At 40.3% G+C, this 114,350-nt stretch overlaps 4 protein-coding genes and 3 long non-coding RNA genes across 22 annotated transcripts; 3 read left to right on the top strand and 4 right to left on the bottom strand.

The window, feature by feature from the left end:
* Nucleotides 1–601: 601 nt before the first annotated feature.
* LOC101279801 (actin binding transcription modulator) lies at nt 602–6,537 on the bottom strand. 8 transcript variants are annotated; one of them, XR_007477868.1, is made up of 6 exons: nt 6,267–6,537; nt 5,088–5,139; nt 4,356–4,485; nt 2,139–2,206; nt 1,990–2,059; nt 602–1,896 (listed from the first exon to the last, which is right to left on the bottom strand). XR_007477868.1 is itself a non-coding variant. In XM_049711006.1 (4 exons), exons 1-4 carry the CDS (start codon nt 6,465–6,467, stop codon nt 1,759–1,761), a joined length of 486 nt encoding a protein of 161 aa, XP_049566963.1. In that variant the 5' UTR covers nt 6,468–6,526; the 3' UTR covers nt 602–1,758. The 8 variants fall into 8 exon arrangements, 1 of the variants encoding a protein (XP_049566963.1); XR_007477867.1 differs by having other exon boundaries at nt 2,139–4,485; XR_007477872.1 differs by lacking the exon at nt 1,990–2,059 and having other exon boundaries at nt 2,139–2,215.
* Nucleotide 6,538: 1 nt separating this feature from the next.
* On the top strand, nt 6,539–42,727 carry LOC117201095 (uncharacterized). 3 transcript variants are annotated; one of them, XR_007477887.1, is made up of 4 exons: nt 6,539–6,837; nt 18,218–18,279; nt 31,300–31,415; nt 32,713–42,727. It is a non-coding gene; the product is annotated as an uncharacterized LOC117201095 (long non-coding RNA). The 3 variants fall into 3 exon arrangements; XR_007477885.1 differs by lacking the exons at nt 6,539–6,837; nt 18,218–18,279 and having other exon boundaries at nt 31,156–31,415; nt 32,713–32,922; nt 33,100–42,727; XR_007477886.1 differs by lacking the exons at nt 6,539–6,837; nt 18,218–18,279 and having other exon boundaries at nt 31,156–31,415.
* On the bottom strand, nt 21,370–86,288 carry ELP1 (elongator acetyltransferase complex subunit 1). 6 transcript variants are annotated; one of them, XM_049710944.1, is made up of 37 exons: nt 86,019–86,287; nt 81,820–81,982; nt 80,873–81,025; nt 79,161–79,242; nt 78,411–78,491; nt 75,269–75,354; nt 73,058–73,154; nt 72,043–72,133; nt 70,843–70,966; nt 69,810–69,903; nt 66,371–66,601; nt 65,078–65,248; nt 64,179–64,278; nt 62,274–62,453; nt 59,961–60,067; nt 59,315–59,418; nt 58,066–58,119; nt 57,868–57,973; nt 56,898–57,013; nt 56,455–56,528; nt 55,629–55,707; nt 55,447–55,526; nt 53,871–54,008; nt 53,676–53,761; nt 52,997–53,145; nt 52,300–52,423; nt 51,274–51,371; nt 49,601–49,802; nt 47,441–47,502; nt 35,897–35,959; nt 35,455–35,515; nt 33,568–33,681; nt 32,749–32,860; nt 31,543–31,670; nt 31,006–31,160; nt 28,794–28,869; nt 21,370–26,046 (listed from the first exon to the last, which is right to left on the bottom strand). In XM_049710944.1, the coding sequence occupies exons 2-37, from the start codon at nt 81,967–81,969 to the stop codon at nt 25,979–25,981; spliced, it is 3,996 nt and encodes a 1,331-aa protein (XP_049566901.1). In that variant the 5' UTR covers nt 81,970–81,982; nt 86,019–86,287; the 3' UTR covers nt 21,370–25,978. The 6 variants fall into 6 exon arrangements, with proteins under 6 accessions (XP_049566901.1, XP_049566903.1, XP_049566902.1 ...); XM_049710946.1 differs by lacking the exon at nt 86,019–86,287 and adding an exon at nt 85,712–85,735; XM_049710945.1 differs by lacking the exon at nt 86,019–86,287 and adding an exon at nt 85,667–85,685.
* Nucleotides 63,087–70,064, top strand: LOC125964672 (uncharacterized). The gene is made up of 2 exons (XR_007477908.1): nt 63,087–63,200; nt 69,191–70,064. It is a non-coding gene; the product is annotated as an uncharacterized LOC125964672 (long non-coding RNA).
* A 162-nt stretch (nt 86,289–86,450) lies between the features above and the next one.
* ABITRAM (actin binding transcription modulator) lies at nt 86,451–92,297 on the top strand. Of its 2 annotated transcripts, none has more exons than XM_049711005.1 (6): nt 86,451–86,666; nt 87,792–87,843; nt 88,427–88,556; nt 90,700–90,767; nt 90,847–90,916; nt 91,010–92,297. In XM_049711005.1, exons 1-6 carry the CDS (start codon nt 86,570–86,572, stop codon nt 91,145–91,147), a joined length of 555 nt encoding a protein of 184 aa, XP_049566962.1. In that variant the 5' UTR covers nt 86,451–86,569; the 3' UTR covers nt 91,148–92,297. The 2 variants fall into 2 exon arrangements, with proteins under 2 accessions (XP_049566962.1, XP_049566961.1); XM_049711004.1 differs by having other exon boundaries at nt 86,453–86,666; nt 90,691–90,767.
* A 1,397-nt stretch (nt 92,298–93,694) lies between these two features.
* LOC125964654 (uncharacterized) lies at nt 93,695–95,350 on the bottom strand. Its single transcript, XR_007477882.1, has 4 exons — nt 95,028–95,350; nt 94,771–94,884; nt 94,013–94,096; nt 93,695–93,874 (listed from the first exon to the last, which is right to left on the bottom strand). It is a non-coding gene; the product is annotated as an uncharacterized LOC125964654 (long non-coding RNA).
* A 13,773-nt stretch (nt 95,351–109,123) lies between these two features.
* ACTL7A (actin like 7A) lies at nt 109,124–110,583 on the bottom strand. The gene is given in 1 exon segment (XM_012533658.3): nt 109,124–110,583. A coding segment is annotated over 1 exon segment (1,308 nt). The 5' UTR covers nt 110,556–110,583; the 3' UTR covers nt 109,124–109,247.
* Between the last annotated feature and the right edge of the window lie 3,767 nt (nt 110,584–114,350).

Below are 114,350 nucleotides of genomic sequence, written 5' to 3'. Positions count from 1 at the left end.
TTAACTTTGTTTTTTGTGCTTGTATCCCAGTGCTTTGAAATTTATTTTGAAATCTAACGGGACATGACAGTTGCCAAATGGCAGTAGTTCTGTAGGCTCGTCTGATGATTGGTACCTGGGTCAGCCATCACAGTCAATGTTCACAAGATCCTGAAGAACCACCAGTTAGCTAGTCAATATTTTATTGAAGGAAACTTGAATTTACTGTAGGCCTTGGAGAGAAAATGGGATGCACTCAGCTTGGTTATGACCTTTATAAAATATTTCTTTATAAAAATCATCAAACATGATTTTTATGCCCTGAAACCAAAATACTCTTTTAAATTACAATGGAAATATAGGGAAAATGATGTGAGGTAATGTTATATGTAAAATAGATATATAATTCTTTTACTACCTTTAGCATCTTTGTTTTATGACACCTTTGGGAACCATTTGTGCTACCTGAAATGGGAGTTTGCTGGTTTGTGCTTACACTTTCAGCTCATAGCAGTATCAAGGTAGATGTTTGTAGAGTTAATACCTGTATCACATCTGGTGGGTCTACTTAGGGGAGAGTCATGCTGGCACTTAAGTTAAAAGTTTCCTTGTAAGTCAAAAATAATTTAAAAAAATTTATTTACAAAAGAGTTTACATACCTGAAACGAGAATTCTCTTATTTAAATGCAAGTGGTGGTAGAAAGGGATAACATCACTTCAACAGCATAAGATGATAGAGAACCAAAAGAATTTACATGTCAATGATAATCATTTTATTTAAAACCATATAGTTATATGTATGTATGTGTTGCAGCCCTTAAGGAAAAATAACAGTTTTAAAAGTCCTTTTATTTGAAATTCAATGTAAACAAGTATACAGTTTTAAACCATAAATTCATAGTTTTTAGTTTATTGTTTAAATGATGTGAAAGCTTCTGTTCTATTCAAAAGCATGTGTGTCTTCAAATTCCAGGAACCTCTCGGGAACTTCCTCGCTGGTTACTCTGTAACTAGAGTGCGAGACTGAGAGACCACAAATGCACATGTTACTTCATACAGCATTATAATATTGATACTTCCATGTTAGCAAAGACCCTTTCAAAGCCTTTTCATGTGTCCCTCATTAAGAAACCAGTGTTACAGTGCTACATTGTTCAGAGTTGAAGGCCAACCCATAGACATAGAGAAGGAACACTCTACACCCTGCCTCTTCCCAGCAACCTGAGCGGGGGAGTTGGGGCAGAAGGGGAGGGACCAGACGTTTCGGTCGTGTCACACTGAAGCAGATTGGGTAAGAAAGGCCGGTTGTTGTTTTTCAACTTCAAAGTGATGGAAAATTGAGGCAAAAACAATAACCATGACATAATACTCAACCAGAATCACATCAAAACCTAGTATTTACTAATGGGTTACAGGATGATGGGTAAATTTTTTTTTATTTTGCTGTTTTCTGTCTTTTTCAAATTTTCTTCAACGTGCTTTGTTTGTTGGCTTTTAATCAGAAAAACAAAACGTCTGTTGCTTGCCAGTTAGAAAGAGAAAACCAAAAGAACAGAGTGAGTACATGGGCAGGCAGATCTGGGAGGTTGAAGACAAAATGGAATCAAGGCTTGTTATGCAAGACAAGAAGGAAACCTAGGTCAGGTTTTAAGATCAGGCCTCCCTGCGGATGGCCCGGTGTGAAGTATGCTTCAGCATCTCTGGTTCTTCCTTAGTGCACTGACTGGTAGGCCAGGTAAGGATAAGAATGCCCTGTTGTTTTCACTCAATCTTAATCCTCATGAGGTCGCTGTTGTGGCACTGATGCGTTTCACCACGACTTCTTCATACAGTTTTTGTGTCAGTAACCCTTCTGTTATGCTTTTACTTTCTTCAAACTTGGGCAACACAACTGCAATGTATCCTTCGGTGGATGGCTAGAAGGGAAATAGAATATTTAATACTGTCAAGTGGTAAAACATCAGGTAAAAAGTGTGTGGATGGGATCTTACTTCCCCAGACCCTTTTACCTTCTCTTGAAGAATAGATGGCTTATGGAGAATGTTTTCATTTACTTCCATCAACCGTCCTCTAACACAGCTATTTAAAGGAAATATTGCTTTGAAGAAAAATATTATCTTCTTTGTTTCTCCAAAATTGTGGTTAAAAAGTAACTCACCTACATATGGTGTATTCTTCTCCATCAGAGCAGTAAATCTTACACAGAGGTGCAAGTTCTGTTAGAAACTGTGCCCCCTGATAATAAAAGGGAAGAAAAAATTAATTGATGTACATTTTCACTTTTCTTTGTGAGGCAGCCCTCAGAGGTACAATAGGATATATTCCTGGAATTAGTGTTTTAAATAAAAATGACTTAAGTACAGAAAAACCATTCATTTATTCAAATATTTATATATTAAATGCCTCTATGGGCTAGGCACCATACTAGGCTCTAGGGGAAAAAGCAGACTAAGACAAATGTGATAATAGGTAGTTTAGATACATATTAAGAATATATTTTATCTTAACTTATTATACTTTATATTTAACTGTGCATGAGAAAGCTGCACATAGCCAAGTGTAAAGACTTCAAAAGGGTAGGAAAATCTCATCAATAAGCATAATATAAAACTCAACATTATAGAGAATGATCGCAATATTGTATAAAGTTAGTTTCATTAAGATTCCTACCTTATTTTTATATCAGAACTTAATAGAGAAAGGAACTTCTTTATTAGGTCAATCACTAAGACTTTCTGGAGAAGGGATATTTTTCTAATTTAAAAAAAAGCAATTTGAGGAAAATCTGGAAAACAGAAAAGTTTTAAGTAGCATATAGAGTAACTTACCCATTATCCTATAACCCGCTAGCAAATACTACATTTTGACATATGTCTGTCTGAATGTTGTGGCACGGTTATATTTTCATGTACTCCACTGTATGGATATATCTGGGGAGGTTCTGACAAATATCTATCGAGTCGGCCACCAAGTTCATGCAGGTATTTCCCTAACATGAAAAACCGGAGCGAACTTTTTGGCCAACCCAGTACAAGGAGGCTCATGGGAAATGGATGCAAGCATGTCTCATGTGTTGCTCTTTTTTCCCAGGAATTTTTACTGCAGTGAACATCTGAGGTCAAGATGCTGTACTTTATGGCCTCTTTCCCACTCACAACTTTATTAGACAGCATTCAGGTGTTACTGCATGCGCTTCACTCCTCTGCCTGTGGGTACTTCGTTTCAAAAGACTAGTCAGTGTGACTCCCCACTTTTGGGAGGAGGGGCTGGGGATTTGTCCCAGATGGTTTGTCTATCACTGGCTCTGTGTCAGAAAGAAGTGTTTTAACCCCTCTTGGTCACCTCCCTTGGGAGAATAAATGATGGGCAGTGCTGAGATGCGATCAAAGCTTATCTACAGTGGGTTCCATGTGCAGGTCCCTCTCTGTTCCTCAGTAGTAACAACAGTGTTACTATTTTGGACAAAGATTGATCACAGGAACATCACAAGCACTAACTGTTTTACTTGTAATTTGTAGACTTTTAAGAATGGTCCATGCTTTTCAAAGTCCACTTGCTTCCTGAGTGAGGAAAAATCAGTAATTATAAGGCAGGTTATTAGGGGCCTTCAGGCCTACAAAGGGGAGTGTAAACAAGGGTCTTCCAGAAAAGTGAGGTAATTAGCAGGAACTCTTAGTATGAACTCCGTAAATGAAGGACCTAAATCATCCACTGAAACTTTCCTTTCCAGGGGGTTTGTCAGGATAGTTTAGTATGGTTTTGAGTTGTCCTTGGTGTGATACCCTCCTTTAACAGTAAAATGTCCATTTGCCTAGAATTGTAGAGGGCACAGGTAACATTTTCTATAACTAAACACTATGTGGAGGTAGAGGGTGTAGCTAGATGTGTATTAAATTGGCAATGAGTTAGGAATGGCAACTGATATGAAGCAAATACTGTATATTTTCCCAGATTGATTTTTTTTCACTACCTCAGGACTTTATTTTACTTTTAAGTTCACATGTGAAAATTTATGATAAAGAAGTATTGATCATCTGTATTTTACAGAATTCGAAATACTGGCTTAACAAATCAGGAAGGGACAAAATATCTTGTTATATTGGTATTAGTGTTGTTCTTTCAAAGGCCCACCTTCTCCATCCTTCATCCTGGGGATGACAGGGATGGTGGCCCAGAAGCTAATATGACAGATAATATACCTTCTGAAATACCTCATTTTTTTGGCCTGAGAATTTCTTTAGAGCTTAAGTATTCTTAAAATCGTCTCTAACTGCCAGGGAAGTATGCTGAGCATACATTACTGGGTTCTAAGACTGGCTGGCTTTACCATTATTATGACAATAGAGGATTTAAGTAGAGAAATACAGGAACATACCCGCTTAAATTTCCCAGAGACTTTGTTCTGAAGTCTGCTACAGTTGGTACTGATTTGATAGGAAATGCTTTTAATTACTTTTCCACTTTGAAGAACTGGATGGGATCCTGCCAGTGTGATGACACATATTCTACGAGGAGCAAAAATTGATCCTGTATTATTGCTTGGTATGATTCTTCCTCCTATAACACAGTATTCCTACTGGCACAAGAAGAGCTGAGCTGACATTTGTTTAGTCAGCCTATCATTTCCCCCCATTTTCCACTGGCTACTATTGGAGCTTAACTGAAGAGAAGAATGCAGTAATAAAAATGGGGAAAATGGGACTGAATTTCCTTTCCCAAAAGGGAAGCATACCACAGGTGTTTAGACAGCACGGAGGAGGAAGAGAGAAAAGTAAGGCATGCCGGTATGGACAGGATACCATCTGTGCCTCTACCCTAGCCCTCTCCACGGGCGTGGCCACTTCAGTGGTTAGGCACAGGCTGGTTTCTTGAGGTAGTAGCCGACTGAGGGTGTGGTCCTCCATTTGGATGTTTGGGTAAGCAAGTTTATTTGTTTAGCGTAGGCACTGAAAGACTCATTCTTGTCAACCAAACTCCTACTATAAATAATACCATCTCAATACAGTGGAAGATAATCATTTAATGAATATTTATTCAATACAAGACCATACCAGGCTACAATGACAAAAAAATTTCTTTGATAACTTAAAATTCCCAATTTGCTTACCAGTTACAGTGTTGGAGTATACAGTGGTCCTCACAGGGTTTTCCTTTGACATCTAGAAAAAATGAATGAGTCTGATGGCTGTTGAGTCAATATTTACTACCACTGTGTAGTACTTTCTTTGGTTCATAGAGGTAGTTAATTATGAAGGCTGGACACATACATCACTGGTATCCCTTCATTACTCAAAAAGATATACCTAAAGGCTGACCATAAAGTATTTAAAGACATCTGGTCCAGAGGGAATCATTCATTCAATGTTAAAATGATGATTAACTCTTTGCTCCACCTTTTTTTATCCTCAATTTAAAATGAGTACAATCATTTCTATTAGAACAAAAGTCATTAGTACTGTATTCTTTATTTAATTTAGTAGCATGATTTGTTGGTCAATTTTAGAGAGACTTAATTCATTCTGCTTCGCCCAGGACTGTCCTGATGTTAGCGTTGAAAGTAATGGATTCCCGAAAACACCTCAATCCAGGGTTAACCGGACGGTTACACTAAGTCTGGCTAATAAAACGTATGCTATTGTAAAATATATCAGTATTGTAAAAGATGAGTACACCTATTATCCCTAAATGAATGGGAGCAAGTTGCGTTAGAGGAGGGTCCCCGACGATGCTCTCATCACTGATATTTCCTGGGTACACAAAGCTGTACAACAGGATACCTACTTCTAAGTGGCAAATGTGTAATACCAGCGACTTCCTTTAAGTAAAACTGTAGATTCTGCTTTCTAAATGCCTCTATTCTAACCCACCCTCTCCTCTCCATCCCTATGCCTCTACCTTAGTTTAGACCGCTACCATTTAAATCATTTTATGTATCGCCTCTTCTTGGAGGGCTGAGCCCCTCAAATCCCTTTAGGCACTCACTCAAGGAGATTGCAATCCAGTTCCTGCCTCCCTCGGGGATCTCACCTTAGTCTACCATCTTCCCGCAAGCGACCCACCCTCGTGAACTCGCACTGCGCTCGCCCTACCCAGAATGCACCCTGCTGTTTTCCACGTCCTTGCAAATGCCATTCCCTTGGCCTACAGAGGAACAGAGAGATCCAGTTCCTTCTGACGTGGGGACGAAGCGCTGGGGAAGGTGCGTGTGGCTTATGATCTCTCATCATAGTCCCTATACTGTCGGACAAATTGGTCCCAGAAGAGACTGACATCATTCTCCACTTACCCGCTTTGTACCAGCGAGTGAAGTAACGATCCATAAGCGACGGCACCGCGGGCTCCGCAGCTGAGGCGGCCACAGGGGTCTCGGGTTCGGTAGCCATGGCGACCTCGGGTGCTGCAAACCGCGCCCTCTGGGGCCTGGACGCTTCCTCCCGCTCCCCGGGAGGAAGGTGTCTTTCCAGCGGTGGCCCGGGGTACGTGTCATGTGAACGCCCGAGTCTCCCCAGGCCCTGCAGGCTCCGCCCACCGGCTCCTATTACCGAGCGCTGGGGTCTGACGTCAAAGCGGGGCTCAGATACAATAGGCCGCGCAGTAGGACGTATGGCTAGGGGACGGTCGCGAGCGCAGCTCCTCACTGTACTTTGCTGGGCAAAGGCGGCACGCCACGCCCCGTCCGGCTCGTGACGTCACTCCGGCGCCGCTAGGAGCGTTTCCTACTTACCTCGCTCCCGGATCGTTGTCGGGCTGGTCGCCCGTCCGCCCGGCTTCAGCCACTACCCAAAGGGCTCGAGCGGCCCTGCGGCCCGGAGACCCAGTGCGCGTCGCGAGAGCTCAGGAGCAGCGGACAGTGAGAGGTATATTTATTTCTGTATATTTCTGCTTCAAATATTCTTTGGAACTAGGGATGGTATAAATTGCAATCAAATGTTAGTTTAGACAGACTGATTTCAATTTCCACACCTGAAAATGTTAACAGTTACGTACGCGCACCTTATTTTTATGTTTTGAAAAGCTGAGGGTAAAGCAAATGTCTTTGAATGAACGGGAGGAGCTCCATAGCTAAGAAGATAGAGCAGATGCTTTTCAGTCAAGAGTGATCATCCTCGAAATTCACTTCAGTGTCTTAACATCAAAATTGGTTGATAATTCACTCTTCTCCTGGTGTTTGCAGACACCTGAAGGAAACCCAGCCTGTCTGGTGGCCATGCCTACTGTCAGTGCCCTGACACAGTTTTGATTGGCAGTGATATGGAGTCGAAGCAACACGATGCCGGGTGTTGTGCTTCACCCCATCCCTGACCAGTACTGCAGCCTCACGCTTCAGCAGTTATGACTCTTTCCTAAGGGCTGAGACGGGGACAAGGAAGAGTCACCTGGGGTGCTTGTTAAGCCTTCAGCTTCTGGCTTCCTTGGAGGATCTGGTTCAGCTGGGCTGGGACGGGACTCAGGCGTGTGTATGGTTAATAAGCTCCCCAGGTGATTCTTACTAAGGAGGCTGAGCAAACACTGGGCTGGATGGTCATTCATCAGGGGTCGTGTAAAATTCCTTTTAAGTAGAACTCTGATTCCAGCTGGTGCTTCTCATACCTCAGAATCTGCAGTGGTGCTCATTAAAGCTCACACTCCTGCATTCCCGTTCTCCAGATACTCTAATTATGCAGGTCTTAAAAAGGTCCCTTGTTGATTTTATGTAGGGACCATTGGTAGAAATGAAATCCATTATGCTTCCCAAGTCTCAAGCTTGTGTGTGTATGAATCTTATTCCTGTAGGACCGGAGTACTTCCCAGAATGCTTAAACTTAATAAAAGATAAAAACTTGTGTAACGAAGCTCTGAAGTTATATCCGCCAAACTCGCAGCAGTACAAGGTGTGTAGCATGTGAAATGAGGCTCTCCTGATTTTGCTTTGTGCTGTAGTTGGAGAAGGATGAGGCTCCTGAGTCCCTGACACTGTCCTTGGTTTCAAGGTTTATCTTCAAACTAATTAGCCTCATCTTGAACTTCTTATCAGGGAGAAAGGCCCTGACCTGTTCCTCTTCTGAAGAACTTGCCCAGGCAAGAAACCTAGGCGTTGTCTCTGGATCCTCCTCGGGAATACCATGGCAGTTTCCATCCTGCCCCTCGTCCAGCCCAAACTCACGATCATCCTGAATAGTGCTGATCTTTCCCATATATTTCTTTTTTTAAAAACGTTTAAAATTTAATTTAATTTTTTTATACAGCAGGTTCTTATTACTCATCAGTTTTATACACATCAGTGTATACATGTCAATCCCAATCGCCCAATTCATCACCCCCTCACCCCCCCACCCCCCGCCGCTTTCCCCCTTTGGTGTCCATACATTTGTTCTCTACATCTGTGTCTCAATTTCTGCCCTGCATACCGGTTCATCTGTACCATTTTTTTAGGTTCCACATATATGCGTTAATATGCAATATTTGTTTTTATCTTTCTGACTTAACTTCACTCTGTATGACAGTCTCTAGATCCATCCACATCTCAACAAATGACGCAATTTTGTTCCTTTTTATGGCTGAGTAATATTCCATTGGATATATTTACCACATCTTCTTTATCCATTCATCTGTTGATGGGCATTTAGGTTGCTTCCATGACCTGGCTATTGTAAATAGTGCTGCAATGAACATTGGGGTGCATGTGTTTTGTTTTGTTTTTTTTTTGCAGTACACGGTTTATTTACTTTTTTTCCGGTACGTGGGCCTCTCACTGTTGTGCCCTCTCCTGTTGCGGAGCACAGGCTCCGGACGCACAGGCTCAGCGGCCATGGCTTACGGGCCTAGCTGCTCCGTAGCATGTGGGATCTTCCTGGACTGGGGCACAAACCTGCGTCCCCTGCATCGGCAGGCGGACTCAACCACTGTGCCAGCAGGGAAGCCCACATGTGTCTTTTTGAATTATGGTTTTCTCTGGGTATATGCCCAGTAGTGGGGTTGCTGGATCATATGGTAATACTATTTTTAGTTTTTTAAGGAACCTCCATACTGTTCTCCATAGTGGCTGTATCAATTTACATTCCCACCAAGAGTGCAAGAGGGTTCCCTTTTCTCCACACCCTCTCCAGCATTTGTTGTTTGTAGATTTTCTGATGATGCCCATTCTAACTGGTATGAGGTGACACCTCATTGAGTTTTGATTTGCATTTCTCTAATAATTAGTGATGTTGAGCAGCTTTTCATGTGCTTCTTGGCCATCTGTATATCTTCTTTGGAGAAATGTCTATTTAGGTCTTCTGCCCATTTTTGGATTGGATTGTTTGTTTTTTTAATATTGAGTTGCACGACCTGTTTATATATTTTGGAGATTAATCCTTTGCTGATTCGTTTGCAAATATTTTCTCCCATTCTGAGGGTTGTCTTTTCATCTTGTTTATGGTTTCCTTTGCTGTGCAAAAGCTTTGAAGTTTCATTAGGTCCCATTTGTTTATTTTTCTTTTTATTTCCATTACTCTAGGAGGTGGATCAAAAAAGATTTTGCTGTGAGTTATGTCATAGAGTGTTCTGCCTATGTTTTGCTCTAAGAGTTTTATAGTGTCCGGTCTTACATTTAGGTCTCTAATCCATTTTGAGTTTATTTTTGTGTATGGTGTTAGGGAGTGTTCTAATTTCATTCTTTTACATGTAGCTGTCCAGTTTTCCCAGCACCACTCATTGAAGAGGCTGTCTTTTCTCCATTGCATATTCTTGCCTTATCAAAAATAAGGTTACCATATGTACGTGGGTTTATCTCTGGGCTTTCTATACTGTTCTGTTGATCTATGTTTCTGTTTTTGTGCCAGTACCATAATGTCTTGATTACTGTAGCTTTATAGTATAGTCTGAAGTCAGGGAGTCTGATTCCTCCAGCTCCGTTTTTTTACCTCAAGAATGCTTTGGCTATTCGGTGTCTTTTGTGTCTCCATACAAATTTTAAGATACTTTGTTCTAGTTCCGTAAAAAATGCCATTGGTAATTTGATAGGGATTGCATTGAATCTGTAGATTGCTTTGGGTAGTACAGTCATTTTCACAATATTGATTTTTCCAATCCAAGAACATGGTATATCTCTCCATCTGTTGGTATCATCTTTAATTTCTTTCATCAGTGATTTATAGTTTTCTGCATACAGGTCTTTTGTCTCCCTAGGTAGGTTTATTCCTAGGCATTTTACTGTTTTTGTTGCAATGGTAAATGGGAGTGTTTCCTTAATTTCACTTTCAGATTTTTTATCATTAGTGTATGGGAATGCAAGACATTTCTGTGCATTAATTTCATATCCTGCTACTTTACCAAATTCATTGATTAGCTCTAGCAGTTTTCTAGTGGCATCTTTAGGATTAGTATATACTATACTATGTATAGTATCATGGCATCTGCAAACAGTGACAGTTTTACTTCTTCTTTTCCAGTTTGTATTCCTTTTATTTCTTTTTTTTTCTCTGATTGCCATGGCTAGGACTTCCAAAACTATGTTGAATAATAGTGGTGAGAGTGGACATCCTTGTCTTTTCCTGCTCTTAGAGGAAATGCTTTCAGTTTTTCACCATTGAGAATGATGTTTGCTGTGGGTTTCTCGTATATGGCCTGTATTATGTTGAGGTAGGTTCCCTCTATGCCCACTTTCTGGAGAGTTATTATCATAAAAGGGTGTTGAATTTTGTCAAAAGCTTTTTCTGCATTTATTGAAATGATCATATGGTTTTTATTCTTAATTTGTTAATATGGTGTATCACGTTGATTGATTTGCGTATACTGAAGAATTCTTGCATCCCTGGGATAAATCCCACTTGATCATGGTGTATGATCCTTTTAATGTGTTGCTGGATTCTGTTTCCTAGTATTTTGTTGAGGATTTTTGCATCTATATTCATCAATGATATTGGTCTGTAATTTTCTTTTTTTGTAGTACCTTTGTCTGGTTTTGGTATCAGGGTGATGGTGGCCTCATAGAATGAGTTTGGGAGTGTTCCTTCCTCTGCAATATTTTGGAAGAGTTTGTGAAGGATGGATGTTAGCTCTTCTCTAAATGTTTGATAGAATTCACCTGTGAAGCCATCTGGTCCTGGACTTTTGTTTGTTGGAAGATTTTTAATCACAGCTTCAATTTCATTCCTTGGGATTGGTCTGTTCATATTTTCTATTCCTTCCTGGTTCAGTCTTGGAAGGTTATACCTTTCTAAGAATTGTTTTTTAACATCTTTATTGGAGTATAATTGCTTTACAATGGTGTGTTAGTTTCTGCTCCATAACACAGTGATTCAGCTATACACATACACACATTCCCATATCTCTTCCCTCTTGCGTCTACCACCCTCCCTATCCCACCCCTCTAGGTGGTCACAAAGCACCAAGCTGATCTCCCTGTGCTATGCAGCTGCTTCCCACTAGCTATCTGTTTTACGTTTGGTAGTGGATATATGTCCATGCCACTCTCTCACTTTGTCACAGCTTCCCCTTCCCCCTCCCCATATCCTCAAGTCCATTGTCTAGTAGGTCTGTGTCTTTATTCCTGTCTTACCTCTAGGTTCTTCATGACCTTTTTTTCTTAAATTCCATATATATGTGTTAGCATACGGTATTTGTTTTTCTCTTTCTGACTTACTTCACTCTGTATGACAGACTCTAGGTCCAACCACCTCACTACAAATATCTCAATTTAGTTTCTTATTATTGCTGAGTAATATTCCATTGTATATATGTGCCACATCTTCTTTATCCATTCATCTGATGATGGACACTTAGGTTGTTTCCATCTCCGGGCTATTGTAAATAGAGCTGCAATGAGTATTTTGGTACATGACTCTTTTTGAATTATGGTTTTCTCAGGGTATATGCACAGTAGTGGGATTGCTGGGTCGTATGGTAGTTCTATTTGTAGTTTTTTAAGGAACCTCCATACTGTTCTCCATAGTGGCTGTATCAACCTACATTCCCACCAACAGTGCAAGGGAGTTCACTTTTCTCCACACCCTCTCCAGCATTTATTGTTTCTAGACTTTTTGATGATGGCCATTATGACCAGTGTGAAATGATATCTCATTGTAGTTTTGATTTGCATTTCTCTAATGATTAATGATGTTGAGCATTCTTTCATGTGTTTGTTGGCAGTCTGTATATCATCTTTGGAGAAATGTCTATTAGGGTCTTCTGCCCATTTTTGGATTGGGTGGTTTGGTTTTTTGTTATTGAGCTGCATGAGCTGCCTGTAAATCTTGGAGATTAATCCTTTGTCAGTTGCTTCATTTGCAAATATTTTCTCCCATTCTGAGGGTTGTCTTTTGGTCTTGTTTATGGTTTCCTTTGCTGTGCAAAAGCTTTTAAGTTTCATTAGGTCCCATTTATTTTTGTTTTTATTTCCATTTCTCTAGGAGGTGGGTCAAAAAGGATCTTGCTGTGATTTATGTCATAGAGTGTTCTGCCTTTGTTTTCTTCTAGGAGTTTGATAGTGTCTGGCCTTACATTTAGGTCTTTAATCCACTGTGAGTTTGTTTTTGTGTATGGTGTTAGGAAGTGTTATAATTTCATTCTTTTACATGTAGCTGTCCAGTTTTCCCAGCACCACTTACTGAAGAGGCTGTCTTTTCTCCACTGTATATTCTTGACTCCTTTATCAAGGTAAGGTGACCATATGTGCATGGGTTTATCTCTGGGCTTTCTATCCTGTTCCATTGATCTATATTTCTGTTTTTGTGCCAGTATCATACTGTCTTGATTACTGTAGCTTTGTAGTATAGTCTGAAGTCAGGGAGCCTGATTCTTCCAGCTCCATTTTTCGTTCCCAAGATTGCTTTGGCTATTCGGGGTCTTTTGTGTTTGCATACAAATTGTGAAACTTTTTGTTCTAGTTCTGTGAAAAATGCCAGTGGTAGTCTGATAGGGATTGCACTGAATCTCTAGATTGCTCTAGGTAGTAGAGTCATTTTCACAATGTTGATTCTTCCAATCAAAGAACATGGTATATCTCTCCATCTGTTTGTATCCTCTTTAATTTCTTTCATCAGTGTCTTATAATTTTCTGCATACAGATCTTCTCTCCTTAGGTAGGTTTATTCCTAGATTTTTTTTTTTTTTTTTTTTGCAGTGGTAAATGGGAGTGTCTTCTTAATTTCACTTTCAGGTTTTTCATCATTAGTTTTTAGGAATGCCAGAGATTTCTGTGCATTAATTTTGTATCCTACTTTACCAAATTCATTGCTTAGCTCTAGAAGTTTTCTGGTAGCATCTTTAGGATTCTCTATGTAGAGTGTCATGTCATCTGCAAACAGTGACAGCTTTACTTCTTTTCTGATTTGGATTCCTTTTATTTCCTTTTCTCTGATTGCTGTGGCTAAAACTTCCAGAACTATGTTGAATAAGAGTGGTGAGAGTGGGCAGCCTTGTCTTGTTCCTGATCTTAGTGGAAATGCTTTCAGTTTTTCACCATTGAGGACAATGTCGGCTGTGGGTTTGTCATATATGGCCTTTATTATGTTGAGGAAAGCTCCCTCTATGCCTGCTTTCTGCAGGGTTTTTATCATAAATGGGTGTTGAATTTTGTTGAAAGCTGTCTCTGCATCTATTGAGATGATCATGTTTTTTCTCTTTCAATTCGTTAATATGGTGTATCACGTTGATTGATTTGTGTATATTGAAGAATCCTTGCATTCCTGAAATAAACCCCACTTAATCATGGTGTATGAGCCTTTTAACGTGCTGTTGGATTCTGTTTGCTAGTATTTTGTCGAGGATTTTTGCATGTATGTTCATCAGTGATATTGGCCTGTAGTTTTCTTTGTGACATTCTTGTCTGGTTTTGGTATCAGGGTGATGGTGGCCTCGTGGAATGAGTTTAGGAGTGTTCCTCTCTCTGCTATATTTTGGAAGAGTTGAGAAGGATAGGCGTTAGCTCTTCCCTAAATGTTTGTTAGAATTCGCCTGTGAAGCCATCTGGTCCTGGGCTTTTGTGTGTTGGAAGATTTTTAATCACAGTTTCAATTTCAGTGCTTGTGATGGGTCTGTTCATATTTTCTATTTCTTCCAGGTTCAGGCTCAGCAGGTTGTGCATTTCTAAGAATTTGTCCATTTTTTCCAGGTTATCCATTTTATTGGCATAGAGTTGCTTGTAGTAATTGCTCATGATGCTTTGTATTTCTGCAGTGTCAGTTGTCACTTCTCCTTTTTCATTTCTAATTCTACTGAGTCTTCTCCCTTTTTTTTTTGATGAGTCTGGCTAATGGTTTATCAATTTTGTTTATCTTCTCAAAGAACCAGCTTTTAGTTTTATTGTTCTTTGCTATCATTTCCTTCATTTCTTTTTCATTTATTTCTGATCTTTATGATTTCTTTCCTTCTGCTAACTTTGCGGGTTTTTTATTCTTCGTTCTCTAATTCCTTTAGGTGCAAGGTTAGGTTATTTGAGATGTTTCCTGTTTCTTAAGGTAGGATTGTATTTCTATGAACTTGCCTCGTAGAACTGCTTTCGCTGCATCCCATCGGTTTTGGGTTGTCGTGTTTTCGTTGTCATTTGTTTCTAGGTATTTTTTGATTTCCTCTTTGATTTTTTCAGTGATCTCTTGGTTATTTAGTAGTGTCTTGTTTAGCCTCCATGTGTTTGTATTTTTTAGAGATCTTTTCCTGTATTTGATATCTAGTTTCATAGCGTTGTGGTCGGAAAAGATACTTGACATGATTTCAGTTTTCTTAAATTTACCAAGGCTTGATTTGTGACCTAAGATATGATCTATCCTGGAGAATGTTCCATGAGCACTTGAGAAGAATGTGTATTCTGTTGTTTTTGGATGGAATGTCCTATAAATATCAGTTAAGCCTATCTTGTTTAATGTATCATTTAAAGCTTGTGTTTCCTTATTTATTTTCATTTTGGATGATCTGTCCATTGGTGAAAGTGGGGTGTTAAAGTCCCCTACTATGATTGTGTTACTGTCGATTTCCCCTTTTATGGCTGTTAGTATTTGCCTTATGTATTGAGGTGCTTCTATGTTGGGTGCATAAATATTTACAATTGTTATATCTTCTTCTTGGATTGATCCCTTGGTCATTATGTAGTGTCCTTCTTTCTCTCTTCTAGTAGTCTTTATTTTAAAGTCTATTTTTCTGATATGAGAATTGCTACTCCAGCTTTCTTTTCTTTTGCGGTACGCGGGCCTCTCACTGTTGTGGCCTCTCCCATTGTGGAGCACAGGCTCCGGAGGGGCAGGCTCAGCGGCCGTGGCTCATGGGCCTGGTCGCTCCGCAGCACGGGGGATCTTCCCAGACTGGGTCACGAACCCGTGTCCCGTGCATTGGCAGGCGGACTCTCAACCACTGCACCACCAGGGAAGCCCTCCAGCTTTCTTTTGATTTCCATTTGCATGGAATATCTTTTCCCATCCCCTCACTTTCAGTCTGTATGTGTCCCTAGGTCTGAAGTGGGTCTCTTGTAGACAGGGTATATATGGGTCTTGGTTTTGTATCCATTCAGCCAGTCTGTGTCTTTTGGTTGGAGCATTTAATCCATTTACATTTAAGGTAATTATTGATATGTATGTTCCTATTCCCATTTTCTTAATTGTTTTGGGCTTGTTATTTTAGGTCTTTTCCTTCTCTTGTGTTTCTTGCCTAGAGAAGTTCCTTTAGCATTTGTTGTAAAGCTGGTTTGGTGGTGCTGAACTCTCTCAGCTTTTGCTTGTCTGTAAAGGTTTTAATTTCTCCATCAAATCTGAATGAGATCCTTGCTGGGTAGAGTAATCTTGGTTGTAGGTTTTTCTCCTTCATCACTTTAAGTATGTCCTGCCAGTCCCTTCTGGCTTGCAGAGTTTCTGCTGAAAGACCAGCTGTTAACCTTATGGGGATTCCCTTGTGTGTTATTTGTCATTTTTCCCTTGCTGCTTTTAATATGTTTTCTTTGTATTTAATTTTTGATAGTTTGATATGTGTCTTGGTGTGTTTCTCCTTGGATTTATCCTGTATGGGACTCTCTGTGCTTCCTGGACTTGATTAGCTATTTCCTTTCCCATATTAGGGAAGTTTTCAACTATAATCTCTTCAAATATTTTCTCCATCCCTTTCTTTTTCTCTTCTTCTTGTGGGACCCTTATAATTCGAATGTTGGTGCATTTAATGTTTTCCCAGAGGTCTCTGAGACTGTCCTCAGTTCTTTTCATTCTTTTTTTTTTATTCTGCTCTGCAGTAGTTATTTCCACTATTTTATCTTCCAGGTCATTTATCCGTTCTTCTGCTTCAGTTATTCTGCTATTGATCCCTTCTAGAGTATTTTTAATTTCATATATTGTGCTGTTCATCGTTGCTTATTTCCTCTTTAGTTCTTCTAGGGCCTTGTTAAATGTTTCTTGCATTTTCTCTATTCTATTTCTAAGGTTTTGGATCATCTTTACTATCATTATTCTGAATTCTTTTTCAGGTAGACTGCCTATTTCCTCTTCATTTGTTAGGTCTGGTGGGTTTTTACCTTTCTCCTTCATCTGCTGTGTATTTTTCTGTCTTCTCATTTTCTTATCTTACCGTGTTTGAGGTCTCCTTTTTGCAGGCTGCAGGTTCGTAGCTCCCGTTGTTTTTGGTGTCTGTCCCCAGTGCCTAAGGTTGGTTCAGTGGGTTGTGTAGGCTTCCTGGTGGAGGGGACTAGTGCCTGTGTTCTGGTGGATGAGGCTGGATCTTGTCTTTCTGGTGGGTAGGTCCACGTCTGGTGGTGTGTTTTGGGGTGTCTGTGGCCTTATTATGATTTTAGGCAGCCTCTCTGCTAATGGGTGGGGTTGTGTTCCGGTCTTGCTAGTTGTTTGGCATAGGTGTCCAGCACTGTAGCTTGCTGGTCATTGAGTGAAGCTGGATCTTGGTGTTGAGACGGAGATCTCTGGGAGATTTTCTCCATTTGATATTATGTGGAGCTGGGAGGTCTCTTGTGGACCAGTGTCCTGAAGTTGGCTCTCCCACCTCAGAGGCACAGCAGTGACTCCTGGCTGCAGCACCAAGAGCCTTTCATCCACATGGCTGACCAGTCCTCCTCCAAACTGTCAAAGTCTTGAAAAACAAGGAAAGCCTGAGAAACTGTCACAGGCAAGAGAAACCCAAGGAGACAGTATGATCTGCTGTACTGTGGCCTCCTGGAAGGGATCAGTTGTGGAAGCTGCAAGTCCGAAACCAACGGGCATCGGGGTTGGTTTCTGATAAAAGCTCTCTTGCTGGCATGCAGATGACTGACTGCCTTGCTGTGTTCTCACATGGTGGAGAGGGCTGTTATTTGTAGTTTAAATTTTCTAGTTCTGTTCTTGGTGTCTGTTATCTTCTCTTACATCCTTTTCAACTTTTAGCTTGCTGTGTGTCATGCCTTATAATGGAGTGCACCTAGTTCTCCCAGATTCTTAGCAGAAAAAGGTGGAGAAGACAGTGCTCAAAGATTTTTGAGAAATGTTACAAGGTGGAGTCACTTCATGTGTACATTTAACTTAGTTTACACAAGTCACCAAAAGAAAGAAAAGATAGCTATTTAAACAGTGCAGGTGACTATTCCTGGTTTTGTCAGTGATAATATGCCCTGGAGTTAGCATGAAATGGGAGACGTGACTCTGCCAGCCCCTTAGTTAACTCTGGGTTCTGTGTGCCTCTCATAGTGTAATTATCTCAACTGGGCTGAGAATGAGTCTCAGATCTGAAGATACTGCAAGACCCCTGACATAAGCCAACTACCCCCATCTAGTGCGCAACCAAAGAAACAGCAGCCTCTTCCTATTAGAGGAAATAATGGATTAGTGCGAGATGCTAGGTCAGTTTCCCACATGTGTGCCTTTGTAAGCATTTTTCATGACTGATTTTGACTATATGTGATTTTCACATCCCATGCTAAATTTTGATTGTAACTGCCATTTAAGATAGGACCCCATGGTATTCCTGCCTCTCTCTCTCATAGAAATTCACAAAGTATATAGTTTGATACACAATAAAGACATATTAATGACGCATTTCAGCAAAAGAATGCTTACCTTACCCAGTGCTTCACAAACGTACTTGACCTGAGAATGGTTTCTTGGTCCTGCCCTTTATGATCCTTCGAGCAGTCTTGGGGAACACTTTTGAAAATGCTATTTTAAAGAGTTCACTTTGAATGTATACTCTGTAGAGCTCAATCTCCAATTTGTAGGGGACCATTTTGATTTAAATAGTACCACCTAAAACCGTTTCAACTTGAGTTTTGGGAATACCGTTCTTAGTAAGCCGACTGTGCTCAGATGCTTACTGTCTTTGCAGGAAAGCTAGCTGAGCAGAGGAAGCACAGCGACGCAGCCACAGTTTTGGAACAGTACGCCCAGGTAAACTCAGTGCCTCCCTTCCACACCCCTCCCCCACCCCCAATCAACAAGCAAGGGCTTCCCAGTTGTACCTTAGTGATCATGAAAATTAAAGGAACTGTGGGTATTTAGGAAATCCAGAGATAGTATTTCCCCTGAGGGTCTCCCATCTTGCTGGCTTGACTTGGTAATCTAAATTCAGTATATCTCTAAGTAATTACACTTGCTGTGCCAAACAACACTATTATAATATGCACTAGTGGCTTGACCTTGGTAGAAAGTATAAATTAAATCTGAAGGGAATTATACCTTTTATATTAACTTGCCAAAGTAGAAACAATGAGAAAAGACCGTTCTCAACCAAAAGGATGGAGCGTTACACCCTTTTTCGGCTTTCACTCCCGTTCTTTCTGTTGGAAATGTCTCTTTTACCTCGGGCAGCTTGATGGGTTCCAATTTCCCACCAGATTATAAAGATAAGTACCTACACCAGCTTTTGATAGAATTCCAGGATTTATTATGAAAATAATAAAGCCTATGCGTTGTCACAGACTTAACAGGACACAGGTACACAATTAATACCAGGGATTCCTGCCTCTAGGGTTTTGGCCTTTGATGAGAAAGTGTTTGTTACAGTTGTCACTAGTGGGCACATCTGCATAACAAAATTGTGCTTTTAAAATATTTCATTGTCTTTCATGTAATAAGAGTCAGTGAAACAAGGTAACTAAAATGTGATATCATTAGATCCTGGAAAGAAAATATGTTGGGTGATTGAGCTGAAAACATGAAGATATATCCCACCTAAGATGGTTAACTAAATGGATAAGATGCCTGCTTTTGATTTCTAACATTTCTTTTTGACTCTTTCTTAGAATTTCCAACTCTCTGCTTACATGACCCATCTGTTCTTCCACGTTGTTTTTTCCATTAGAGGTGTTATCATATTTATTGTACTGATCTTAAGTTCCCAGTCTCACAGTCTTCAACATCCCTGCCATATCAGAGTTGTGTTCTGATGCTTGCTTTGACTCTTCAAACTGTGTTTTAATCCCTTTTGTATGCCTTGTAATTTTCTGTCAAAAGCCTAATGTGTGTGATATACTGGGTTAAAGCAAATCTGATAAATAGGTCTTTAATGATATGGGGATGAGGCTGGGGGTTGGGTAGGAGAAGTGTTCTGTAGTCCTGTGATTAACTGGCAGTCTTGAAGTGAGCATGTACCTCATCTGTGAACTTCACCAGTGCTTCTCAGTCTTTTTTCACTTCTTAGGTAGGACAGGAAGGTTAGAGGGGGCTGGAGTTGGGTGTTTCCCTGCCTCCACATTGGTTAGGCCCTGGTGAAACCCACTTCGATTAGGCTCTGCCAAAATCATTTGAGTGCAGGTCTTGTCAGTATTTTCAAATGTCTGCTTTTCCCTTCCCCCTGCTAGCAGTACATAGTCACCCTGAGAAGTTCTGGTAGGGCTCTTGGAGGTAAAAACTCACAAAAGTATAGGAATCTCTGTAAGTATGGACCCCCACAGAGTTTTTAACTCTTGGCCTTGTCTACAGTGAGTGATATTAGCTGGAGAAATTCAGTCTTTCACCCTAAGTGTGATGTTTGCTAGCTTTTTTGGGAGTTTAATAGATGTGAGAAACTGGGAGGGCTGTTGTTGGAGTTGGTAAACTATAGCCTGTGGGCCAAATCTCGTTGGCCACCTGTTTTGTAAATAAATTTTTATTGGAACATAGCCCCACCATTTGTTTACCCATTGTCTGTGGCTGCTTTTGCACTTAAAACCACAGAGTTGAAGAGTTGTGACAGAGACAGTCTGGATGAAAGTCCCAGAAAGCCTAAAATATTAACTCTCTATCCTTTTACAGAAAAAATTTGCCAATCCTAGCCCACTTGTGTTAAGGAAATTCCCTTTTATTTCTGGTTCTGAGTTTTTATCATGAACGGGTATTGAAGTTTGCTGATTGCCTCTTAAACTAAGATGTTTTCTGTTTTGTTTTTAGACCAGTGATAGGGTGAATTGTATTTATGTTTTTTCTTTTTTTTAATTGAAGGATAATAGCTTATTTACAATGTTGTGTTAATTTCTGCTATACAGCAAAGTGATTCGGCTGTACATATATATACATTCGTTTTTATATATTATTTTCCATTATGGTTTATCATAGGATACTGAATATATACTTCTCTGTGCTATACAGTAGGACCTTGTTGTTTATCCATTCCATATATGATAGGTTACATCTGCTCACCCCAACCTCCCACTCCATCCCTCCCCCACCCTCTTCCCCCTTGGAAACAAGTCTGTTCTCTATGAGTGTGAGTCTGTTTCTGTCTCGTACATAGGTTCATTTGTGTCATATTTTAGACTCCACATATAAGTGACATCATGTGGTATTTGTCTTTCTGACTTTCTTCACTTAGTATGATAATCTCTTGTTGCTGTAAATACCATTGTTCTGTTATATGGCTGAGTAGTATTCCACTGTATTATATGTACCACATTTTCTTTATCCATTCATCAGTTGATGGACATTAAGACTGTTTCCATGTCCTGGCTATTGTGAATAGCGCTGCTATGAACATAGGGGTGCATGTATCTTTTTGGATTAGTTTTGTCTGGATATATGCCCAGGAGTGGGATTGCTGGCTCATATGGTAATTCTATTTTTAGTTTTCTGAGGACCCTCCATACTGTTTTCCATAGCAGCCGCACCAACTTACTTACATTCCCACCAGTGGTGCAGGAGGGGTCCCTTTCCTCCACATCCTCTCCAACATTTGTTATTTTATAGAGTTTTAATGATGGCCATTCTGACCTGTGTGAGGTGGTACCTCATTGTAGTTTTGATTTGCATTTCTCTAATAATTGGCACTGTTGAGCATCTTTCTTTCCATGTGCCTCTTGGCCATCTGTATGTTATTGGGAGAAATGTGTATTTTGGTCTTATGCCCATTTTTCGATTTGGTTGTTTGTTCAGTTGTATGAACTGTTTGTATATTTTGGAATTTATGCCCTTGTCCATAGCATCGTTTAGAAATATTTTCTGCCATTCTGTAGGTTTTCTTTTCGTTTTGTTTATGGTTTCCTTTGCTGTGCAAAAGCTTCTAAGTTTGACACGGTCCCATTTATTTTTATTTCCATTGCCTTGGAAGACTGACCTTAGAAAACATTGGTACGATTTATATCAGAGAATGTTTTGCCTATGATCTCTTCTAGAGATACAATAGAACATATAATGATACAATAGAACAGTTAGAGTTAATTGATGTTTCCAGGACATTACATCCAAAAAACCAGAATTCACATTATTTCCAAGTGCACATGGAACATCCTCTAGGACTGACCACATACCAGGGCACAAAACAAACCTCAACAAATTTAAGAGTGTAGGAATTATTTGTAGCATCTTCTCAGACCACAGTGCCATGAAACTTGAAATCACAGAAAAAGAAATGCGAAAAACGATAACATGGAGACTAAACACCATGCTACTAAAAAAACAATGTGTCAATGAGGAAATGAAAAATTACCTTGTAACAAATGACAGTGAAAATACAACCATACAAAATCTAGGGGATGCAGCAAAACCAGTTCTAGGGGGAAGTTCATCACAATACAGCCCTTCCTTACAAAACAAGAAAAATCTCAACCTAACCAACCACTAAAAAGAATTACAAACAAAACAAAGCCAGCAGAAAAAAGGAAAGACTAAAGATCAGAGAGGAATAGAGATTAAAAAAAGGACAAAAACCAATAAAAGCAAGAGCTGGTTCTTTGAAAGGGCAGACAAAATTGACAAAACTCTCCAGGCACAAAAAGACAAGAGAACCTAAATAAGCAAAATAAGAAATGAAAAATCAACCAGTTATACAGAAATACAAAAAACTATAAGGGAATACTATGAACAATTATATACCAACAGATTTGAAAACCTAGATGTAATAGACAAGTTTCTAGAAAGACAGAGCCCACCAAAATTGAATCAAGAAGAAATAGACAATTTGAAAAAACTCCCTACAAAGTCCAGGACTGGATGGCTTCACAGGTGAATTGTACCAAACATACAAAGAAGAACCTATACCAATCCTTCTCAAACTCTTTGAAAACACTGAAGAGGAGGAACAAACACTACCAAAGACATTCTATGAAGCCACCATCACCCTGATATCAAAACTGGACAAAGGTATCACCTAAAAAGAAAATTACAAGCCAGTATCTTTGATGAATACAAATGCAGAAATTCTCAACAAAATATTAGCAAATTGAATCCAACAACACATGAAGAAGATCATACATGGGACTTCCCTGGTGGTGCAGTGGTTAAGAATCCGCCTGCTAATGCAGGGTACACGGGTTCAATCCCTGGTCCGGGAATATCCCACGTGCCATGGAGCAGCTAAGCCTGTGCGCCACAACTACTGAAGCCTGCGCGCCTAGAGCCCATGCTCCACAACAAGAGAAGCCACTGCAGTGAGAGCCCGCACACTGCAATGAGGAGTAGCCCCCACTCTCCGCAACTAGAGAAAGCCCATGAGCATCAACAAAGACCCAACACAACCATAAATAAAAAATCATACACCAAGTGGGATTCATCCCAACTTCACAAGGATGGTTCAACATATGCAAATCAATGTGATACACCACATCAAAAGACAAGACAAAAACCACATGATCATCTCAATACATGCAGAAAAAGCTTTTGCCAAAATTCAGTGTCCATTCATGATAAAAACTTTCCAAAGTGGGTAGAGAGGCAACATATCTCAACATAATAAAACCTATTTATGACAAACCCACAGCCAATATAATACTCAATGGTGAAAAGCTGAAAGCCCTCCTGCTAAAATCTGGAACAAGACAAGGATGTTCACTTTCACCACTTCTACTGAACATAGAACTGGAAGCCCTAACCACAGCAGTCAGACAAGAAAAAGAAATAAAATGTATCCAAATTGGGAGGGAAGAGGTAAAATTTTCATTATCTGCAGATGACATGACCCTGTATATAGAAAATCCTAAGCACTCCACACAAAAACTACTAGAACTGATCAGTAAGTACCAGGATACAAGATTAACATACAGAAACTGGTTGCATTTCTTTACACTAACAATGAAATACCAGAACGGGAATGTAAAAAAAAAATACCTTTTAACATCACAGCCCCAAAATAAAAATACTTAGAAGTAAACCTGACCAAGGAGATTAAAGACTTATGTATAAAACATTAATAAAGGAAATTAAAGATGATTCAAAGAAATGGAAAGATATGCCATGCTCTTGAAATGGAAAAATTAATATTATTAAAGGATTGCCAAAGTAATCCTGAGGAAAAGAACAAAGCAGGAGGCATAAACCTTCCAGACTTCAGACAATACTACCAAGCTACAGTAATCAAAACAGTGTGATATAGGCACAAAAACAGACACATGGATCAATGGAACAAAACAGAGAACTCAGAAACCCACACACCTATGGTCAATTAAACCTTAAAGGAGGCAAGAATATAAAATGGGAAAAAGACAGTCTCTTAAGCAAGTGATACTGGGAAAGTTGGACAGCTGCATGTAAATCAATGAAGTGAGAACATACCTTTACACCATGCACAAAAATAAACTCAAAATGCCTTAAAGCTTATTTTTAAGAAATCCTCTTCAATTATGACTATGAAAAATCCCTCAGATGTGTGCATGTGTGTATATATGTAGATACATATGGAAAATAAAGTTACTTTAAAATACGTGGCAATGCTAAGAAATTACACCAAGCTATACTCATAAAGACATAATAAAAACATTAGCTCCTGCCTCTGTTTTTTAACGAAGTCTAAATTTAAAATGTGCATTTATCGGAGAAAGTCCTCTGCAAGTTTCCTCTTGATGTCTGAAGCATCTGAACAAAGCTGATTCCATGGAACAAACTAAATAACTGAGGCTTTTAGCTTCTTGCATGAATTTGCTTTGGGAAGAGGCCAAATTTGGGGGAAGAATTATATACCCTTCTCTAGAACTTGACAAAATCTTTCCCACAAATTAAGCATTCACAACTCCAAGGAGTTTCTCCTTTGCCCATACACAGCACTTTTCCCCATGAATTCACCCTTGACTTAGCCTTCAATTTGGAAGGTCTGCTCTCACTTGCTTCTACTCCAAATGAATAAAATTCCATCTTGCTCAGAGAGAGAGTAACTGATAGTAATTTGTATTCACACAAATTCTTTTTTGCTGCTTCAATATATTATTTCAAGGAAAGTGAACATCCATGCAAAGTCACACCATTATCAACAGACACATTTACTTCTATTTCCCACCCATCAGCATGGGTCCCTTTACTATTATCCATAGCAAGAGCACTATAATATATTAAAATGACATGTAAGTTACCATGTTCATTAATCCACACCAAAGAGTAGTCACAAAACACTTGCAGCCTTTCAACGTTGGGCACTTAATTATAGATATTCTTCTTCTACTTTTTCTATTATTTTGTGAAAATTTTCAGACACACAGAAAAGATGAATTATACAGTGAACACACCTAGATTCTAAAGTTTACATTTTGCTATACTAGGCAAAGTCTTCTTTAGTTACACAATTCTGGGTATACCTATACTCTGATGTCCTGTTAGTTTACGTACAGTAATAAAGGTCTGGTTCTGGTATTAAAAGCATGAAAGAGATTGTTAACCTTACCCAAGAGTCAGCCACAAACTACTGTCAAAACGAACTGAGCTTTTTTCTAGACTCACTAAAAAGAGATAACATTCTCATTTCTTCCAAAGAAAATAACTAAAAGACAGAGGTCAGTTAAGCACCATAAAGAAAAATAAATGAAATGACCTAAATACTGACAAAAACATTATGTTAAAAGAAGCAACATTTGGAGAAAAAGGAGTAACTTACTACTGTTCATGCCTGTGATGCACACTGCTCACCATCCCAAATGTACGCAATACTGTTTCAGAAATTCTAATCTGTTCCAGCTCTAACACTGCTAACTCTAGCAGAACATTCACAGGCAATAAAAATAGTCCATATGGACACTGTAGTGATAGGAGGCTCAAACCAGTTATAACTGGAAGCACATGACCTGGCAAGATATTAGAAAATAACCGCTGTCAGCATAGGAAAGCTTAGAATATCAAAGGATAGATTTCACTTTTCATTCTGCTTTAGTTCAAGGTGAAGTCATTTAAATGATTAAATTCGACCTATCGTTGGGAGCACTAATAGCCATTAGTTGTTTATACATAAGGCTTTCCTCAAGGAACATAAAACAATTTAAAAACATTATTTAACTTCTCTTCACACTTCTGAGGTAGCAGCCACAAAACATTCCCAATTAACTGAGGCACAAGTCAATTCTGTGATTTGTCTACTTACGGTCCCAATATGATTCAGACCTGTAGCTGGGAATGAAACTCAATGTCCTGATTACCATAAATACCAGAAATATGCTCTCAATCAGCACTAAGCAGAAGAACAGTAATTTTTACGAAATGATGCTATATGGGTTAAAGCTTTAAGCCTTGCTAACGATTAAGATTATATGCAAAATAAAATAGAACTGGTGTCTGCTGAGGTCAGCTGCAAAGAGCAGCTCTCCGTAATGCTAAGGTAGATGGTCTTACTCTCCCCAGTTCCCAGCAGCCAGGCCTCGAGGAGTGAGGAGGGGAAGGAAAACAGCCTTCTCTGCCAGAGCCCTCCTAACTGGGGTCAGAGTCACTCTAGAAGGCTCAGTTTCCACTGGGTTCTTCTGTTGATCTTTGGTGGTATAAAAAGCTCAGCATCTGAAAGAAAGGAGAGGGAAATTGTGATAGGCACACTATTTTTTCTTGGTGGGAGCTGAGGCAAGTAACTCTAAGCTAAAATTAGGCAACTGGGCTTTGCACCTACAAGACGACCATCAGAACCAGAGTTAATGTTCCATCAAACTATGCACCTAAGATCTGTACATTTTACTGTATGTAAAATTTACATCAATTTTAAGAGTAAAAAAAAGTAGTGGCGTGTATTCAGTATGTAAAGTTAATGGACAGAAAATGCTTTATGATAAAAATTTCTGCAAACACTGATCAATAAAAATGTCCATATTTTTAAAATATAAATAAATGGAGGCAGCGGGTGATGGTTGGGGGAAATTTGTCACCATTAGTTAAAACTCACAGGCCCTCTTTCAGTTAGATTTATGGAGTCTCTTATCTAAGTAGGAATCATATACAGGAAGTAGAGACATGAGAAAACATGCATAAATAAAGATGGTCTTTCTCAGTATTATTCATAGTACATCTGTATATATGACCCATACAGACATGAAAAATTATTTACATGAATATTTTGAAATGTGTGAAAAATGCTCAAGATAAAATGTTTTAAAAACATGGTTTTCATTATACATATATACATGCATGGTACACATGTATGACTAGAAATTATTAAATCTTAATTTTCTTTGCCATACTGTACAATCCAGATTTTCTCTACTAATCATAACAATTTTATAATTTCACATACAATTACTACTCTCTACACCCCCAAAAATCTATATAGACAGAAAGACCACAAGAAGTTTTGCTTATTTATAATATTGGAAAAGCCTACTTAATTCATTGTCAACAAGCTCCATAATTTTATGTTAAATAGTGGGTAAACTTTGAATGAGACTCCATCGTTTTTTTAAAAAAGAAACAAGTTATGAAAATAGTGTATTTTATTTTTAAAAATTAGGCATAACTACAATTATATTTGATTCTTAGACTTAACTAAATATAAATACCAAGTATTGACTTATTGGCAGGAAAGAAATTATTCTGACAAACTGTATGACAGCAGGACATGACATCTTTCACATTTCCATGTTTGAATTTCACAGCACAGAGAGAGTCATTTCACAAAAATAATTTGAGGGCTTTATCAGTTTTTCCAAAGACTTCTCTTAATCCTTTGATAGTCAAATCATACTCATTTGAAATGTTATCAACTGTAACAAGTCCAGTTTCGCTGTGATTTAAGCACTACTGTGGTAAAACGTTAATCCATTTTATGAAATGGATTACATTTTTGCAGACTTGCAATCAACCTGCATGGTACTACGTTGCATCTTAACATGAAACAATCAGAAAATGCCCCATCAAGTCACTGATCCCCTACTACTACTGTTAGCTGGGAAGGGGCAGGTGAGGAATATTTGAGAGGAACTAATTTTGTGAGTAGCTCATCCGCCTCTTTTTGGATTATGAGAACTTCTCCTTTCCTAAACAATCTACACTAGTGTTCCTACACAGGGACACGGATAATACATACTCTGATAATGAGGAGCCTCAAAATTTTAAAGTCTTTAAGGCTCAGCTGGGAAATGGAAGTGCTCTTTAATAAAGCCAACTAGACCAGCCTAGAGAAAGGTGTGACTGAACTTGACCTGAAGGTCAGCATCAAGCCAGCAGTGAGGAAAAGAGGGGACAGAAATCACAACTGGATTAGACACATTACAAACTAAACAATTACCAAACAGCCTCTGGCCTGAGATGAATTGTAGCATCTCAGAAATAAGTGTACGTTTTGGGACTGATATTAAAGGCAGCTTGCCAGCCTCCAGGAAGAAGGGGATCTAGGGATACAGCAGTTGTCTGCATATATGAGCTTAGCTGGAATGGAAGGGAGTTAATTTATTCCTGGTAGCAATATAAGCCATGAAAGTTAAACTTGACATGGCTCCCACAAAGTCTACTTAAAATGTTATCAAAATGCTACCACAGTAGAGCATTTAGATGAAAAAATTGCAGAACATTGCCTATCACATGCCAGAAATGCAAATAGCAGCCGTAAAAACTGCTACCTTTTCAAAGCTAAAAAGAAGTTGCTGTGCTTGACTGATCACATGAAGGGCAAATACTGTGGCACCAAACTGATCTGTCAAAAGGTTTTTAACCAACTTTCAAAAGAAAGGCTTTTAACTTTGAGGAATATGTAACCTAACTGATGAGAATCCTCTCCCGCCCACCACAAAGAAACAGAACATTTTAGGAATTCAACAGAAAATGCAGATGAAATGCTAATCTTCTTTGGATTTGTTTTCAAATTATACTGTTAATCCTAAGTATGACTAAAATGGTCCAGCTCTTAAGCAAGGAATATGAAAATGTCCCCAAGACACAATGCAAAACTGCCAATAGCCAAAAAGGATGATTCAGATGAATCCTTAAAATGTATGTGCAAATTAGACTGTTTAGGAGTCACACTTCTTCAACTGTGATGTGTCTGTATGGACTAGTGTATGCCATTGCATTAATAAGTGTGTATGTCAGAACAATTTTTTTTTAATTATACATTTAATGTCACATTGGATTTCTTACCCGCTAACCCAGGATCCCAACACTAAAGGCATTAAACTAATTTTACTAAAGACAGACTCTTAGAACTGAGGGAAAATAGTAGTGATTCCCCAATCTCTCCTTATACTACTAACCATCTCAACACTTAGAAAAAGATACTCCTTCTGCTTAGTACTATAATAATTTAGAGAGAAGAAAATACTAACCAAGAACAGGAACTGAAGTCTTTTCTTGTTGATAAGAGGCCATGATACTATTTGCAGTAGAATTGGGACCTAGAACCTAAGTAGAAAGTAGACTGAATCAGCAAAGATTATCTTATAATTCTGCTGACGGCATATACCAAATCTCTACCAGCAATAAATAGCCTTTCATTTTCATTATGGTATCAAACACATATGTGATTTTAATTTGCCAGTTTCTCCAGTCTCAATTCAGACCTCTACATCTCCTGTCCACCAGAAGAACAAGGTAATGATGGGGGGAAAACAGAAAAAGAAAATCTCAGTGATATATGCCTGGTCCTTTCCAAATTAGTGAGCCATACCCTGGGGGGAGGGGATATAATAATAAGAGGTTATAGAATATACAGAGCACCAGACTGTACTCAAAGATTTGTGAGAATTTTTACATTAAAACAATTCTGTGCATATCATGGAGGAGAATGCAAACTTGCACATGTGTTTAAGGTAAAACAAGAGACTTTGCAGGAATTCCACATCCGCTCGAGCCTCAGCAGGCACACTCCAGGCCCTCCGCCTCGCCTTCACTCAGGTCTGTGTGTTCTCTCCTGGCGCACTCTCAGCAGTGATGTCACGTGCTCAAAACACTGCCATGTGACTATACCACGTAGTATACTGCACAGATGACATTATCATGCTTTACCAACCAAAGCAAAAACACAATTTACCTGGTCATTTCCCCTAGAAGACTCATAAGTTGGTATCTTAGATGTTAACATGATCTGAATAGACAAGGGTAAGGGAGAGCATTGGGAAGCATTATAAATTGTTAGCCTAGAAAGCACTAGTTCTGAAGGTGATCACATTTCTTCTAGGAAATACTTATTATAGTAAATTCAAGTATTTATGAGGGGCTAATTCTCAGTTGCTTTTATCTTTATGGTTTGTAAAATGCTTTTATATCTACCCTCTCATCTAACCTTCAAAACATTCCACTGAAGTATACAGGGGAGTATTATCCCCATTTATAACTGAGGAAATCGAGACCCAGTAAGCTTATGAGCCGATTTCCAGCCTCTCAGCTCCAAACCCACCCTTCCTATACACTGCTCGTGATGCTGGGACTGGGGGCCTGAGAAAACACCCCTCCTTGGACAGCCGTTATGCTCCAACAATAGCAGACACCAGAGGGACAGGGCAAGGCTGGACGGAGGAAGGAGAGGGAATTTGTTCCCTGTTCGCTTGCTTTCACTCAACAGTAGCTCTGTACCCTGCAGCAGCTGTTTGTTCCAGTTTCTGTTTATTTCTATACGCTTAGACCCAGCCTCATCCTGCCCCCTCGGCAATACCAGCACTAGCTGGCTGCCACCCGCTTCTCCAAGGTTCAAGAACCAGCTCTGCAGGGGCCTCACCTCCAAGCGGCTTAATTCTAAGAATCCCAACTCTTCCTTTTGTTCCTTCAGCTTTGTGGGTACAAGCGGCTGTCGGGTTTCAATCTCAATGTTCCTTCTCTGTGTTCCCTTTCTGCCTTCTCAGTCCTCTAGTACTTGGTTAACCAGTTCCATATATTAAACTCTCTCTGATAAAATAACAGCTGTGGTTTTTGTTTTTCCTTAATGGACTCTGACTGATAAACCAGCCTTTCTGAATCAAAACTGAAACTTTGAACAACAGATGTAAGAGACTGAGCAGATATACACAATAAATAGATGACAATATATTAGAATTCTTGATGAGACACAAACAGCTTTAACATAATTAGCAAGCTTGTTACAACAACACAGAAGTGACAAGTCAAATTTACCATAAAACAAGAGAAAAAGCAATTGTCTGGGCTTCCTTTAAAGAACTCAGATCCCATCCATAAGTCTGAACAGAGAGGTGAGAGGCCAGTTCTGGTCCTAGCTTGCCCCCTACCCTGACCAATCTCACTGAAGGTCAGGGCAACCATCTGACACCTGACTTTCCCATCTTCTCCATGACAGCAGTTTCATGCAGAAAGGAGAAATAAAAAGCAAACTTAACCTAGGCCAAGGTGTACTATGAACTATACTATCAAACATAAAATCTTCTTACTGACAGCTTAAACATAAGCCTAAGACAATTTAACTATTGTATAGTATGTTTTAAGAACAGGAAAATCTTTTGCTCTCACTATTAAGAGATTGTGTGAGAGTAATAACCTGTCAAAGTGATTAAAAAAAAAAAGCACATTCTGTCTTTGAGGAAAACTTACAGGTGTAGCTGAACTCTGCTGGGAGGTGAGAGTCCAAATTTCTGGAAGTGACCTTTCCATTAGCTGCAGAGTATTTTCAAAGGCCTTCTGTAATTCCCTTCCTTGCTCGTCAAACTCAAAGAGAAAGAGTATCTTTAAAATATGGTATATTTCATCTAGAGAGAAGAAATTTGAGAGTGGTAAGTTGTATCACCAGCTCCACTGCTAGAATCCTAACAGGAGTTTCTTTCCCAAGTGAAAATATCTAATAGCATACTACAATATCTCCCTCATTTTCTTCTTTCTCCCCAAAAGCTGGAATAATTCAACATATCTACTACAGAAAGAAAACAAACCCACTAGAGCCAAGCAGGAAAGCAGTGCCTCCTCTGTCTTTATCCCGGTTTCAGTGATAGTCTCTCACAGCTCAGGTAGGTGGATGCCAAAGAGGAAGACATCTAGGCTATTGGCTGAGAAGTTTTGTTTCAGGAATGCACCCTGAAGTGACGAATTTACTATGTTTTTTGTGGGCAAGAATCATCAGTATTGAGAATATACCTTTCAATTTTTCAGTGCCCTGCACCACATCACTCAATGCCTCCAAAAGGGCCAGATCCTCCAGTGGACTCCCTTCCTTGAGGCTGTGCTTCTTCCGTTCCGCTTTGCGCCGATTCTTAGATGATCTCCTGTTAGAAATTAGAGATGTTTTAAAAGGGGCTCTCCTTGTGCTGAACAGATTAAAATGAATGTAACTATTGGCCACCAACTTTCTGGGAAACCAGAGTATATACAGATGGTATTTGTATTTTGGGGAAAATGGTGAAGGTGTTAAGATGATACATAAAAATTAAATTGGGAGATAAAAGGCAGGAAGTAATAAGGAAAACCCTAAAAAGTGATGCCTGGCCTTGAAGTTTTGATTAAAATACAGAATAAAATCAGATTTCATCTGATAATAAGAGGCAGAAAAATGAAAAGAACAAACAGCTTCAATTTTGTAGCAAAAACCAAATAAGTTTAAAGGCAACAAAATTAAGTTGAAGATAACAGACATACAAGATTGGAATTTGAATATCATAAAATATATATGAATCCCACATTCTCTCCTGCCTCAGAGGTCTTTAATTATGCCATTTGTTTTGTCTGGGACTCTCACCCCAACTCTCAAAGCCCAGTTCTACTAGGTGGCTTTCTTGCAGTTTCTGATTGCCCCACACAACCTCACAGGTCTCCATTCTGAATTCCTAAAACACAATTTGGTTTAAATATATAATCTTGCATTATATACTTTTGTTTCCCAAGGAAGAGTACAAGCTCTCATAACTCACATCCCCTTAAAAGGTTTTGGTAACATCCACTACAACTAGCTCGATTATACTTCTGACAAGTTGAATTTTGAATTGAAGAAGTGTGAAATCTTTTTTCTTTATAATCTTTATATTTTTCTCAGTGCCTACACATTATAGTCACTTAATATTTCTTAAATGAATAAACTCAGATGTCATATATAAATTGAGTACCCAGTGTAAGCGCCATGTGGTTGATGGGCAAACACACAGGCCACGAAGTTGCAGCAGAAAACATTTCAAAGCTGAGTCTAATCTCTTAGATATGCTGCGAAGGTCCTTGCACAGCTTCCACAGGGCCTTGAAGAATGTCCTCCCCCTCCTGCTGCACTGTCCTGTTGGAAAACTGACCTATTTACTTGTACTTTCTCCATATACCCAGGGCATGGTCAATGTGCTGAATAAACATGATACATACGCTGATATTCTGGAGTTACTGTGGGAATATTTGCCACTCATGTCACTGCCACTCACGACACTGCTAGTTTCAGAGAAGAGATCTGACTCTTGACCGTGGGGTGCCTCATCATCTAGAGGAGAAGAACCAGACAGCATGAAAACTACCTGCAAATGAGGGTTTACCTTCAGTGGGGTAAGGGAACTACAGTTAACCAGGTCATATCTAAGGACATGAAAACTAGTACACAGTCGATCTCAAAATGAAATAGATAATATATACAGTTTTATTACTGTAAACTAGTACTTTACCAAACTTCTTTATTCTTTTTACATAAAAAATTTTTACTTATTTATTTATTTATCTAGCTAGCTAGCTGCGCTGGGTCTTAGTTGTGGCATATGGGATCTTTGTGGCCGTGTGCAAGATCTTCGTTGTGGCATGTGGGATCTAGTTCCCTGACCAGGGATCGAACCTCGGCACCCTGCGTTGGGAGTGCAGAGTCTTAACCACTGGACCACCAGGCAATTTTTTTTTTTTTTTTTTTTTTTAAAGCAAAGGAACTTCTGGAAATGAGGAGATCACTGTGTAAATACAGTAGTCTGCTGCTCTGGTCGGGGTGTGGAGAGAACGTTTGGCAGACCTCTGCCCATTGGTGCCTGGTCCTGCCCCCAAGCTCTCACCAGTACCCACAACAAAGACCCTCACAGACCCTCAGAGGCCTCGGACTTCCACTTGGCACAGTAATGACACTGCGGGAGGGACAGTAAGCAGCTGAGACAAAGCGCGATGCTGCCCCTCACCACCCCCCAGCATTGGTGTCTTCAGGTGGGCACTCACCCAGATGCACCTGCTGTGCTTGCTCTTTGAGCTCCCGCACCACCAATAGACGTGCTTTATGGCGACTGAAGGTGGCTGTCTGAGAGTCCAGAAACGCCATATAATTTTTCTGGGCTAAGGGTGCAGATGGAAAATAATTTCAGCACGTTTAAACAAAGAGATAAAACTAGAGTGGGGGTGGTTAGTGAGGGAGTTGGAGCTTAACAAAGAAAAGAAGTTACCAGGTTTTTCAAGCAAGAATTTTTTCTTTAATGAGAAGTAACCAACATTGCTATAGGAGAAAGAACTAGAGATTGAGATTCCAGATCTTAAAGTTCATCAACATCATCCTAGAGGGCTTCCCTGGTGGCGCAGTGGTTGAGAGTCCGCCTGCCGATGCAGGGGACATGGGTTCATGCCCCGGTCCAAGAAGATCCCACATGCCGCGGAGCGGCTGGGCCCGTGAGCCATGGCTGCTGAGCCTGCACGTCCAGAGCCTGTGCTCCACAACGGGAGAGGCCACAACAGTGAGAGGCCCGCGTACAGCAAAAACAAAACAAAACAAAACATCATCCAAGAATACTCTCTACCACTAAACTTACAAAATCACCTGAACAAAAGACTTGGTATCTAACCCAAGAGAAGACTAGTAAATAAAAGGAGTGCACAGGAAGCCACTAACAAAAATAGGAGGAAAGTCTCTGAAATGCTTCTTAAACATATAAGTATTAGGTCTTTGTAGTTTTTCATCTACAAATACCCAATACTTATATGTTTAAGAAGCACTTTTTCTAGGTTCTAATTAGTGGAGAAAAATCCAAGTAAGAGTGGGCTAGATGGATTGTTACAGGGCCAGGAAGGATGCTTCCAGTATCCAGTTAGGAGTACCTAAAGTGAATGATACACAAAGAACCCTCCCAGTTTTGAGTAGGACAGGGTAGTAGAGAGCAGGCAGGGTAAGAATATAAATACATGTTAATGTCAGAAAGGCCAGACATTACTTACAGGGTAGACTGTGCAGAGCTTAAAATCAACCTCTACTCCCAAAGACTTTTATAAGTCCAACTGATGTCCTTCTTTTACACTTTGCTTTTAAGGGATACAGCGAACACCAGAGTATTCTAGAACTGATAACACTCATCTGTTATTGAGGAACCATCTGCAAAGGTTCTTCTTTTTATTATTATTTTCTGGGCCGCGCCACACAGCATGCAGGATCTTAGTTCCCCGACCAGGGGTCAAACCCGAGGCCCCTGCAGTGGTAGTGCAGAGTCTAAACCACTGGACCACCAGGGAAGTCCCTTCTTATTTTTAAAAAATTTTTATTTTGAAAAAGTTTCAAACCTACTTAAAGGTTGCAGTAATTCGATGTACATACATATACCCTTCACTTAGATTTATCAATTATTAACATTTTGCCATATTTTTGGCTGCCTCTGTTTCTACACACACACATTTTTGTGGAACCCTCTGAGAGGAAGTTGCAGATATGATTCTTCCCTCTTAAATACTTCAGCATCTCTCTCTTAAGAATCAGGATATCATCTATATAACCACAATACAATTATTAAATGCAGGAAATTAACCATTTGATACAATATTATCTAATATACAGTTCATATTTGAGTTTACCAACTATTCCCAAAGATTCTTAATTGTATCTTATCACAGGTTTTTAACATTCAAATAAGTTATGTGCTACTATTTAGCAACACAGCATATTTAAAAACCATGTTCAGAAGTAAATTTCACACCCAGTGGAGAACTCTGATTGACTCGATATAATGAGTCCTTTCATCACTGACATGATTAAAGGATGTAATAGCACAGGCAGTACTCTCCCGTCTCCCTCTCCCCCCGCAGTTCTATACTTCCAAATCAGGAATTCTATCTAAATGTAACCCTCACCTTCTAAAATGGAAGGCTTTACGTTGGTTTCTATAATATCTGGTCTGTTATATTTATGTACCTAAAAAAAAAAAAAAAAACAATTTTAGGCAGGAAAACTTCAAATCACTGGAAAATTAAGATACTTGGAAATGGATCACTTTCAGAGGTGACAGGATATTTTCCAGAGGAGTAGGCCTCCTATAAGGTAGCCAATGAAAACTCAATTCATTTCAGTAAAAATTAGTAATATTTCATATTTAGAGGACTAATTCCAACATCAAGAATAAACTTTTTAAATGGTTTAAGAAGCACTGCTTATCCTTAGACCAGGAATCTGAACTATTTCTAACAAATTTCAGTAGCTCCGAAGACAAGGGACTGCGGCTGACGCTGTCTCCCCTGTGCAGGCTCTTGCTCCGCTTAGCACTTCATGCAGGGAGGAGTTTTGAAGTCCTCTTACCAGTCTCAGAGCTTCTTCCCAGGCAGCTCCTTCTAACAGCAAGAGCACAGCTTCTTCATAATCCTGACAGGGGAACATCAAGGAAGGTAACAGGCTAATGGAGCAAGTGTGTTAGATGCCACCCTAATAAACTGCAAAACTGCCCACAGAGCTGCCTCCCTCTGCCTTTCCAGCCTATCACTCACAGTCCCAGTTGGTGGGACTGGCCTAGAGTACATGCTCGATAAATATTGATGCAAGAGACAAAGGAGGGGTGTCAATTCTGGAAATGATCACAAAGCACAAGGTAAGCATCACCTCTCTACATCCCTGAGCATCAAAACCACGAGAAAGACTGTTAGAAATGCGCATTTCCCCAGCTGCGCCTCCAAATCTGATTCCAGAGGTTTAGGTGGACTCCTGAATTGACAAGTGCACACTCTGGAAAAATGGTAGACTAGAATAGTAACCTTCTAAACCATTTTTTCTTTTTTAATGTTTATTTTTTTATTTTGAACTTCAAACTTAACAAAAAACTGATGAGTGTAATAAACACCTGCATACCCTACAGTCTTTAACCATTTGTGATGCTTGTACCCTTATCACTAAAAACTTTTGATCACGTACCCCAATACATAATTAGTTAATGTACTTAAAAAGCATATAAAACAAAACACGTTTTTAAAAGATGACCTATATGAGGCAACTGGCTGAGTTTCTTCAAGTAATCTCTGTCATAAAAAGGGGGGGGGTGTATACATTAGATAAAAGGGATTTAAAGGACGTAACAAAATGCAATACCTGTCCCTAGACTGGAATCTAATTTGGATCGATCTACTGTAAACAATTTTGGAATATTGAGGGAACTTAAATTTTAATTATTAGATGAATTAAAATGTGTCAACATGGAGAGATGAAGATCATAACCAAACACACCAAATTTACAAACAGAACAAACAGCATAATTTCATTTTGGTTAAAAATACGTGCGTGTGTGTGTGTGTGTGTGTGTGTGTGTGGAGAGAGGGGGTGGCGAAGAGACAGAAAGGAGAGAGAAAACTCTAGAAAGAAAACAAGAGGTGCTAATAATAGCAATCTCTGAGTGGTAGGAATGAGATGTTTTTATTTTCTTGTATGTGCTTTCAGCACTTTAAACAATCTATAATACATATATACTACTTTAAATAGGTTATTTTTAATTAAAAAGATTGATTAAACATTTTCTCCCGAGAGCCCAAAGGATCCTTGCAGGTCTGTACCACGTGTCCCAGAGTAACGCGGTAGGATGTGTTTTGCTTGACTGGCAATGTGTGAGTGTGTGTGTTTTATTGAGATCAAATTCACATAACATACACTGAATGATTTTAAAGTGTGTAATTCGATGGTGTTTACTGTATCACAATGTTGGTAACCACAAGCTCTCCCTTTCAAAATTTTTTTATCATCACATAAAAACACTCCATATCCATTAACCAATCCCTCCTTATTTCCCACTCCTCTCACCCCCTAACTTCTAACCTGCTTTCTGTCTCTCTGGATTTGCCTAATCTGGATATATTGTAAAAAAGGAACCACACAATAGGTGACTTTTTGTGTCTGACTTATTTCACTTAGCATATGTTTTTAAGGTTCATCCAAGTTGTACCATCTACTGGTTCTTTGTTCCTTTCTTTCCCCTTATTTTTTTTGATTGTAGTAAAATTTAATATAAAATTTACCCTTTTAACCATTTACTGTATAGTTCGGTGGCATTAAGCAAATTCACACTGTTGTGAAACCATCACCACCATCAGTCTCCAAAACTTTTTTTTATCTTGCAAAACTGAAATTCTATATCCATTAAACAGTAAATCCCCATGTTCCCCTACCCCCAGACTCTAGCAACCATCATTATACTTTCTGTCCAGATGAATTTGACTACTCTAGTTACTTCATGTAAGTAGAATCATACAATATTTGTCCTTTTATGTGAGTTATTTCACTCAGCATAATGTTTTCAAGTTTCATCTAAGTTGTAGCATGCATCAATTTTTCATTCTTTTTTATGACTGAATAATATTCCTGTGTGTGTGTGTGTGTGTGTGTGTGTGTGTGTGTGTATCTGTGCATGTATGCACGTATCACAATTTATTCATCTGTTCATCTGTCATTGATGGACATTTGGGTTGTTTCCACCTTTTGGCTATTATAATGCTCTAAAATATAAACATTTGTATACAAGTTTCTTTGTGGACATATGTTTCCATTTCTCGAGTATATATTTAGGGGTGGAACTGCTGAATCATATGGTAATGCTATGCTTAACTTTTTAAGGAACCACCAAACTTTTCCATAGCAGCTGCACCATTTTACCTTCCCACTAGCAATATACAAGGGTTCCTATTTCTCCACATCTTTGACACTTATTTTTCATTCTTTTGATTAAAATGATTCTAGTGGGTATGAAGTGATAGCCCACTGTGGTTTTGATTTACATTTCCTTAATGAACAACGATGTTGAACATCTCTTCATGTGGTTAATGGCCATCTGTATATCTTCTTTGGAGAAATATCCAAGTCTTTTGGCCATTTCAAACAAAATGAGTTGTTTGTCCTTTTGTTCTTGAGTTGTAAGAGTTCTTTACATATTCTGGACATAACAAGGAAACTATAAACCAATATTCCTTGTGAACAAGCAAAAAAGCCTCAAGTAAACTTTCAAATCCACCAATATAGGTCATACATTATGACCAAGTTAGGTTTAACTCAGGGATGCAAGATTGGTTTAACATTCAAAAGTCAGTGCAGATGAGTGATCAAGATGGTGGAGTAGTAGGACATGAAGCTCACCCCCTCCCACAAATATATCAGAAATACACATACATGTGGAACAATTCTCACAGAATATCTACCAAACGCTGGCAGAGGACCTCAGAACTCTGAATGAGCAAGAAAATCTCCCTGTAACTGGGTAGGACAAAAGAAAAAAAAAAGAGAAAGGAATCGGGACAGGACCTGGGCCCTTGGGAGGGATCTGTGAAAGAGGAAAGGTTCCTGTACCCTGGGAAGTCCCCTCACCAGTGGGGAGATTAGCTGGGACAGAGGGGGAGCTTTGGAGCCTGGGAGGAGAATGCAGCAACTGGTTTGCAGCAGCTAGAATGGAGAGACAGACAGTGCCACCGCCCTGCACTCCCCAGCCTAAGACACATGTCCTCTGGTATGGGCGGGGGCTGGGTGTGTAAACTTGGGCTTCAGAGATGAGACCCAGGTAGACAACTGGAGTGGGCTGCACGCAGACAGCCTGAAGGGGCTGGAGTCTGGTGCAGCCACACCTGGGAGTGCACGCGGAGGAAAGCTAGGCTGCTTTAGAGGCCAGGTGCCATTGTGTGGGCCGTGCGCGAGGGGAGGGGCAGGACCTGCCACTACAGCCTTTTTCCCTGCAGGAGCTCTCAGGCAGCAGAACACCGCCTACACGAGCTCCAGGAGCGGTCACGAGCAGCAACTGCCCTCTGGGCTTTAGGAGTAATCACCAGCTGCCACCACCACCCTTCTGGACTCCAGGATTGGTCGTGAGCTGCCTCTACTCCCTTTGCATGCTCTAGGGGTGCACGTGATCTGCCAGTGCCACCGAGAACCCCAAGACCAGGCACTAGCTCCCATATCTGCACACCCCCTGTCAAGGGGATGATGGCCGGCACATGCTGAGGAAAGAGGCTACAGGTAAAAAAAAAACAGCCCTCATGGGACTTTACTGGTGGTCCAGTGGTTAAGAATCTGCTTCCAATGCAGGAGATGTAGGTTCGATCCCTGGTTGGGGAACTAAGATCCCACATGCCACGGGACAACTAAGCCTGCATGCTCTGTAGCCCCCATGTCACAACTAGAGAGAAGCCCCTGTGCAACTAGAGAGGAGCCCATGCGCCGCAATGAAAGATCCAATGTGCCGCAACAAAGATCCCACGTGCCACAACTAAGACCTGATGCAGCCAAATAAATAAACAAATAAATAATAAAAACAGCCCTCGCACCAAAAATATTAAACCCACACAAGAGACACAGGGACAGACCCACATATAAATAGCCCTCCAAGACGAGTAGCTAACTGTTTCTCCTAAACTCACAGAATAAGAGAAATATAAGTAAAATGAAGAAGCAGAGGAACCACTCACAGTTAAAAGACCAAGAGAATTCCCCTGAAAGAACAAATAAACAGACCTCTTCAGTCAAATAGACACCAATTTCAAAAAGGAGATAATGCAAATACTGAAAGAACTAAGGAAGGCTACTGACAGAAATGCAGAGTACTGTAAAAAAAAAAAAAAAAAGGAACTAGAAACTATAAAGTATAACCAAGAAAAATTAGAGAACTCATTTGCTGAGATGACAACTGAACTAAAAGCAATGAACAGCAGAATAAATAATGCACAAGAACAAATAAGTGACCTGGAAGATATCAACAGAATAATGGAAATCACCTAATCAGGACAGCAGACAGAAAGGCAAATTAAAAAAAAAAGAAAATGAAAGCAATATAAGAGACCTATGGGATAATATAAAGCATGCCAATGGGGATTGAAAATGTATTTGAAGAAATTATGGCTGAAAACTTCCCAAACATAAAGAAGGAAACATATCCAGGTATAGGAAACACAGAGGGTCCCAAACAAGGTAAGCCCAAATAGACCTACACCAAGACATATTATAATACAAATAGCAAAATTTAAAGATAAAGAGAGGATTCTAAAAGCAGCAAGAGAAAAACAAAGAGTTAATTACAAGGGGACCCCCACAAGGCTATCAGCTGATTTCTCTACAGAAACGTTGCAAGGCCAGAAGGGAGGGGCAAGATATATTCAAAGTTCTGAAAGGGAAAAGTCTGCAACCTATGATACTCTACCCAGCAAGATTATCATTTAGAATAGAAGGAAAGATAAAGAATTTCTCAGACAAGCAGAAACTAAAAGAATACAGCAATACTAAACCTATCCTAAAGGAAATATTGAAAGGTCTTCTCTAAATAGAAAAGAAGAATATATAAGAAAGAGAAAATCACAATTGGAAAGCAAATCACCTAAATAAGCCAGTACAGAGATTAAAAAAAAAATTTTAAATTTCTGTGAAAGTGATAACCACAATAAACAGCAAAAGGATGAACATGAAGATGTAAAAGAGGACATCAAAATCATAAAGTGTGGGGGAGGAGAGTAAGAAAATGTAGATTTTTTTTTTTCATTTCCTAGAATGTGTTTGAGCCTATATGACTAGCAGTCTAAGGCAAGCAGATACAGGATGGGGTTAACACAGTGGAAAAACAGGGTAACCACAAATCAAAGACATACAATAGATTAATAAAACCAAAAAGAACGTAAGTGTAACACAAAAGAAAATCATCGAACCACAAAAGATAAAAAGAAAAAGGGACAAAGAAAAAATATAAAATCAACAGGAAAACAAGGTTAAAAAGGCAATTAATACATATCTATCAATAATTACCTTAAATGTCAATGGACTAAATGCTTAAATCAAAAGACACAGAGTGGCAGACTGAATTAAAAAAATGAGCCTACAATACCTGCCTGCAAGAGACCCATTTCAGGGCAATGAACACACAGAGATTGAAAGTGAGGGGACAGAAAAAGATATTTCATGCAAACGGAAATGACAAGAAAAGTGGGAGTCACAACGCTCATATCAGACAAAATAGACTTTAAAACAAAGTCCATAAAGAAGGATAAAGACGGACACTATATAATAAAAGGATCAACACAAGAAGAGGATTTTACACTCGTCAACATATATTCACCTAATATAGGAGCATCCAAATACACAAAAAAATACTAACAGACATAAAGGGAGAAACTGACAGGAATACAATAATAGTAGGAGACTTTTAACACCCCACTCACATCAATGGACAGATCTTCTAGACAGAAAATCAATAAGGCAACAGAGATCCTAAATGATACAATAGAACAGTTAGACTTAATTGATATTTTCAGGGCATTACATCCAAAAAAACCCATAATACACATTCTTTCCAAGTGCACATTAAACATTCTCTAGGATTGACAACATACTAGGGCACAAAACAAGCCTCAACAAATTTCAGAGTATAGATGTTATCTCAAGGATCTTTTCTGACCACAATGCCATGAAACTAAAAATCAACCACAGGAAAAGAAATGAGGAAAAAAATGACTACATGAAGACTAGACAACATGCTACTAAAAAACCAACAGGTCAATGATGAAATCAAAGAGGAAATTAAAAAATACCTTGAAACAAATGACAATGAAAACAGAACCATACAAAATTTATGGGATGCAGCAAAACCATTTCTTAGAGGGAAGTTCATAGTGATACAGGCCTTATTCAAAAAACAAGAAAAATCTCAACAACCTAACCAACCACTTAAAACAATTACAAAAAGAAGAACAAATAAAAGAATTATAAAAAGTAATTCATGAATAAAAGTAATTCATGAAGTAATTCATGAATTACATGAAGTCAGTAGAAGGAAGGAATTAATAAAAATCAGGGAGGAAATAAAGATTTAAAAAACAACAGAAAAAAAATCAATAAAACAAAGAGCTTGTTCTTTTAAAGGGTAAACAAGATGACAAGCCTCTGGCAAGACTCACCAAGAAGAAGAGAGAGAGAACCCAAATAAACAAAATAAGAAATGAAAAAGGAGACATGACAACTGATACTGCACAAATACAAAAAACCATAAGGGAATACTATGAACAACTATATGCCAACAAATTGACAACCCAGAAGAAATGGACAAGTTTCTAGAAACATAGAACCCACCAAAATTGAATCAAGAAGACACAGATAATTTGAAAAACCAATCACTAGAGGTGAAATAGTAATTTTAAAAACTCCCTACAAACACTCCCTGTGATTTTCCAGGACCAGATGGCTTCACAGGTGAATTCTACTAAACATAAAAAGAAGAACTTATACCTATCCTTCTCAAACTCCTCCAAAAAACTGAAGAGTGGGGAACACTCTCAAAAGACATTCTATGAAGCTGCCATCATCCTGATATCAAAACTGGACAAAGACACTACCAAAAAAGAAAATTTCAGGCCAATATCTTTGATGAATACAGAGGCAGAAATTCTCAACAAAGTGTTAGCAAACTGAATCCAACAACACATAAAAAAGATCATACACCACGACCAAGTGAGATTCATCCCAAGTTCCCATGGATGGTTCAACGTACGCAAGTCAATCAATGTGATACACCACATCAACAAAAGGCAAGACAAAAACCACATGACCATCTCAATAGATGCAGAAAAGCATTTGACAAACTTCAACATCCATTTATGTTAAAACCCCTTTCCAAAGTGGGTATAGAGGGAACATATCTCAACATAATAAAGCTATTTATGACAAACCCACAAGCAATATAATACTCAATGGTGAAAAGCTGAAAGGCTTCCTGCTAAAACCTGGAACAAGGATGCCCACTCACACCACTTCTATTCACCATAGTTTGAAAAGCCTAACCACAGCAATCAGATAAAAAGAAATAAAAGTTATCCAAATCGGAAGGGAAGAGGTAAAATTGTCATTATATGCAGATAACATGATCCTATACATAGAAAACCCTAAATACACCCCAGAAAAACTACTAGAACTGATAAAACAAATTCAGCAAGGTAGCAGGATACAAGATTAACATACAGAAATCAGCTACATTTCTTTACACTAACAATGAAATATCAGAAAGGGAATGTAAAAAAACAATACCTTTCAAAATCACAGCCCCCCAAATAAAATACTTCGGAATAAACCTGACCAAGGAGGTGAAAGACTTATATGCTAAAAGCTATAAAACATTAAGAAAGATAATTGAAGATGACTCAAAGATATGGAAAGAAATCCTATGCTCTTGGATTCAAAGAATTAATATTGTTAAAATGGCCATACTACTGAAAGCAATCTACAGATTCAATGCAATCCCTATCAAATGACCCATGACATCTTTCACAGAACTAGAACAAATAATTGTAAAATTTATATGGAACCACAAAAGACCCAGAATTGCCAAAGCAATCCTGAGGAAAAAGAACAAAGCAGGAGGCATAACCTTCCCAGACTTCAGACATACTACAGAGCTACAGAAATCAAACCAGCATGGTATTGGCACAAAAACAGACAAATGGATCAATGGAACAGAATAGATAGCCCAGAAATAAATACACACAACTACTGTCAATTAATCTTCGATAAAAAAGTCAAAAATATATAATGTGAAAGACAGTCTCTTTAGCAAGTGCTGTTGGAAAAGTTGGACAGCCACATGTAAACTGATGAAGTTGAAGCACACACTACACAAAATAACCTCAAAATTGTTTAAAGACTTAAACATAAGACATGACATAATAAAACTCCTAGAAGAGATCACAGGCAAAACATTCTCTGACATAAATTGTACCAATGTTTTCTTAGGCCAGTCTTCCAAGGCAATGGAAATAAAAACAAAAATAAACAAATGGGACCTTGTCAAACTTATAAGCTTTTGCACAGCAAAGGAAACCATAAAAAAACGAAAAAACAACCTATGGAATGGCAGAAAATATTTGCAAATGATGTGACGGACAAGGGCTTAATTTCCAAAATATACAAACAGCTCATATAACTCAACAACAAAAAAACAAACAACCCAATCAAAAGATGGGCAGAAAACATAAATAGACATTTCTCTAAAGAATACATACGGATGGCCAATAGGCAAATGGAAAGATGCTCAACATCATTCATTATTAAAGAAACGCAAATCAAAACGACACTGAGGTACCACCTCACACAGGTCAGAATGGCCATCATTAAAACTCTATAAAATAACAAATGTTGGAGAGGATGTGGAGGAAGGGGAACCCTCCTACACCACTGGTGGGAATGTAAGTAAGTTGGTGCGGCTGCTATGGAAAACAGTATGGAGGTGCCTCAGAAAACTAAAAATAGAATTACCATATGAGCCAGCAATCCCACTCCTGGGCATATATCCAGACAAAACTGTAATCCAAAAAGATACATGTACCTCTATGTTCACAGCAGCACTATTCACAATAGCCAGGACATGGAAACAGTCTTAATGTCCATCAACTGATGAATGGATAAAGAAGATGTGGTACATATAATACAATGGAATGCTACTCAGCCATATAACAGAACAATGGTATTTGCAGCAACAAGAGATTATCATACTAAGTGAAGAAAGAAAGACAAATACCACATGATGTCACTTATATGTGGAGTCTAAAATATGACACAAAAGAACCTATGTACGAGACAAAAACAGACTGACACTCATAGAGAACACACTTGTTTCCAAGGGGGAAGAGGGTGGGGGAGAGATGGAGTGGGAGGTTGGGGTGAGCAGATGTAAGCTATTATATATGGAATGGATAAACAACAAGGTCCTGCTGTATAGCACAAAGAAGTATATATTCAGTATCCTATGATAAACCATAATGGAAAATAATATATAAAAACGAATGTATATATATGTACAGCTGAATCACTTTGCTGTATAGCAGAAATTAACACAACATTGTAAATAAGCTATTATCCTTCAATTAAAAAAAAAATACAATTCACCCTATCACTAGTCTAAAAACAAAACAGAAAACATCTTAGTTTAAGAGGCAATCAGCAAACTTCAATACCCGTTCATGATAAAAACTCTCAGAACCAGAAATAAAAGGGAATTTCCTCAACACAAGTGGGCTAGGATTGGCAAATTTTTTCTGTAAAAGGATAGAGAGTTAATATTTTAGGCTTTCTGGGACTTTCATCCAGACTGTCTCTGTCACAACTCTTCGGTTTTAAGTGCAAAAGCAGCCACAGACAATGGGTAAACAAATGGTGGGGCTATGTTCCAATAAAAATTTACAAAACAGGTGGCCAACGAGATTTGGCCCACAGGCTATAGTTTACCAACTCCAACAACAGCCCTCCCAGTTTCTCACACCTATTAAACTCCCAAAAAAGCTAGCAAACATCACACTTAGGGTGAAAGACTGAATTTCTCCAGCTAATATCACTCACTGTAGACAAGGCCAAGAGTTAAAAACTCTATGGGGGGTCCATACTTACGGAGATTCCCACACTTTTGTGAGTTTTTACCTCCAGGAGCCCTACCAGAACTTCTCACAGTGTCTACGTACTTCTAGCAGGGGGAAGGGAAAAGCAGACATTTGAAAATACTGACAAGACCTGCACTCAAGTGATTTTGGCAGAGCCTAATCGAAGTGGGTTTCGCCAGGGCCTAACCAATGTGGAGGCAGGGAAATACCCAACTCCAGCCCCCTCTAACCTTCCTGTCCTACCTAAGAAGTGAAAAAAGACTGAGAAGCACTGGTGAAGTTCACAGATGAGGTACATGCTCACTTCAAGACTGCCAGTTAATCACAGGACTACAGAACACTTCTACCCAACCCCCAGCCTCATCCCCATATCATTAAAGACCTATTTATCAGATTTGCTTTAACCCAGTATATCACACACATTAGGCTTTTGACAGAAAATTACAAGGCATACAAAAGGGATTAAAACACAGTTTGAAGAGTCAAAGCAAGCATCAGAACACAACTCTGATATGGCAGGGATGTTGAAGACTGTGAGACTGGGAACTTAAGATCAGTACAATAAATATGATAACACCTCTAATGGAAAAAACAACGTGGAAGAACAGATGGGTCATGTAAGCAGAGAGTTGGAAATTCTAAGAAAGAGTCAAAAAGAAATGTTAGAAATCAAAAGCAGGCATCTTATCCATTTAGTTAACCATCTTAGGTGGGATATATCTTCATGTTTTCAGCTCAATCACCCAACATTATTTTCTTTCCAGGATCTAATGATATCACATTTTAGTTACCTTGTTTCACTGACTCTTATTACATGAAAGACAATGAAATATTTTAAAAGCACAATTTTGTTATGCAGATGTGCCCACTAGTGACAACTGTAACAAACACTTTCTCATCAAAGGCCAAAACCCTAGAGGCAGGAATCCCTGGTATTAATTGTGTACCTGTGTCCTGTTAAGTCTGTGACAGCACATAGGCTTTATTATTTTCATAATAAATCCTAGAATTCTATCAAAAGCTGGTGTAGGTACTTATCTTTATAATCTGGTGGGAAATTGGAACCCATCAAGCTGCCCGAGGTAAAAGAGACATTTCCAACAGAAAGAACGGGAGTGAAAGCCGAAAAAGGGTGTAACGCTCCATCTTTTTGGTTGAGAACAGTCTTTTCTCATTGTTTCTACTTTGGCAAGTTAATATAAAAGGTATAATTCCCTTCAGATTTAATTGATACTTTCTACCAAGGTCAAGCCACTAGTGCATATTATAATAGTGTTGTTTGGCACAGCAAGTGTAATTACTTAGAGATATACTGAATTTAGATTACCAAGTCAAGCCAGCAAGATGGGAGACCCTCAGGGGAAATACTATCTCTGGATTTCCTAAATACCCACAGTTCCTTTAATTTTCATGATCACTAAGGTACTTGCTTGTTGATTGGGGGTAGGGGAGGGGTGTGGATGGGAGGCACTGAGTTTACCTGGGCGTACTGTTCCAAAACTGTGGCTGCGTCGCTGTGCTTCCTCTGCTCAGCTAGCTTTCCTGCAAAGACAGTAAGCATCTGAGCACAGTCGGCTTACTAAGAACGGTATTCCCAAAACTCAAGTTGAAATGGTTTTAGGTGGTACTATTTAAATCAAAATGCTCCCCTACAAATTGGAGGGTATACTCTACAGAGTATACATTAAAAGTGAACTGCTTTAAAACAGCATTTTCAAAAGTGTTCCCCAAGACTGCTCGAAGGATCATAAAAGGCAGGACCAAGAAACCATTCTCAGGTCAAGTACGTTTGTGAAGCACTGGGTAAGGTAGAGTTAAGCGTTCTTTTGCTGAAATGCGTCATTAATATGTCTTTATTGTGTATCAAACTATATACTTTATGAATTTCTATGAGAGAGACAGGCAGGAATGCCATGGGGTCCTATCTTAAATGGCAGTTACAATCAAAATTTAGCATGGTATGTGAAAATCACATACAGTCAAAATCAGTCATGAAAAATGCTTACAAAGGCACACATGTGGGAAACTGACCTAGCATCTCACACTAATCCATTTTTTCCTCTAATAGGAAGAGGCTGCTGTTTCTTTGGTTGAGCACTAGATGGGGGTAGCTGGCTTATGTCAGGGGTCTTGCAGTATCTTCAGATCTGAGACTCATTCTCAGTCTAGTTGAGATAATTACACTATGAGAGGCACACAGAACCCAGAGTTAACTAAGGGGCTGGCAGAGTCACGTCTCCCATTTCATGCTAACTCTAGGGCATATTATCACTGTCAAAACCAGGAAGAGTCATCTCCACTGTTTCAATAGCTATCTTTTCTTCCTTTTGGTGACTTGTGTAAACTAAGTTAAATGTACACATGAAGTGACTCCACCCTGTAACATTTCTCAAAAATCTTTGAGCACTGTCTTCTCCACCTTTTTCTGCTAAGAATCTGGGAGAACTAGGTGCACTCCATTATAAGGCATGACACACAGCAAGCTAAAAGTTGAAAAGAATGTAAGAGAAGATAACAGACACCAAGAACAGAACTAGAAAATTTAAACTACAAATAACAAGTTTCTAGAGCAGAAGTATCAACGGAGCCAGAATGAAGAGTAGTAAGACTCAAATAAGGACTTCTCGGTACCTGTAAAAAGAGTTCAGCTTGGAAATTGAAAGGGCTTATAGAAGAGTCCACAGATACAATAACCAGAAAATGCCAGAAACAGAAAAGTGATAATCTCACACATTTTTATAATCCCAAAGGAAAAAAAAAAAACAATGTGAAATTACTCAAGAGAATATGTATGTACATTTAACAGGATGTAGTTTGGATTTTTTTTCAGGACTGCTTTTTATGGGGATATCATAACAATATTTACAAGACTCTTGAAAAGGTGGGGGGAAAATATACCAGCCACTCACTCACTTCAAGCATGGCTGAGAGGGCCAGAGCCGCACCTGTCACTTCTCCCAGGCACTCTGGGAATGCCACTCGACTCTAAGAAATCAGACTGGAATAACCTCACCTCCAGTTCAGGCAATCCCTAGATCCTGACACAGCTAAACTGCCTTTGCTTTCACTCTGCTTATACATTTGGCTTCATTTCTGAAAATTGCTATTATGGTTTCCAATGATCTATTGGTTATATTTGAACAGTCCCACTCAGAAATTCATCTTTACATTCTCGCAGGGCATATTGCTACCCAGCTACACTGTACCCGGTGTCCTGTAAAGTGTGAGTTTGGTGAATGAGGTAGAGAAAAGCGTTAGCTAGATCATTTCCAACTTTGAGTGTTCTCTCACGATTCTAGCTTTTCCCCGTCCTGAGGACTGGAATACAGATGTGGAGAAAATCCACCTTCAACTCTCTGCCTAAGAGATGGCAGATCTGCACCATGGGAGGACTTGTCAGTGCCATGAGAGAGACAAGTAAACTGCTTTGTTTTTTGTGCCACTGTATTTGGGGAACCCTCATAGCAGTTAAATTTTTACTCTACCTAATAAGCCACTGCAAATTAACCTTCACCCATGCACATGACAGTGCACCAAGGTGTGCTCCCACCTGACACATGTCTGCAAAACTGCCAAACAAAACCACAGAGACACAAAGCCATTAGAGAAGTTATCTGGGAGAACCTAATGGCGTGTTTACCTGCCAGAGTTCTGCCCAGGCCAGCCAGCTGGTCTTTGGTCAAGTGAAGCTGGGCTGCCACACAGAGAGCTTGCTGCCAACTGCCACAAGCCAGAAAGGCGCTGAGAGCTTTCTCGTGGGCACCAGCGCGGGCAAACACGAGCCCTGCTGGCTCACAGAGGTGCTCCTGCAGCAGGTGTTCCCCGTAAGCAATGCTGATGTCCTGGGACAGGAAGAGACAAAGGGTTGGTGAGGACAGGTGATAACTGTTTTTTTAAATCTCCAAGGTAGGCTGCCTCGGTCATTATACTTGAAACTCCCTGGAATGACTTAGAAAAACCCTGTGGATGACCAGTGAATTCAATCTTTCTTCCACTCAAAACCTTACTGAGGATGTGCCATGTATTCATCCAACAAATAATTACTGAGTGCTGTTCAGGGCAGCGGGAGTAACAAAGCAAAGCAAAAAATAAAGCCAAACAAAGCAGAAACAAACAGAAAAAATAAACAGTAACAAGAACCACTCCCAAGTTCCTGTTCTTGCGGTGAAAGAGTACGAACTTATAAACACACTGTGGTCGACAGCATAATGGCAGATAGTGGTAAAGGGACAGAGCGATGGGAGTGCTGTTTCAGAGGGCTGTGAGGATTAGAAGCCATGTGAAGAGTTACGGGACAGTATTCCACGCCAATAGCACAGAAAGCACCGTGGCCATCGGGCAGGAATGGGTATGGAAGGCACAGGAAAGAATAACAAAAAGGCTGGTATGACTGAAGCACAGAGGGCACAGGGGACGAACAGATAAGGCAAATGAGAGCAAAAAGGCAGGCTTTGGCCAAATTCTGTATTCCCCAGGCTCAGTATGAGGCAGGGAAACAGAGGGACATAACACGGGGTCCCTGCCCTTAAGGAAACCCACAGCCTGGTGGGGCAAAAAATTAGTAGATAGCAGATTGATAAATGCCATCCCCAAGTTTAGAACAAGGTGCTCTGGGAGCTCAGTGTTTGGCACCTCAGCCAGGAACGGCTTTCTGGCAGAGGAGACCCGAGAGTTTAGAAGGACAGGAGGGCTAAAGGAAGTGGAGGAAGAGGGCTGCCAGAGGCAGCTGATGCTAAAGAAGCAGACAGGGGCCAGATGACAGAAAGACGTGTACAATTTGTGGACAAACTGAAAATGGTGGTGATGATGGCACGGGCTCCATATCCCAGGTCGGCCACCTCACGTCCCAGGTCCTGAGGCAAGGTGGTTCCTCATTTGAAAATTGTGCACATGCCTACGAGGCTGTTGTAAGAATTATAATACATGTAGCTGATAAGCAAAGTACTGCATATGAGAAAAGCTAAACAGATGTTTGTTCAAACAAGCGAACCAAACTTTATGCAGAAATACATGGGAAGGATCAGCACTATTCGGGATGATCGTGAGTTTGGGCTGGACGAGGGGCAGGATGGAAACTGCCATGGTGTTCCCGAGGAGGATCCAGAGACAACGCCTAGGTTTCTTGCCTGGGCAAGTTCTTCAGAAGAGGAACAGGTCAGGGCCTTTCTCCCAGATAAGAAGTTCAAGATGAGGCTAATTAGTTTGAAGATAAACATTGAAACCAAGCACAGTGTCAGGGACTCAGGAGCCTCATCCTTCTCCAACTACAGCACAAAGCAAAATCAGGAGAGCCTCATTTCACATGTTACACACCTTGTACTGCTGCGAGTTTGGTGGATATAACTTCAGAGCTTCGTTATACAAGTTTTTATCTTTTATTAAGTTTAAGCATTCTGGGAAGTACTCCGGTCCTACAGGAATAAGATTCATACACACACAAGCTTGAGACTTGGGAAGCATAATGGATTTCATTTCTACCAATGGTCCCTACATAAAATCAACAAGGGACCTTTTTAAGACCTGCATAATTAGAGTATCTGGAGAACGGGAATGCAGGAGTGTGAGCTTTAATGAGCACCACTGCAGATTCTGAGGTATGAGAAGCACCAGTTGGAATCAGAGTTCTACTTAAAAGGAATTTTACACTACCCCTGTTGAATGACCATCCAGCCCAGTGTTTGCTCAGCCTCCTTAGTAAGAATCACCTGGGGAGCTTATTAACCATACACACGCCTGAGTCCCGTCCCAGCCCAGCCGAACCAGATCCTCCAAGGAAGCCAGAAGCTGAAGGCTTAACAAGCACCCCAGGTGACTCTTCCTTGTCCCCATCTCAGTCCTTAGGAAAGAGTCATAACTGCTGAAGCGTGAGGCTCCACTACTGGTCAGGGATGGGGTGAAGCACAACACCCGGCATCGTGTTGCTTCGACTCCATATCACTGCCAATCAAAACGGTGTCACGGCACTGCCAGTAGGCATGGCCACTCAGACAGGCTGGGTTTCCTTCAGGTGTCTGCAAACACCAGGAGAAGAGTGAATTATCAACCAATTTTGATTTTAAGACACTGAAGTGAATTTTGAGGATGATCACTCTTTACTCAGAAGCATCTGCTCTATCTTCTTAGCTATGGAGCTCCTCCCGTTCATTCAAAGACATTTGCTTTACCCTCAGCTTTTCAAAACATATGATAAAAATAAGGTGCGCGTACGTAATTGTTAACATTTTCAGGTGTGGAAATTGAAATCCGTCTGTCTAAACTAACATTTGATTGCAACTTATACCCTCCCTAGTTCCAAAGAATATTTGAAGCAGAAATAAACATACTAACCCTCACACTTACCACATTTGCTGAGGTGGCCAATGGCTTTTTCATACCGTTTCAAATATTTGTCTATAGTGAACCGCTGATAATTCGTTTCCATTTTCTTAAGTGTATTTAGAAATGGAAGGTATTCTTTGGGATCCTAAAAGTTAAAAAAAAAATTTTTTTAAAGGACAATTTTATTGCTCGTGATTATATTACTTATAAAAATAAACATATAATAATTATAGCAATGAAACGAAAGCTACATCATTTTTAAAATATGTAGTGTATTCATATATTAATTATATATAAAACCAAACTTCATAAAACCACTTTTGGTAAAAATGCCTTAACATATGGGCATATTGTCCAGGTTCCCAATTTGCACTGGTAAAAGAAGCTACATGATAGAACTGGACTGGAATATGAATCATTTGTTATATTTCCTTTATAAGAGAAGAATTTGTTCATACTTAATGCCTATAAGCTTAAAAATAACCCAGTAATTTTTTCAATTGCTCAACCTAGCAATCAAAACACTTTGGTAAGCCCAGAACAGCGACAGAGAATGAGCTTGGAAGTATGGGTCCTGGAGACTAACAGTTCTGCCTCGAGGCCTGTCCTCACAGCCTTAACATCAGACCAAACACTGCAGTTTCAGGAGCACTGTTTCATACTACCATGTTCGCATAAACAAAAATGAGAAGTATGTCTAAGCAGTAACTCCACATACCTTCTGTGACTTCTCAGCTACCATGAGGACCAAATCAAAGTTATAGGTCCCAAGAGAATGATCATATAATTCATTAACATCTACAAGAAGCAGCAAATACTTCAGGGCCTCTTCAGCACTCACAGCATCAGGAACAGGTGCAGCACTTCCTATCAGAGTGTAAGAAAACAAAACAGAACAAAACCATTTGGGGAAAAAACCCACACACCTAGCAACATAACCAAAAAGACAAAGTAATACGTTTTCCTGGCAGAACTGGACACCAGATGAATATATTCTTTTGACTCTTTTTTTTTTTTTTGGTGTTACACGGGCCTCTCACTGTTGTGGCCTCTCCCATTGCGGAGCACAGGCTCCAGACGCACAGGCTCAGCGGCCATGGCTCACGGGCCCAGCCGCTCCACGGCATGTGGGATCTTCCCAGACCGGGGCACGAACCTGCGTCCCCTGCATCGGCAGGCGGACTCTCAACCACTGCGCCATCAGGGAAGCCCTGACTCTTGTACAAGCTTTATAGGGCAGCATTCAAAGAAATGGACCCAGGTTTTAAAATGGAGACGAAAAAGCCACACGCCAAATCAGTGATGTGACCCTGGTCTGGTCAGTGTGATCTCCAGAAGACCGAAGACCCGATGTCAGTCGAGGCCCCAATACACACACTCTGTCAACATGTCTCTACCTTGAAGCTCGTGTACCTTCTGCAGCACAATTTCCAGTTCTGGGGTTGTTTTTTTCACGTGAGAGGTGAGTATCGATAGGCAGTACCTGAAGTAATAAGTGAAGTACACCAGAATAAGAAAGGTGAGCAAGCTGAAGAGAAACAACTACACACTTCTGTTACTCAAAAGATGCCACCTAACGACAGCACACGTACTTGTGAGGATTTATGTTCTCCATGGCTGCTCTCATAGCGTCGCAGATAAGGTCTACTTTTTTCCCATCAGGATCGCTGGACAGCTGGACAGTGCTGGTAACTGGTGGAGGGTACATGGTTTTTGTAACATCTTCTTCCCTGCGAACAAGCGTGTATTACAAGGTCACTAACTGAACATATGTCCCAGCTATCAAACTACTAACATATATGTTGGAGTGCCGATGAGATAATAAATAAAAAATGGCTTTTGGAAGACAGTTTAATTCTAAAAATATTCATATATGGTGAAAAATGGAAAAACTTGCTGAGAAAATGGAAACATGTCCACAAAAGACTTGTATGTTAATGTTTACAGAGCCCCAAACTGGGTACAGTCCAGGTGTCCACCCACAGGAGAATGAAGAAATAAACTGCAGTATGTTTACACTACAGCATACTACTCAGCAATAAAAAAGAATAAACTAGTGATACATGCAAAAACATGGATGAATCTCAAGATAGTATACTATATGATTCATTTATATAAAGTTCTTGAACAGGCAAAACTGATCTACAGTGAAAAACTCAAAAAAGCAGTTGTCAAGAGGGTGGGGACAAAGAACAAATGAGAAGGGATTTGGGGGAACTTTCTGAGATGAAGGAAATGTTCTCTATCTCGATAGGGGTCAAGATTACATGGAAGTATACCTTTGTCAAAACTCAGTGAATGGTACACTTATAATCTGTGCATTTCATTATATATAAATTTGACATGCAGGGGGACCCCGTACACAAAGAATATGCTCTAGTTAATGTTATGCAAGGTGAAGTACTGACAGGTAAAGTGGACTGATGCCTATAATTACCTCGAAATTTGTCTAAAGTAAAGATGAAGGGTGGGGACTTCCCTGGTGGCACAGTGGTTAAGAGTCCGCCTGCTAATGCAGGGGACACAGGTTCGAGCCCTGGTCTGGGAAGATCCCACATGCCACGGAGCAACTAAGCCTGTGCGCCACAACTACTGAGCCTGCACTCTCTAGCCCGTGAGCCACAACTACTGAGCCCACATGCCGCAACTACTGAAGCCTGCGTGCCTAGAGCCTGTGCTCTGCAACAAGAGAAGCCACCGCAATGAGAAGCCTGTGCACCACAACAAAGAGTAGCCCCCGCTCACCACAACTAGAGAAAGCCTGCACGCAGCAATGAAGACCCAATGCAGCCAAAAATAAATTAATTTTTTTTAAAAGTGCATTAGGAAAAAAAAATGAATGGTGGATGAACAGATGGGAAATAGTGATAAAGCAAATAGAAAGTTAGAAAAAAGTCACTGCAGAGGAAGACACCATTTATTTCAATTAATAGTTTTTTATGTACACCTAAAATTAAAGTCAAATAATAATTCTAAATGACATCTTTTAAAGTCTTAGTTTTAAAAAGGGAAAAGACTGAAAATCCAGTACATGCGGCATCTAAGAGTTAGAGATTAAAAAAAATATATTGAAAAGTAATTTTTCTCCTCTATTTATCTGTCTGATTTCCTTAACCAGAAGAGAGAAAATTATGCATGCGATACTCATGAATTATTCAAAATACTTACTTCAATTCTGTGAAAAACAGATTAATATGATTTACAGAATCTATCTGTCTTATGAAGGTTTCCACATTTTCAAGAAACACCTACCCAAGAAAAAAATAAAAAAAGGATAAAACATTTTAGTTCAGATCATCTTAGTTCAAGTCTAAGGTAAGCTATGATAAATATCAGATTTAGAATGTTACCTTAGGGTTATGATCATGAATCAGATTGAGATTAATTCTCAGTTTTCTCATGCATTCAAATGCTTCTTTAAACATTAGTCTGTGAAGAGACAGAAAATGAACAGAGAGGGCATTTCACAAAAAGTAAGCTCCCTGGACTCAGCATATTTTCATAATGATATAAACCAGTTAAAATTAAGACTATAGCCCAACTACTACTGGATTTCTACTCTGAAATCATAGAATGAAAAAAATCAGGTACCAGATTCATTTACCTTCCTAAAAGGTGTGATTTAGTCATCATGGCTGGTTGAGGACTATATCCACACACACGCACACAAGAAAATCATTATGGAACTTAGAGCTACTTCCTTTTTTAACAAAATGTTAGTAAACATTTTCCAATATAAAGTTTCCCCCAAATTCAGAGATTCAGACAATGGATCATTTCCTTCACGACAGTGGCTCAGGCATTTTTGGGTCATAGGCCTTTTTATAAGTCTGCTGAAAGCCTTAGGCCTTCTGCCCAGACAAATACACACAGACACAGGATGGTGCAAAAATTCCCTGGCTTCACAGGCCATCTAAAGCCTATATCGTTCCCCTTAGGCTAGGAAGCCCTGTTTCGTACACTGAGCCTCATGATTCCTTCTGCTAGGAATGTTTATTACACCATACGATATAAGAATCAAAGTGTGAAAAAAAGAGAGCCTCTGAGAATCTGATTGAAGATATATGTAATGAAAGATTTGAAGACTTTTAAGTTTTAAAAATCTTAATGGAATACTTGCTGTCTTCACACATAAGTCATAACAATAAGCTAACTAATCATATACATGGTACTTACTTGTCCAACCACTTCCGAATCTGAGCTAAAACCAGGGCTCGATGATGAACAACTTCTAAGTTTCCCCTTGGCATCTTAAAATAAATAAATCAAATCGATAACTTTTTTAACTAAATAGAAAAAAATTAAATACCCAGGATATACAACTTTACCTAACTCTTCTTAGAGAACTAACACAACACTGTAAAATGAGCATAGCTTTGGCAAAATTTAGTTGTGCTCAAAACTTATTTTGACTTTTAAAAGAAGTCTCCCTCTTAGCCTTACTGGGCAGAGCCTGTATTAACACTCCTTTGTATAAAGCTAACAGCGAACTTAGCAAGGAAAGGCTTATAATAAATTAACACAAATGATAAAACAGCTTAAAATATAATCCACAAGAATTCTGTTTGCTATTTACTGTCAAATGACTATCAGAAACATAGCCTGAAAAATCAGCTTACCTGTAATATAAGCTTTGTGTCCTGGGGCACAACAGTGACAATGCGTGAACCCCTCTCCACCTTCCGCAGAGATTCCCCATTAGACACATGGCTGCTGCTCAGACCTGCCTGTAATGCTAAAGACACCATAGGCTAAGCCTTAAGAATCACTGTCAGGACAAGCCACTCTCCACTAACTGCAGCTGAAACTGCACGTTATCCAAAGTAGAAGGAAGCAATTAACAACTAAGCCGCACTGCTCTCTTACTCAGCCTCAAGACCATTAGCCCCTCTGATAAACAATCTTATCCCAGAATTTTGTGCTCTCTCACAGAGCCCTCATGCACATGCCCATACACAACGTCTCAACTGATATGGAAAACACAGGGAGGACTGGGCACCTTCTCTCTGTCTTAGTGTACTGATAAAGCTACGATCGTATCACTGAAAGATTCCCTGTTTCCAAGTTATCAATAGAAGCAAAGAAAATAAGTGGGCTTTTTTTTTTCATAAGAAAATTGTGTGCATGCGCACACAAACATGCTGGGTGGGGGGACGTGGAACACAGAAAAAAGTGTGGCCGATTTCCTATGAGCCATGAGATGGAGTCCTTCAGATACACAATGGAGGGTTGCCACAGTGAGAAAAGGAAGATTACAAAGAAGATTGAGCATATTGCCAGTTTGGTGCCTACATGGTAATTCAAAGTAAAATATTAGTTATATTAAAAAATTTCCTGAAAATTGTTTGTTTACCTTAGGATGTGCTGCTTAAGGAAGGACCTCCTTCTCTTTGCTAACTGATGTGGAGTGATTCAACTGAGATATCATGTTGAGATTAGGGGCTAAGTAAATGAACTTGAAAAGTTTTCTCCAGTCTAGGACTCATGATAAAAAGCCAAAGTATGCAACAATCTTAAGTCATCAAGACTTCAAAGGACAAACGATATTAGAACAGGGACTATTTTCTATTTTATACACTGAAAACTTACTTTTCAATGATGCATCTCTCAGGCAAAAACACTGGCAAGTATGGGAATAAGTCGTCAACAATAAAAACTCATCATATACTGCAAATGATGTGATATTTGAAGCAACCTACAAAAGGTCAGGGAGGCAAAGGGGAGAGTTAGCTATATTACTTGGAGCCAAGACTGAAAAAGATCCAATGTCAGGACAAGCCTTGATACCTCAGTGTCATTGATGAAAAAGCGACATCTATCAGTCAGACCGAGGACATATTCCTGCAAAGAAATAAAATATGAAATTACAAACAATTCTAACCAAACTAGTTAAACCAAACTTTTCTATTACATGGTTCCATTGCCCTATGATTTCACATCTAGGTCCTTGTAATGCGGACTGAAGGTGCCTAAGATGTGGTTGGTCCAGTGCAAAGTGTGCTATGAGGCCATCCAGTGCATCAGCAAGCCCCGCCGTTTCTATCTCCTATGCATGTCTCAAACGTATCACCTTTTGGCCCCTCACTGCCTCCACTCACAGCCACTTTCACTCTCCTCCCTTTCAACCTACTCTCTACTGGGCAGCCAGAATAACCTTTCAAACCATGAAGCACATCACACTACTCCCTGATTAAAATCATCAATTTCCAATCTATGTTAAACGAGCAAAGCCACACTCTTTCCCATGGCCTATCACTAAGGACTAGCCATTGCTTCCGTTAGGTTCCTTGAGGAAGCTGAGCTCTTCTAAGCTCACAGTATGGATAGTTCCTCCTCCCTGGAACACTCTCCCTTTCTTAGAGATAGAACTTTCTTTTTCTTCACATCTCAGCACATACACCACCACCTCCTAGAGGCTTTCCCAGACCACCAAAAGTTGGTCTCCCCATCCTCACAGCTACCATCCTCTAACTAGCCTCAAACACTTCTCTATTCTCTACCATTACACGCTGCTCATTTACTTCATTCTCCTATCAGAAGGGACAGCCATACCCGTATTGATAGATTAAAAATTCCAGAAGGGCAGGAACTAGTCAGTTGTTTGGTTTTGTAACCACTGTATCTACCACCGGCCACAATTACAGGCATTCTAATATTTGATGAATGATAACCTACTGAATACTAGTTTCAAGATTACATTTCTGTTGTCCCCAAAAGTTACTTATAAACTAACTTTGAATGTTTTGTACAAATGGGGATAAAAGTCTGCCAATTGCATTTTTCTATTTTTGAATTTATACTTCCAAGGAAAGGAATCAACTAACCACTACATGCAATCTCCTAATCCCATTTCAGAGATTTACAGGCTGAGGCTCAGGAAACTTCTCATTGTTGAGAGTGAGTAACTCCTCATTGTTGCCTTGAGATTTAGTGGACACTCAGGTCCACCTCCAAAGTACACACTCTTTCTACTTAATGCTATCAGTTCCTGGGTCACTGCTCTAAGTGGTAAGTTTTTCTGCCTGTGTTTACTTACCTCTCCTCCAACCATGGCCAGTTCGGTCTGTGTGCACGGATAAGGAAATCGAACAGGAAATCCACCAGGGTTCTTCCATGGTTCAACAGCCAGAGAGGGTGATTCTGCAGGATTGGCAGATGAGGTTTACCAAGAGCTGATCCGCTCTTTGTAAAAAAAAAAACTGTTACATTAATACTTGCTAAAATACTTAACATGCAATTTAAATCACTTTCCAAATGTGTTTTGGAAACTCAGTAAAGTACTCCAGTTCATTACAAGAGAAAATACAGGGAGAACACACCAGCTAATTCTACTCTATAGATTAGGGTTTTTCAGGGTAGTTAAAAGACCTAATAATCACGGCAACACTGATAAGATACAAGTATATGTACTCAAGAATTAAATATCTACGTAAGTCATAAACATGCTTTCCTTTTTTTTTTTTGTGGTACGCGGGCCTCTCACTGCTGTGGCCCCTCCCACCATGGAGCATAGGCTCCGGATGTGCAGGCTTAGCGGCCATGGCTCATGGGCCCAGCCGCTCTGCGGCATGTGGGATCCTCCCGGACCAGGGCACGTACCCGTGTCCCCTACATCGGCAGGCGGACTCTCAACCACTGCGCCACCAGGGAAGCCCCCGCTTTCCTAACATTTTGATACTCACCCCAAAGGTACTTAAGTATCTGACCACCAGCCACCTGCAGTGCTACTGACTTGGTCTTGGAGTTGCAACACAGACTGATTATGACCCCATCCACTGTCACAGATGAACTGACAAGAGTAAAATAAAAAACAAAGGAAGTGAAGGAGGTGTGAACAGACTTGTTTTTCTCAAAAGTAGTGACATTTCATTGATTTTGCAAAACAGAAAAAGAAGCAATTTTCCTTTGGTGCTGCACTGCCTATTTCAATATAACATAAACATAATAAATGCACACACATATGTATATACACACTAATAGATAAACTATTGCAAGCACAAGCCCAGGTAAAGCAATTACCTGTCACATGACATTTTCCACAATGTCAATAAGTAGGTGTCTACATTGTGAGGTCATCACTCCTATTCTGGCAGCAACTTTACATAACTTATTGCAACTTATTTCAATTTATTGCATTAAATAAAGCAGTGAATCTGTGGGAAAGTGAGCACGCTTAATACCTATATTGCTATTATATTCATTCATAGAAATCTGTGGGTCTCCCTTAATGGGAAGAGAGGAATCTGTTATTGCCATTATATTTTTTCCTGAGTCAATGAACCAAGAGTAGACATGTCTTAAAGGAAGTGGAAGAGGTACGATAAAAGCAAATGGTGCCAATGCTAACATTTATTCAAAGAGTTTTAAACAAATCTACAAAAACCCCCAAGATGCCACAAATTTGGGGAGGATAAGTTATCTGAGAAGTTAAAGGAATAGACTCTGGAGGTGCAATGGCTGGGACTGGATCCTGGCTCCACCTGCGTTATCTCAGGCAAGTTACTTAAACTGCTCTGTGCCTCAGCTGTCTTAGCTGTCAAATGAGGGCGCCAACAGTACATACTTCAGAGAGGTGCTGTGAGAAATAAGTGAGTTAATACAGGAAAAGCATTTAAAAGGGTACCTTTTACAAAGCACAAGCTATAGTAAATGTAAGCTATAAGCTGATTGGGGGACTATATATTTGTCAAAGACTAACATTTTTTATGAACAAAATAGTCTTTTTTGAGAAACAAAAGTCAAAGCAGCAGAAATATATTTTAAATGACTTCTCACTTCCTTTATAGCAAATGAGATGACTGCATTTACCTTCTACAAGATGATAAAAAAATTTCAAATTTTTAGTAGTGGAAACATGCATAATTTAGGCATTTCTAATGTAAATTGCTCTGTTTTACAAAGGAAGCCCCTGTTAAGTCTGCATGCAGCTAGAACATATTCTGCATCCAGACATATTCACAAAACCTTTAAAAATGTGAAACATTACTGGGACTTCCCTGGGGGCCAGCGGTTAAGACTCCACGCTCCCAATGCAGGGAGCCCGGGTTGGATCCCTGGTTGGGGAACTAGATCCCACGTGACGCAACTAAAAAAGATCCTGCGTGCCACAACTAAGACCTGGCGCAGCCAAAATAAATCATAAATAAATAAATATTTTTTTAAAAATATGAAGCAGTATCATTCAAAGATTAGAAATTAATGACTGCATTTGGAATATGCTTCATGTATACAATAAAGAAAGGTTCCTAATTTTGCAACAACGGTTTTCAGAATTTAAACCTAACCAGCAGAACTTTAATTACATGTGAATCTGGGGATTACTATCAATGTATGCCGAAGGTGCCGAGTTTTGACACTGGAAACCTGAGGATTTCTCGGAGCTGTCCACACAACGCTATCTGGTGCACAACAGGGCTTGCGATACAGAAAACAACATTCATTAATGAAACCTGTTACGTGACAAAGATGCAGTCGGGAATCAAAATGAAACTCAGGGCCAGGGAGCTATGAAATTTTAGCAAAGAAAAACAGAAGAGGTTTTCTAGTAATAAATGCAATCAAGTGCCAAACAAAATGTACAGGAGGCTGGAAGAAGTATTTTGAAGTCACTAAATCAAAATGAAGTGCATATATATAGATCTCATAGTCGATTTTAATAACTAACAAGGGTAATTAGAGTGGCTAATTCTCATAGGCTAATAATTACTCTGCTGGAATATAAGGTGAATGAAAATTTTTAACACACCTTAAAAATGTTTTGCCTCATCTCTTGGCAGTTGTGCTATTTTTCACCACTTCTTGATGTATTTTAGTCTATATTTTGACATGACTAAAAACTAGACTTAACCCTCTTGCTAAGTATGTCTAAAAAGGAAGCCACTGCCCCTCAACCCTGCTCACTGGAAGTAAAAAAAAAAAAAAAGTCCCATGCTCATAAAAGAAGCCTAACTCTATCTGCTTATTAACACATGGAATACAGCGAATTGTTGGAATACCTAATGTTGAGCTGTCCCTGCTCATCATCCATCGCAGAAGGGGCCACAGTCAGATGGTGAATGACAGACTGTGGGCTGGACTGACTGTGGCTCACAGCCAGGAAAACGTCTTCCTGAACCCAGGTGAGAAGGCCAAGCTTCAGTGGGTTTACTTCATCTTCACTGTTCTCAAACTGAATTCTGTTTTAAACATCGAAGAATTTACAAAACATGAATAAAACTTTAACATCACCGAGATTTTCCTGAATGAAGGATGAACCACTTTATATATAGTTAACTCCTAATTATTTGGAGGGACAAAACCTGAGGTAATGCCCAATACCAGAAAATCCAAAAATAATGTTTGCCTGGCTTAAGAATACATTTTTCTAGTATTTAAAATTAAGTATCTTATACTCTGAGATCTTTAGATTTGAAGAGAACATTTCAAGAAACTGACTACACAAGAAAAACTGACAGCCCCAGGCCCTACACTAATAAACCCCAGCAGTCTTCCATGGTTACCATTTACCAGCATTCAAACCAGGCTTCAGCAGATATTTAGGTCTCAGCTGAACGGATCCTAAGCATCTCGTATCAAAATGACTAACTCGTTTGGGAGATGACTTCTTTGCCGCTAATGCCTTCCTCCTGTAGCATTCAGACACTGGAGGAGGGCCTGTTTTTACTACTTCACGCGGGAACTCACAATGGCTCCTTCCTGTCTTTCAGCTCAAGCAGCACATCCTCAGCACCCACTAAAGCTGAGTCACTAGTCTGATCTTCCTACTCAAGCAGCTCTCCCTGGACTCAGTCTCTTCACTGCATTCAGCCCCACGCAGGAGCATTCCTGCCTTGGGTTCTCACTGACACTCTTCTGCCCACCACACTCAACATTCTCAATCCTTCTTTGGCAATCCTAAACCTATCTCTTTTTCAAGGTTCAAGGTAAGTTATTTATGCCCTTCATGAAATCTTCTCTAAATGACTTAGAGCTATCCTTCTCACAATGTTTTAAAAAATGAAACTATATTCTCAATTTCCTCATGCTTTCTAGTTTGCCTTTAATCTGTCCTCTGAACTTCCAAGTCTGTGAAATGAAATAATCCATGTACATGCTCTTTGAAAAACTACTAAGCATTATATAGACAGCTCCCAAATCATACACAGGTAGGAAATATATTCATTAAATATATTGCATATATTGGCATTTAAGAAACATTTTATTTGTTATATTCAGTTATTTGCTCATTATTCCCATTAATTTAGAAATAAGTGCGCCCAGGAGACAAAGTACTGCGTTAGTTAAGAACATGGGCTTATTAAATAGAACACAATCAAATTCTGGGTTCTCACAGAAATGGACTTATAATTAATAATTTGGCTTCTGGGTCATTTTACAATGCCTATAGTGCACCTGAGGTATTCAATTATATCCAACTGTTTGTAGTACTGTTTCAATAGGAAAATGCATTCTGATTTGCAACATGAGAGCCTCAAAACACAGCAACCAAAAGTTCTGCATTGTAGGATGAAACAAACTAGAGACTGCATTAGGTCAGCCGCACATTAACAATGTACATATCCTCATTTGTGTAAGCAAATGCACTCTGCTCTACCATCTGCATCTCCATCTTTCCCATGGGATATTCCCTGTTGAAAATCCCCCCAGGGATGTTGGGGGAATGGGTTCTAAGTCAGCCTAAGACCTATGCTCCATTGCCACCCATCAGCATATACGATATTCAGATATATAGGTAACTGACTTCTCCAACCAGGCTGTAAAACCAGGACCAAGGTGTTGTGTCTACTTCTTGTTCCACTGAGCAACAGGCACAGGATAAGGTAATAACAGCTGGCTGAATTTAGGACTAAATGCTGGCTGCTTCTGTGCCCAGAGGTCCAAGGCAACTAAGAACAACCTACTTGTAGTTCTTGTCCAGATGAGGTGTTCTAAGAGAAATTTTAAATCCATTTCCACCCACAGCTCCCAGTTTCACTGTAGAGTCTATGCTTGGACTATCACCTAGGAAAAAAAAAATGCAAATACTATCATAGTAAACTACAAACATTTTTCCTGATACTAAGGATATGGGGTTCTGCATTTAATGGGCTCTAGAAGGTAATCCACTTTACAAATAAAGCAATCTAGAAAATAACCACATCTCAACCTCTTTCTTAAATTAAATTTCTGCCTACCTTTCAGGCTAAGAATTCAAAACTTATTTGAAAACAAGGCTACCACTGCCATGAGCCAGTATAACCTACGATACAACCACAGAATTCACAAATTTCAGGTTCTTCAAGTATATCAGGAAAGCAACTAGAAACCGGCAGCAATGTGACTGTGGAAAGACAACTAGATTAGATGCTAAAACACCTAAGTAGAGGTCCTTGTCCTTTCTTGCTCAAGCAGACTGCAAACCCTCCGGCATGCTGTTCCCTCATCTATAAAACAGAAAAACTCCACCTCTGACACAGCTCCTAGGAAAGCTGTGAGATCAACTGAAAATACGTGCAATGGCAATGTTAAGGATGTAATGAGATACTACGTTCTTTCTAGGGTTGAGAATTATTCTTAAATAACTAACCCTTCAAATTCAACAAAGCAAAAGGAATTGTTCTTATTAGCCAGAGTAGGATTGAACACCCTCCACAAACACAGAAAAAACCCTGCAAGTCAATTAAACATCACAGTAAGAATGATATTAATTATAAACTTCAAAATTTTTGGAAGCCCTAGAGCTAATGCAACACCAAACTGTAATTTGCTTTCATGTAGGAGATTTGATTCAGAACATCCTGATAACAGTTTCTGAACATACCACATTTATAAACAGAAATCTGGTTACTGGCATCTAGGACAGCGAGGTCATTGCTCTTTTTAGGGTGTGCCGAGAACATGACTTGATTTACAGGGTGTGGGAGCAGCAGTCGGTAGGTGCACATGGGAGGCGGAACCACACTCTGCCGGAAGACTGTCACCAATACCCTGTCTGCATGCGAGAGAGAAAGAGGATGAGACACATGGATGTTCAATTCGTAAAACAAGGCATCTGAACAGCACAGTACCACTAATTAATAATGGTGGTAGAAAATATACAGCGATTCTTAAAAGTAACTGTTGGTGTTTTTATCATGAATAAGCTTAAATACAGTGTAGAGGAGGGAAGTAAGTGTCAGAGCTCTGTCTATATCTGGCTATTGTCACCTCCAGGCCTATAGCAGTCCATCTCGGGGCTTGGAGTTTCAGGTGCCAGGGACTAGGGCAAGCAGGCCAAAAGGTCAGAGTTCTAGCTTTAAACCTGGGCCTGCAACCAAGCCAGAATAAACCAAAATCCTTAAAGCACTTCCCTGTGCATGGATCTGGTAATAAGGCATAGGTGCTTAAGTCCTCTATATAGAACATATGATTGTAAAATCAGTATTACGATCACTACATAGAACATAAATTAGTACATCAACTCACGTTACCACCTTAGAAGCAAGTTTTCCTTTAGGTCATTAGCAATAAATAAACTGTCTATTCAGGAAAGACTGACTTTCCCTAGTTTCTTTCCCCTCACTAAACAAAAAGCCTCAACCTAATTAAAAAATACCAATCCAATCCGAGTACTAGGCAGATGTCTGTAACTTGAACTGAAGATACTGGAAAGGTATATAATTAGCAAGCAAATTATATATATAAATTAAATATATATCAAAAAATAAAGCAACATAATGGAGTGGTGTGAGGGTCAACGCAACCCTATGTCAGGGCACAAAGGCAAGGCTGACACACCAACGCCAGAAGCCTACTGTTGTCTTCCTCTCCACCCAGGGTCAGAAATGTCAATGTCTTCAAAGCCCAGACAAGTAAATGTGTAAAGGCCATGGCTGTAGTAGAAAAGGGAGTTGAGGGAGGCAGGGGGAGAGGAGAGACCATGGTTCTCAGGGGAGTACATGCCTCACCTAAGGGCGTTCCCATTCAAGCGAAACCAAAACAAGTAAAAACAAACCAAACAACCAGAATAATCAATCAAATAAAAATCCTGCACTGTTTCAGTCAAACCACCACATCTGCAGGCTCCTGGCTCAGGCCCCCTGCGGGCCCACGGACACACTTTCCAGCTCCTTACTTCCATCAACAACAGCCACATTTGCCATGTCACTTAAATTCTCTCCTGAGCTCCGGTCAGTCGTCCAGTGCCAGTCATAGCAGAGGTAATGCCAGCCTTGACAGAGAACATGCAGCCGGTATGGGGTCACCGGGTCCCACATCAGAGACACAATCTTGCTCTTCCCACAGGTGCTGAAGGGCAGGCTTTGCTTGAGATACCAGTGATAGTTTCCAACAGTCCAGAGCTGAACTGCAGGGGAAAATGAAAAGGAGGCCATCAGAGGCAGGGGTCTGAGGACTAGACTTCGTACCACTTGCTAGAGAGGGATGAGGACACCCTTTTCTTTTTCAAATGACCCTTTCTGCTCAGCCTCTTCATTAAGATAATAATATTAACAATAATTGTTAAAGTATAGTTTGTCATGAGGATAAAATATTAAGCATCAATAAGGTCAGAAGCACATGTGTTCATTTCTACCTCTACCTTCAAACTTTATGACCATGATGATGGAAGGCTCCTACCACAGGACAGTGCTTTAGTGAGTTGTTTTTTTCCATTAAGACTTAGAAAGAAGAAAATTTGGCAATTAGATTAAAAGTATTAAAACACTCAATCCAAGAGCACTAGACTAGCATCACTATGTTGTATTACGCTTAAGACGCTTACTATTTTCTTCCAGGTGTTTTGCATGCAGTTATGTCCAAGGGAGATTAGCATGCAATTACCCTTAAAAGAACAAGACCAAAACCTGTAGTGCGCAGGAAATAGGAAGAAGTTGGTCAAAGAGTACAAACCCTTCAGTTATACGTTCCAGAGATCTAATGTATAGCATGGTGACTACAGTTAACAATACTGTATTGTATACTTGAAAGTTGCTACGAGAGTAGATTTAAAATGTTCTCACCGGGCTTCCCTGGTGGTGCAGTGGTTAAGAATCCGCCTGCCAATGCAGGGGACACGGGTTCGAGCCCTGGTCTGGGACGATCCCACATGCCACGGAGCAACTAAGCCCGTGCGCCACAACTACTGAGCCTGCGCTCTAGAGCCCACGAGCCACAACTACTGAGCCCATGTGCCACAACTACTGAGCCTGCGTGCCACAACTACTGAAGTTTGCATGGAGGCAAGTGGAGCAACTAAGCCCGTGCACCACAACTACTGAGCCTGCGCTCTAGAGCCTGTGCTCCGTGACAAGAGAAGCCACCACAATGAGAAGCCCGCGCACCGCACCGAAGAGTAGTCCCTGCTCGCCACAACTAGAGAAAGCCCGCACGCAGCAATGAAGACCCAACGCAGCCAAAAAAAAGTTCTCACCATACAACAAAAATGGTAATTATGTGAAGTGAAGGATGAGTTAATCAACCTTACTGTGGCAAACAGTTCACAGTACATGCATGCATCAAATCATCACATTGTAGCTCCTGAATGTACACGTTGTATGTCAATTATATCTCAATAAAGCTGGAAAAAAAAAGACCTAATCATGTCAAAGCCAACCTCTGTTAAACAGATGACAAACATAAATGAAGATTTTAATTATATTAAGGAATTTCTTTTCTTTAAACATCTCCCTCATCACTAATTCTTAACTCAGCAATCACAGCAAATCCAACCTAGTTCTCAAACAAGGCTACTACAATACTTCAACCTACCTCTGGGTTAAGTTAGACTACATGCTCATGCTCTGTGAGGACAGATGTTGTGGCTGTTCTTGCAGCTACACTTTTATCCTGAGCATAACACAGGGCCAGCCGTTAACACCTGGTTAATCAGTGGTTCTCAACTCTGGCTACACATTAAAAAATCACCTGGGGACTTCCCTGGTGGTGCAGTGGTTAAGAATCCGCCTGCCAATGCAGGGGACATGGGTTCGAGCCCTAGTCTGGGAAGATGCCACATGCCGCGGAGTAACTAAGCCCATGCGCCACAACTACTGAAGCCTGTGCAACTAGAGCCCGTGCTCCACAACAAGAGAAGCTACCGCAATGAGAAGCCCACACAGCACAAGGAAGAGTGGCCCCCACTCGCCGCAACTAGAGACAGTCTGCGCACAGCAACGAAGACCCAACACAGCCAAAAATAAATAAATAAATAAAATTAAAAATAAATAAGTAAATAAATGTCAGTGTTTACCAAAAAAAAATCACCTGGAACCTTTTTTTTTAATTTACTACTGATGTATAGTCCCCATTATAACACACTGAGAGCAGCTCTGAAATAAGACATTGGTAGCATTTTTTTTTTCCTAAAGCTGCAGCCAGGGTTGAGAACTATTGTGTTGAATGAATAAATGAATGAATGAGCTTCTCAGTAACATTTCAGTTAAAGTTCTATTGATTAAAAAGTTTGAAAGCCACTCAGAAAATAATCAAGCAAATGAAAAGATTTATGAAAAAAATGTTCAGTGCACTGCTATTGATGACAGTGAAAAATTACAAAACTTTAAATGTCTAACAACTAAGATTTAATACACTGTAGCATAAATGAATATACAGCAATTTAAAATGACACAGATAGATATCTGAAATGGAAAGTTTGTGACACACTGTAAAAGCAAGTTACAAAATTGCAGGTATCATACCTACATATTTAACAAAAATGAGATTATAGCTTTACTGAGATGTATACATAAAATCTGGAAGACGAGAAACTTTAAATAGTGATTATTACTGAGTGACAGAATTATGGAAGAACTCCTCTTCTTCGCATCTTTATTTTCTAATGCTTTCACATATTACATATACACTGAAAAATACATATTTACAATTTGATTTGCAATTTAAAAGCTATAGAAGATTTTTACTTATATCTAATCTCATTTCTCTTTCACTTCCACAGTATTCCTTTGGCTAGCATTTTTATTTGCTACAGTGGTCCCATCCATGAAGAGAAAGCACTGATGACTTGTGATAATTTACATGTCAACTTGGCTAGGCTATGGTGTCTAGTTGTTTGATCAAACACTAGTCTAGACGTTGCTGGGAAGGTATTCTGCGGATGTGATTAACCTTTATAATCAGCTGACTTTAAGTACAGCAGACTACCCTCCATAATGTGGATAAATCTCAACCAAAGAGTTCATAGAGCCTAAGAGCAAAAACTAAGGCCTCCCATGGAAAACGGAATTTTGCCTCAAGACTGTAACAGAGAATCTTGTCCGAGTTTCCAGACTGTGGGCCTGTCCCACAGATTTTGGACTCAAGACTGCAATATCAACTCTTCACTGAATTTCCAACCAGCCAGCTTACCCTGATTCTATTTCTCTAGAGACCCTGCCTGATACATAACTGAAATCCATCCCATCAAAAGCTAACCACTCCCTCATCTCTACCTACCCCCCTCAGTTATCTCTGATTCCATTACAAGACTAAGTGAAAAGGATAAAGGAAACTCCATGGCCTACTACTTTCAATTACATTTTATGGGGCAGAAGGCTGAGGTACTAGAGCTGTCTTACCATAGGTTTTTAGAGTGGAATTTTCTTCCCTCTGAAGGTCTTCCAGCCAAACTGCAAGCACAGTGGAATCTGCATTCCAGAGAAGGTCATTAACCTAGTAGGGAAAAAAGACCTGTCACTGGCCTTTATGTATTTACCTCAAAATCTTTATGATAGCTGAATTCCCTGCTCTCACAAGTCAAATAATCCCACACTTGAGTTGATCCCTAGCTGTAAATTACTAACCTATGGAGTTTTTAAACAAATCTCTGTCATATGTAAAGGACTTCAAAAAAATGCATTATGTTTAAATACTTAACCAAATGAAGGTGACATTTTTAGACAATCAAGAATATTTGAATATGGACTAGATATTAGATAATATTAAGGAGTTATTACTAATTTTGTAAGGTATCATAATGAATTGTGGTTATATTAAGAAAAATGTTCTCAATTGTTAGAGAAATGAATATTGAAAATATGATTTTTAAAATTAAAACCCTAGGAAAGTCTTACAAAGTGTGTGTGTAGGGGGCGGGGCAGAGAGTGAAGAATAGATGAAAATAATTTTGCAAAATGCTGGTACATATCTGTTGAAAGTAAGTAATAGGTACATGGGAGTTCATTAAACTCTTCTCTCAACTTTTAATATATTTAAATTTTTACATAATTAAAAATTACCATGATTTGTTTTCGCTCCAGCGAAGATCCAAATGGTACACAACCTCCTTAAGGTTTACATGTTAAAAATGGCAAGTGTCTTTATCACTGGAAGAATTATGCTTTTGTCAAAATAAACAATAAAAACTGGCATTTATATTTCCTTTCTGTGTTTTATCTAGGGTGAGGAAGGAATGCTATTTCTTCTCTACAAAATCTCCTTAGGAAAAACAATTTGGTTTATAAAAAAAAAAATTCAGTCATAGGAAGCCCCTATTTTTATTACTGTCTACTCTGGGGCTTCTATTTACATACCCATATCAAATACAAATCTTCTTCTCTACAGCTGTGCAAAGTCCTCTAAATTTGATGGTAAAACAACTCAGGCACCTACCTTAACCTCATCTTTAAAGAAAGGAAGTGTAAAATGTCCATGGAGAAGTCCATTTTTCTCAAAAAACACAACATCCTGCTGATTGGGTTTATCTTGCGTAGATGCAATCAAACTGCCTGAGGGCCTTAAAGCAAACCCAGAGTGTTAGAGCATCCAAAAGCTCATCCGGCTGGCTAAGAACAAGATGAAATTCAGAGAAACACTTTTTTCAGCAAAAACAAAAAGCCTCCATCCAAGGAAGTTTTAAATCCCATGTTTCCTGGCAAGCAGTCACCCTAGTGTGGGACTGTATCTGCCCAGAGGACAGAGTGCCTTTTCCTGATTTGCACAAGGGCTCTATTTGCCCACAAAGACTCACAGATTAAGACTGCACTTGGGTGACTTTTTAAAAGAACCAATAAATTATTTAAACCATTCCCAGTATAATGTCCTATAAAACCATAAACTATTTCTCTTTCAATTATATGACTTCAGCAATATTACATGCTCAGGTAGGTATTTTTAAAGACTTCTAAATCTACTGAAAACACGTTGATCGCCCCACCTTGTTTGTATTTGTCTCTAGAGTTTTAATTCAAATACATTTCTCTCTTTTCTCTGTCGTCCAACTGCCACTCAAATACCGGTGGGAAACATGTCTAAAACCTAGAGACCTAGGTTTTGCCTATAACAGATGCTGCTGAGGCAGAAAATATTTCATCTATAATCAGGACAGCCATATATCATAAGCAGGTTGTGACCTGCACAAGGGTACTAGGCCAACAGGTGAATTGGGCCCAAATCCAGCCCGTGTGTTCCTCAGCAAACAGGTCCCCTTAGTGTGGGAGTTTGTGCAGAGAAAGGAAGCCCTTTTCCTAGTTTTCACCAAAGCTCTGCTGCCCCACAGAAATTCACAGACTGCAACTTCCCTTCGAAGCACCACTTTCTGTTTTACACAGTGGCTTCATGTAGCCCCCGCCTATAACCTACAAAATGTGTGGGCCTTGGAATGATGAGGTCTGCGAAGCTCAGAATCTACTATTCAAACCACATTCAGACTTCAGGGAACTAAAAAAGAAAGATACAGGCTTACAGTCAAATGAGAAAAAGTAATTATCTCTTTGTGTTTTATAAACACCTACATTCAGTAGGTACCACCACTCCCACCATAGTACCAAGAAATCTCTGGCAAGAAGTTACAAGGTTTCTTCTCCCACTCACTTCCAAGCCAGAGCAGGTCCCAGTCCTGCCACAGGCTCACTGGTTGACTGTAAAGCAAACTCCCGGCTCCACACTCTGACCTTTCGAGCCCCTGTGTAGTAGACAGAGGGAGAAAAACAACAATGGCAAAATTTAAAGCATTGTGATAAATGTTGTCAAGTCTGAACTTCCAAACACCTTCCTTATTAATAAAAACTGTCATGGTTTCACAAAGCCAATTAGATGAATCTTGTTAAAAATTCGTATCCAGGGCTTCCCTGGTGGCATAGTAGTTAAGAATCCGTCTGCGGGGCTTCCCTGGTGGCGCAGTGGTTGAGAGTCCACCTGCCGATGCAGGGGACACGGGTACGTGCCCCGGTCCGGAGGATCCCACATGCCACGGAGCGGCTGGGCCCGTGAGCCATGGCTGCTGAGCCTGCACATCCGGAGCCTCTGCTCCGCAACGGGACAGGCCACAACGGTGAGAGGCCCATGTACCGCAAAAAAAAAAAAAAAAAAAGAATCCGTCTGCCAATGCAGGGTTCGAGCCCTGGTCTGGGAAGATCCCACATGCTGCGGAGCAACTAAGCCCATGAGCCACAACTACTGAGCCTGCGCTCTAGAGCCCGTGAGCCACAACTACTGAGCCCATGCGCCACAACTACTGAAGCCCGCGCACCTAGAGCCTGTGCTCCACAACAAGAGAAGCCACTGCAATGAGAAGCATGTGCACTGCAATGAAGAGTAGCCCCCGGTCGCTGCAACTAGAGAAAGCCCGTGTGCAGCAACAAAAGACCAAACACAGCCAAAAATAAATAAATAAAATAAATTTATAAATAATAAATTAAAAAAATTTTTTAAATGCTTTAAAAAAAATTCATATCAAACTGGTAGGAGGCTGGGCCAAATAGCCTCAAAGAACTCTTCTGATTCTCAGCTCTATATTCATTTAACACCTGAAGCAGCACATTGTTACCTCATGGGTGTAATGAAAGAAAACCCTCAAAGCAAAAGTAAGAAAAATTTATTTCCATACCTGTCTCTGGGCAAACAACACTCACAGCAAAAAACTGTCCATCACCACGCCAGGTAACTTGTGGTCTATGGTCATCCCAGGGCAAAGCAGACTCGTGCTAAAGAGAGGAAAAAACACAAATGTTACTGGTGGCCTTAAATGGCCCAGAACCAAACAAGCCTCAGGCTATTAAAGTTAAATCTTTTATATAAGGTTTAAGCTATCTAGAAATCGAGTTTCACAGAATCCTCAGGAACCCTTCCAGAAGGGCCCTTAGACCCAAAAATCAAGAGAAAAGAACTTAAAACCAAACAAAACAAAATCTTTCTCTGGACATTAAAAAGTGGCCCCCAAGCATAGCAACAGGGAAAAAGAGCCACATATCTAGATATTAAAAATAACGAGCTGAGGAATCTATCCGATAACTATATAAGAAAATTAATGTTTGTCTAAATTTAAGAGGGTAGAGTTTTATTCACTGAGTAAACTTCACAATGCTGCAAAGAAGAGTTAAGAAGATGAGAGGAATGTGGGCAGGGAAGAGCCAGAGGAGATAAAGCCAGCAGCAGTGATGAAAACATGGACAAGCTCCGCATTCTGCAGCACCGAAAGAAGAAAGGTTTCCAGTGCCACTTGCATCTCAGTCCCGAATGCCTTGAAGACAGAAGCCAATTCTGTGGGGTTGGGGACAAATGACCACCTGAGCATCCGTCATCACATTCTAGTGACAGGCTAAGTCAGAATGGTGCTAGTGCCAGAAACTGCACAGTAGGGAATACACAGCAGCCTAACAAGATTTATTCTCAATGAAACTGCCCTGTGGTATACACAAACTTCCTCTAGTGAAGGGTTAGGAGACAATATGAGTTACACAGAATGTAGCCAGAAATTAATTAAGGATGGAAAATGTAACGGCAGGCAGTGTATGATTTCATCTATCCTAGAAGGTCAGCACAGGGAAATCTCCACATATAATACAGACAAAGTGCTTCCATTCGCTCAGGCCCACATCTGGGGATTATCCTCAATTCCTCTCTCTCTCTCTTACCCTACATCTGATCTATTATCAATAAATCCTGTAGCTCTATCCTTCAAAATGTATCCAGAAAGAAGGAAAACATAGAGTTTCATCCAGGAAGAGAAATCAGGAAAAAAAAGACTAATATATACGTATGTAGGAAAAGTATAAAAACATGCACGTGAATTATCAACAGTGAACGCAGGGCAGCAGCTCCTTCTGGGGAGGAAGGGGGAGGGTATCAGGAAGGGATACAGAGTGCTTCATTTCTGTCTGTGGTGAGTTATTTTTTTAAATGAATATTGGTGATACTTATTCTCTATGTGAAAAAAAAAATAACAAAACAACTTGGCAATAAAAAAGAAAAAGGATCTTTCTAGGATGACTTATTCCCTAAGGTCTCCAAACAGCTTGTTTTACTAGAGCAGAAGAGATCTGTCCATTACCGCCCTCTACCTGTGAAACAGAGCAGGACCCGATGGTCCCCCCAACCCCATGTCCTCAGCCTGCCTTTTGTCTGCAGAAAAACTTTAGCCAAACAGTAAGTTTAATCAGAGAAGTGAGAAAATGCAGAAACAAAGGAAAACAGTCCAACATGACTAAATAATAATAGTTTAGGCATTAAGCACAGTCAAGGACCTTTTTAGTTCCTCCTCAAGGGCTACAGATAATATTCTGAGCCATATCCTGTGAGCTGTCTTATAGATACTGAAACCGCCACCAGGTGGAAGAAATTAACTACATGATGACCAGACTGTGGCCATGACATAAGCTGCCACAAATCCGAGAACTGGCCTCCAAGAAATGGGAACAAACCGACCCTGGAAGTAAAGACTAACTGTACTTAATAATCAAGATGATGCTGGTCAGACCACCGCATGACCAATTTCAAGATGACTGTCAGAGCTGCCTGTACTGTTTCTGCATGTAGCGCCCCCTCGGCCTTTAAAGCTCTTGCCCACTGGTTGTCAGGGAGGGGAGTCGGCCTTTGGACAAAAATCACCCGCCCCCCAACCCTCCCACCCCCCAGTTGCTGGCATCCAGCGGAATAAAGCAAACTTTCCTTTCCACCAACCTTGCCTCTTTATTGGCTTTAGAGCGGCGAGCAGCCGGACCCCACTTTTGGTAACACCTGGACACCTAAGAGCTCCTGGTGGGTAGCAGAACTTCTATTTGTTCGAAAGAAGGTTTTTTATCCATCAGACCAACCTTACCATTTGCATCTGAAAGGCGGCTTGCCTGCCTTCTGATCCATGGAACTGTGTCTCCTTCCTGCCCCAGCCAACAGTGATGAACTTGCCTAGAGAACAAGTGAGTGAGAATATGCAAGACAACCAATAAGCTAAATAAAATAAAAGCAGTTTCATGGCTATTCTTCATGAACTTGGGTCCTCTGAGACCTCTCAATAGATTGACCAGCAGTCAATATTTTAAAAACCTACATTCCATATTATATACTGAAGGGATTCTGAAGCCTCTGAAATGCCCTTATTTTGGAAAGAGCTTTACTGCCATTGTATATAAATTCCCTTGATGACAGTCAGCAATCCATCCCCACTTTACAAGGAGAATGAAACATGAAGAATCTATGCAATATGTCCACAGATAACAAAACATAAAACTCAAGAAGACAAGAGCTGGGAATAAAATTCCAATCGTAAGTTCAATCCACTAAATGTATCCAACCTCCCTGCTAGTGATGGAGACCATGATTATGGAATTCAAGCCCTCACAGAGACTGACACACCCTAGTGACAGAGGCCAAAATTAGAACACAGGGCTTCTGCCTTCCAGGCTGGGCTTCTTTCTAAATTATAATGCTGATCTTACATAAAATATAGAGTCAGTTGCTGAAATAATGCAGCCTTCTGCTCCTGAAGGTAGGACCTGGCATCCACCTATAAGAGGTACTAGAGAGATGCCCCTGAAAGCATCGGCCAGATCCAGGACCCAATATTTCCCTCCTACAACTGATGCTGATTCTGACGAAGCAGCGCTGTTTATAATTTCTATAAATTATGGGTCAGCATGACCGTTTCCTGTCTGCTCTGCTGGGCACACCCAAGTATTGCAGTATCCCAAAGCATACCTTGCTGCTGTATACAAATAGTAGTACCTATGCTGGTGCACACCCCTGCGCTTCTATCCGAAAGTTTCCACAGAGAGATAAAGGGTCAAGGAGTGAAGCAAGACAACTTGTCCAGTGGGATCAGATGATAAGTGGTGGAGTTACAGCAGGAATCAGCAAACTACAGCCTGCATTTGCTTTTACAAATAAACTTGTATTGGAACACAGCCATACCCATTTCTTTATGTACTATCTTAAGTGCTTTCACACTACATCAGCAGAGTTGAGTAGCTGCAACACAGACCATATGGCCTGAAAGCGGAAAACAATTACCACCCAGTTCTTTACAGAACAAGTTTGTCGACACCTGGGTTAGAAGAAAAATATTTATTCACCGCTCCACAGAGTGACTTTTTGTACTGACAAATACATTTCTAAGACCTAAGACCCTGACTTGGACTCCCTCTCCTTTGCTTTACTCTATTAGACTTCTTATGAAAAAGTCGGTGGGATGAGCCAGGCCCAGAGCACTTTCCCATGCAGACATGGGTTGGTTACTACCTCTACGACTATCCTCAAAGCTGGATGCCCCAGAGTCCCACCCTGGGCCCTAGATCCAGGACCATACCTGCTCCCTGAGCAAGCACATCTAATCCCAAGATTGTAAAGATTCCCCACGTGCCAATGACTCCCAGTCCACGGCTCTGGCCTCTCCTGAGCTTCAGCCCCTTCTACTTACCTGCTTTACTTGGTGATCCCATATGGCCCTTAAACAAATCCAGGAAGGAACTCATCACCCACCCCTTACAGACCAGCACTTCCCCACCTTCCCTCTCAGATACTGACATCCTTATTTCCACCACCTGAGCTTCTGGCTAGAGTCCTACTAAACTTTCTTCTTCACCTTACATACCCAAAGCCTATTTATTTCACTTTCTAAACTGGTATTTCTCAAACTAGCTAGGGCAGGAGGGGAACCATCATGCACACATATTCCAAAAAAGTTTCTCATAATTCCAAAAAATGTACTATCCTCATTGAGAATCAAAATTTTCCTGCATTTTTCCCTTTTCTAGTCCCACACCCACCTTCTTTATCTCTCACGTGGATTCCTGTAGCAACCTCCTACCAGATCACCCTGTCTCGTCTCTTCCCTCTCCACCAATCAATCTTGCATCATCAGAACCTTTAATGACTGATCTCCTGTAACTTCATGTCCAAACTCCCTATCAAACTTAATCAAAATCCCTCCCCTTTATTTCATTCCACATCCATGTCCTGTCACTAGGCAATGCTGAAGTACTCACAGTTGCCTGAATAAGCCATGCTGTGTCAAAGGCCTCCATGAAACATCCCTGCCTTGGAATGAACTAATTCACTTGCTTGGACCACTCCCCCACCCTCAACCCTCATCTACCCAACACCAAGTCAGCCAAAACTCAGCTCAAGTCGGGCTCCTCTGGGAAGCCTTCTGTCCCCATTACTCCCTTTCTCTCCTTACGCTACCCTAATACCTGCACATCCTGTTATTACTGACTCCTTAAGGGAAAAGATGAATTAACCACAGCACCAAACACACTGCTGGGTTCACACTACCTATTCAAACATTATTTCTGAACAAATTATTTTTGAATGAATAAATGAGTAGCACTTTTCTAAATGATTTCTTGGTAGAATGTGAAGTCATGAAGTTAGACCCCAGCGAAAGTTAAAATACCATCTCCCCCATCCTTCTCCTCAATCAGGCCAGCTACCTGGTGCCCTGAAGTTGGCCAGAGCTTCTTACACTCAATAAGCATCTCCACTCTTCTCCTCTTCAATACTTCCACAGCCTAATGCCCATATCACCTCAGCTAGATCTTAGCACGAAAACAATATGATGGGTCCCATGAAAATTCAGGTCTAATAAGTAGGAACAAAAATCAGCTCTCTATCCTGTCTCTCTTGTCTTCTCCCCAAAATTGTACCTCAGAAATGCTTTCCTTATTCTAGCTAGTACAGTCCTTTTCATTAAACCCCCTGACTAAGCCTGTCCTGGGGTTTGGGCAACAACTACCCTGGTGATTCTAAGCACAGATTCCTATTCCCCAAATTATTGACAAAGCCAGCTCTCAGACTTGGAGAGACACCAGAGGTGTGCCTTTTAAAATCTGGAATGAACTAAAGGAATTGGGCTATCTGTCAGTGAATTAAGTTGGGGTTTAAGCTTCATAGTTCTTTGGGCTTATTATGATGTGGCTATCTGTGCAAGACAAGGCACAAAATGGCTCAAACAAAGCTATACTTACTTTCACCAAAATCATCCTGGTGGATTTGCTGTTCCATGATTGGTTCAAACTCTTTTGTCATCATAATTAGGGTCTGTTGACCTTGGAGGAGCACAAACAAGAATGATTTTGTTCTCATTTAGCATATCTGCCATTCTGTAAGTATCTACAGCATTGGAAGCTACTGAGCTGGAGTGGAGGAGTTTATAGTCAAAACAGGGAAGACAGAATTTATTCAAAATGTTCTGACTCTCATTTTTCAAAAAAAGTTTCGACTGGGTAAGTCACCTAGTACTTATTCTCAGCTATTTACGTATGTCAAGCTAACATTAAAGTCCATATAGCCCTCTTCCACTAACTTCAACGATTTAGTCAGCAAGATATCTCTTCGAATGTATACCTCATCAGGGTGCTAGTTTGCAGAAACTCATCTGGAATGAAAAGACTTAAGGGAAAAAAAATAGGACTGGGAGAGCAGTTCTTAGAATCAGTTTATTTTATGTAGCAACTCTTCCTCTTAGAGTAGGTTAAATATTGTTGACATTTTAAACCATAGCTATGGACCTTAGCAGCAACTTTTTAAAACAATATATTAAGAAGTAAAACTTAACTCAAAAACACCACATTCCCTATAGATTATCATGTTGGTATCCTTGTTCCAAGAAATGTTTTTTTTTTGAAACTTAAGCACCCTAAAACTTAAGCCTGTGAGATATTAGGAGTCATGTTTTATAAAAGTCAAGAATTAGGGACCAGTAGTGACAGGCTTACCTGTGGCAAGAAGCACCAGCTCTTGGTCAGGACTCCAACTCATGACAGAGATACCACTGGCTACACTCCCGACACATTCCAGCTGAGAGAGACATTTTAAAATGTTAAGGGAGATATGAAAATATAAGCATCTCCGTAAATATTTACTATGACCTTAATCAAAACAATTAACAAAACACACAAAGGTGAAATTATTCAGTGAACATTTATTCAGTAACAGGCATGATACAGACCATAGGGACTGGAAGTGACTACGGCCACTCCATTCCTCCCGTTAAGGAGATAAAAGATGCCTCTACAGCAGGGTTAGGGATGTAACCGAGGTCTCTGGGAATTAAGTGGGGGCTCAGGACAGAGACTGACAAGTGGCCCAGGACAGTCCAGGAAAGCTTCTCGGAGGAGGTGCTTTGAAGGGTAGGAATAGGGCCAGGAGGAAGAGACTGGGGGGGAAATGTGCAGTTAAAAAGAGCACTTAAAAATCAGCTGCAACTATAGAGCCTAAGGTATACATACACACAGGAATGGTGGGGGTGGGAGGTGAGGCTAAAAAGGAATTTGGTCAACAGTGAGAGGTCTTATACGGCACAATAAGGAATATGGATTGTGTCTTGCAGACACTGTGATGCCACAAATGTGGAGGATCAGCACTGTCTGGTGGAGACCGATGGATTGGAGGAGCTCAGTAATTAGGAAAACGTTCTACAAAACGTTTTGAAAGTAAAAGCATACCTTTTAAATGTGAGAAATACTAAGTAAGTTATACTTGATGGCTTTGATATTTCTCACCATGAACTGAGAGAAATTTATTGTTGTACTAAATGGAACCGTTAAAAGCAAAGGTGCCAGATTTAGACTGCCAGGGTTTAAATCTCACCTGATAACTGTTTGACCTTAGCCTAGTCATTTAAGCCCTCTGTGCCTCAATTTCCTCTTTTGAAGAACAGAACAACAACAATCTACCTCATAAGGCTGTAGTGAAGATTAAATACAATTCTGCATGAAAAACACTTGAAAAAGTGCCTGGCACATTGTAAACATTTAATAAATGTCAGCTGCTATTATTATCCTATGATCAGTAATATGACTTGTGATACATCCATGTTAAAGAGATCACAACTAAGGGAGTAATCAACAAAGTTTAAAAAGCTGTCAAGAAGGTGAGGATAGAAATCCAGAAACTAAGCCTTATGCTAAGTAGAGAAGGAGGCAAATGGTTGAAATCTATCTTCTCTGGCAGTCATAAGATGTGCACATAATGATAGCATATCACCTTAGCACCTGTAGTTCAGGGACTCTTAAAGTTAGCCATCAAGGAGAGGCTTATTCAGCATTCATAAAAGAAAACGTAAGCCATATAAACATTTCAAAGACTTCATAAATTGAGAAATAAAAGTTACAACTCAGGATCAGATATACCATACAAGAATGGCCAGATTTGGGTTTTTGTTCAGTTCTTAGTTGGAATGTTCTGATTGTTCTAATTAATAAATGCAGTAGACAAAACTGAGTTTTAGAAGAATCCTAAAATATAGCTAAAGCCATGCCAACAATTTTCTGTAGAGAATTATATAATGCAAAGGCTTTAATTTGCAAAATGCTTAAATATTATGGCTCCTGACATTTTAAACTTCTACGAAAAACTAGTGACATGAAACAAAAAAAGGCGTTTGAGGATGTCTAAGATTTCCTCCTCACTGATCTCTTCCACTTACCTGGTGTGTGTTGAGATTGCAAAGTAGGACATCTCCAGAAGCTGTGGCCACACACACAGACTCGTGATCCAGCAACTCCTGAATACCAACAATGCAGCCACTTCCATCCTCTGGGAGAAAGCCTTCTGCCACCAGAGGAATTTCATTTTTCACCTTTCACCAAAACAAACAAATAAGCAAACTAACGTCAATCTACTTTCAAGAACAATTCATCACACTTCCAGAAATACTTTTTAATGCTTCTTTTATAATATAAAAGCTTTCAAAAATGTTTTTTTCCTAGATTAAAAGCCAAACTTTCATTTGAGAAATTTCACAGCACTACCATCTTTAACACAAAACACAGTTCATGTGACCTTTGTGCCAAGCAAACATAAAAGCCTGGTATCTTTGAAAATATCCAATAAAACATGAAGCTAATAACTATGGTTTTCTAAAATGTATACACTATGGGGAAAAGGGACTAAGAATGTAATCACCTAAAATACATTAGTAGCAGAATATAATTAAGGGAAGGTGTCAGAATCAACCTAAAGAGCTTTTCAATATACATACGCTCAAGCTCCAGAAGTGAAGATTCTGATGTAGTTGGTATGAGATGGAGACTGAAAACATTTAAAAAGCCCTACAGGGAATTTTCACCTGCACTCCCACTTGAGAACTGTTAATAGATAGTATTTACATGGTAGAAAGGGTAAAAAGTAGGGCACCCCACAAAATACAATGTCAAAGCTCTGCCAGCTTAGATTAAAACAGAAGCAGACTAAAAGACAGGGTACTAGTTAAGTTATGTCTAATATGACATCAGTATAAAGCGAAGGGAGCATTCATTTGCGGGGGACGTAAATTCAGAAAGATTTAAAGGAAAGACTACTTGGGGAAGCAAGTTTGGAAAAAGACAAGTCAAGAGTCATGCCAAGTGCTAGCACCCTCCATCAATAACTTACCTCTCTTATGACAGGGTCTACTTCTATCAGTCCATGTTCTGAGCCAATGAGCACTGTGTCCTGTTCAGTTCGGAGAGAGAAGCACTGAGGTTTCCCTGGAGCCTGAATATCCCTGAACTCCAAGCTCCGAAATAACTTTAGATTTCTCATGATGAAAGGACTCCTGAAAGAAAAGTACAAATATCTCCTAATGAAACTTTAATTTCTCTGAGAAATAGAAACAGCTTAGTAGCGATAAATCACACTCCAATATAAGCAAAATGATTCAGGGAGCAGAGAAGTTAGAATAACCGAGAAAAAAAAGATCTAATCTGAACCCACACAGAGATGAGTGGTAGCAACGTAACCAACTGTGTAAATCTATGGTCTACAAATTGAGGCTGTGAAATCTATTTTACGTTCTCACTCTTTGAAAGAGGCAAGATTCTCAACTTCAGAGTTTTTTCTTCAAAAAAGATTTAACATCAGTTATTCTGAAGGAAAGTTGAGAAGAATGCAATGAATGAGAAAACATTTTATTTTGCACATGAGGATATTTTATAACTTGACAGATTTACAAAATAATATAAAAATCCACATATATACTGGCAGTTGAAGAAAATAAAATTACTTTAATATCACCAACTACATTCATTTATAAACTGGCTCTATATCTTCATTAAAAAATTAAAATTGAAATCAAACATAGAAATAAAGAAAAGCAGTTATGGGACTTCCCTGGTGGTACAGTGGTTAAGACTCTGCGCTCCCAATGCAGGGAGCCCAGGTTCGATCCCTGGTCAGGGAACTAGATCCCACATGCATGTCGCAACTAAGAGTTTGCATGCCACAACTAAGGAGCCCATGTGCCGCAACTAAGAGCCCGCCTGCTGCAACTAAGGAGCCCAAGTGCCACAACTAAGACCCAGTACAACCAAATAAATAAATAAATATTATTTTTTAAAAAAAGAAAAGCATTTATTGTTCTCAGGGAGAAAAGAAGACACTATGAAATTACAACAGTATACTTCAAAACGATGACCAACAATTCAAGGAGCTTCATAACCTGATATAACTACTTCACATTACTCCACTTTCCTGGCCTGATTTTCACCAGGGCAGTAGAAAAGCTGAGAAAAGAACGATCAATAGGAAATCTACCTTGGTCTGACAAAATCAGACTTGTTTTAATGTATAACATTACCTAAGAGGAAAAAAAAGTTAATGTGCTGTATATTTATATCCAGACCTCTTTAAGGTTTATACTGTAATTGGAAGTCCCTAACTTATATTAGGGGTGACAATTACACAGAACACACTGGCCTTCTTGTCACCTTAATCCAAGGTGAATTCTCTCATCTTGCATTTCCTACTTATGACAATGAAAGAATAAACATGAATTAATCCTTATACTACATAGCAGATAAAATGTTAAGTGTAGTAGAGTGAGACAACATAAAATGTGGGTTAAGAGGAAGGCAAGCCCACATGGTGGAAGTGAGGAAGAGAATCATGGCAAACAATGGTTTTGTGCGCTTTCATGACAGTTATATTCAAGAACTTCTAGAAATTATTCGAACCTGTATTATACCATACAGACTTTTTATTTAGATCTAATTCTATATAGAAAGCTTGGGTTTTTGAAAGCATATAAAAATAACATTACCTTTCATCTTTAAATAACATTAAGATGACCACTGACATAGATCTGAAAGGATGGGTGGATTTGAGATGAGAGGATGTCTGGCTAGAGGGGAGTAAACACGGGACAGCGCAGCAAGAGGTGAAAACAGGCGACAGAAGACCAGATGTATTTCAACCTGATTTAGCTAATAATAATTATGTTGTAATTGTTGCCATGATCAGAGCATCAAAATGTCTCCCTGTGAACTTGGATTCTATTCACCAACAATCCGTGGAGCTCTGGGGTCCGTGAACCGCAGCATAAGAATTTGGAAGGCAAAGGCAGAAGGAGCTGAGGAGGACTCCCTTTTTCCTGTTGCCTTGCTGTTTCAGTCAATGTCACCCCAGCAGTGGGCCTTCATCCTTCCAGGGGCCCTTGGTCCCAGCCTCTGGCACTCCCATGACTAGCATGATAACAACCACCCCAGAGGTACCAGCACTAACCAGGCCGGTACTCCCTCCAGGTGCCTGAAATCTAGTACCATGGAGCTCCTCCTCTGAATTGCAGAGCTATCAACACCAGCTTTCCAATGCCTCTCCTCCCAGGTCATGATAACCCCAATGGCTTCCCTTGTTTTGATCCTCAGACCTAGCTAAGTGTTGTAACTGCTATCAGCAGTTTACTTTTTTAATTACCTCACTGCTCCCTTTTGCTTTTTGTTCCTCCAGCAGGTATTTAACCAATTCTTCGTATTAAATTCTGTTGAAATACTGTGTGGTTTCTACTTTCCTGACTGGACCCTAACTGACAAACATATCAAACAACCTGAGTTCTCAAATCACTGAGCTTTCAAAATCACCGGCCAAGTGTCATAGGGAAGAACCTTTTGTATTCTATTACAAGTTAATCACTAAAGGGATGCAGCCTATAAGCTAAAATTATACATAATGACCCAACTCTCAGAACCCTGACTCCCAGGTAATGCGCATTAAGCTAAAATACTTTTATTTAGCTCACAAGAAACATCCTGACCAGGCCCACCTGTGAATGCCTGCAGGGAGGAAGAAATTAACACATCCCCTCTGGAGGCTGATGGGAACCAGGAAATGTCTGACTTTACTCCCTCCCCTTTTAGTATAAAAGAAGCCTTAATTCTAACTCAGGCAAGATGGGTCTTTGGGGGCACGAGCCCACCATCTTGGTTTGCTGGCTTTCCGAATAAAGTCGTTATTCCTTGCCCCAACACCTCGTCTCTCGATTATTGGCCTGTAGTGTGGTGAGCAGTACGAGCTTAGGCTTGGTGACACAAGGGCAGCTCATCATTCATCTCCCTCCTCCCCAACCCTTCCAGCCTCAAAGTGAACTCCTCTAAAATTTCACACCTATCAGCCTTATTCCCTTACCTTCTCAGAAGTGTCCTACTCTTTTTCAAGACCAGCAAAGGAGAACGCTCCAAACTCCCCCAGGACCTTGGCTTATTGGTACCCTTTCTTTTACATCTGCAATCTCCAACTCCCCTGCCCTCAAACGACTCATCCTTTCTCAGCCCTTAAATGTGCTAAAGATCCCTCCACACCATAGATCAACTCTGGATCCTCTCTGAAATTTCTGACAACGCCTCTACTTTCTTCCCTTGCTCCTTCATCCATCCACCTCTTGGCTAATTATCATGCCCATGACCACAAGTACCAAACAGATCACTAATATGCTTAGTAGATCTAAACGTCCAGCCCCGACCCGCCCTAAACTGAACACTCAACTCACATTTTCAACCTCCTGCTGTTACCACAAGGATTTCTCAAAAAGCACATCAAATGCAACCTGTTAAATGAAGTACCTGCTATTCTCCACCAAACTAGTTTCCCCTCTGGGGACATGGCATTCCTACTTTCTCTGTCCTCCAAGCTGAAACTGTGTCTGCTTCCCTTTTGCCCACACTTTCACAGTAAACTATTCACTGGTTACTGCCATGCCTGTCAATGTTCGGTTTGAATCCTTTTACACAGTACCGTAATCCTACGATCCGGTTTGTGGCCTACATCATATACCGACTGAGCACTTGCTAAGTGCTAGTTCTGGACAAGAGATGACTGACAGTTACTGCCTCCTCAGAGGTCACAGCTTAACGGGGGAGAGGGCCACATAAGATACCACATTACATGGAGATGCACGGGGACAACACCTCCAAGGAAAAGTTGCAGATGCGAGAAGGGACTCGCAGCACAGCACCTGAACTTCTATTACCGTCAGCTTCTATCATGCATTGTTGCGCTTTAATTGGTGCATTACTTGGTTCGGCGGTATAGTCCGCAACTGCAAGGAATCCGAAGACTGGGTAAGTGTGCAGCTGGGGGAGCAGCATATGATTCCCCCTCCTGCCGCGCCGCGCAGAGCCCTCTGATGGCCGTGGGTGCAGCAGGCGGCGAGTCTGCAGAAAGAGAACTCAAGGAGCGCAGAGGTGGTCAAGCCGCACTTCACTCCCAGACCAGCAGCAGGCAGCGGTTGGGCGCTAGGGGGTCCCCTTCATCAGGGCACCCTCTGGCGGACAGGGCCCGTTTCCATGCCCCCACCCCAGCTAGGCCGCTCGAACGCTCACCTACGCCGCGCTCTGAGGAAACGCAAACAGCGGTGCGTCCGCCCAGGGCTGCGCACGGGCCTCTCCCTGACCGTGCTTCTGAGCTCTCACGACGCGCCCTGGGTCTCCGGGCCGCCAGGCCGCTCGAGCCCCTCCGTGGTGGCGAAGCCAGGCGGAGGGGCGACGGGCGAAGCACGTACTCGCGACCGAAGAGCGCCCCACACGCGCCGAGCGGCGGCGCAGTGACGTCGTGAGCCGAAGGGGGCGCGGCCTGCCTTCTCCGTCTTCCCGCAAAGATATATGTGGAGCTGTGCTGGCCACCGCCCCCTATCCCTACATCCTCCTTCCCAGCCTATTGTATTTGATCCCCGCCTTGACGTCAGACGCCAAAGCTCAGTTAAGTGGGGCCGGTGGGTGGAGCCTGCGGAGCCTGGGGAGCAGAGCGCGTGCGCGCAGCGCGCGTGCGCACACCGCGTGTCTCGGCTACACGCCGGAAAGACGCCTTCCTCCACCGCAAGCGGGAGGAAGAGTACAGGCCCCAGGGGGCGGGGTTTGCAGCACCCGAGGTCGCCATGGCTACCGAGCCCGAGACCCCTGTGGCCGCCTCAGCTGCGGAGCCGGCGGTGCCGTCGCTTGTGGATCGTTACTTCACTCGCTGGTACAAAGCGGGTAAGTGGAGAATGATGTCAGTCTCTTCTGGGCCCAATTTGTCTGACAGTATAGGGACTATGATGAGAGATCATAAGCCACGCGCACCTTCCCCAGCCCTTCCTCCCCACGTCAGAAGGAACTGGATCTCTCTGTTCCTCTGTAGGCCAAGGGAATGGCATTTGCAAGGACGTGGAAAACAGCAGGGTGCATTCTGGGTTGGGCGAGCGCAGTGCGAGTTCACGACGGTGGGTCGCTTGCGGGAAGATGGTAGACTAAGGTGAGATCCCCGAGGAAGGCAGGAGCTGGATTGCAATCTCCATGAGTGCCTAAAGGGATTTGAGGGGCTCAGCCCTCCAAGAAGAGGCGATACATAAAATGATTTAAATGGTAGCGGTCTAAACTAAGGTAGAGGCATAGGGATGGAGAGGAGAGGGTGGGTTAGAATAGAGGCATTTAGAAAGCAGAATCTACAGTTTTACTTAAAGGAAGTCGCTGGTATTACACATTTGCCACTTAGAAGTAGGTATCCTGTTGTACAGCTTTGTGTACCCAGCAAATATCAGTAATGAGAGCATCGTCGGGGACCCTCCTCTAACCCAACTTGCTCCCATTCATTTAGGGATAATAGGTGTACTCATCTTTTACAACACTGAAATATTTTACAATAACATACGTTTTATTAGCCAGACTTAGTGTAACCAACTGTCCGGTTAACCCTGGACTGAGGTGTTTTCGGGAATCCATTACTTTCAGCGCTAACATCAGGACAGTCCTGAGCGAACCAGAATGAGTTGTCTCTCTAAAACTGACCGACAAAGCATGCTACTAAATTAAATAAAGAATACATTACTAATCACTTTTGTTCTAATAGAAATGATTGTACTCATTTTAAAGTGAGGATAAAAAAAGGTGGAGCAAAGAGTTAACCATCATTTTAACATTGAATGAATGCTTCCATCTCGACCAAATGTCTTTAAATACTTTATGGTCAGCCTTTAGGTATATCTTTTTGAGTAATGAAGGGATACCAGTGATGTATGTGTCCAGCCTTCATAATTAACTACGTCTATGAACCAAAGAAAGTACTACACAGTGGTAGTAAATATTGACTCAACAGCCATCAGACTCATTCATTTTTTCTAGATGTCAAAGGAAAACCCTGTGAGGACCACTGTATACTCCAACACTCTAACCGGTAAGCAAATTGGGAATTTTAAATGATCAAAAAAATGTTTTTTCTGTCATTGTAGCCTGGTATGGTCTTGTATTGAATAAATATTCATTAAATGATTATCTTCCACTGTATTGAGATGGTATTATTTATAGTAGGAGTTTGGTTGACAAGAATGAGTCTTTCAGTGCCTACGCTAAACAAATAAACTTGCTTACCCAAACATCCAAATGGAGGACCACACCCTCAGTCGGCTACTACCTCAAGAAACCAGCCTGTGCCTAACCACTGAAGTGGCCACGCCCGTGGAGAGGGCTAGGGTAGAAGCACAGATGGTATCCTGTCCATACCGGCATGCCTTACTTTTCTCTCTTCCTCCTCCGTGCTTCCCTTTTGGGAAAGGAAATTCAGTCCCATTTTCCCCATTTTTATTACTGCATTCTTCTCTTCAGTTAAGCTCCAATAGTAGCCAGAGGAAAATGGGGGGGAATGATAGGCTGACTAAACAAATGTCAGCTCAGCTCTTCTTGTGCCAGTAGGAATACTGTGTTATAGGAGGAAGAATCATACCAAGCAATAATACAGGATCAATTTTTGCTCCTCGTAGAATATGTGTCATCACACTGGCAGGATCCCATCCAGTTCTTCAAAGTGGAAAAGTAATTAAAAGCATTTCCTATCAAATCAGTACCAACTGTAGCAGACTTCAGAACAAAGTCTCTGGGAAATTTAAGCGGGTATGTTCCTGTATTTCTCTACTTAAATCCTCTATTGTCATAATAATTGTAAAGCCAGCCAGTCTTAGAACCCAGTATTGTATGCTCAGCATACTTCCCTGGCAGTTAGAGATGATTTTAAGAAAACTTAAGCTCTAAAGAAATTCTCAGGCCAAAAAAATGAGGTATTTCAGAAGGTATATTATCTGTCATATTAGCTTCTGGGCCACCATCCCTATCATCCCCAGGATGAAGGATGGAGAAGGTGGGCCTTTGAAAGAACAACACTAATACCAATATAACAAGATATTTTGTCCCTTCCTGTTTTGTTAAGCCAGTATTTCGAATTCTATAAAATACAGATGATCAATACTTCTTTATCATATATTTTCACATGTGAACTTAAAAGTAAAATAAAGTCCTGAGGTAGTGAAAAAAAATCAATCTGGGAAAATATACAGTATTTGCTTCGTATCAGTTGCCATTCCTAACTCATTGCCAATTTAATACACATCTAGCTACACCCTCTACCTCCACATAGTGTTTAGTTATAGAAAATGTTACCTGTGCCCTCTACAATTCTAGGCAAATGGACATTTTACTGTTAAAGGAGGGTATCATACCAAGGACAACTCAAAACCATACTAAACTATCCTGACAAACCCCCTGGAAAGGAAAGTTTCAGTGGATGATTTAGGTCCTTCATTTACTGAGTTCATACTAAGAGTTTCTGCTAATTACCTCACTTTTCTGGAAGACCCTTGTTTATACTCCCCTTTGTAGGCCTGAAGGCCCCTAATAACCTGCCTTATAATTACTGATTTTTCCTCACTCAGGAAGCAAGTGGACTTTGAAAAGCATGGACCATTCTTAAAAGTCTACAAATTACAAGTAAAACAGTTAGTGCTTGTGATGTTCCTGTGATCAATCTTTGTCCAAAATAGTAACACTGTTGTTACTACTGAGGAACAGAGAGGGACCTGCACATGGAACCCACTGTAGATAAGCTTTGATCGCATCTCAGCACTGCCCATCATTTATTCTCCCAAGGGAGGTGACCAAGAGGGGTTAAAACACTTCTTTCTGACACAGAGCCAGTGATAGACAAACCATCTGGGACAAATCCCCAGCCCCTCCTCCCAAAAGTGGGGAGTCACACTGACTAGTCTTTTGAAACGAAGTACCCACAGGCAGAGGAGTGAAGCGCATGCAGTAACACCTGAATGCTGTCTAATAAAGTTGTGAGTGGGAAAGAGGCCATAAAGTACAGCATCTTGACCTCAGATGTTCACTGCAGTAAAAATTCCTGGGAAAAAAGAGCAACACATGAGACATGCTTGCATCCATTTCCCATGAGCCTCCTTGTACTGGGTTGGCCAAAAAGTTCGCTCCGGTTTTTCATGTTAGGGAAATACCTGCATGAACTTGGTGGCCGACTCGATAGATATTTGTCAGAACCTCCCCAGATATATCCATACAGTGGAGTACATGAAAATATAACCATGCCACAACATTCAAACAGACATATGTCAAAATGTAGTATTTGCTAGCGGGTTATAGGATAATGGGTAAGTTACTCTATATGCTACTTAAAACTTTTCTGTTTTCCAGATTTTCCTCAAATTGCTTTTTTTTAAATTAGAAAAATATCCCTTCTCCAGAAAGTCTTAGTGACTGACCTAATAAAGAAGTTCCTTTCTCTATTAAGTTCTGATATAAAAATAAGGTAGGAATCTTAATGAAACTAACTTTATACAATATTGCGATCATTCTCTATAATGTTGAATTTTATATTATGCTTATTGATGAGATTTTCCTACCCTTTTGAAGTCTTTACACTTGGCTATGTGCAGCTTTCTCATGCACAGTTAAATATAAAGTATAATAAGATAAAATATATTCTTAATATGTAACTAAACTACCTATTATCACATTTGTCTTAGTCTGCTTTTTCCCCTAGAGCCTAGGATGGTGCCTAGCCCATAGAGGCATTTAATATATAAATATTTGAATAAATGAATGGTTTTTCTGTACTTAAGTCATTTTTATTTAAAACACTAATTCCAGGAATATATCCTATTGTACCTCTGAGGGCTGCCTCACAAAGAAAAGTGAAAATGTACATCAATTAATTTTTTCTTCCTTTTATTTTCAGGGGGCACAGTTTCTAACAGAACTTGCACCTCTGTGTAAGATTTACTGCTCTGATGGAGAAGAATACACCATATCTAGGTGAGTTACTTTTTAACCACAATTTTGGAGAAACAAAGAAGATAATATTTTTCTTCAAAGCAATATTTTCTTTAAATAGCTGTGTTAGAGGACGGTTGATGGAAGTGAATGAAAACATTCTCCATAAGCCATCTATTCTTCAAGAGAAGGTAAAAGGGTCTGGGGAAGTAAGATCCCATCCACACACTTTTTACCTGATGTTTTACCATTTGACAGTATTAAATATTCTATTTCCCTTCTAGCCATCCACCGAAGGATACATTGCTGTTGTGTTGCCCAAGTTTGAAGAAAGTAAAAGCATAACAGAAGGGTTACTGACACAAAAACAGTATGAAGAAGTCGTGGTGAAACGCATCAGTGCCACAACAGCGACCTCATGAGGATTAAGATTGAGTAAAAACAACAGGGCATTCTTATCCTTACCTGGACTACCAGTCAGTGAGCTAAGGAAGAACCAGAGATGCTGAAGCATACTTCACACCGGGCCATCCACAGGGAGGCCTGATCTTAAAACCTGACCTAGGTTTCCTTCTTTGTCTTGCATAACAAGCCTTGATTCCATTTTGTCTTCAACCTCCCAGATCTGCCTGCCCATGTACTCACTCTGTTCTTTCGCTTTTCTCTTTCTAACAACTGGCAAGCGACAGATGTTTTTCTGATTAAAAACCAACAAACAAAGCACTTTGAGGAAAATTTGAAAAGACAGAAAAGTAAAAATAATTTACCCATCATCCTGTAACCCGTTAGTAAATACTAGGTTTTGATGTGATTCTGTTTGAGTATTATGTCATGGTTATTGTTTTTGCCTCAATTTTCCATCACTTTGAAGTTGAAAAACAACAACTGGCCTTTCTTACCCAATCTGCTTCAGTGTGACACGACCGAAACGTCTGGTCCCTCCCCTTCTGCCCCAACTCCCCCGCTCAGGTTGCTGGGAAGTGGCAGGGTGTAGAGTGTACCTTCTCTATGTCTATGGGTTGGCCTTCAACTCTGAACAATGTAGCACTGTAACACTGGTTTCTTAATGAGGGACACATGAAGAGGCTTTGAAAGGGGCTTTGCTAACATGGAAGTACCAATATTATAATGCTGTATGAAGTAACATGTGCATTTGTGGTCACTCAGTCTCACATTCTAGTTACAGGGTAACCAGCAAAGAAGTTCCCAAGGGGTTCCTGGAATTCAAAGACACACATGCTTTTGAACAGAACAAAAGCTTTCACATCATTTAAACAATAAACAAAAAACTATGAATTCATGGTTTAAGATTGTATACTTATTTACATTGAATTTCAAATAAAAGGACTTTCCACATTGGTATTTTTCCTTAAGGGCTGCAACACATACATACATATAAACATTTCTGTTTTTAAATAAAACAATTATCCTTGAGTATAAATTCTTTTAGTTCTCCATCATCTTTTGCTGTTCAAGTCGTGTTATCCCTTCCCTACCCCTACTTGCATTTAAATAAGAGAATATTCTCTTTTGAGTTATGTAAAATATTTTGTAAATAAAATTTTAAAATTATTTTTGACTCACAAGGAAACTTCTTTTAACCCTAACTCTCCCCTAAGTATACCCAATGGACATGATACAGGTAGTAATTATAGAAACATCTACCTTGATAGTGCTATGAGCTGAAAGTGTAAGCACAAACCAGCAAATCCCCATTTCAGGTAGCACAAATGGTTCCCAAAGGTGTCATAAAAGAAAGACACTAAAGATAGTAAAAGAATTATATATCTATTTTACATATAATATTACCTCACATCATTTTCCCTATATTTCCATTGTAATTTAAAAGAGTATTTTGGTTTCAGGGCATAAAAATCATGTTTGATGATTTTTATAAAGGTCATAACCAAGCTGAGTGCATCCCATTTTCTCTCCAAGGCCTACAGTAAATTCAAGTTTCCTTCAATAAAATATTGACTAGCTAACTGGTGGTTCTTCAGGATCTTGTGAACATTGACTGTGATGGCTGACCCAGGTACCGATCATCAGACGAGCCTACAGAACTACTGCCATTTGGCCACTGACATGTCCCGTTAGATTTCAAAATAAATTTCAAAGCATCGGGATACAAGCACAAAAAAACAAAGTTAACTATACTACATCATAAGGACAGAACTTATAACCAGATCCTTCTATCAAAACCCACCCCACAAAAACAAAAGCTTTAAACCCTAAAATTAAAAAGACTAAAGTCATTTATTTAATGAATATTCCAAAGGCACATATGTATACTTACTCAAATTATTTTGAACAGCTTAGTTCAATTGTTCTCTGTCTTCTATCTTCTGTTCCATCAGTTACTACTGAGATGTACAAAAACTGCTTTTTAAGCCAGTAAAATAAGCTTAGGATTCCAGCTAATATTCAGGGCAGACAGGCCAGCTATGCTAGAACGAGAACTAAAACCATCTGCTAGTGAGTTCCTCCAGGATTCCGTGGAGAGAGGGACATGCATCACAACAGATTTCCTGTGCTCCGTGAAACCCTTACTAGAGAACACACGTGTGCTCCCGGCATAGATGATCTGTGACGGGACAGTGGAGGCCCAGTCATACTCAGTGGACGGAGGGATTGAAGAAGAGTCCACAGATTTAAGGAAAACCCTGCATCACCCAGACTACTGTGTCTCTTCTGCTGCAAATTGGTATAATAGATGATAAGCTTAAATTTAAAAAAAGTAGGAAGTTAGGGTAAAATGTGCCAAAGGTGAGCATATATTCAAAATAGCTTCTTTGGATTAAATTGTCATTAAGACAGAGGGATATTTGGTTTGACTTTTAAGGAACATTATTCGTGGCAATGTCCCATTTAAAATCACACTGCAATTAGAAATATAGCAACTACCATGGCATTTACAGTTGTCAGAAAGCTTCACAATCGGTTTCATGATCAGAAAATAAAGCAAGATTTCAGTTTGTTTTCTTTACAAAATTGTTGTATTTCTGAAATATAAAGGATCGTTTGCTTTCTAAAAATGTCAGCTTTGCCACATGATGTTCCAGAGATCTGACCTCAAAAGCTTCTCAAGTTTTACCATCCACAGAATCTTTATTTGTAACTGAGACTCATCTGTTGTTGTCCATTTGAAGCTGGAAACAATTAAGACAATTAGTTTCTGCTTTACTTTTAAAATAAAAATTGCAAAATTAAATAGTACCTATTTTCTTTTGCATTTTCCTTTAGACTAATATTTTTAATGTGAATTTAAGATACACAAATTATCTTACTTTCTTCAGCAGTTTATAGCAAAGCGACAGAAGTTGGACCAAAGTAGCCATTATGCATCTTGTCTTTGTAATACTCTTATCAACCTATAGTGACAGAAAGCAAGCAAATCAAATTCTTATAAGGAGGCCTTCAAAAGACTTTAGCATTTAGTTTGAAAATGGTAACCATTTCTTCATTGTAGAAATCTAAGGGATCTCAAAGGGTATACAGATTAAGGCATCTGAGCTGACTTGATGACCTGAGGTCCCAGAACACAGAAGCAGGGATTGTTGCCCAAGTCTCATGCCAATTTCATGGACCTCAGGAAGAATGGATGGAAAATCAACCTGTTCTATTTCAGATGGTTTAGGGGCTTCTCAAAGTGCACCAAATAGTGGCAGTGAACACCCTTCTTTGCACTCTACTTTTTTGCACTCAAACTCCCTAAAACAAACAACAGAAGCCCTTCACTCTGAGGTGTCTGTGCCCTAGTTAGTCAGGTGATGATGTTGGGATTTAAGGGTAGCTGCTCTGTGCTATGGTATTAATCATGTCCAAAAAGCTAATTTACTTGGTGAACCTACTACTTCCTGGGGTCAGTTATAACTGCAGATGATAAATGGTTCTTGCAGTCAAGGCAGGAAAAATGGAAATACATGGTTCTTCTGTGGGTATTAACACTTTATTTGAAGAAAAAGGGGATGGAAGCTAACCTAATAAAAAAAGAAGTGTGTAAGTTTCTCAAGCGCTTTCCTGAATGTCCCACCCTCCCTTTTACCTTTAGAAACACTTGATTCTGCAAAGGTGTCTTAGTTACTGCCTGGAGCTGGTGGCACAGAGGAACAAGCTTGTTTATTTCCAGGAGAAGCATAAGCTTATCATCATCTTTCAGCTGAAATGTAAATAAGGAAGTTATAACAACTCCAATGAAATTCCATCTTTTAAACCTTAAATACCTTTATACCTTAATAATATACCCTCAAAGTGGGTATTTATGACATCACCACCAGCACCAGGCAAGGATACGTGCATTACCTGTTTTGAGAAAGCTTGCACACTTGAAGCAAGCTTCAAACCCTCTTCAGCAAAAACCTGGTAGGAAGGAAAAACATCACTACGTTAGGCGTATGTCATCTAGACAGTTGGTAAGAAATACACTCATAGATAATTTTCATACAGAATTTAAAAAATAAAACCTAAACATAAAAGGTCTGTCATGGAACTTCTATGCTTTTTGTTGTATCCAGGAAAACACAAGAGTTTAACAGTATTCAGAAGCAGATTTCCCAGACCTGATGCAGAATCAGTCCCTGCAGTGGCTCCCCTACACCGGGACACCTCCAATTACTGTGCAGGATCACACAGGCATTTGATACTTAGCCATAAAAATTATGCCTGGGCTTTTAGATGGATCCGAAGCTCATCTCATAATATCCCCAATTATAAGAGGGTGTTGAATCTTGGCACATGGGGTCAAAAGGGTTAGATGAGGTCAAAAGCGTTAGAACACTCCTGCTTCCAGCTCAGCAAGATGGAATTTGTCACCTATACACATTCTTCAACTAGCCATTTGAGGGGATTATTTTTTCCCTATTGACCATACATTGTACAATTTAGTGAGGAGAAGAGGATGATGGGAAAGAATACTGAAAAATACTTTAGAATATTTGGGATGATTATTTTTAAGTGGTACACAGAGTCTTTTAGAGTGAGAGACACCAGGGAAGTGAAGACTGAGCTTCAGGTGGCAGCAGGAAGAATGAAAAGAACAGGGCAAATTTGAGAGTGATTTGGGAAGAAAAATAACAGATCTTGGTAATAAATTAGATAAAGCATATGAAGAGGAAGGAGGCAATAATTTCAGGGTTAACTTTAATTCTCTATCCAACAGCCTTGCTATCATTGGATAACCTGATCTCAAGGTCAACTTGTCCTTCACATCCTTCCCTATCCTTTAAAAGGGAAAACAATGTGGGCTTCTCATTGCCATGGCTTCTCTTGTTGCGGAGCTCAGGCTCTAGGCGCGCGGGGTCAGTAGTTGTGGCTCGCGGCTTCTAGAGCACAGGCTCAGTAGTTGTGGCTCATGGGCTTAGTTGCTCCGCAGCATGTGGGATCCTCCCAGACCAGGGCTAGAACCCGCCTGCGTTGGCAAGCAGATTCTTAACCACTGCGCCACGAGGGAAGCCTCTATTCCAACTTTTTAAAAAGGGAAAAACTCACTTATAGTCAACTTTACAGAAAATTCCAAATGAAGTATTTTCTATAATTCTGCTGACTCTGTTGACAATCATCCTCTCAAGCTGAAATCCCTTCCCTGAAGAGGCTCAGGTGAAAGCACATGGGAATGCCCAAGGAAAATATGTAAAGTTGATAAAGTGATAGAAATTTCAGATTTCAAATGCAAGAATGCCCTCGGTTCTAGAGAGGCAAACAGACTAACATGCGCGTCAGGGAATTAAGAAAGGACTCTGTAATCCACTTATCAATCTAAGCCTCCAGGTAAGCGAGGAGAATTAGAGCTAGGCCTATGTGGAGTTTCATGAGACACACAGGGCAGAAGAGTGAGTGTCAGTATATGTGTCTCTCCCTGAATGCCCTAAATCATCAGGAATATGGAGGAAGAAAAGGAAACTAACATGTACTGAGAAGCTATAATGGTCTCAGCCCCATGACAGATGCTTTCTTATGTGTTATCTCATTTAATCAATATCATTCAACCAATTCAATAATGAAGAAGCCAAAAACCTTTCCTCGCATTCAGGACAGTATAAGAGAAATCCATTTGCTGATAGGATATTTTCACCTACTTGGGAAAACCTGAAACTTAATATTGCATCTAGTGACTATCAAAGCCCATCCTACTTTATCCCTATAATATTTGGTTTTTGTTTTTCCAATAAGATAATCAAAAAGCTCCAAAAAATGCTACTGCAAGTCCTCTAATTTTCTACCACTATCTATAGTATACATGTGTTGTGTGCACAGGTAAACACACAATTACAGTAAATCATTTAGAAAACTAGCTATTACCAACTTTTATGCTACAGTATTAGCATAAAATGGAAATAAAATCTACCTCTGGTTGATGAATTAAATCCTGCAAAGTTTTTAGTGGACTCTCTCTCCTGAAATAAAATGAATTATTAACGAGGTAGGAAAAAATTATTGCCTTAAATTGATTTTTATACTAAAGTTTTAGAGCATTTCATGCATTAACATACCCAAATTTTGAAGAGTAATATTGAATAGACTAAAAATATTTTGAGTATTCTTAAAACAACTTTAATATTTAACTATTACTTCTTAAGGTACTTCAAAAAATTTCAGGTAAACATTATATATGTTCATTTTATGATATAAAGAAACTTAAAACTGACAAGTTATATTTAAGTTTTATTTTTCCTTTTTAAACTTTTTTATTTTGCTTCATAAGTTAAAGATATAAGACCTGATAATACGTCTTAACTAAAAGGCCTTTGTTCCATATGGAGAAAAGATCTGACCAAAAATCAGGAAATTCTCATTTTTTATTCTAATTTCAACTCTGGCAGGAATTCAGTTGTTTTTGATGAGGCATGTAAGTTAAGTTTCAATTCTGAGTCTATGAAATAATCATAATAATATTTGTGCTACCACTCTCACCAGAAGATTAGGGAATATCACATTGACAGCTACCAAGAAGAATTAAGTTCTGCCCTTTAACAGCTATGAGACGTGAACAAAATATTCTTATTCTCTGATAACCTGTTGTAAGGATCAAATGAAATTATGAAGCAGAAACTACTTTAAAAACCATAAGGCACTGGTAAGTGTGAAATATTTTAAAACTATAATGTACTAGAAAATCTAAAATATATAAATTATAAAGAAATATGAGTAACTGCGTATAAATGATAAAGAAATTATATAAATTGTTAAGACAACCTTAAACAATAGCCTGAAGAAAAGCTATAAAATTGCCCAGGAAAACTACAAAACTGGATATTGTGAAAACTAACAGATGAGTCTCAGAAAGAAGCAATTAGATGAGGCTGGTAAGCCATCGTCTTAAGGGAAAACAGAAAAATTGTTTGCGAAAAAACATGTATACCGACAGGGTGGGTAGAAAACAAAGCCAGCTTGAGATTTTACCACAATCATATTACCAAGACTTGCCAAGTTGGCACAAGATGTTATCCATTACCATTATCCATTCCCATCAAGAATTCTAATATATTGTCATCTATTTATTGTGTATATCTGCTCAGTCTCTTACATCTCAGGTGTATTGTTCAGAGTTTTGATTTTGATTCAGAAAGGCTGGTTTATCAGTCAGAGTCCATTAAGGAAAACAAAAACCACAGCTGTTATTTTATCAGAGAGAGTTTAATATATGGAACTGGTTAACCAAGTACTAGAGGACTGAGAAGGCAGTAAGGGAACACAGAGAAGGAACATTGAGATTGAAACCCGACAGCCGCTTGTACCTATAAAGCTGAAGGAACAAAAGGAAGAGTTGGGATTCTTAGAATTTAGACGCTTGGAGGTGAGGTCCCTGCAGATCTGGTTCTTGAACCTCGGAGAAGTGGGTGGCAGACAGCTGGTGCTGGTGTTGCCGAGGGGGCAGGATGAGGCTGGGTCTAAGCGTATAGAAATAAACAGAAACTGGAACAAACAGCTGCTGCAGGGTACAGAGCTACTGTTGAGTGAAAGCAAGCGAACAAGGGAACAAATTCCCTCTCCTTCCTCCGTCCAGCCTTGCCTGTCCCTCTGGTGTCTGCTATTGTTGGAGCATAATGGCTGTCCAAGGAGGGGTGTTTTCTCAGGCCCCCAGTCCCAGCATCACGAGCAGTGTATAGGAAGGGTGGGTTTGGAGCTGAGAGAGAGGCTGGAAATCGGCTCATAAGCTTACTGGGTCTCAATTTCCCCAGTTATAAATGGGGATAATACTCCCCTGTATACTTCACTGGAATGTTTTGAAGGTTAGAAGAGAAGGTAGATATAAAAGCATTTTACGAGCCATAAAAATAAAAACAACCGAGAATTAGCCTCCCATAAATACTTGAATTTACTGTAATAGGTATTTCTTAGAAGAAATGTGATCACCTTCAGAACTAATGGTTTTGAAACTAACAATTTATAATGCTTCCCCATGTCCTCCCTTATCCTCATCTATTCAGATCATGTTAACATCTAAGATACCAACTTACGAGTCTTCTAGGGGAAATGACCAGGTAAATTGTGTTTTTGCTTTGATTGGTAAAGCATGGTAATGTCATCTGTGCAGGATACCATGGGTCACATGGCAGTGTTTTGAGCACGTGACATCACTGCTGAGAGTGTGCCAGGAGAGAACACACAGACCTGAGTGAAGGCGAGGCGGAGGGCCTGGAGTGTGCCTGCTGAGGCTCGAGCGGATGTGGAATTCCTGCAAAGTCTCTTGTTTTACCTTAAACACGTGTGCAGAGTTTGCATTCTCCTCCATGATATGCACAGAATTGTTTTAATGTAAAAATTCTCACAAATCTTTGAGTACAATCTGGTGCTCTGTGTATTCTATAACCTCTTATTATTATATCCCCTCCCCCCAGGGTATGGCTCACTTCTTTGGAAAGGACCAGGCATATATCACTGAGATTTTCTTTTTCTGTTTTCCCCCCATCATTACCTTGTTCTTCTGGTGGACAGGAGATGTAGAGGTCTGAATTGAGACTGGAGAAACTGGCAAATTAAAATCACATATGTGTTTGATACCACAATGAAAATGAAAGGCAATTTATTGCTGGTAGAGATTTGGGTATTTGCAGTCATCAGAAGTATAAAATAATCATTGCTGATTCAGTCTGCTTTCTATCGGGTTGGTCAAAAGGTTCGTTCGTTATTTTCCGTAAGATGGCTCTAGTAGCACTTAGTTGTCTTTAACTTCACTCGAAACAATTTTGTTAGATTGTATGTGACAGCATGCAGCACGTGCATTTAAAAAAAGACATTAAATTGGTGAATTTTTGTGTAGCCATTTTAACATTGAAGATGGAAGGAAAAAGGCAACATTTTCGTCATATTATGCTTTATTATTTCAAGAAAGGTAAAAACGCAGCTGAAATGCAAAAAAAAAAAGATTTGTGCAGTGTATGGAGAAGGTGCTGTGACTGATCAAACACGTCAAAAGTGGTTTGCGAAGTTTCGTGCTGGAGATTTCTCACTGGATGATGCTCCATGGTAGGGTAGACCAGTTGAAGTTGATAGGAATCACATGAGACATTAATTGAGAACAATCAACATTATACCACGCGGGAGATAGCCGACACACTCAAAATATCCAAATCAAGTGTTGAAAACCATTTGCTCCAGCTTGGTTATGTTCATCACTTTGATGTTTGGGTTCCACATAAGTTAAGCAAAAAAAAACCTTCTTGACCATATTTCTGCATGTGATTCTCTACTTAAACGTAGTGAAAATGTTCCATTTTTAAAACAAATTGTGATGGGCAATGAAAAGTGGATACTGTACAATAATGTGGAACGGAAGAGATCGTGAGGCAAGTGAAATAAACCACCACCAATCACAGCAAAGGCCAGTCTTCATCCAAAGAAAGTGATGTTGTGTATACGGTGGGATCGGAAGGGAGTCCTCTATTGTGAGCTCCTTCTGGAAAACAAGATGATTAATTCCAACAAGTACTGCTCCCAGTTAGACCAACTGAAAGCAGCACTCGACGAAAAGCATCCAGAATTAGTCAATGCATAATCTTCCATCAGGATAATGCTAGACTGCATGTTTCTTTGATGACCAGGCAAAAAAGCTTGGCTGGGAAGTTCTGATTCATCCGCTGTATTCATCAGACATTGCACCTTCGGATTTCCATTTATTTAGGTCTTTACAAAATTCTCTTAATAGAAAAAAATTTCAATTCCCTGGAAGACTACAGAAGGCACCTGGAACAGTTCTTTGCTCAAAAAAATAAAAAATTTTGGGAAGATGGAATTATGAAGTTGCCTGAAAAATGGCAGAAGGTAGTGGAACAAAGGAGTGAATACGTTGTTCAATAAAGTTCTTGGTGAAAATGAAAAATGTGTCTTTTATTTTTACTTAAAAACCGAAGGCAGTTTTTGGCCAACCCAATACTTAGGTTCTAGGTCCCAATTCTACTGCAAATGGTATCATGGCCTCTTATCAACAAGAGAAGACTTCAGTCCCTGTTCTTGGTTAGTATTTTTTTTTCACTCTAAATTATTACATTACTAAGCAGAAGGAATATCCTTTTGTAAGTGTTGAGAAGGTTAGTAGTATTAGGAGAGAATGGGGAGTCACTACAATTTTCCCTCAGTTCTAAGACTGTATCTTTATTAAAATCAGTTTAATGCCTTTAGTGTTGGGATCCTGGGTGGGGGTCTGGGAAATCCAATATGACATTCAATGTATAATTTTAAAAAATTGTTCTGACATGCACACTTGTCAGTGCAGTGGTATACACTCATGCATACAGGCACATTACAGTTGAAGTTTGAGTCTAAACAGTCTAATTTGCATGTACGTTTTAAGGATTCATCTGAATCCTTTTTGACTATTGGCAGTTTTGCATTGTGTCTTGGGGACATTTTCATATTCCTTGCTTAAGAGCTGGAACCTTTTAGTCATCCTTAGGATTGACTATAATTTGAAAACAAATCCAAAGAAGATTAGCATTTCATCTGCATTTCCTATTGAATTATACCAAAAATGTTTTGTTTATTTGTTGGGGGGAGAGGATTCTCATCAATTAGGTTACATATTCCTCAACAAAGTTAAAAGCCCTAAAGGCTTTCTTTTGAAAGTTGGTTTAAAACTCTTTTTTTTTTTGGCCGCAGGGGATCTTAGTTCCCCCGACCAAGAACCTGGGCCCTGGCAGTGAAAGCGGAGTCCTAACCACTGGACCGCCAGGGAATTCCCTAAAAAACTTTTGAAAGATCAGTTTGGTGCCAGAGTATTCGTCCTTCATGTGGATCAGTCAAGCACAGCAACTTCTTTTTAGCTTTGAAAAGGTGGCAGTTTTTACGGCTGCTATTTGCATTTCTGGCATGTGAGAGGCAATGTTCTGAAATTTTTTCATTTAAATGCTACACTGTGGTAGCATTTTGATGACATTTGAAGTAGACTTTGTGGGAGCCATGTCAAGTTTAACTTTCATGGCTTATGTTGCTACCAGGAAAAAATTAACCACCTTCCATTCCAGCTAAGCTCATACATGCAGAGAGTTAACTGCTGTATCCCTAGATCCCCTTCTTCCTGGAGGCTGGCAAGCTGCCTTTGGTATCAGTCCCAAAACGTACACTTATTTCTGAGATGCTACAATTCATCTCAGGCCAGAGGCTGTTTGGTAATTGTTTAGTTTGTAATGTGTCTAATCCAGTTGTGATTTCTGTCCCCTCTTTTCCTCACTGCTGGCTTGATGCTGACCTTCAGGTCAAGTTCAGTCACACCTTTCTCTAGGCTGGTCTAGTTGGCTTTATTAAAGAGCACTTCCATTTCCCAGCTGAGCCTTAAAGACTTTAAAATTTTGAGGCTCCTCATTATCAGAGTATGTATTATCCGTGTCCCTGTGTAGGAACACTAGTGTAGATTGTTTAGGAAAGGAGAAGTTCTCATAACCCAAAAAGAGGCGGATGAGCTACTCACAAAATTAGTTCCTCTCAAATATTCCTCACCTGCCCCTTCCCAGCTAACAGTAGTAGTAGGGGATCAGAGACTTGATGGGGCATTTTCTGATTGTTTCATGTTAAGATGCAACGTAGTACCATGCAGGTTGATTGCAAGTCTGCAAAAATGTAATCCATTTCATAAAATGGATTAACCTTTTACTAGAGTAGTGCTTAAATCATGGCCGAATTGGGCTTGTTATAATTGATAAAAAAATTACTTCAAATGAGTATGATTTGACCATCAAAGGATTAAGAGAAGTCTTTGGAAAAACTGATAAAGCCCTCAAAATGTTTTTGTGAAATGACTCTCTGTGCTGTGAAATTCAAACATGGAAATGTGAAAGATGTCATGTCCTGCTGTCATACAGTTTGTCAGAATAATTTCTTTCCTGCCAATAAGTCAATACTTGGTATTTATTCTTAGCTAAGTCTGAGAATCAAATATAATTGTAGTTATGCCTAATTTTAAAAAATAAAATACACTATTTTCAGAACTTGTTTCTTTTTTAAAAACAGATAAGGGGTCATCGAAAAGTTAGTTACTATTTAACTTGAAATTATGGGGCTTGTTGACCCTGAATTTAAGTAACCTTTTCCAATATTGTTAAATAAGCAAAACCTCTTGTGGTCTTTTTGTCTATATACAATAGAATTTTGTTTGGGGGTGTAGAGAGTAGTAATTGTATGTGAAATTATAAAACTGTTATGATTAGTAGAGCAAATCTGGATGTACCGAAAAGTATAGCAAAGAAAATTAAGATTTAATAATTTCTAGTCATACGTGTGTATCATGCATGTGTATATGTATAATGAAAACCATGTTTTTAAAACATTTTATCTTGAGCATTTTTCTCACATTTTAAAATATTCTTGTAAAATAATTTTTCATGTCTGTGTGGGTCATATATATAGGTGTACCCTGAATAATACTGAGAATGAATGCCTCTCTATATACATATTTTCTCATGCCTCTACTTCCTGTATATGATTTCTACTTAAGTAAGAGACTCCATAAATCTAACTGAAAGAGGGCCTGCGAGTTTTATCTAATGGTGACAAATTCCCCCCAACCATCGCCCACCTCTTCCAGTTATTTATTTATTTTTTAAGTAGGGACATTTTTATTGATCAGTGTGTTTTTAGAAATTTTTATTATAAGTATTTTCTGTCCATTAACTTTACTTACTGAATACACGCCAGCACTTTTTTTTAACTCTTATAATTGAGGTAAATTTGACATACAGTGAAGTGTACAGCTCTTTTGTGCATAGTTTGGTGAAATTTAATACATGCATACGGCCTCGTAACCACAACTACCACCCCCTCCCATTTGAAATACAGAACATTCTTCCACTTTGAATCACTCAGTGGGCTTTTTCTTCAACCCTCCCAGATGCCTAAAGTTGAAGTGGAATTCCTCTTCTTGGGGCAGGGCCTCCAGGCTGTGTTTGCTCTGACTGGGAGGTTGTTAGGGTCACGGAAACATTAACTCTGGTTCTGATGGTTGTGTTGTGGGTACAAAGCCCCGTCGCCTAGTGTTAGCTTAGAGTTATTGTCTCAGCTCCCACCAATATGAAAGAGTGTGTCTGTCACATTTTCTCTTTCCTTTCAGGTACTGAGCTTTTTATACCACCAAATATCAACAAAAGAACCCAGTGGAAACTGAGCCTTCTAGAGTGACTCTGACCCCAGTTAGGAGGGCTCTGGCAGAGAAGGCTGTTTTCCTTCCACTCCTCACTCCTCGAGGCCTGGCTGCTGGGAACTGGGGAGAGTAAGACCATCTACCTTAGCATTACGGAGAGCTGCTCTGTGCAGCAGACCTCAGCAGACACCAGTTCTATTTTATTTTGCATATAATCTTAATCGTTAGCAAGGCTTAAAGCTTTAACCCATATAGCATCATTTTGTAAAAATTACTGTTCTTCTACTTAGTGCTGATGGAGAGCATATTTCTGGTATTTATGGTAATCAGGACATTGGGTTTCATTCCCAGCTACAGGTCTGAATCATACTGGGACCGTAAGTAGACAAATCACAGAATTGATTTGTGCCTCAGTTAATTGGGAATGTTTTGTGGCTGCTACCTCAAAAGTGTGAAGAGAAGTTAAATAATGTTTTCGAATTGTTTTTTGTTCCTTGAGGAAAGCCTTATGTATAAACAACTAATGGCTATTAGTGCTCCCAACGATAGGTCGAATTTAATCATTTAAATGACTTCACCTTGAACTAAAGCAGAGTGAAAAGTGAAATCTATCCTTTGATATTCTAAGCTTTCCTAGGCTGACTGGTTATTTTGTAATATCTTGCCAGGTCATGTGCTTCCAGTTATAACTGGTTTGAGCCTCCTATCACTACAGTGTCCATATGGACTATTTTTATTGCCTGTGAATGTTCTGCTAGAGTTAGCAGTGTTAGAGCTGGAACAGATTAGAATTTCTGAAACAGTATTGTGTACATTTGGGATGGTGAGCAGTGTGCATCATAGGCATGAACAGTAGTAAGTTACTCCTTTTTCTCCAAATGTTGCTTCTTTTAACATAATGTTTTCATCAGTATCTGGGCCATTTCATTTATTTTTCTTTATGGTGCTTAACTGACCTCTGTCTTTTAGTTATTTTCTTTGAAGGAAATGAGAATGTTATCTCTTTTTAGTGAGTCTAGAAAAAGCTCAGTTTGTTTTGACAACAGTTTTGTGGCTGACTCTTGGGTAAGGTTAACAATCTCTTTCATGCTTTTAATACCGGAAACAGACCTTTATTACTCTACGTAAACTAACAGGAAGTCAGAGTATAGGTATACCCAGAATTGTGTAACTAAAGAAGGTTTTCCCTAATATAGCAAAATGTAAACTATAGAATATAGGTGTGTTCACTGTATAATTCAACTTTTCTGTGTGTCTGAAAATTTTCTCAAAATAATAGAAAAAGAAGAAGGTCTATAATTAAGTGCCCAACATTGAAAGGCTGCAAGTGCTTTGTGACTACTCTTTGGTGTGGATTAATGAACATGGTTACTTATATGACATTTTAATATATTATAGTGCTCTTGCTATGGATAATAGTAAAGGGACTCTCTCTATCCTCTGAGCAAGATGGAATTTTATTCATTTGGAGAAGTAGCAGGTGGGAGCAGACCTTCCAAATTGAAGGCAAAGTCAAGGGCAAATTTATGGGGGAAAATGCTGTGTATGGGCAAAGGAGAAACTCCTGGGAGTGATGAATGCTTAATTTGGGGGAAAGATTCTGTCATCTTCTAGAGAAGAGTATATAACTCTTCCCCCAAATTTGGGATCTTCCCCAATTCATGTTGCAAGAAGCTAAAAGCCTCAGTTACTTCATTTGTTCCATGGAATCAGCTTTGCTCAGATGCTCCAGACATCAAGAGGAAACTTGCAGAGGATTGTCTCCTGTAATCAAAGTGTATTTTACATTTAGACTTTTTAAAAAACTGAGGCAGGAGCTAATGTTTTTATTATGTCTTTATGAATATAGCTTGGTGTTATTTCTTAGCACTGCTGCATATTTTAAAATAAATTTATTTTCACATATACCTACATATATATACACATATATTTATGTGTGTATATACATACATGTGCACACATCTGAGGGATTTTTCATAGCCACAATTGAAGAGGATGTTTTTAAAAATAAATAAAACTGACCATTCTTAGTAATTTAAGGTGACTACAATTTTGGGAAGCAGAATTAGCTTTTTTTCCTCCTCCCGTGCCGGCCCATAACCTGCTTTGCTTCAGTAGAAGCACCTTGGGAGTCTTTGGCTGTCCTTCCTTGTCTGTCATATTTAGTAGCAACTGAGTTGAGGATGAACATCTTAGAAGCTAGGTAACCATAAATGTCTGAGATCTGTAGACAAGCCAAAGTTAATATGGTGATGTTTGGCAACCCTGAAGGCCTGCTCTTGATTCCTATTTTCTCTGTGCTCCCTAAGCCCTTGCCTATGCCTCATGCTTACACTAGGCTGTTCCACCATTACTTTTACTAGCTTTGAAGTCCCAGGAACTTCAAGACCAACAGATGTCCTGTTGGTATAGAGAAAGGACAAAATCACGGGTCCACTCATCTTAGTGTCCTTGAACAAAGTCATGGAATCTCACTGAATCTTGCTTTTCTACAACCTTGTGTGCCCACCCAGGCTAACCTGGGTTTCTCAGCCTCGGCACTGTTGATATTTTGGGTTACGTCATTCTTTGCTGTCCTGTGCCTATAGGATGTATAGCAGTATCTCTGGCCTCTACACATTTGATGCCAGTGCTATGTACCCTCTACTCCTGTTATGATAATCACCAATATCTTTAGACATTGCCAAATGTCCCTTGGGGTTCAAAATTGTCCTCAGTTGAGAACCATTGGGCTAAGATGACATCTAAATACTTAGTAAAAACTATTCATCTTTTTTTATGTGTGAGGAGGATTCTGTTTTTCTGCAAGTGTGATTTATACGGATCAAGTGAGAGAATTCATAAAAGTGCTTTGAATGAGATTACACAGTTGTTTAACCTTATATTGGTATTTTTCATTTTAAAATGCAGTATAGCATTTGGTCCTAGGATGGCCTGGGAGTTCCCATTCTCTAGAACCACGTTCCATGCCTCCCCTTCATCAAGACCCTCACCTTTTGGGGGGTAATCGACTGAGGGTTCATAGACCCTTAAGGGATCTAAGATAGAGTATTTCTGTAATCCTATGTATTTTATTTGATGCAGTTAAAAATATTATTCTATTATTCTGAGGGGTCCATAGGTTTTACCACCCTGCCAAAGAGGTCCAAAGGTTAAGAATTAACCAAACTTCAACCTGTCCATCAGTGAATGTTCATAGAGTGTTTACAGTAGTGGTTTGGGCAGAAACTGAGGTGAACAAGGCATACCTCTCTCAAGTCAATGTACCCAGCTCCTAGCTGATTCCCTGATCCTCCAGGGTAAGGCTTAGTCCTTGTTGACTAAGCCCTTCTGTGGCTATTTCTGCTTCTCTACTCTAGCTTGCTAGTGCCAGCCAGCTGTGCTTACTTACCAGGTCTCCAGGGTGGGGCATTTAGGTCTTTCAAGGCTGTCTAGGCAAACCTGGAGGCTAGGAGAGTGGTTCTGTAGGGCTTCTCCCTGGGAATGGTAGAGATGCCATCACTCTCCTACGAGTGATTGAATGTGTGTGTCTTCGGGTGTATGTGTGGCTCAGGATCATCGTATGGCATTTGGGCTCCTTTATAAGAGGTAGAATTCTACAAGCTAATACTAGCTAACAACCCTTGTGATCACCTCCTGGAGGCCACGCACTCATATTCAGACGTTTACCTCTGATATTTACATCAGCTGTGTGAGGTAGGCATTTGAATTCAATTTTACAGGTGAGCAGACTCAGGTCACACAGCTAGTTGGAAGCAAAACAGTTTCAAATTGCAGAATCTAAAGCCCACGTTCTTTCCACTATTTTATGCTGCCTGCCAGTGTTGGAGACAGGGCAGAGAATGTACTGGGGACTGTTCTAAAAAACTGAAGGTCCAATTATAAACTGCCCCACAGGAATATCACAGAACATGCTGGGCTCTGGAAGGGCTTCCTGGACCATGAGGATCTTTACGTTCCTTCAGTTCCTTAGTTGGGTTAGAATGACCAGCATGGACCAGCCTCCCACAGACCCACACTGCAGAACTGGCAGCCTTTATCCTGTGCCGTTCCAGACTCCAGTTGTATACCCTGCAGGTTGATGGAGAATCCAGTCTGGTTGGAGATGAGCATCTGCTGCTTGAAGTGTCTGGAGAATGGCTGTGGGTTGCATCCTCATGACCTTAGTGCTGATAACCCAAGATACATCTGCCCCCAGTTTTTTAAAGGGGGAAATCTATATAGCACCCATTCCCTGAAGAGTTTTTCCCTTAAGATACACATATCTTCCTCATAATACACCAGGTTTCAGCAGCCAATCACCATGATGGGTTGGTAAGAACTGGTATTGAGACATAAATAACTATTGGAACTAAAAGAAAGTAGAGTTAAAGCAGGCATCAGACATCTTCGTCAGCTCTTTCCAAGCCTTCAGAGTCACTGATCAACGGTGAAATGCACTCTGCTGCTTTGTGGGAGACTGAACCATTACAGCATACTTCCTGTTGGTGCTTATTGAAAGGGATCTTCTTATAGGCCACAACAGCATTTACTGTATCTACCTAATCTATCCTTATCCCACTCCCCCTTCCAAGCAGGGTTTAACAATACTGTAGTACCTAAAGTGGGGAATATACAAAATAAGGGACAGAATAATTTTAGAGGTAGTTTCTCCCCCAAATACTTAAGCAATCAACCTATAAAGCACATCTTTTTGGTCCATAATCCTTCCCCCCTTCTCCCCCCATCCCCCCCCCCCCCGCTGTTGTTTTGGCAAATGGACATTTTAAGGCAGATGCTGCATGCATGAAGTTCTCATTGCGTGAGGAAATAGAGAAACACACTGTGGAGGGAAACGTGAGGATTGTTTAATACTGCAGGAGTGAAACGGCTGGCTCAGCTCTCTCTGTATGGGACGGGTGCTCACCCAGCAAAGCTGATGCACGGCCACCACAGAGACCATGCTTCATCGGAGTTCAGAAGCACCTTCTGTAGAGGAAGAAAGGCCCGTGCTCCTCGTACTCAAAGCGGTGGACCCACAGTGGTTGGAAGCTCTGAAGCGATGCTAGGATGGAGCCACCCGTCCACACCGCAGTGTCTCTTTCGGGCAACACGTTTACCTGGGGGGTGTCATTAGGACACATGCTGTTCAGCTCCTTCTGCAGACGGTTAGGGAAACCACTGAGCATGCTGCTCCCCCCACAGAGTAGGATATTCCCCATGAGGTCTCGTTTGAGGGCGATGTCACACTTGTTAAGGCAGGACACTGTCTGGGTGTGGAGGCCCAGCTGCATGGACTTGATCAGAGAAGGCTTGAAGAACATTTCTGAGCAGAGGAACCTTTCCTGGCGCAGGTATATCTCCTGCCCATCCGGCAGGGTGTACTGGATCGTATGCTCAGTAGCTGGGACTTTCTTCTCTTCAGTGGGGTCCAGGGCCACAAAGCAGCATTTCTTCTTGATGTCCTCCACAATGCCCAGCTGGTCCTCAGTGAAGTGTTTCCCTGAATTGTTCATCAGGCCCATCAAGTAGGTTGTCAGGTCAGAACCCGCATAGTCCAGCCGTCCGGTGATGCTGGGCAAAGGATAGCCCTCGTAGATGGGAACTACGTAGGACACACCGTGGCCGACCTCCACAACCAGGCCGGAGGTCCTTCCGTAGGAGTACATGGACAGGCGGGACTGGTAGGCGATATGCATTGCGGGAGTTTTGAAGGTCTCAAACAGCATTTCAGCATACTTCTCTCTATTGGTGTGTGGGCTCAGGGGTGGGTCTGAAACCAAGACCGCGTGCTTCTCTGGGGCAATCTTCATCTCTTGACGGAAGAGATAGTCCCAGATATCCTGCACTGTATCCCAGTCCACGATGATGCCATGTCGCAGAGGATTAATTAGCTTGAGACGAACCTCTGGGTTGACAAGCTCCTGCCCCACGAATGTCTCCTTGCGATTGTCCCCGGTTTTGGCCGTCTCCATGTAGGGTTTGCCCACTGTGGATGAGATCACGTGGGTGGGCTTTGGCAGCCCGGCAAAGCCACATTTACAGTAGCCCGTGCCAAGGTCCACGACCACTGCTTTGGTCGACTCTAGCTTGGACTTATTATTGACCACAGGTGATTTCGTAGGTTCTTCCGGCTCTGAATGGTTACGGCGAACCCACACTGCCCGCTTCGCTGGGCCGTCCTTTAAGGAGGCAGTCTGGAGGACCTGTGTCTGCAGGGAGGCCTGTTCACCCATTCTCTCGGAAGGCCCAGCCCCTATGATTGCCGCCTGTGGAGCCTACATGCTCTCAAGAGCTATTTTGCTCTCAGAAATTTCCTCAATCCCACTGGCCTCAAGGCCTGAAAGGCTTAGAGGGCAACTTGAGAATTTCCCCAGTGATGACATCACTGATTATGACATAATCCAGTGTCCCAGGGCTTTCAGGCTTACTGGGAACCTTTGTCCTGTGTTAGGGTGGATTTGAAAGCGTTTTTAAAGTGACTTACTTTTTTCTAAATTTTTTAATAAACGAGGTTTATCCAATCAATTAATATTTATTGAGTGCTTGCTATGTGCAAGGCAGGCAGCCGTGAAAAAGAAAGACAAAAATCTCTGCCCTTGTAGAGTTTACATTCTAGTCAGTGGGGATTGGGGAGAGACAGACAATAACCAAAATAAATATATGTTAGAAGATGTTAATGGCAAAAGAGAAAAGCAAAGCAGGGAAAGCTTGGGGGAGGGTGGCTGTGTTCATGTGCCATGTATTTTTCTCCCTGAGACGGTGACACTTGAGTGAGGACCTGAAGGAGGTGAGGGAGAGTGCCACGTGTATGTCGGGGAGCAGCAGGTGCAGACGATTGTGGGTTAGAGCAGGGTCTGCAAACTCAGGCCTGCAGCCTGTTTTTTTTTGTTTTTTTGCGGTACGCGGGCCTCTCACTGTTGTGGCCTCTCCCGCTGCGGAGCACAGGCTCCGGACGCACAGGCTCAGCGGCCATGGCTCACGGGCCCAGCCGCTCCGCGGCATGTGGGATCTTCCCGGACCGGGGCACGAACCCGTGTCCCCTGCATCGGCAGGCGGACTCTCAACCACTGCGGCACCAGGGAAGCCCTGCAGCCTGTTTTCTAAATAAAGTTTTATTGGATCACAGCCATGCTCATTCGTTTATGTATTGTCTATATCTGCTTTTATGGTACAAGCTCAGAGTTGAGTCATTGCAATAAGTACTGTATGGCCTAAAAAGCTGAAAATGACTATCTGGCCCTTTACAGAAAAGGTTTGCTGCTTCCCAAGTCAGAGGATTCCAAGAAGACCAGTGTGGCTGCAGTGGAGAGAGCAAGGAAAAGTAGAGATGGGAGAAGGGGTCGGGGAGGGAGAGCAGCTCAGGTTAGGCCTCATAGGCCATTAATAGGACTTTGGCTCTAACTCTGTGTAGGTCAGAAAGCACTAGAGAATTTTGATCAGAGAGTTGACACCATCTGATTTAGATTTTAGCAGGACCAATGGCTGCTATGGTGAACATGCCAAGCACTTCTGTCCCACTTATTTCTTAGGGCAACCTGCAGAGGAATTATTTTTGGACACATATTTGCACACATACTCCTCCTTTGTCCAGGTCATTGGGTTGACAATGAAATTAGACCCTACAGTCCCACTGATGAGAACACTGAGGCTCTTGGGTACATAGCCCACCCAAGGATATCCAGCCAGCAGTGCCAAGTTCTGCTGACTGCGACCTCTTCCCAGAGGTGTCCCTTGATGCGACCCAACATGTGTCTCTGAGGCTGCTTGGCCACTGTATCACATGCCATCTCTGAAGCTGGGCCTGTTGGTGCTGACACCCACTGCTCTCAAAGTGCCCAGGAGCCATCCTTATGTTATGCAGCACCGTGCTCTTATTAAAGAGGCAGTCACTACAATGGTGGGCTTTCTCCTTTAAGGAAGTTACTGGGGATGCTCTTTACTCCTTTTGGGATATGAGAGAAGAAAAGGACCAAGTCCAGTTTCATGAGCCTTGTGACTATGTGATAGGGGCAGCTTCTTGGTTCAATGGGTAGAGGAGGAGATGGTATTGAATTTTGAAAGAAGAATAAGAAAGTACTTTTCTCTATGCCTGGCTGCCTGAGAAATAGCTTATTTACCTCTGCTTTTCAGGGGTTTGCATGGCCAGCTTGGATTGTCTGACTTTATTTCAAGAGAACTTGTATGACAACCAAAGGTGTATTTAGTTTAGAATCATCCATTTTCTTTCTCCTCAACCCACCTCTTGATTTCTGAGAAATATGCAGCTGCTTAGTACATTTTTACTGCCCTGGAGTCCTGTAAGAGCCTATATTAGTTTCCTATTGAGACAGTAACAAATTACCACAAATTTAATGGCTTAAAACACAAATTTATTATCCTGCAATTCTGGAGGTTAGAAGCCCACAGTCAGTCTTAGTGGGCTAAAATCAAGGTCTCAGCAGGGCCTCGTTCCTTCTGGAGGCTCTAAGGGATAATCCTTTTCCAGCCCTTAGGTGCTGCCTGCCTTCCTTGGCTTGTGGCCCCTTCCTTCATCTTCAAAGACCTCTCAGACTTCTGCTTCCATTGTCATATCTCCTTATCTGAACTTGACCCTCCTGTCTCCCTCTTCTTAAGAGACTTCTGATTACTTTGGGCCCACCTGGATAATCGAGGGTTGTTAATCTCCCCATTGCAAACTTCTTGGCTCACATCTGCAGAGTCCCTTTTACCATGAAAGGTAACATATTCACAGCTTCCAGGAATTCAGATGTGGATATCTTTGGGGAACCATTATTCACACTCTGTCACTCAACCTGTGCATACCACTTCACTAAGACACTCAGAGCCTGACATGCTCTGTTTCACAGGCTCCTCCCCCACTGCCCATGCTTGCTGTCCTTGGCGCTTTCTATCATAGGTGGGAGAGGTGCTGTGCTAGCTTAAGGCCAATTGCTCCATCTAGCCTGTAACATCCATGGGCACAGGGACTCTCAGGGTCCATCCCCACATCCTTCAGGCTAAAGCCAATGGTCACATTTCACTCCTTTTACTTCAGCTCTCAGGATTTTGCATACTTGGATGCTGTCTCCTAATGGAAACCCTGTTCCCCTTAGCTTTCACGTCACCCTTTGTGACCCTTCTCTCTGGGTCAGCACACAGTGGTATCAGTGATGGAAGGATATAGAGACTGTTGGCACACTGCACCCAAAACCTCCACTGCCTGGCACCCACAACCCTGCACACCTGTCACCAGCCATTTAAGGCATATGTGGGCTCCTGGGGGTCTCTGGTGAGGTCCCTCTAGGTAGAGACACTCTATGTTGCTCATGCTTTCTTAGGCCGTATTTTCTCATGGGATAACACCTACTTTTGCTCCTCTGGCCCAAGACCAAAAATACCATGAGATCCTTCTTGAAAGCAACGTTGAGCCTCTCCCCTAACGTGGAGAAAGAAAACATGAAAAAAATAGACCAAGAAACACATTTCTCCCTGAGGTGGTATCCTTGCTCTAGCTTTGTTTTTTGGGACACCACCCACCCTTGACCTTTGGAGGAAAGGTGAACCAGGCCCTGTAATTTTAGCAGCTAAGGAGGGAAGAAAGAGAATCTAGTAAGGAAAAGGCCAAAGTACGTTTCTTTTCACAAACGCAGATTCCTAGATCCCACCCCCACTTTACTGAATCTGCATGTTTCGAGCCTAAGACTGTTGAGAGCTAGGAATCCAACTCTTCAATATGTTGACCTTTGGGAATCTCTGAGTCAAGCTCCCAGTAAAGAAAAGAATTCCTTGTTAAACAGACATGAGCCTCATTCCCAAAGCTCAGCCCTCAGTGTGATAACCCCAATACTAAGACTAACCAGTTTCCTTGAGGTGGAAGGGAAAGGAGCTGTCTTCAGAAGGTGGAGATACTCTACTGAGGACTAAACCTAGATCATTTCTCTTTCCCGAGCTCCATAATCCGCAGCCTAGTGGCCTCTGGACATCTCTAAGTCAGCATGCCCCAAATGGAACTCATTGCCTTCCCCTGTATAACCGCTCTTGCCCCTGTATCCTCTGTCTATATATGAGGAGCCCTACCATCCACCTAGATGCTCAAG

The sequence above is a fragment of the Orcinus orca genome, chromosome 6 (genome assembly GCF_937001465.1).
Source record: "Orcinus orca chromosome 6, mOrcOrc1.1, whole genome shotgun sequence".
Classification (NCBI taxonomy): domain Eukaryota; kingdom Metazoa; phylum Chordata; class Mammalia; order Artiodactyla; family Delphinidae; genus Orcinus; species Orcinus orca.
Note: the sequence above shows the minus strand (reverse complement) of the source record. Positions and strands in the feature narration are given on the sequence as shown.

What these genes read in the sequence shown, in the direction of transcription:
- LOC101279801 (XM_049711006.1), bottom strand. Translation starts at nt 6,467, where the DNA reads ATGACACGTACCCCGGGCCACCGCTGGAAAGACACCTTCCTCCCGGGG. An exon ending in CACTCGCTGGTACAAAGCGG is followed by an intron (nt 2,216 to 6,266) that starts GTAAGTGGAGAA and finishes TTTTATTATCAG; the next exon opens with GGGGCACAGTTTCTAACAGA. An exon ending in CATCTATTCTTCAAGAGAAG is followed by an intron (nt 1,897 to 1,989) that starts GTAAAAGGGTCT and finishes TTTCCCTTCTAG; the next exon opens with CCATCCACCGAAGGATACAT.
- ELP1 (XM_049710944.1), bottom strand. Translation starts at nt 81,969, where the DNA reads ATGAGAAATCTAAAGTTATTTCGGAGCTTGGAGTTCAGGGATATTCAG. An exon ending in GAGAACATAAATCCTCACAA is followed by an intron (nt 53,762 to 53,870) that starts GTACGTGTGCTG and finishes TTATTACTTCAG; the next exon opens with GTACTGCCTATCGATACTCA. An exon ending in GGGAAGAAGCTCTGAGACTG is followed by an intron (nt 35,516 to 35,896) that starts GTAAGAGGACTT and finishes TTTTTTTTTTAG; the next exon opens with GTACATAAATATAACAGACC.
- ABITRAM (XM_049711004.1), top strand. Translation starts at nt 86,570, where the DNA reads ATGGCTACCGAGCCCGAGACCCCTGTGGCCGCCTCAGCTGCGGAGCCG. An exon ending in CACTCGCTGGTACAAAGCGG is followed by an intron (nt 86,667 to 87,791) that starts GTAAGTGGAGAA and finishes CATTTTTTCTAG; the next exon opens with ATGTCAAAGGAAAACCCTGT. An exon ending in GAAGAATACACCATATCTAG is followed by an intron (nt 90,768 to 90,846) that starts GTGAGTTACTTT and finishes TTCTTTAAATAG; the next exon opens with CTGTGTTAGAGGACGGTTGA.